The sequence below is a fragment of the Pituophis catenifer genome, unplaced genomic scaffold (assembly GCF_029215685.1).
Source record: "Pituophis catenifer annectens isolate HBS135680 unplaced genomic scaffold, rPitCat1.0.hap2 SCAF_1, whole genome shotgun sequence".
Taxonomy (NCBI): domain Eukaryota; kingdom Metazoa; phylum Chordata; class Lepidosauria; order Squamata; family Colubridae; genus Pituophis; species Pituophis catenifer.
The window spans coordinates 213,059,711-213,203,889 of NW_027256881.1; the positions used below are offsets into that span (position 1 = coordinate 213,059,711).

A 144,179-nucleotide genomic window follows, 5' to 3' on the forward strand; every position below is an offset into this window, starting at 1 on the left:
TACCATAAACATATTGGTTGAGTGTAGGAAAGTAGCGATCATAAATCTAATTAGATGTATCAATTAATGGGCTATGTGTTTTACACATATATAACACAGTAGACTACCGTGTTTCCCTGAAAATAAGACCTTATCTTATATTTTTTTGAACCCTGAAATAAGCGTTTGGTCTTATTGCTATGCGCTCAAAAGCCCGATTGGGCTTATTATCAGGGGGTATCTTTGGGGAAAACAGGGTATACTTAAAGTAGTACAATCAAATGTAGGTAAAAACAAAGTTATAAATGATCTTTGGATAACAGGAAATATTAAACATGGATTATAAATTCTAAGTACATATCAGCAGAAAATAGGCAATGTAATAACGAGTGACTTAAGATTTTAGTGGTCCCACTCTGAAATGGCAAACAATGTAGCTTGCGGAGCAGAAGTGTAATATGCTGTTCTAGGACCACACCTGACTGCCTGCACTGCTATATTCTGTACCGGTTGAAGCTTCCATATACTTTTTCAAGGGCAACTCACGTAGAGCACATTGCAGTACTGTGATCTGGAAGTGACGAGGGCATGGATGACCATAAGCAGGGCCTGCTGATCCAGGAATAGCTGGTTCTGCAAAGATTCACCTGGCCACAACTGCCACCTGCTTATTGAGCAGGAGTCTGTTGTGGCTCCGTTACCTGAGCCTGTGTCATCGGCAGGAGAGGACTCCGAGAGTGAAGGAGAGGAGTTGGCAAGGCCTCCCTCTCTAGGACCCTCCTCTTTGGCAATGCCTTCAGTGTCTGCCGAAGGGCAAGAGATAGGGCCGGGGCCAAGCACGTCTACGCAGCCACAGGTGGACAGTGATGAGAGTAATGAGTCTTGGCTGGATCCTTGACAGCGTCGCAGAGATAAGCGCGCGCAACAGAAGAAAAGGTGTGCCAGAGATTAGGCTGAGTAACTGGACCACACCCCACAGGGTATAAAAGGGAGCGTGGTGGCCAGTCAAACCTTGTGACGAACAAAGCTGAAAGCTTCCACGCCATTCAGCATTGCCGGACTTTTGCTATAGACTTTGCTGGATTATATTTGGATTTAAGTTACTCTGTAATTATTGAACATTTTACTTTGATGTACCAGAAGCAGAGAGACATTATCTCTTCCCTCCGTGAATAATAAACTCTTGGCAGGCAGCCACTAGATTGCTGCCAAATTCCATTATCATAAGGATAAGGATTTTGTCGGCTGGTTTGGTTTTTAACTCTTGGACGTCTGTTGGTGTGTGTGCGTGTGGGACGGGGACAGAACAGAATCATGAGTCTAGGAAGATCTTCAGGTTTCACACTGAGTCTGTCTAGGGTAGTGCTACTTCATTCAGCACCAAAAATGACGTAGTCCTTGAATCCTCCCCTCCCGAAACCAAAGCTACTCAGTCTTGCCAGAGTTCAGCTGAAGCTTGTTGTCTCCATTCAGGGCCCATTCTGCCCCCTCCAGGGGACAGGATAAGATGGTCATGACATCACTTAATTTCCCAGAAGTAGAAATGTACAATATCATGAACGTACTGATGATACCCCACTCCATGGTGATGGAATACCTCACCCAGCAGTCTCCTGTTGATGTTAAAAAAGTAACCAAACATATTATTATTATTTTATTATTTATTAAATTTTTTATACCACCCTTCTCCCGAAGGACTCAGGGCGGTGCACAGCCAAAAAATAAAACCAACAAATATATAAAAGTTAAAAAACAGTTTAAAAAAACATATTAAATAATCTGGCCGCCATGTGTTAAAAACAGAAACAACCCGTTAAAAGTTAGTATTGATGAAATAATAGGGTCTTTAGGGCCCGGCGAAAGGTGCATAGATCAGGGATCATACATATCTCTGGGGGCAATTCATTCCAGAGGGCAGGTGCCCCCACAGAGAAGGCTTTCCCCCTGGGGGTCGCCAGTCGGCATTGTTTGACCGAAGGCACTCTGAGGAGTCCCTCTCTGTGGGAGCGTATTGGCCGGTGGGAGGCTATCGGTGGCAGAAGGTGATGTCGTAAGTACCCAGGTCCTAAGCCATGGAGCGCTTTAAAGATGGTAACCAGCACCTTGAATCGCACCGGGAAGACCACCGGGAGCCAGTGCAGCTTGCGCAGGAGAGGTGTTTCATGGGTGCACCGTGTCACTCCCATAATCACCTGCGCGGCCGCATTCTGGACCAGCTGGAACCTCCGAATGTTCTTCAAGGGGAGCCCCATGTAGAGAGCATTACAGTAGTCCAGATGGGAAGTGACGAGGGCATGAGTGACCGTGCGCAAGGCTTCCCGGTCCAGAAAGGGACGCAACTGGTAAATCAGGCAAACCTGATAGAAAGCCCCCCTGGCCACAGCCTTCACATGATCTTCTAAGGAAAGCTGCATATGGTTGGCAGTCCTTTCTACTACAATCCAGTAAGTCATTCATGACTAGCTTCTATTGAGTTTGGTTTAGACCAGAGCTGTCTAACTGCCAGTCCATGGGCTGGATGCATCATGCGCTGGCTGTGCCCACGTCCAGTTTAGCGAAGGGGAAAAAAGTCGTGATACATCACATAACAACGCAAATTTGACATCCCTGGTTTGCACCAATAAGTACAAGTTTTATGTTGTTAGATGGTTCCATTGATGAGAGGGCCACTTTCCAATTCTCTCTTCACTTTGTTTGTACTTGGGTTTTTTATTACATTTATTATGGTTTTCGTATTTGTATTCCTTTTAAAATTTATTTTTATTTATTGTCAGTACCGCCACAATTGCTTTCAGTGAGGTGGGTAGCTATATATATAAGCAAGTAAGTTTCCTTTACCTGCAAAAATACTGAACTCTGAAATGGGACCTTGCAAGAAAGGACATGGGATGTAGATTGTAACTGTGTAAAATAAACTCCAGTACTTCCACAACTGTCTGCATGGCCCACACCTCTAGCTGCAAATCTTTTTCAGCACTGTGACGAACGTAGCCTTGAATGAAAACAGAGCCTCACTCAAAGAAAGGTTTTTGGATAGAATGGATGAGGCCAAGCAATGCATCTTGGTCATCAGTCATTCTTTTTTTTATTATTTCTACATTTCTGGCAGGCACAGCAGGCTTCCTTTACAGATCTTTCTGTTGCTTTTCTCCTTTTTGCTCTTCATGTGTTGTGTTAGCCAAAAAAAGATCCTTCCAAAACATTACAAAATTAAGTACAATACGGATCTTTATTTAAAATGTTGATGTTACATTGTGTTTCGTATGGAAAGAGCTAAGCACTCGAGAAACATGGTGTGTTTTATTTTTATTTCAGAGATGTTAATTGACAGCTGTAGAAATGAAAGTTTGAAACTTTCATCGTTTTGCTGCAGCTTTCTGGTAGTTTAGTTCTCATGAAATAATATGTAAAATGCTGACACCTAATGTTAACTTTGAGTATTATCGTAAGATGCATTCTGTAAAAAAGTTAATCATAAAATCATTATGCTACAACTTTTAGAAAAATACCCAGAATAGCCCATTGCTAATATTACAATATCAAGGAAATTAATTGAAATAGGATATTATTTTGTCAAAACATCTTCTCAAAGCTAGCAATAGCTAAACAAGTCAGTAAACTATAACAGAATGTTTCGTGTGTTAATCACCATTCAATGGTGCTTTGCAATCCCAAGAACAGTTACATTTCTTTATGCCCCACTACTGAAAAATGCTTTAATTTTAGAACCTGAGAACCACTACTATACATAAAACATTAGTTTCACTTGCTAATATTCAGCAGCGTGATGAGACATGACAATAACATTGGCCAAAACCTAACATAGTCTGATATTCACCTCTCAGTCTTTGTCACACTGGGGAAAGCAGTTTCTAATATAGGTCCTAATAGATTTCTAATATAGGTCCTAACACAAGATAAAGCACAGAACAGCTTCCAGGTTAAATGAGAAAACCCAGCACATGCTGAAGTATGCATTAAATCTCTCAAATATCAGTGCCCACCAAGTCCAGAAAAATGCTCTAGAAACTCTATTCATTAATAATGCCTCAAGCATGATCAGAAATGTGTAGAACAATCCAATGCAAAGTCTGTGTAGACAAGGACTAGTGAGTTGAACTTAAAAGAAAGGATAACAAGGCTTAATATTAAGAATAATGTTTTGATGAAGGAGTTTTTAAGCAGTGAAACAATCTCTCCAAAACAATGGTTGACTCTCCTCATTGGAGGTTTGCAATTGTGGATTAGATACCAACGGGTTGATTCCTACACTGAAGGAATCCAGACTTGTCAGGCACAAGGAATCAGAACAATTCCATGCGTAGGCCAAAGCAGTTTATGTTGATCAGCCATTCATTTACAAGAATCTTACCAGACTGATTGCATTCCCTTGGGAAATAGCAGATAAAGGCATAAATAGTCTGACCTCTTTCATTTCCACCCATTGAGTGATTCAATGCTGGAATGCCTTTTGATTCCTCATTTTCCTTTAGTTGGTGGTTCTAGCACAAGACCCTTCCAACTTATACATTCTATAAGTCTACAAATCCTTTGTGAATTCTTACATAGTGAAGAATATGAAACATTTAAGATATTAATTTATTCTGACAATTAATATTCTCTTTAAAATAAATCACAGATCAAACGTAAAATACATCGTACCTAAAAGGTTATCAATAGCACTATTTGGACAACACCTTTAAAAACAGATCTCAGTCCTTGAAAAAGAGTTATGGTTCCTTTTGTATTTGAGTCAACAATATGAAGTCAATGAATTGCTAGCCATTCATGGTGACAGCACAAAGTGTCAAGAAGTTTCTACTCTTTATGTGCAGGCTAAAGGTCCCTCCCAAGCAATGGAGAGAGAAAGGTGGCTGCTTGCCACTTAATGTGGAATGCGGTTACACAGAAAAGTATCACACAAACAGGAATGATCGAAAGTCCTGTTCTGCATAATGATGTCACACAAAACTCTCAGTGTGTGAAACCATGAGTTTTAATAAAAAGCACATTATAATCCAATATGAAAGTGAATTAATCTTTGGAAGTAAAGCAGTAGAATATGGCCAAATCTGGAAGAAATCCCACCCACACTCCCAGACTTGTTCAAAATCTCCGATGCATTTGGTCAGGAGAAGAGGATAAAGATACAGTTATGTCATCAATAAGATCAGGAAACCAACTTTGAATTTGCTGTCTACTTTGCAGCTGCAATTGCAGATCCTAGGATTTCAACGAAGTTGTGCACATCCTGGAAAGTATTGTAGAGAGGAACTGGAGCAACCCGGAGAGCATCAGGTTCCCGCATGTCGCACTGCAAAACACCCAGATAAATATTCCACAAATTGAACACCTTTGTGTTGGCTTGTCAAAGTGAAAATACAAAAAAACCCACATGTGTAACATTTGTGTACTTTTGTTAGAATACTAATCAGCCCGCATACTTTCCTACAAACCTTTTGCCCTGTAATCTGGAAGAACAAAATGACAAATCATTCCCATATTGTTTTTAAGACAATTACATGAATTGCAATAGGACTTCAAAAAGTCTTCAAACCCCCCCCATTTTTAGAGTGTCTTTCCAATCATTACTTTGTTCTTGGGTGAAATGATAATCCCAGTGACCATCTCATCTTTTTCTTTAGTCACAAAACTGGAAACATAATACTCTAACAAGTCTCATAATTTTAAGGTATTAGAACCAGACTTGTCTTTCGTTGGTGGAAGGAACCAAAATCCACCAGACCATAATTTTCCTTTCATACAAGGTTCACAAAAGCTGCATTATAAAATTATACAGCGTAATTTTCCGGGGACATTTTCTTTGGGTAGTGGTTTGAAGGAATTGTTAAAAAAAGAAAATATTTTTAAGAAGAAACAAAGGAAATCAACCAACCAACCTTTAGACCAGGAGTGTTCAATGTTGGCAACTTTGCAGACCTGTGGACTTCAACTCCCAGCATTGCTGGCTCCTGCTTTACACTATTTAATGCTATTGTATATCCACCTCCAACTTTATGCTACCCAGTTCCAATTTTCCAAAAATTGTTGCATATTTATTACAGGGATCTGTAGCTTAGCCTTGGTCATAATTTTATGACTTGTGTATGAAAACTCTCAAGTGATTCTTGCGATGATCCAGAAATGCTACTGCATCTCACCTATCCTACTTCCTGTTCCCTGAAACCACGAGGCCAACACTCAATATTTATTAACTGTGGAAATGCTACTTTAAACTTTATTTTGTTTTGATTATTCTATCCTGCATATTATAATGCCAATGCTATTCTAGAATTAACATGGCACTCCCATAAAATAAAAGCATTTTGAAGTTTCCAACATAAACCTAGGTTACTTACACAGACTCCTCGTTTTTCTAGTTCTTTAAAAACATCTTTGATTGGAATAGAGAAAAGTAAGGTAAGCTGGCATCCTCTTTTTTCAGGGTGGGATGGTGTGATCATTTTTATAAGGGGCTTTTCAGGGTCATTTCTATCTTTGTCATAATAGTGCCTTATCAAATACTCCAAGTAACCAGTAAGAAGCATGGATTTCCTTCTCAGGCACTTCATTGTAGTTTGAGCAAAGATCTAATTAAAACAAACAAGCAAACAAAAACACAATCATTGCATGAAAGAACATTCCTTTCTCTACAAAGACAGCCTAAAATGAACCATTTCAACCACACAATACTCTATTTTGATTTATTTGATCACTAGCAATATCATGTTAGTAGGAAAACCCAAAAGTCAAAGTTTCCCAAATTTACAGCTAACCCATTTCTTTTATAGTGTCCCCATAATGTAATGACATTTCAGACATATTAAGCAATCATTTCCCTAAGATCCCTTCCATTCTCTGCAAACACCATGTATTGTAGCAAATACACTTGAAAATTATCTCTTGCTAAATTAATTACATGCGCGTTATCTTCTAAGTACTGTTCTTCTCTGCTTCTGTATGTTGTGTTTCAAGGATGATCAGACATTCCCAAGAAGGGAACAGCATAGTTACAACTGCTTCCCAGGGATAGTAGGTCTTGTAGGAAACATGTGGATTGAGAGCATGAGGCTCCCTTTGTTATCATGATGGCACTGGGAACAAATATTCCACAACTTTAATGAACTAGGACTTGGGGAGAGAAAGGGATTTAAAAAATACTACTTGACAGCATGAGGAAGGCCACAGAAGTCATCTCATATTGCAGAAACTTTTAGGAAATGACTTGCTGTAGATCCTTCCCAGCTGGAGTTACACTTATAAAGATTTTGTAGAGGAAATATACGAATGAAGAACAATGTTTCCATCGCAAATGTTCTTTCCCTGTACAAGGAAAACTGCCTTTGTTGTGCGTTAACCCTTGCCTTGTTCAGCTGTTTCTTTATAAACTGTACCTTCTGCTTAATGTACCCCTGTGCAAGATGGCAGACCATTTCGTAAGTGTCATCTTTTGCCAGAGACCGTCTATTTCACTGTACTACAGCAATTAGCGCAAGGGAATCCTGACTGTGCCAAAAGTGAAATGCATACACAAAAAGGGAAGTTCATAGAAACTGATGTGCTCTTCCTGCCTTTGACCCCCTGCAGTGGGCTAAATGACAGATCCCCCCACCCTCATTTGTAAGCACCATCTGGGTCAGAGCAGAGTATCATCTCTAAGGTCATATAAAGTTTACAAAATACAAAAGATGTTTTAAGGGTAAACCAAATTAATTGCTAAACAGAACGAATGAACGAATAAATAAATGAATAAATAAATGCACGCTCTCACTCACACCCTCTCGCATACAATACACTGCCATATCCCCTTGGCATTTCTTAATGCAGAATTTTAAATCTTAATGTTTTCAAATAAAACTCTCTAGGTTATTAGTAATTCTGTGATTGATTTTGTTTTGTTTTGTTTTACTGGCAATGCAATTTAGGAGGGAAAAAAATAGCTTGGTTTTCACTTCCAAAATGTCCCCAAGTGAGACTTCGGCAGCCTGAGATGAATAAAAATATGTGTGAATATCAAAGGATATGGATGGCTGTCAAATAACATTTTTCAAAGATATACACACTACATTAGCTTCTGATAGAAATCAGTATGTAAGTAGCAAATTATGAATCAACACCCATTATATTAGGTTTCCCCAAAGATTGCTAATTGTTTTCTACAAAGCAACTAAGTGAAGACATGCGAGGTACATTAGATCTTCTGTTCACAGAAACAAGACTTGATATATTAAATTCTATGTTATTCTTTTCTTTGAAAAAATCACTGATGTGTAACTCAGAAATGAATAATATTCCAGGATATATTGCTTCCCAGTATTCGTATGAAATTTGGAGATTTTACTTGAGGTTAAAACTCTGGTTCCTTTATGTGATGCTTGCTTCAGAATTCTGTGCAACAATTCACAGGATTGACTGATAAAAACTTCTTAACAATGAAGCCTTCTGCTGACAGACATTTAGTTTTCCCTAGCTTCAACTGATAAATTAAGAAAGAAATTAAAATTTGAAAACTTATAGTGGAATATATTTATTTACTCCTTTAATTTAGAATCCCTTGACTCCTATTGACTCCAGGAAACTTTCAGTTTAAAACAAATAATAAGAAGAAGAAACAAATCATGGAAGTGCAGATGAGAAAAAGCATACAAACCAACAAGAATATGCTCTTAGTCCAGAAAGTCTATCCATATTTTCCGAAGAAAAGATTCTGTCCCTATAATATTATACCATGATGTAGCTTTGTTCTAAGAAACAGAATTACCAATAAGAGCAATTTTTACATTTAAAATGGTGGTAAAATCTGGCTCTTCTGTAGAGTAGTTTCATAGCATAATCTTTTTTGGTATGTATGCTTTTTCTTATCTGGACATACATCCATGATTTCTTTCTTACGTTTTCTGATTACTTGCTTTTAAAGTGAAAGCCTCTTAAGAGTCAATAGGAGCCAGGGGGCTCTAGATTGAATAAAAGAACTAAATAAGTAAATACATTCCCATATAGGCTTGCAAATTTTAATTTCTTTCTTAATTTATCAATTGATGCTAGGGAAAAATAAATGTGGATAAGCAAAAGGCTTCATTGTTATGAAGTTTTTCTTAGTTAGTCTGATGGGTTGGCTCAGCTCAATGTTACACCGTGCCTATTCGGTTTTCTTGATTTTTGCACCAAAATATAAATTTAGAGGAACAATGTTCATATTTTAGTTACACAATTTATTAATGCAATTAATTAATTTATTGCACATTTCCAGCTTCAAAGCCTTCCTGTCTTCTGTCTGATTCAAGCACTTAGCTATGGATCTGTTCATGTCCCCGCTGAAAGGGCAACGTGGGACTGCAATGGAACCAATGCAGTGGGCAAAGAAAAGTGTGCAATGTCACGAGAGAAAGAAAGTACAGTGGTACCTTGGTACTCAACTGCTCTGAAACTCATCAAATTTGGTACTCAACTCATTTTGATGCAAAAATTTTGTCCTGGTACTCACTGTTTGTTTGGTTGGCAGTTCAGCAGTTCGAATCCCTAGTGCCATGTAACGGGGTGAGCTCCCATTACTTGTCCCAGCTTCTGCCAACCTAGCAGTTCGAAAGCACGTAAAAAATGCAAGTAGAAAAATAGGGACCACCTTTGGTGGGAAAGTAACAGTGTTCCGTGCTACTTTGGCGTTTAGTCATGATGGCCACATGACCACGGAGACGTCTTCGGACAGCGCTGGCTCTTTGGCTTTGAAACGGAGATGAGCACCATCTCCTAGAGTTGGGAACGACTAGCACATATGTACGAGGAGAACCTTTACTTTTACCGAGGTACCACTATAACAGATTATCCAAAGCATTCATCTTTGGAGAGATTTTTCATTTTACTGCCATCAAGAAGGAATATTGTCTAATGAAACAATTTTTTTTCTTTGTTTGACTGTCTTCTGTTGGCAGAAAATAATTACTCACCTCTAAGCTAGCGTGAAGAGCACAGACCAATAAAATGGAAGGATTGGATAAACGAAATCCATTGATTCCAGGGGTGAGTTGCAATTCTGTAACAATAATAAGTTGTGTGAGGAATCTGGGTATATATAGTTGGAGAGGTATTAGGCTGCATTCAATATTATAGGAATGTCCTCTCTTGCAGAGAACTTCCTCCAGGCCCCACAAATCCAGTTTGATGCTACTCTATCAGCTAATCAAAATAATTGGATGTCAACCATTTTCAATATTTTTAATGCAAAAAGTAGAAATTTAGTAATAAAATCATTTCAACATAATACCAAATAATCCCCATAAATTTGATTAAATACTATTAAAGTTGCACAAGCATTCACACTTTTATGAAAGAAGTAAACAGGCCTTTTTTTTTTTTTAACTTTGATGCTAATCCCTGAAGAAATGGTCATTTTCAATAATAATCAAGGACTAAAAACTTAATTTTTTTTTTCATATTATTTTGAGGATAGCACAATTGAATGGGAGCACTTATAAAAAGCAATAAAGCATCAGTAGTATTATTAGCTAGTGTACTGCCTCAAACCAACTCTTCTTATGTGGTATAGCAAATCCAAGACTCTCGAGTACATTTTAAATGCATAAAAAAAGAGCGTAAACAAAATGTTAATGTTACAACACTAATCAAAATTAAACAGAAACAGGTTGCTAAATGACAGGGACATAATGATGCCAAATGAATAATATCAAAATTTGGAATTTCCACACAGCAACCAAAGTTTTCTTCCTGTTAAGGCTAGAATGGTAGAAGCCACTAATTTATTTTATCTTTGTATTAAAAATGCTGGTTTTTTTTTTTTTAATATATTTTGGTGTTTGTTTGCTTTTTAAATTCCCAGGCAATGTTCCCCTACATGCTTTCTCTCTCCTGCTCTCTTTCTTTTTCTATCTATTGTTGAGACATTAGACCAACAGAAGAAAGATGATGCCAAATGAGGCCTTTACAAATCGTCCGTATAAAGTTGGACATTTCTTTTTGTCTTCTGACTCTTTTGAGTCTTTAATTTCAGGTTGGAATGAAATCATTTCCCTGTACTGAAAGAATCTTTGCTATTCCTTTTGCAGGAATTTTATTACTTTTGATGCCGTTTATAAACCTTCAACACAACACACACCAAATTTAAAACAGAAGGAGAAATATACATACTGTTTTCCATGAGAAACCTGGTTTTGTAGTCATGACCCCACCATCCTATTAAACTGGAGAGGTGGTGATGGTAAAGGACCAGGGAAAAAGAAATGGCAAGGATTAGTGACACAATTTAAAAAAAATTCACATTAATAAATAATTATGCCCACAACACAGAATAAAGTAAATAATCCCCAAATATGGTTTTTCATACAATTATCTTTCAATCTAGATAAGTATATCTCTCCTCATATTGACTTAGACCCTCACTTCATCTCAATCCTTTTATTCAACCACCGATACCAACTGTCCCAACTTTGAAAAAAATTCAGAATCCTCTTTTTCTTTCAACCTATACGTCATTCTGTCCGCTTCAGCGCACTCTAATACTTTATTTATAATTTGGGCACTAGCCGGTATCTCTTTTTCTTTCCACTGTTGGGCGAACACTATTCTAGCTGTGACTAAAATGTGTAGAGTGAGATACCATTTTTTCTTACTCAGCCCCTCTGGGCGAATACCTAGTAAATATATCTCAGGTTTCCATTTGAGGTCCACATTAGTAATTTCCTTAATCTAATTCCTAATCCTTCTCCAATACCTTTTTGCCATTATACAAGTCCACCATTGATGGAAATACATACCTCTGGTTTTCCCACATTTCCAACATAACTCTGATGCACCCGGAAACATTTTAGCAATTCTTGCTGGTGGGAGGTGCCACCTATACAACATTTTATATGCATTTTCCTTGAAAGACGTTGCCGTAGTCATTTTAATATTTTCCCCCCACATTTGTTGCCATTTTTCTAAAGGAATCGAGTACCCAAAATTCTTCCCCCAGGCAATCATAGTGTCTTTTACAACTTCTTCTCCTATCATTCGCTCAAGCAATTGTGCATACATTTTGGTTATGTATTTATGGTCCTCTCCCATTAATATTTTATCAAAACTCTGTTCCATCACATGTATCCCGTAATTATCTCTATCCTTCCTGTAACGAGATTGAACTGTAGCATAGGTCCACCAATCTAGCCTAATTCCTTTATCGGCCATTTATTAATGAGGGCAGGAATATTATCTGCCGGGATAGATGTGTTTGTATGTTTAGTGTTATGAATGGGGGAGGGAGGGAGGGGAATGTATGGTTTTGTTTTTATGTATAATCAATGTTTTTGTCTTATGTTGATTTTAACTTGGAAAACTTAATAAAATTTATTTTTTTAAAAAAAAAAATTCACAGACATTTTCGAGCAAGATGTATGAAGAATAAGTGAATGGTATGAAAGGTCCATAGTGGAGTCTTTTTGATTTTGAGTACTCCTGTAGATGTCGAAGATAAAATAGTTTTTCAGAATATTTTCACAATATAAAATATAGACATATCATAAACTAATCACAAATCTATAAAGCATTGATTGGGAGGAACTGATGCTGCTTTTTTAGACTCTTGAGATTCATAGGCCTTAGTACTATGTCCATAATAATCAATGGATACAGGAAGTCCTTGACTTGCAACCACAATTGAGACTAGAATTCCAGTTGCTAAGTGATATGGTCATTAACCAAGTCATCACCCTATTTTAGAAACATTTTTACTGTGATTGTTAAACAAATCACCATGGTCATTAAGCAAATATGTCTTGTTAAGTTGGCTGGGAAAGTCACACACTGCAATCCAATGACCACAAGATGATGCAGTATCATAAATGTGAGCTGGTCGCCAAGCCCCTATATTGTGATCATGTGACTTCAGAGGTGGTGTGACAGTCATAATGTCATGGACAGGTCATAAATCACTTTTTTCCAAGACCACAGTAATTTCTAACTATTGTTAAAAAAAACAGGTGTACGTTGAGAACTACCTGTAATGCTACCTGAACTCATGGGATGTAGATCTTTTCTACAGAAGGATGACCATTCCACCAAATATTCAAATGGCAGCTTACTAAATCCAAGAGAAGCATTCCAAGCCAAGGACTAAACCAGGGAAAGAAGAATAGAATAGGATAGGATAGGATAGGATAGGATAGGATAGGATAGGATAGGATAGGATAGGATAGGATAAGATAGAACAGAACAGATCTTCTGTCCGCAGATGCAATCAAGAACAGAAGAATCCCACAAGAACCTTCAGCACTTGAAGAGGCTGGGAAGAAAGCAAGTTGTGTGGGTTTGGTTTCAACAAGATTTTTCTTACGTTAAAATATAAAATGCTAAGATTTCTGCAATTACGCTTTCAAAAAATTGTATATATAGGCAGTTTTGTCTGTACAAATGGGCTCCATTAGTGGTAGCAGAAAAACTAATACATGTTTAGTGACTGCAGTTGGTTCTGCTGAAAAGGTTGCTAAGCAAACCACATGAACAAGAGACGGAGCAAGATTGCTGGTTGTGAAGATTGCTAGTTATTACTATCACATTCAGGTAAAAGTCTGTGTACAGTGTCATATGTCTAACTTTCCACACACCCCCCATTTGTTTTTGCTGATGGTGATTTTTTTATGCTCAGCTGCTGTGTTTTCTTTATTTCATATCATGCATTTTATTTGTGTTTAACCATTTTATTGTAAGGTGCACGGAACCACATACGTGAGCTGAACAGTCATATAAATCAAATAACTAAATGGATGCTGTTGACATTTCTACTGAGAACGCTAACAAAATAATTATATGTGGTTACCATAGTCAGAATAAATATATAAAAACAATAAATTAAATGTCTTTGAAATTTGGATTCTGATGCTCTGAATCACATGCAAAACTTTTAATAACTTCCATCCAATTTTAAGGTATGCTATATGTTGCAATTAAACATCAAGTAAAAGTTGTGACCCTGGCATTATTTTCCAAGGCTTTACTCTATAGCTGTAAGCTATAAATGGCTATTGTGGCCCGATGCTATACAGGTAGTCCTCAACTTACAACTGGTCACTTAGAAACAGATCAAAATTGTGACAGACCTCCCCAGGGCTACTTAAGACCCAGGTTTGAACTTTCCATGCCCCTCCACAGAATCACAAAAATACATTTTGGGCTCTCGACAACCACCCCGCATTTACGACTATTTACAGCATCCTTTAGTTAACAGGACCAGAATTTATGTCATTTTTTTGTTGGAAACTGGTATTTACTTCTGGTTTCCAGGAAAAAAAAAAAAAAAAAGCCCATTGTGGATAATGGATTTGCTTAACGATTGCAACATTTGCTTAATGACTGTTGCAAAAAGGTTGTAAAATTGGTCACGGTCACATGATGACCTGCTTAACTACTGGTATGACTAACAACTATAATTATGGGCTCAGTTGCTGTTGAGTATTAAGATGAGGATTAACTGTAGTAACAAACTGTGTTTTATGTTTTGGAATAAAAACACATCTCGAAGCATTTATATTGTGGACAGACAAGACAGTATTGATTCTAGGGCAAAGATAACATTAATTTTGCAGAGAGAACACTTTAGATAAATTTCACACTTTCCTGGTTTTACTTATGTGGGTTCCCATTCGCTTTCATTATTTTTATAAATAACTCAAGGTGGTGAACATATTTAACACTCCTTCCTTTCCCTGTTTTCCTTGCAACAACAACTCTGTGAAGTGGGTTGGGCTGGCCCGAAGTCATCCTACTGGCAGTCCTACCTAAGGTGGGACTAGAACTCTAGTCTCTTGGCAATTGGCCGAAAGTCATCCTGGCAGTCATGCCTAAGGCAAAACTAACATTAAACAGGGTTTAATTCACCAGGCTAGGAATAAGAAAACTGTGAGTTCTAATCCTGCCTTAGGCATGAGTAGAACTCAGAGTCTCCTGGTTCCTAGCCTGGTACATTAACCATTAGACTAAACTGGCTCAAACTAGTAGGAGGCTCAGTTTGGCTGATATCTTGGTCTCAGTTCCTGGGAGAATAACTGAGAAGAGCTTTCCAAGCCTTGGCACTGTCAATCTAAGCTTCCTGTGCCCTGCTTGGAATGTTGGATTCTACCTCATTGTGTCTCTTGCCTTTACCTTTTCTTTGTTGCTTAGATTCCTGGTCTTGACCGGAATCAAGCCAGAGATTATGCTAACAGTTATTATTTTAAGATATTGATAAAAAGGGACTTCTTTCCTCTAAAGGTTTATGGAGATTCTCAGTCATCCAGGTCATGGTCGTCCCAAATGTGTTTTTTCAAGGGGCAACTGGACTTTCTGGTTGTTCTTTTGAAGACGTTTCACTTCTCATCCAAGAAGATTCTGCAGCCAAGCAGCTGAAAAAGTTTCTTGGATGAGAAGCGAAACATTTTCAAAAGAAAAACCAGAAAGTTCAGTTGCCTCTTGAAAAAGCACCTTTGGAACTTTCCTCTAAAAATTCTGCCTGTGTTTGCGTATCATTGGACTGAGACAGGTATTCAGCTTGCTATCCTTGTTGAAAGAAGAAAAAAAAAAAGGCAGGTAATAGATCGTTTTTTTCACATTTTCTTCCATAAAGAGCATAGGACATGAATACATTATCCTTGTGAGGTTTCTCAAAAACAATCTAGTAGCAGTCTTCAGGAAACTTGAAAACTAAACTATAAACAGCAAGTTTTAGGAGTTATATTTTATGGCAACCCTTATTATCCTTCATGGTAATTCTGTCCCTAATTTGGTCTAAATATGGAAAGTGCTGCATTTGATCTTCTTAGATATAACTTCCGATGTTATAGCCAGTTATGCTTAGTTGTTCACCTGGGGTCTATTTACCTCCATCCTAATGGCCTGTATAAATATTGATGACTTAGGAAAGGGCTGCAAAATTTGAACTCTAAAAGAGTATTGGTTTTGCATGGGGTAAGGGAAACATAAAATTAGCTTTGATACTGCTTCTCACAAATGACAAGCCTGTTAAGAATCAAAATAGCCGAGGTGTTAAAGACTACTTGCTATAGGGTTTTATAAATATATAAAACAAGAAGTATTAAAATTATACAGGACAATGCTACAGTAAAGTTTACTGGAAAATTTGTGAGCAACTGGTGTGGTGAGAATTCAACATCGGCTTGAATGGGGGGATATGACCAGGTACTTGTTGCTTTGGAGAAGAGATAAACCACCGAAGCTCTCACGTCTCTTATTGGACATTCAGAATTTACTCTGATTGTTACAAAATTCAACGATGTAATTTCCTAACAGAAAATAAACAAAGAACTAAAACTAGAGGGGTATAAGCCCTAAAGAAAATTAGGTGTATCTTTAAAAAAAAAGGGGGGGAAGTCTTTCCCCAACTTGGAAATATGGTCCTGCCCATGAATGCTATAGTCTCACTCTTGTGTACTACAATTGGTAGGTGGCCCACATTAAATGTGCTCCTGGATACCAGATAATTTTCCACTCCTGAAATTCTGCATTTTCATAACTTCCTTTTATGCCAGACACAGCATGTGGGGCCTAATAGTTAGTAAACTGCATTATGCATACAGTACTTGCAAGTCTCAAAAAAAAGAAAAGAAAAGAAAAAAAGAGTAATGCACCAGGACATAGAAAAAAGGCTAAGAAGAAAGTTACTTTCCATCTTTTCTCTGTGTATCTACTTTTGCTATTATTTCATGCAAATATCTAGATTCAGAAAGTTATGAAGGAATTTAGGGACTGCAGTGATGAGTTGAAGGAAAGCCAGGTTCATTTTTGGCTCAAGGTTGTAAAGCTGAACTTTCTTTTGAGTCAGGTCTGTATTCCTAAACATAAGTTTACAAATTTTGCCAGATTTATAATAGCCATTGATGTTGACTGATGAATTAACTCAGAGAGAGAGAAAGAGACAGAGACAGAGAGAGAGAGAGAGAGAGAGAGAGAGAGAGAGAGAGAGAGAGAGAGAGAGAGAGAGAGAGAGAGAGAGACATCTTAAATATAATTCTGACAGATAATTTCAATGGAGTTCTGAATTATGGCATTAAGGGCTTGCAGATTTTCAGATACTGGGAAATTTAAGACTGATAGATGACCTATGAGCAAGTAACTTGATGTACACAGTACATTAAATTTTACTCAAAACATCAAACTTCTAGCATCCTGCATTTCTTCCTGAGTCTTCTGTATAATTAGTTTGGTGTGGCTTTGTTTGTTCTTTCAACATACCAATTTTATATTATCTTTTATTCTAGGTAATTTAAATATGTTTGTTTTAATTTGACTAATTGTAATTTCAACTTTTAAGGAGCTGCCCTATTAAAATGCAAAGAGGCTTAAGGGCCATTATTATATAAGAAAAAAAGAAAGCCCTATCCTATACCTTTGCCAGAAAGGCAGGATATAAATAATAAAAATGAGATGATTATAGGTAACCCCTGAGGATAGTTACATGATTCCTTGTCCAACATCAAGGCAGAGGAGACACAAACACAGAAATTGTGAAACATATTTCAGAGGCCCGGTTTTTACCTTCTGAGCATGCTCCCTTTTGCAAATCAAGAGATGAGCAAACGAAAGATTTTGAAGAATTTCAAGCTTATGCCCACAAGGGCAATCTCTCTCTCCCTTTGCTTTCAAGCAGAGTTACTCTAAGGAGTAACCCCATCCAGAAGTATTTTTATTTTTATACTTAGTTCAGTTTTCCCTTCACATCTGTGTGATTAGAATAAAACATTGGGTATTCAAAACTTGACTTGTTTCGTTTGTAGTTGCATTAATGATGCTGGAGCGTGGGATGCAATGATTGCTGTGTATAAGTGGTATAGACATCAAAGGAGATCCGGTTTAAAGAACAGAAAAGGAGACCCCCGCCCCCTGCATCCTTTGGCCCAGGCTGCTGAATAACAGATGAGCACACTGTGCATTTATAATTTATAACCTGAAAAATCATGGGGTAAAGTTGTGTTCTACAGAGGGAAGAAGGCACATCCTTTCCACACTCAGTCCTCATTTATATCTCTTTAAAAAAAAAAAAAAAAAGTGAAAAGATAGAGGGATTTGCATGATATTTTCCAAGTCAGACAGATCTTCTGTAAAAGGTACCACCATAAGATTTTAAGTGGCTCGCCATTTTTTACCATCTTTCCATTTCAATTGTAGTGTATATATTTGGATTTTTTTCCCTCTTCTCCCTTTTAACACAATCTGTTTCCTAATTTTAATTCACACTGCACAACTATTCCAACAATATAAGGAGAAAAATATCCAGTGAAAATATCTGTGTCGTACATACCCTTTGAATGGAGTATTTAGCGTTAAAATATTAGATGCTGTTAGGCATCTTGTGGCTAATGATTAGTTATGTGGTTATAAGGACTATGTATCTGTAAGAATTTAAATGTCAAGTTTCATTTCATTTCTTATTGTAAGGTACAAAATCCACACTATATTCTTCCTTTGCCCTTTTCAGCTACGTGCAAATGTTGTCTAATTATCAATCCTATACTATTTAAGGATGGAATTGCTAGCAGATTTTTATCATAATACATATCAAACAGTCCTATGAAAAGTTCCAAGTTTATTATTTGTCTGATTTTGTGAAAAACTTAAAAAATAATGGAAATGCAAATAGAAAGACCTGCTATGGTCATTTTTTTTTTTAATGCTATTGAACATGGTTGGTAAAGTTAAGACTTCTTTTTGTAGGCTGTTTCATTTTGGCCAATCTATCCTATAAGCCAAAGAGCACAATTTAAGGAGGAAGGAAGACGTAGAGTAACATTAAAACATTACATTACATTATAATGCAATGACAAGCATAATTAGGCTACCTTAGCTGTGTTATATGGAAATGTCACAATTTTGAGTAGGATTTTTTTCCCCCTTATCCTAGCTTTATTATTTTTATAAATAACTCAAGGCAGTGAATATATTTAATACTCCTTCCTCCTCCCATTTTCCCTACCACAACAAACCTGTGGCATGGTTTGGGCTAAGAGAGAGCTTCTGGCTCAAAGTTACCCTGCCGGCTTTCATGTCTGAAGTAGAACTTTCTCTAGCCTAGTACCTTAACCATTAGACCAACCTTATCTTATATGAAAGTATCACAATTTAGATAGTTATTTTTCCCCCACCAAATTCTCTTTTCCCTTCCATTTCATCCTTTTTTATATATTAATTGTTGTTCCCATTCAGTTAATTAAACAGTTTTGGTAACTCACATTGTAGTTATGAAACAAAAAGCAAGAAAACAAACTTAAGCCATTTTGCCAGCCAAATCCAAGGTAATTTAGCACTGGTAGAGTTCTGAAGACAAGGCCTCTGCTCGTGTCCCCCTTAAAGATTGATTTTTTTTCCTTGTTAGTCTTTTATTTTTTATTCCATTCAGTTGGGAATTCACCAATCTCTGAACATGTCCCTCTGTATTACCCCTCCAGGTCAAAACAAAAGGAGATTGAGTTCACTTTTATAACAAGATACAAGTTTTTTTGTGCTCAGAGTATGTGAAAGAGAAATGGCTATTATGCTGAGAATCCAATCAGGGCTTGTTGAATTCTTGGAAGCCTCTGGCATTTGTGAAGAGAGTGGTAATTTCATTCACCGAGAACCGGCAGAGGAAAAGCACGAGCTGCCCACAAAAAGAGTTGAAGTCTAAATTAAATCTGAAGAAGAGCTCTTACCAAAGCTCCTCCCGCAAGGCTAATGAAGTTGAATTAAGGCTGTTAAATCAACTTGTGATTGCCTATCATTGCAGAGGACCCATATATTATTTCTATCAGCTGGATTTATGAGGTTCATTTCCATTAGAAGGGACGAAAGAGGAAGACAGCCAAAAATACTTTCGAGTAAATAACAGTTCAATCTTTCTGTTTCCTTGGGAAATTTAACTGGGAACCAATGTATGCATGTTTGGATGATATCCTTCATGCTTATTATTCTAAATATATTTGAACAGGGCCATCATGGTGAAAAATAGTAACATAATATCTTGCTGGTGGGTATTTGAACACTTTGAAAAGTGTTCAAATGGATTTAAGACAATGCATAGGCTCTTAATGTCCTTTCTAGGATACAGTTTCTGCTTTCAAGCAGATCTTAGCACTTCCTTACTTTATCTTCCTTCATTTGTTGAATGAGCCTTGAAGGAGTGTATCTTCTGGCAAACCCCTGGTGAAGGAACAATGCTAAATAACCTTCAATTGCAGAAGCAACAAACCAACACATCTTTCTATCCAGGTAAGCAGCTAAAATTTCAGAAAACAAGACTGACTGGTTTACTTTCTTACAAATATCATATTTGGGTTTAGAGCTTAGTAACTCTTGGAAAAAGATCCATACACATGCAACAGGAAGCAACAAAACAAGTTTCCAGATCATATTCAGCATTCAAATTATTTCCCATTGCAGAAAAATATGCTAGGTGGAAATAGTCCAATCAGTGGATGTTTTTAAGAAGAGATTGGACAGCCATTTGTCTGGAATTGTATAGGGTCTCCTGCTTCGGCAGCGGGTTGGACTAGAAGTCCTCCAAGGTCCTTCCAACTCTGTTATTCTGTTATTTCCATTTGCAAGACCAAACCTTTCTGGCCCTCCATCAATCTACATAGTGCCAGATTTTCCATTGGATGAGGAAGAAGAGAAAACAACAACAGTTTATTTGCCTATCTGATCATTATAAGATAAGATTAGAATGGGTGTTGTACTTATTTATTTATTTTCCTTCAGTAAAAGATCTAGGGAATATGCTCCAATCCTAAAGTGCCTTTTTGTCTTTAAATCCAAAATGCTTCTAGCACTATTAAAATTGTTTCCAATCTTATTTGAAGGTTTCCTCTCAATTTATCAGTGAGGAAAGCACTCTGACTCTAAATATAATTATTTATGGTGCAAACCATTATAATTCCTTTATGTATGTATGGGGAGGTCCTAAATAAACAAACAAACCATTTCAATTGAAATACAAAACTTCCAACATAAAATCCACTTTCGTAACAGAAACCTAGAAAAACTGAAGTTTATGTAGACCCAATTGTAAAGTATTGTTATAGCACAAAAGGTGGTCACTTTTATGGAAACTTTAGAATGTGTTATGCATTAAGGAAAATGCAGTTGCCTGTTGGGACTAACCCAAGTGATTTATGGAGAATGATATATGGGGCAATTTATTTCTTTAGTACAAACTACTTTGAAAATTATGCTTTGTGCTATAGACATCACTCAATCTTGGGATTAATGAACTGGTTTCACAAAGTTCATGAAACTTACAAGTTTAAGAAATTATCCACAACACCCCATTTCCAAGTCAAATAGGTACAATTCTAAGAGCCTTTCCACACAGCTGAGTTATAATATTTCTATCCATCTTTAAGTCAAGATAAAATGACCAAATGTGAAAAACGTGACATTTTCTTGCCTCTATTTCCAGTCACTACTAGTCACCTGACTTCCCTTCAAGGTAATGGGTGACAAGTCTAAAATATTTTTATACACTGTCTTTGGTTGGTGTTGGAATGGGGAAGAAATATGGCTGAACAGTTAGGTGCACCTAGAAAAGCCTCAAAGGTTGTAGAAGGAAGAAAGCCTAAAACTCAGCAAGCACATCTCAGAAATTTGTACACAATGATGCAGCAGTACGTCACTAATTGCTTATTAACAATTTGACTCTTATAGTTATTGTCTGCCGAATATGTAAATTTACCCATTTTGTCTTTGATATGTAATCACATAGCTAGCCATACTTTTTAAACTATCCTGAAAAAGACCACAACAGTTTAAAAATAGATGTTTTAAAACGATCTTGCCTTCCTGCTTTAGTGTGCTTTAGAGCGTTACACTAACCCATTCAATTCTCTAGATAATTTGCTGCTTCCTTTAAACACTTTCCCTGTCATACATTCTTACATATTCTGTAATAACTTCACAAAAGGGTTATGTGCTCTCAGAGTTATTGCCTATGCATTTAATAAAAAGAGGAGCTATTGCTCAGTGGTTATATTGAACAGAAGCGGATGGAAAATTTACACGTTGGGGACATAAAGAGGTTTTTTCGCTTCTATTAGTGGTTAATTGTCTCCAGCATAAAAACGATTTGTTTGATGACTCATTGCATGATTAAACATCCTGTGTTAACCTTAGAGGAAAGCAGATAGGTATTTAAGAAAGGGCCCTTGTAGAGAGTCTACTTTAACAAGTAAACAATCAACACTCTACTTTAAGGCATTTCTTCACTTTTTTCTTATCCTTCCCCAAAGAAAGCAGGAACATAAAATGCATTGAGGAAAAATATCCCAACGAGGAATCAATGTCCAAAGATATTTCAGCTCCACATGAAAGTAAGAGTATACTAATTTTTGGAAGTGTGGTATGTTATATCTCTTTTCTATAAGAGAAATGTTCAAACCTCTCAGAAAACAATCCCAAAGTTGTATAGATTCCATGTGCCATTTTTAAAAATCTTTAAACAGTATTTGATGCGGCAAGATATGAAATATATAATCCACTACAACTATTCTCCTGATTAGTGTAACAGATTTTTAAGAAAACATCTTACCCAAACATTTGAAAAAAAAAAAAAAAAAGCAAGAGGGTCAACCTTCACAAAGAAAGTCTATGTTATATGAAAAGAAATATAATGATGAAACTTGATGGTAATAGTGAAAACTAATGTGTTCGTGATTTAATGTAACAAAAGGATGTATGGTATTCCTTTCTCCCCATGTCTTCACTCAATATCTCAACCTCCTAAGTATGCTTCTCAGGTCCAAACCTTTACAGACCTGTGAGTGTAACGTGTAGTTTGTCCTTCATTCTCTTAATGATCCTTAATGATATATTCTAAAAACTGCTTGGACATTTGCCATTCAGTTAGAGAATGCACAAACTGAACCCTGCAGGCCTATTGTGTGCCTAGACTGGCCTAATAAATCACATCTCCCAAGACAATGTCCCATTAAACCTAATTAGCCAAAGGGTTTATTCCTAAACTGCCTCTTCTCAGGGGAAGTTTTAACTTTTGGTTTTGAAATGAGCTAGAGGCACTTAAAATGCTTTCCCTTCTTTATTTGGCAGCAAAAATTAGCTTATTCTGGAATGTAGTCAAGGGTGCTTTAAGAAGCTAGAGTAAAATGTGAAAAAAACAACAACTGATGAGCATTTTAACATTATTTTACCACAATGCATAAGAAATGGCTAGCCTATCAGCAGGCAAATTTGCTTTCTTTATGCAAAATCTTACTATAGCTGCAGTCCGAAATAAGCTCTGCCTCTTGTTAGCCGAGTTTGTAAATGTGGTTAGAATTCGGTTGTCTATGCTAGTTTTATATCTGCCCCCCCCCCCGAAATAATTGCTGTTTGCTAGTGATAAGAAGAAATCTGAAAAAAAAGTTATTTTGCTATATACTCTGAAATAAAACTTTTCATCTCATTTTTGTATACTTTACGGATGTTACATGCAGAATTCTTTGTTACAGTTTTGAAAAGAAGCCAGGCGTTTCAACTCTGGCTTGTCTTTTAAGTGGAGGCAAAAAGAGAAATTGTTGTATTTATCAAAAACGGTGTTAGGAATATGTTTCCTAATCCATATAAAAGTCAGCGATTCTATCCTGAATCAAATCCTCCTTCAATTTTCCTTAATGTACTGCAATGGTGGACTTGAGTGGTTTTGTTACTTGGGTATGTGGGAGAAATTACTGTACATAATTCATGATTGTGTTTGTGGGGAATAATATAAGAAGTTGCAATTTTCCGTTATGTAGATTAGCATTTAGTTTATGAACTATATATCTAAGGTACAGCCATGTTTAAATTTGCTTTTCAATTGTACTGCTGATAATTTCCCATAAGCCTTAACTTTCAAGAAAAGGCCTCTCTTTTGGAGACCAGGACTGGCAGGAGAGCATTTAATACATTGTAGCATTTTCAACTGTCCTCAAGCCTACATGAACAAAGAAATTAGTCAATCCAATCTTGGGAAAGGCTGAGAATGTATCTAACCCAAACCTACATTGATGTTTTTCTCTCTCAAATGTTTCTTTCACTTGATCAATGTTCTTTTCTATGGCTGTGTTGCAATTCTTGTGAAACAAGGGAATCGATAGGGCAGGGGTGTGAAATTATTTCATTGAGGGCCGCATCAGGGTTGTGTTTCACGCAGGGGGCCAGGTGGGCGTGGCCAGGGTGGGTGTGGCCAGCTCGATGTCACTCGTGTCAGAGGTGCCTGTGGTGGCCCGAGCACTCTGCCAGTGAAAATGCTCTGTTTTCGCTGTCAGAGTCATCACGGGCCGGTCCTTCATTGTTTCCAGGGCAGCCCCACAGGCCAGATCTAAGCACCCCACGGGCCAAATTTGGCCCATGGGCCTTGAGTTTGACACCCATGCAATAGGAGACTATCAAAGAAGTGAGACACAAGGGGGGTGAATGCTTAGCAAGTTTGGGTGACTATAAGGGCTTAACTAACTTTGTAGGTATGATATTAGATTATAGGCGGTCGGAAAGCATGTGACCAGACTGGGCCTATCAACTGGGCCTGGAAAGGAATGATGTGGCATAAACTGACGGGTGTAGAATAATTATAAAACTATGCTTTTATGTTATTTGGGTGTGGTCTCTGTGTGTATTGAGAGCCACCAGCCTTTGCAAACGCTTCAATAAAATTGTTTTGTATTCCAACAACTCTGAGTTGGCTTAGTCCCATGAAATGAACACAGAGGGCAAATATATATATTGCTATAGATTTTTTTTTTTTTAATTTGATTTATATGCCGCCCTTCTCCGAAGACTCAGGGCGGCTTACAATGTGCTCAGCAATATTATTTGATTCACAGGTAGTCCTCAACTTAAAAACATTTAGTGACCATTCAAAGTTACAATGGCACTGAAAAAAGTGACTTATGACCGTTTTTCACACAACCATTGCTGTATCCCTGTGGTCATTGATCAAAATTTGTATATTTGGCAACTGGCATGCATTTATGATGGTTGCAGTGTCCCGGAATCTTGTGACCACTTTTTGCAACAATGTTACTAACTTATCAAAAGAGCAATTAAGAGCAGAACGATATAGTTACCAATGGTTTTCCCCATTTACAGTTATCAGAAAGATTCAAAATGGACAAAAAGATTTATGGTATGGTGCAAACTTAGAAAGAATGTAATTTGCTCCTTATCAGTGTGCTGATAGTGAACACATGATTCTTAAAATGTATAAACATTTGTTGAAATTTGAAAAGGAGGAAGAACAGGTTAAAGAATATGCTATATAGTAGGCTAAGAATTTTGGTTATAATATACAGATGGACCAATGGATAAACAGATGGTTAGTTGAAATTTACATTGTGTTGATCTTAAAGAGAATTTTTATAAAATGATAACTTGTTTATATGACATCAGAGAAATTCTATAGAATGTATAATGGTACTTCAAATGTATGTTGGAAATGCAAACAATATGAGCGAATATTTTATCATTCTTGGTGGACATGTAAAAAAAGCTAAAACATTTTGGATTCAAATACATATTTTGATACTAAGGATTTTAGACGTTAATATTCAACTGAAGCCAGCACTCGTTTTATTAGGGCTAATGGATAAAGAGATTAAAAAAAGCCATGGAATATTATTTCAATAAATTATTACTGCAGCAAGATTATTATGTGCACAGAGATGGAAAGATTCAAACTACTCACTATAGTTGATGGAATTGACAGATCTTGTTGAGATGGAGAATTCATCTCTTTGATTAGAGAAATTTTCTACACTTATTGGTGACTAGAAACCTCTAATGGATTTTTGCACGACATGAAAAAATGAACTTGTAATTTATGGTTTTGATGATTAGACAGGATGGATTATGGGACAAAGAGTACTATGAGGTAACTCTAGAGAGGGAAGTTAAAATATAATTGTAGTCATAAATTTGTGAAGAATTTTCGGAAATTATTATTTTTCTTTCTTTTCAATTTTTCTTCAATATTTTTCTTTTCTTGCATGTTTTGCTTTTTCTTTATTTTCCTTCTTTTTCTTTACTTTATGTCAGTTTATTATCAGTCTTTATCTTTTTTTACAAAAAATTCAGTAAGAAGCCTATAAGAACAATTTTTATTAGAAATTCTAGGTGAAAATATATTAAGAAAAATAATAGAAAACAAAAAAGAAGTGCAAGAGAAAAAGATGAGAAAGATATATAAAGAAGTGACTTTTGATCTTCTTTATACCAATTATAAATTTATCATCCCTCCCTCCTTTTTAAGATTATATTACACAGTTCCCTTCTTCCCATAGTCAACCCTTTTCCATCAGCAAATCCATAAATCACCAATTCATTTTTTCCATTTTCAGCAAAGAGTCCACATGAGGTTTCCAGTCTTTTATATAAAGTTACTTATTGTTTTGTTTATGATCGGGTAGTATCCAATTTTCAAATATTCAAAGCAATGCAGGTATTTATGCTTCCCCCCCTTTACCTATTTGTTAAGTATGTACTTAATTGATGAGAAGCGATTTAAAATTAGACAGGAAGGAAGCCCAACTAATAATGAAGACACCGGGGTCTCAAAAGGTAATCAGCAACTTGTAAAACTACTCGAGTTTTATCAGCTCATTAAATTCCCTGCTTAACAGAAGCTCTTCTGGGATGTCAGGACTAACACTGCTTTGGGCTTCATTCATTTTCCCGCATTAACTCCTTCAGAGTGGTCAGCCACAGGCCCGTTCTCTCTCTTATCCTAATGGCATGGGTGGATTCTCCTCATGCAATGTGTCAAGCTCCAAAAACCAAGAAAGACACTTTGGGATTCTTCTAAGTGGTTTCTTTTATGGTTCTTTGCCTATAATTGGAAATCCTGCCAAATTAAAACAGACTACTTGCACTATAAAATGTACAGTCTCGGAACTACTACAGTAGGAAAGAGACATTGTCAGTCTGCAATGTGCTCCCTCCATTCCCTCACATTACAGGTAGTCCTTGACTTATGACAATTCATTTAGTGACTGTTCAAAGTTATAGCTTCTAGAAGGAGTCAATAATTCAGATGAAAGACATTATAGAAGAATATGGTATGGTATCAGGATTTAGACTGAATCAGAAAAAAACCAAGATGATAATTAAAAATATGACAGTTGATCAAAAGAAGGAACTGGAAAGGAAGGCAGGCTTTGAAATAGTACCAAAAGTGAGATATCTAGGAGTTCAAGTTGCAGATTTAAATACAAAACTGTTCCAAAACAATTATGAGGTGTTGTGGCGGAAGGTACAAAAGGATATGGAAACCTGGAAAAAACTGCAGCTGTCTCTACTTGGAAGAATAGCAGCGGTTAAAATGAATGTTCTACCCAGATTTTTATTTTTGTTTCAAATGATTCCGGTGCTTAAAAGTGATAAACAGTTGATGGAATGGCAAAAAGGAGTGAATAAGTTTGTTTGGAATGAGAAAAAGCCAAGAGTGAAATTGAAAATTATGCAAGATGTTCGTGAAAGGGGTGGTCTTAAACTTCCAAACCTGTGACTGTACTATGAAGCAGCAGTGTTGACGCAAGCGATTGGTTTGGAAGGACAAAGACTGGAATATTGAATATAGAGAGTTATGATCTTGAACTTGGTTGGCATGCATATTTATTCTATGAAAATAAAGTGGATAAAGTATTCAACAGCCATATGCTTAGAAACTCCTTGATGAGAGTATGGAAGAAGCACCGGCTCAAATGGGATTATAAAATACCGTTGTGGTTGGATCTTGGTCATATTATACGGAATATAAATATAAAGTCACTCGGGGGGGTTTTATATAAAGAAGTACTTTTTTGCGATGGGGGTAGATGGCAACTAAAGACATTAAACACACTGTTGGAAGAAGGGATTAATTTAACTTGGTTACAGTATAATCAACTTCAACTGAGATGGAGAGAAGATCAAAAAATTGGATTAATGTTGCATGAAGAAGAATTGGTTAGACAGATAAAAGAGAAAGGCCCAATGCATATTAAGAGGGTTTATAATGTTTTGTTAGAAAGAGACTCAGAAAATGAATTGGTTAAAGATTGTATGATAAAATGGGCGCAAAATTTTGCAGAATCAGTTATGATGGAAACGTAGGAAAAAATATGGGTTCAGAATGTTAAATTTACACAGTCACAGAATTTGAGGGAAAATTTTTATAAAATGTTTTATAGGTGGCATCTAGATCCTAAGAAATTGTCGTGCATGTATCCTAATGTTCAACCAAAATGTTGGAGATGTGATTGCGTAGATGCTACATATTATCATACATGGTGGACCTGCAAGAAAGTGAAGGCTTTCTGGATAAAAATTTGGTGGGTTATGCAAAATGTTTTGAAGAAAAAACTCCAATTTTCTTCTCAATTGTTTTTATTGGGTATAGTTAAGGGCTTTTCAGTGGGTGAAACAAAATTGATACTGTACATGGTGACAGCAGCTAGGTTATTGATATTGGAAAAGGGATGTTATGCCTACAATTGAAGAATGGACTTTGAAGGTGGCCAGTTTTGCAGAAATGGCGAAGATATCAGCTTACTTAAAAGACCGGACTCAAGAGACCTATGCATGGGAATGGAAGAAATGGATAGATTATGTGCAGAATAAATACCAAACTAGGAAGTACCAGATAGCTTTTAGCTGAATGTTGTGTAGAAATGTATAGTATATAGGGGGTAGAATATCTTAATGTTATGCAGAAATGTATAGTACACAGGGGGGAGAATAGAAGGGAGGTAAAATATGATATAATATAATGTGGATGGATTTCACCTTGGGGAAGTCATGGGAGGAGGGGAGGGCTAGGGAGGGTTAGGGAAGGAAATGGGGAAAAATTTGTATCTGTAAAACTTTTTCAATAAAAAGTTACAGCGGCAGTGAAAAACCTGACTTGTGACTGTTTTTCACACTTACAACTGTTGCAGCATCCCCAGGGTCATGTGATCAAAACTCAGACACTTGGCAACTGACTCATATTTACTATGACGGTCGCAGTGTTCCGAGGTCAAGTAATTACCTTTTGCGACCTTCTGGCAAGAAAAGTCAATGGGGAAGGCAGATTCAATTAATCGTGTTACTCACTTAACAACTGCAATGATTCACTTAAAAACTGTGGCAAGAAAGGTCGTAAAATGGGGCAAAACTCACTTAACAACTGTGTTTTGTTTTGTTTTTTAAATGTGATTTATATGCCGCCCTTCTCCGGAGACTCAGGGCGGCTTACAATGCGTTAAGCAATAGCCTTCATACTTTTGTATATTTATACAAAGTCAGCTTATTGCCCCCACAAACTGGGTCCTCAATTTACCTACCTTAGAAAGGATGGAAGGCTGAGTCAACCTTGAGCCTTGGCGAGATTCGAACCTGCAGTAATTGCAGGCAGCTGGTCTCAATAACCAGCTTAATAACAGGGTGCCTTAGACCACTGTACTACCAAGGCTCTTTTCCTGTTGCTTAGTGTTGCTTAGCAACAGAAATTTTGGGATCAATTATGGTCATTGGTCGAGGCGTACCTTTATGGGAGTTCAGCTCTCAGCACCCCAAATACGGATACAAGGCTTATTAATACAATAATATGCAGTCTGGAGTGAAAGCTTACTTTTGATCTCTGCATAATTATGACAAATAGAAGCCTCTTGACATATGGGAAAATTTGGCTTAATAATAGTTGGATGGCAAAGTTTCAAATGCCACTTTCTCTATGCTGCCCTCTTTTTCCATCAGCTTATCTTTATGACCCTGCATCCCACTGCACCAGGCTACTTCTCCTAACACAGCCAACTGTTAGAAAGCCAACACTCTCTACATCCATGTCCATAAGAGATAAGATTGACTTATACGCCTTGTCCAAGATTGATATTCTATCAAAGTTGATTACAAATAGACATGGGGCTGCAATGATTAGAATGCAATATTACTGGCTAACTCTGCCTACAGCTAGGAGTTTGATCCTGCCCGGCTCAAGGTTGACTCAGCCTTCCATCCTTCCGAGGTTGGTAAAATGAGGACCCAGATTGTTGGGGGCAATATGCTGACTCTATAAACCACTTAGAGAGGACTGTAACGCGGTATATAAGTCTAAGTGCTATTGCTTAACAGAAAAAGCTCAAGCTTGCCAATACTCCAAGTGTGACACAAGTGACTCAGTTGCAGCATAGCTACACTATTCCTCAAGGGAAAGTCAAGGGTACTTCTTCAAGTCTGCTGAGAGGGATCTAGGCTTTGCCAATGTGCTCTACCTGGCCTGGCATCCTAGTCAAGGGAGACAGGGGTGATCTTCCTTGGGAAGGACCACCTTTGCCAAATAGCGTTGCCAGAGCTCTCGACACCCACCTGATCATGGCAACAAATCTTTGTGTCCCCAAGGGTGAGTGAGTGACTATGTTTCAATGTCATGCCAAGTCTGTTTCCCAGAAAGGCAAATGGATAATTTAGGACTTTTAAAACTCTGAGAAATGTTTATTTTGAGGTTGGGATACAACAACTGGTTTAGCACATATACACTGTTTTTTCTTCATCTCTGCTTGAAAAAATGTATCTCAGTGAGAATTAACCAGATGAAACTTAGCAGGGTTAATGTCCTTTAAAACAATTATCTCTGCTGTTTTCATCCCATTCTGCCAAAAATGAAGCAGCTGCAGGCTTTTGGATGCTTTCACATTATAGCCTATGGACATATTTTTAAAAACTGAGCTTGAATGAAATCAGACTGGTGTTGAATTTCAAACTCAAATAAAATCAAATCAAATCAGGACTGATTTGCAAGAGGCCTCTTATCTAGAGCCACCCTACACATTACATCAATGTTGTCTCATCTATGCCTTTTCTTGATAAGCTAGAGCTTAAGTTTCTATAATAAAATATTGCATGTTAAATTCTAAGATGAGTGTTACTTTGTTTTAATCTTCTACCAAAATAGTCCCAAAGGTACTTTTCCAAAAGGCAACTGGACTTGTTTGGGTTTTTTTTTTTCCTTTGAAAACATTTTGCTTCTCATCCAAGAAGCTTCTTCAGTTCTAACCGCTAAAGCACTTTTGGGACAGCCATGACTTGGATAATTGAGATTCTCTGTAGACATTCTACCAAAAAAGTTTGGTTAATGTTTTGGTGGCTTTACATATATTGATAATCCTTTCTTGGGACTCTGGAAAACTACCTTCCTGTAGGAGCATTGCCTTCTGGAATGAGGTTTCCTCCAAAATTTGAACAGCTCCTGCACTACTGAGATTTCAAAGGGTCTTAAAAACTTGTCTTTGTCCATACTTTTGAAGAGGATGATTGATACCCCTTGTTTCCTTTCTCTTCCTCTCTGTCATTCTTATCCTTTTTAAAATATTTTAACAATTGTAAGTCCTCAGGAATCAGATAGCATAATTTTAATAAAATATTAACTTGATTGTTCATACAGTCAACCAGATGTTTAGACTATATTTGGCACTTTTATCCACCTATTGAGTCTTTCCCAAGGACCTGTTGTTGTTGTTGTTAGCTTTGATATATCCTGATAAGTAGCCACTATACATAACAACATGTTCTAGATACTACATGTGATACCACCATGCGTAAGCAATTCTTATCATTTTACATTTTGTTCCAGGTACTTTGGAAGGTCCTGAAAGACAGGGATTTGTAGCAAGATGCCCTAAAGATTTTCTTTGATCTTGGGAAAGAGAAGTGAACATTAAAAGAACAAAACAAAACAAAACTCAGATTATTTGGACGGTTGTCCCTTAACTAAGTATATAAATTTAAAATAAATAAAATAAATAAATAAAACTGGTAAATGATTAGCTACCTCTCCCGATCATCAAATGGTGGATACCAAGAGAATATAAAAAGCTTTATCTTAGAGAATGAGATAAACAAAGTTCTAAAAGTGAATGCATGGAATTGTTGAGATTGATAAAACACACTATCTTTTCCTCTCAACAATGAATGAAGAAACCCCTTTAAGAACCTTGCCATTGGGTTGCAATATGTTGTCATAAATGTCATGCCTTCACTACAACTGTTGTTATTTCCCTCTGACTTGCATTTTCATTATTCTGACACTTCCTTCTCCATCCATGAGTATACTTATAACATTCCCTATACCCAATTGTGTGGACTGTAATCCATAAAAGTTCATACCAGTTTGCCAATCACCTAAACAGAGGCAACTCCAAAAAGACAAAGAACCATAATATTGTTGAAATCTCCAGGAATTTAACAAGTATATGTAAGAATCTCTCCCTCCCTCCCTCCCTCTCTCTCTCTCTCTCTCTCTCTCTCTCTCTGTGTGTGTGTGTGTGTATGTGTATGTGTAGTGTGTGTGTGTGTGTGTTATGGATGTGCTTTCCCATCCAGGCTTTGTTTAAGATTGCATTATGGTGATCAGAGCCTTGCTGAGCCGAAGCTTACAATCACAATTATTTCAATAGCCTGCAGATTATAGAACTGTAGAATGTATCTGGTGTGTTATATTAGAATGGTGAAAGCAATATTGATCACAGATTTCTCTACTGCCTTACATTTCCTATCTTATGGCCTTTGTCTTGTCTCATGCTATTTACACCTACCAACTGAAATTCACATTCCTATGTAGAAGACTCTAGCACAATATCGGCCATTATCTCCAGAGATGTTGGATTCAAAGAGTTGTAAAACAAATTCAAAGTTTTAAATATATTAATATTCAGAACATTTACAGTCTTCTATCCTTCTGAGGTTGATAAAATGAGGACCCAGATTGTTGCGGGGCAATATGCTGATGTTATAAGCCGCTTAGAGAGGGCTGTAAAGCACTATGAAGTGGTATATAAGTCTACAGTAGTGGCCAAAATTGTGGAAACCTTTTGGAAAAAGTGTATTTTCTAAAACTAGATAATAACACCATTAACTCCATTTTTTTTGGAGTAGTACCATAAAATTATATATCAATGGAAAGATAATTTAATCAAGAATGTAATGCAATAACTTTTATGAAGGATTTGCTATTAAAATAGCAGTTACAGTATAAAGAAGAAAACTGAAACATGTAGAAAAAATGAGATATACAAAAATTATCACATCAGTTAATACTTAGTTGGGTAACCTTTAGCATAAATTACGGCCTTACAATGTCTTCCCATGGAGTAAACCAAGTTTTTTAGTTCTGCAGCTGTTATAATGTGAAACCAAGATTGAATGATTGCTTCTATTAACTGGGTTTTATTGCTGGGTCGCTTCTGACTAACAAGTTTCTTTAGTCGGCTCCATAGATTTTCAAATTGGGTTAAGATCTGGGCTATTCCCAGGCCATTCCAGCAGTGGAATATGATTATCTTGAAACTCCACAAAAAAGTGGTGTTATTAGCCATCAAATCTTAAAAATACACTTTTCCCAAAAGGTTTCCACAATTTTGGGCACTACTGTAAGTGCTCTTGCTATTTATGGTTTTACCTTTTTAATGATGTGAAACTAGTGTAACAATTTTCAAAAGCACGACAAATGATATTAGGGACTGAGAATGCATCCTAATTTATCTTGATAAAATTTAGTAAGTTTTAATGCCCTTTATTAGTGAGGAGAGTAGGGATTCATATGTCTACACTGATTGCACTTGTAATTTAATAAATTCCAGATGAATTACTTTTCTGAAATATCAATAATATGAAAGAGGGATTTTCAAAAAAAATCTCTATGGGCAATGGGAAATGTTACCCTCATGTGAGCCACAATGTGAAAAAAAAGTGATTAAACAATTTAAATGACAATAGAGAGTTCATGAGGAAGAAATATTTAATTATTTCTCGAAGAGATCACTAAAAGAAAAAGAAATGAAATCATGTTCCCCATTTATACATTGGAATGAATCTGTGTGGCCACTGGGTGTCATCCTTGATTCAAATGAGGATTAAAGACTTTCCAGAAGCAGCATATCACTAACAGCTTCTACAGCAGTTAAATTCTACTCTATTTGATTGTATGGCATAGAGCAAAATGTTCTGCATTTAAATCAGCTACAAAATGGAATACTATGACATAGACAAATTTAGTTTTGTCTCAATGCCTTACTGGGTGACCCGGTGATACTCAGTGGAAAATAAAAAGAAGCAGATGACAAAGATCTTGAACATTAGGAACTAATATGCCAAATCTCAAGACTAATCCATAAATAACACTAAACAGGCTAATTTGGAAGACTGCAACTATAAACCATTTTAACTTCATTTGCTTCCCCCCACCCTTTTTTTTTTGTACTGTAATTCTCTGTGATATATTGAGACTGCCTAATGCAGGTTATAGAACGTTGATGGCACCATAACACTGTTCTGTATGTGAACAATCGTACTTTATTGGTTGAATTCTGTCTGCCATAAGAATGGATGAAAGGTTATTCCCCATTGTAAACCTAGAACCAAAACAAAAAATTCTTTATGCTGAAAGAGCAGAGCATTGACTAATGCTGCAGATCCCAGGATTATATCTCTCCCGATTCTAAAGCATTCCTTCAATTTGCTATTAAACAGCATAAGGAACTTGGAATCTGCAAAAAAAAAAAAAAAAAAAAAAAAGACTCACACTTCTTTCTTTACCATTCTCAGCATTTTACTGAGCATTAAATCTGGATTCAGCCCTTTGTATTTCATTACATTTTGTTTTCTGTATGGATGACCTAGTTTTGTTTGTTAAAGACTGCACATGCTATATCTGCAATCCCGTGACTGGCATTACTGTACTTTTAGAAAATATGAGGGGCGGGTGGGAGAACCTTGTTTCTCTAGCTGAAAGCTAGTTTCCTATATATAGCGACAAACTTTTACTTCTTCTGCCAAATTCTCTTTGGATTATACAACCAGAAGGACTATCTCTTACAACCTATTCTCCACGGAGTATTGTAAGTATCATAACCGCAGGACTGAATAGCTGCTCTCACATTAAGGCTATAAGGAGAATTTATCATGCAAAATAATAGATTTCACAGGGAGAGGGAATGTGCAAATTTCAGAGGTTATCCTATAAATTATGTTTCAATATGATTCATGCCATGAATGTTTAGACTACCATGTAAATAGTACAACCCTACATCACAAGTTGGCGAGCAAAAGAAATTCTCTCCTGTTTCCCCCCCCCCTTGATATCAGGGGATTATATTTCAGGTACAAGCAGGACAAATACTGGAACACTCTAACCCTTTCTGTCATTCTAATGTTTATCTCTGTCTCACTCCCAGTGACTTTGCTACCCTTTTTACTCTCTCACATTCACACAGACACTAGGAGTGAAGGAAAATAATAAGATATGTTATCCTGTAACAAGGCTTTAGAGAAGCAGGAGATGCTAGCACATCTTTTACTATAGCTATAATTTCCTTGTTGTGTGCAGATTTACCACATCAGGTGTGCGACTTTTTAAATTCCATCATACTAGATCACAACAACCCCAAGGCAGCAGGCCGTCTTTCTACCTTGTGTTCTACAAAACAAAGAATCTCTGTGGCTTTTGCCCATTGTCTTCTTCCCATACCCATTTCACTCCTACAATATGAAACATGAACCATATACCACACTTCTATCAGACACATTTGGGAAATTATTCATTTATTTAGTGTATGGCACATGTTAGCCGGGGAATAAGCAATCCGGGGAGGTTTCTTTCCTGTCCCTACATGGTTTATTCGCTCACGGGAATCAAACCACTGAGCTGCCGACCTCAGCAGAGCACAAGCTCAGCATCTTACCACGTGAGCCACCAAGGCCCCCCACACATTTGGGAAAGGGAGGCTTCTGACTTTCAATTCCAGGAACACAAACATAATAGGGAAAAGCTAAAATTCTTGTTACATTGCAGTTTTGTTATCACAGCTGTAATCTTCACAAATCAGGTCCCATTAAACAAAGAGTTATTTAAGGAAAAAAATAGAAGACTATATTAACTGGTAAATCTTCCTGCCTCCTCCACAAAGTCTATATAGAATAGAGAAAGTAGTCTTCTTGATCAAGTACTTCTGCAACAACTGGCATCTACTGCCCTTTCGTTCAAGCCAGATGAATAAAGAGCTTGATTCTTCATGGTAAGTAAGAAAACAACACACTGATTAGCAACGTACGGTACACAGGCAGTCCTCACTTAATGACCTCTCGTTCAGTGACTGTTCAATGTTGATGGTGCTAGGAACGAGTGGAACTTATGATTGGTCCTTGGAGATCCAGCCTTCGCAGCATACCCATGTGATCACAATTCAGGCACTTGGCAACCAGATCAAACTTACAATGGTTGCAGTGTCCTGCAGTTACATGATATTCTTTGCAACCTTCCCTGCTCACTTCCCAGGAAAAAAGTCAACTGGGAAGCGGGCAGGGAAGGTCACAAATCACTCTGGTTAAGTTTCCCACCCCCACCCCCTGCTCTTCCTGAGCACTGCCCTACACTCTCCTTTTCATAGCTTCCCTACACTCACATGGATCCATGCCCTCCTTTCCTCAACCTTCCCATGCTGGCACTGATCCCTCCTTCCTTTGGCCTTCCTCTGCTAGTGCACACCTATGCTCTTGCCTCGTTGGTTTTCCTGTGCTTGAGCTGCATGGCAGTAACTCACATGCTGCTTGCATCAGGCTTCCTCCATGTTCGTGTGGCAACGCCACACTCCTTACCTGAGACTCTTCACTGCTTTCCACTTAATGACCCACACATATCTTGGGGTTACAATGGCAATCTGACTGCCTCGATTGCTGTTGTTAAGCAATGTGGTCAAGTGATGTTGTGCTTTACAATACCCTGAGCAATGGCAATCACTATGATCCCAATTGCCATTCTAACCTGAAGATGTGCAGAAGAGAAGAGCTGAATTTATATTAAGCATATGGAGTTATGTGTCTCTGACTCTCTGTATTAAAATGCTCAAAATGGTATGATCTTCCTGCAACTGAAAAGTGATCTGAATTTATCTGAATGCTTGAGCATCACCTAATACTGTGTAATCACAGGATCATTCCAAGAAGTTCTACACTCCCTTAAAGAGATTTTGCAGGGTAGGAAGCTTAGATCTTCACTCAGATCTTTCTTCTCTGTGCAAATTTCTTAGAACAATATTGTAATTGTGTAATGTTTCATGATTGCTTGACTATTTCACAAAATGCTTGTTTTCAACTTGTGCAAAGACAGTCTTTTACTACTGTGAACATGTGCAAGATATACTAAGTGTGTGTGTGTGTGAGAGAGAGAGAGAGTCAGACAGACAGACAGATCTTGGCACTTCATGACATACAAATTCTATTACAACTTTAAAAATGCAGTTTTTGAAGAAACAAAAAGTTGTGATTTGATGTTAATGCCTTATTTTACTGCAGTAGAGAGAGTCAGAAGTCAATGTTTCCTTTTCTTTTTTTCCCCTTACCTTTCCTCACTTCTCTTCCTCCCCACCGTTCTCCTATTTACTTTTGTAATTTGTATCTTATTTTATATTATAAGTAAAAAAAAAAGTTAAACCTAAAAATGCAGTTTTTAAAGAAATGCTTCCATTCTTCATCCAAAAGGCAGAAAAATATGCCCCCTTCATAGGACCACATCATAACCCATGCAAACGTGAGGTTTATATTTATCAACACTTTTATAAGTAGAGACCAATGAATTCAGCAAAGGTTAATATTACAATATATTGTCTAGAATGATACTTACGCTGGTTTCATAGTCTTGGAATGTTTCTCATGAATGTAAGCACCAGCTAGACCCCCAGCTCCAGAATTCAGGTACTGTAAGATGGAATTCCTCATTTAAACATCCTCTTGATTTCATCATGCACAGAAAGCAAAACAAGGTGTTTTTTTTCTTTTTTGGAGAGTACTGTCATATTGTGATGTAAATGTGATCCAAATAACTATGAATGGAGGACCCTTAAAAATAGGTTGTTGCTGTTCAGTTGCTATGTTGTGTCCGACTCCTTGCCACCCCATGGACCACAGCACACCAGGCTCCCCCTGTCCTCCACTGTCTCCTGGGGTCCACTCAAGTCCATGCCGATTGCGCTGATGATATTATCTAACCATCTCATCCTCTGGAGCTACTTATAATTGTCCTTCACTCTTTCCCAGTAGCATATTGGCACTTTCCGACCTGAGGTGTCCTATCTTTTAGTCTTTTGATACTGTCCATGGGTTTTTCTTGGCAAGGATACTAGAGAGGGTTGCCATTTCCTTCTCTAGTGGACCATGTCTTATCAGAGAGCTCTCCACAATGACTGGTCTTGGCTGGTCCTGCATGGCATAGCTCATAGCTTCTTTGAGCTGCGCAAACCCCTTCGCCATGACAAGGCAGTGATCCATGAAGGGACTATCTATTCAGTTTCTAGCCTTTCTTTAGATTGAGAAAGAACATTTAAAATGTATCCTTCAAGTTCTGCTGTGCATCAGTAGAATTTTTGTTTCATACTAATTTATGGAAAGTTCTCTCACTCTCATTTTTGGACTCGTACTATTTTTTATCCATTTTTACTGATAAATCATTTTAATTAAGTGCACTATTCATTATCCTACTCAACATGTAAAATATACCAAAAGTTGTGTGAAATAAATAAAGGGTTATCCTCTCTGACATTTAACCAACTGTTCCATATTGGCTCTGAGTTTGTGCAAGAGCAACCAAAATTAATTATTACTAATTATTTCGAATGATAAATATATGCTCACCTTGTAAGAACACCAGCAAGCGAAGTCAACTCCCCACTCATGTAAATGTAGTTCTACGTTGCCAACAGCATGGGCCAGGTCAAATCCAACAAAGCAGCCCTTTTAGACAAATAGATGTCATCATGTTTCTTTACATTTTTACTGAACTTTTAAAAAATATACTTTTTTTTTACAACTTTTACACAATTGTTAAGAACTTAAATATTTAAAAACAGACATATTAGCCGTGATGACTTGAACTTAGAAACAGATGAGGTAATGTTCCAAAAGTGCTTTTTCCAAATGGCAACAACATTTAGCTTCTCTGAACCTAATACATGTTATTTTATTGACTTGGAAGTCCATGTTGAAAGAAAAATCTTTTTTTAGATAAAAGTCAGATTTTCCCACCCAAAACTATACAGTTAACTTATCTTTACGTCTGCCTAATTTTCATGGATCCTAAGAACCCCCTTTTCATTTATTTTGAAATATTTCTAGCATTTCCATATTGTGAAAACATGTTCACCCCAAATTGGAAATAAATTAAGAGAAGTGTTTAAAAAGTGCTAAAAATTCAGCTTAGTATATTTTTTCCCATGACTTCTATACACATTTCACTTCTGAAACTGAAAGACGATGTAAAATACAAGCTATGGTTTATTTATACAAATTGCCACTTGATGGCAGTATGTTTAAATAAAAAAATAGCAGCAGAAAAATAAAATGTTGAAAAATACAGTACATTTTTTGTATGGACTACACACTGAAGAATATTTTACATATTCTTTAAAAGCCTTTATAAGTATGGTGGGAGGATGAACAGCAAGGGCATAAATTCTGAAATCTTTTCTCAAATAAGAACACAAAGACTTAGGAAATGTTGGCTTCTGTCTTTTTCGCCATCTAAATTATTAAAGCCGTATTTCAATATATTAACTCTACTTGGCTGTATCTCCCTCTCTGAAAATAATTGCATTTATAAGTGCAACATGCTAATTCTAATGAAGCCACTAATGAGGCTGCCAGCACAGAAAAGTCCTTTCAGGGTGAAAGGACAAACTTGCAGACTGTGTAAGTTTCAAAATAAAGCTGAAAATGATAGATTAAAAAAAAAAATACAAGTGGGAAAATTAAACACTGCTGTGTGCTATTAATGGATATTTTTTTAGCCAGAATTAATTGTCATCAAACTGGAATGGTGGGTTTTTTTCCAGGTTAGAGGTATCTCAAAGAGATGGATTCCAGTGGTTTTTCAACCCCTTTTTATTTTTTGGGGTGGGTTGGAACTTTGTGGCTATTAAAGGTAAAGAACATTGAGTGCTGAATGTCCCAAATGCTTCATATTGCTGTTCTCATCCTTATATTTACAAACCTTGATGCTGAAATGCCAGCAGCATTTTGGTTGCTTTAGTGGTGGTGGTTGAACTTCTGTTGGTTCTATCCTTAAATTTGCCTTGGTATTAATTGAGACATTAACTACTGAAGTAAAAGACACTTTAATCTATCTGTCTGTCTGTCTGTCTGTCTGTCTATCATCTATCTATCTATCTATCTATCTATCTATCTATCTATCTATCTATCTATCTATTTGACCTTGCATTAAAACAAAAGTCTTTAGAATGTATCACAAGAATGTTTAACAGTAGAGGAAACCTCAGAATTAATAATAATATTTACCAATATACCAATAGCTCATATGGAATAGATTTGCTAGTCACTAGGCAAAGAAATTCATACAAAATTTAGCATACTTCACGTCAGGATTAAATTGAGCAGGGCTATTTGTTAAATACTGTTAGGAAAGGGGAACAACCCAAAATTTCTATCCTATGATAATAAATCCATTTGGATTAAGTAAGTAAAGTATTTCTGACAGAACAGAATATCTGTAGCTGTGGGTTGAACTAAATAAAGTAGTTGTTCATCTCTACATCTATAAATTGTTTACAATAACTATTCCTGAGAAATGAGGAAGGAAGGGAGGGAGGGAGGGAGGGAGGAAGGGAGGGAGGGAGGGAGGGAGGGAGGAAGGAAGGAAGGAAGGAAGGAAGGAAGGAAGGAAGGAAGGAAGGAAGGAAGGAAGGAAAATAAATGGTTATAAAGAATAAGAATAAATCAGAAAGAAGACAAGATCTGAAGCTGTACTATAGCATGCCTCTTAAGCAGTACTACACAATTTACAGGGAAAACAGTACCAATAACAAAAGCCGGACAATTGGATGGTGATGGGATGTGTTTGGAATTAAACCAGCCACATAGTAAATTCATGTCATGCCATGTCTAGAGAATAAGATCTGACCAGAAAATATTGACTGAGTTGTACAATAAAGATGGAGAAATAAGTTTGAGATGATTTTTCAAGCTTATTTAGTTCATTTAACATTTTACAATGAAATGTCTATGTGTATGCATCATAACTCTGGAAAGAAACTCAAGAAATGGATTTGAAAAAAATAAAAATAAAATAACTTAATTAGCAAATATCTGTCAATGAGTGACAATGATATTCCTTAAATCCCTCAGTGTAAGAGAAGCCTCTATATATTACATGTCTTTGTTGATCTCCTCTTCCTCCTCACACCCCCCACTCCCAGGTTCAGAATCAGGGCTAATACAAAACAAAAATACTGCATATTCCAGCTCTCATTTGGAGGTATACGAGAGATGTTTATTTCTTCAAGGCTGGACACTTGATTTTCATAATGCTAGATGCTTCTAGAATATATAATGCACAGGGACATGCATAAAGCAAAAGGAAAATGAACAAAACACTGTGTTCCAAACATGGGGTAGGCCAGCCTTAGCCAGAACATTCTGCAAAAACATTTTAAGTTGGTTGTGTTCTGACTGAAAATATAAACACGCCTATCATTCTATCCCTTGGTATTATGAAAAGCACAGAAAACAAATAAGAAATATTAAACCAAAGAGATTACAACCATGAAATACATAAATAGAAAACAATCTAGTCTGTATCGTCACTATCCATTCCTCTCCATGAGATACTATCCTTGCAAACCCTCATATCTTCCATCAGGTCCATATACTTCTCATTTCTCTTTTTTGGTGATGTTATTAAACCAAGATTTTCTTGGTTTTCCCCTACTCTTCATTCATTCTTCCTTCATGTATTTCTTTTGAGATTTAATCTTCGTTTATCACATATTTTCTCTAAATCAAAACATTGGAATTCTCCTTAACAAAGTTAACAACCAATTCCTCTGTAGTAACAGTAACAAAGTTGGAAGGGACCTTGGAGGTCGTCTAGTCCTACTCCTTGCTCATGCAGGAGACCTATACTAGGGATTCGAACTACCGAACTGCTGACCTTTCTGATCGACAAGCTCAGTGTCTTAGCCACTGAGCCACCTTAGCATTCACTCTTGCTACATTTCCCTTTGCACAGAAGAATAATAATCATATTCTTCTGTTAAGGTGCTTGACCTTCTTTCAAATACCTTAAAACAAGTCACACAACCATTCAACAAGCAGACCACTTTCATATTTTAATAATTCTGACCTTGGCTATAATAAATGAGTTAATCATTCCTCAGTTATCTATCTCCAACTTCACCTTTTAATGTTTTTACATTTATGATATCCTTTTTATTATTATTTTTCTTCTTTTGTTGTTGTTGTTCAGTCATGTCTGACTCTTTGTGACCTCATGGACTAGAGCACACCAGCTTCTCCCCCATCCTCTACTGGAGTTTGCCTAAATTCTTGTTCATTGCCTCAATGACATTATCTAACCATCTCATCCAATCCCCTTCTCCTTTTGCCTTCAATCTTTCCTAACATCAGAGTCTTTTCCAATGAGTTCTCCCTTCTCATTAGGTGGCCAAAGTATTTGAGCTTCAGCTTCAGTATCTGTCCTTCCAAAGAACAGTTAGGGTTGATTTTTTTTACAATTGACTGATTTGATCTCCTTGCAGACCAAGAGATTCTCAAGAATCTTCTCCAGAACCACAATTCAAAAGCATCAATTCTTTGGCACTCAGCCTTCCTTATGGTCCAACTCTCACAGCCATGCATTACTACTGGGAAAAACATATAGTTTTGACTACATGGACCTTTGTTGGCAAGGTGATGTCTCTGTTTTTTAATATGCTGTCTGGGTTTGCCATAGCTTTCCTCCAAAGGAGCAAGCATCTTTTAATTTAAGGGTTTTTTTTTCTTCTACACTAACATTTATAGCATTTATTTCAATTCCACTCTTCAATATATCACTATTATTCTCATACAAATCTCTGTATGATATTCCTTCCAGTCCAATTTATTTCATCGTATTTACTTTCAGTTCTGTTCACTCAACTGGAGGCTCCTTGATCAGACCTCTTTATCTACTTTTAAAGTATTTTTTTTAAGTTTCCACCAAACACACTTTCAGTTTTCAATGCCTCTTTTAATCTTAACAATTTTCCTTACTCTCTTTGACTTATCCTTTGCGACTAACTTTCTTCCGCTCTACACATTATGCAATAACTCTCTTACCCTCTGTTTTGCATTTTATAGGCGTTTTGTCCAAGAATCTTTTGTTTGTTTCTTATTTCCTATTAGCATTAACTCCACATGCTTCTATTGCACAGTGGAACATGAGATTTTCATCTGTTCCAAGCAGCTTCCATATCCTCTTGCTTTGCATCTATTTTCCATTCATTCCACTGTAAGAGCAAGTAACCTTCTAATATATTTTCCTGCTGAAGAAATATTTTCTTATTGCTGTTATTCAAATTTCAACCTAATTTCTTTCATGGCTTTTGTTGGAAACGTAGCCAAACTAAAATAATAATGAAGTAGACTTTTTCAATGAAATCTTTTAAGTGTCCACAGAACTGAGCCCAACAATGAACTGACAAAAAAGAACCTATTTCAATGCAGCTCATGAAAATATAAACAGTAAAAAACATATTTTTTCTGGCTACTGCTCAAGACTTTTTTTTAAAAAAAGATTGGACAACCATTTATCTGACATAGTATAGGGTCACTTGCTGAAGCAGGGGGTTGGACTGGAAGACCTCCAAGTTCCATTCCAACTCTATTATTCTATTCTAAAGAAAATTCACATTGAGAATGCACCCTTCTTTCACCTGGCAATCTGTCTGCAAAGCACAATAAGTAAAACAAAGCAACATAGTTTTTTGCATTTGGCAGCAGATAGCAACACTATCTGCAACGCATATGTAGTACATACATATTTTTGTATTGTACTGCATTGAATGCCAACAAAGCAACAAAATGGCCAATTTCCAATGCCATTTTTGGCAAAATTAGAAGTGGGTGTAGAAATAGAAGATCTGTCAGAAATAAACTGTTTCCATTCCTATCTTGTCTCAATCACCAGAAAACTATCAGAATTGTTCTTTCAAAATTCAGCATTTTGAGCATTGCGTACTTGGTATGATTTGTGCAGAGTTATCTGCAGGATCCCGAGATTGCATCCAAATGCACCATAACCTCCATTCTATCCATACATACTGTTTGCATTGTCACAGCACACAAACAAAAAGGACAGAGTTTATGGTATGTCACAACAGCTGGCCTTGACCTCCCTTTTTTTTTCATTTTAGAAAATTTAGGGATTCTAAAGATATAGAAGTGATATGCCTTTCAGAGGCCTACCACAGCCTTTTCCACTATTTAATCACCTAAACATTTGAAAAAAAAAATCATTCCAACACTTCAGCCTTAACTCTTCCTATGATATCATTTGTTATTTATTTATTGGATTTATTTATTGCATAATAACTAAGACTTTAAGCACTGAACAGCTCTCAAAACATAAAACAAGATAATACTAAGATCTAATTATGCAATTTAATAAGGATGAAATCATTCTGATGTCAATGGTTCCACAATAATAAATCTCCAAAGAACTTGGGGAAAATAATCCAGAAAGCCATGAGACTGCCACCTCAGGGGCCAAAGAGGCAATCTGCAGAAAACCAGAAGGCTAAGATGTGGCTCCCATCCCTTCAAATACGCTGGAACCCACATACTAGCTAATATTGTGTTGCAAAGTGTGAAATTGTTAAAGGTTTCTAAACTATTGGAGGATACTGTACACAAAGCTCAGAATTACAGTGAGAGGATTTTTATGTTCGTTCTGCTTGTTTTTCTTACAAGTGTTTTATTTTCTAATTAAGTAATGTTATCAGTGCAGTGAGAAGTTGGAGTGGGGTTTTCTGGCTTTTTAATGCAGCTCTATCCAAAGTGTCTTGATCAAGATTGTTGTAGATAATGTTTTTGATTGGCCTATCTGGCTTGCTTGGTTGTACTGTTTTATATTTGCTTCATTGTCCTCCTTTTTACTTTTAATGAGCTAAATCTTCAGTTTGTTCAAATAATGTCCTAGAACTTGATTGCTTTTCTTTTTCTTTTCTTTGTCCCTTCTCACAACATTTTTCAAACCTTTAACAACCCTCTTTTTGTAAAGCCAGTCTAGGAAAGTTACTCAGGTCACCCTGTTTAGTTTGTTATATGCAAATCCTTTTTTCATCTTAATCAGACAGTCTCTTTTGCATACATAGTAATACAGCATCTTTTTTCCATGTTATTCTTATAGAAATCCACTTTCAACTGTTTCCTTACCAGATACAACCTGCTCCTCTTCCTTAGATACAGCAATCTACATATAGAGGCAGAGACTCTTAAAATTAACTTCTGCGTCTATTGTTCAAAAATATCCTTCAATATGTTGAATATTAAAATACTTTGCTCTATTCTGTTTCAATAAGTCAAATTTAAATGTTCTTTTCTTTTAATTACAGCCTTTAGTTCTTTCTGGTTCTCTCTCATCTCCAACTTTCAAAGTCTCATCCTACATTTTTTAAAAAGAGAATTAAAAACAAAAGCATTTTCTCATGGGATGGAGTCTTATAATTAAAATCTTATTTCAAATCCACCTGAACCCTTAGTTCATTTACAACTTACTAGAATCAAAGTTTTAACCAACCTTTTGCTGTTTATTCCAAAATTATTTTATGTCCTTAAACTTGTAGTTAAAACTTCTTTTACAAAGGATTGAAGGAAACTCACCCAGCATTGTAAAACATGTTGATCCAAAGGTTTTAAAAGCTAAAAAGCAGTTAACAAGCAATTTCTGAAAGCAAATTAGAAAATGAAGGAGGCGAATACAATCGCTTTTTGAAAGACTCCAACCATGGTTTCAGCAAAGATAGTGTCAGGGTTCCAAGTAACACCCCCAACGAAAGAAGTCTCCGAGGCTTGAAGTTCCTCAAAATTCCATTTTATTAGAGATATCATATTGGCACATCTGGGAAAACCCGAATCTGAAAGCTTCCAAGTTTTCCCCACCCAAAGAAAAGTCCAAGTCCCTACCCAGCACCCATATGTCCATCACATGGTCCAATCAAAGTACTGTGCCAACTGGAGATGTCTCCCAACTCTAGCCCTCCAGGTGCAGGGCAAGTTATTCTTGAGTCTCTGAGAAAGGAATGTTATTATGACTATATATCACCCATGCTCCATATAATCCCCCCTCCCAGTTTCCCACAATAGTAAATGTGGCAGGCCTGAAGGCCCAATGGAAAAGATGGCTTCCAGGCCTGACAGATAGCTTTCTTTCATCTCCCAGAGAAGGAAACGTGCCACTATCTTGTGGGTAAACCCTCAATGATATAGTCAAGAGAGAACAAATTATGGAAGAAGAGCTATGCTATGTGAAAAGCTGAGGACTCATCCTCCCACATTTTTATGGAGAACCAAAAATACAAAAACCAGTCATACCACTCTGTCTGATTGATCTGCTATCAATGACTCTACCACACAACACAAAGAACCAGTGGTGAAATGTAAAATTTGTTACTACCGGTTCTGTGAGCGTGGCTTGGTGGTGGGAGTGGGGGTGGGGGTAATGTGACAGGATGGGCATGGCCAACTTTTTTTTTAATTTTTAAAACCATTTTTTCTACAACCTCTTAGCTGAAGAGGTTGTAAAAAAATGATTTTAAAAGACTCTGATGATCCCAGCTGAGTTGCCTGATCATCAGAGGCTTTTTTTTTTTTTTTTTACTTTTAAAAGCATTTTTTCGGCCGAAGAGGTTGTAGAAAAAATGCTTTTAATTTTTTTTTAAAAAAAGCCTCTGATGATTGCGTGGCTAAGCTGGGCATGGGGGGAGAGGAGGCAGGGATTTTTGCTACCGGTTCTCCGAACCACCCGCCGCCATTGCTACCAAATCGGGCAATCTGGTCCGAACCGGAAGCATTTCACCCCTGCAAAGAACCTACCAAAATCTCTTGAAATCTCATTGATGGGAGGGAACATGTTACTAATCCATCTTTACAGTGCCTTAAGAAAATCAAAGGCTTACTAACTAAGGAAGATATGCTTTCTAAATAAATTTGATGTAATTTTTAAAGTGTCTTTTTAATGAAAGGGACCAACCATCTATGTGCAAATTTTCCTAATCAATGCAACAATAGATTTGTCATTGTATTTAGAATGTGTCCTTCCCTTTCTCCACATGCTTTTTTTTAATAGTGTATGCACAGAGATAAAGCAAGTATTTACAATACCTTCTGAAATTCTGCTGACCTCGTGATAAGAAAACTTAATTGACTATTGTTCTTTCTGATCCCTGAGGTTAAAACAAATCCCAGAAATGTGTCCACAGAGCCTGTCTTTTTAGTAAATTCCCCAAGGCTGGGTCACTGAAAATGAGTTACCTCATGGAGGTGATATAGTCAGTAATCTGCCTGCTTCCTGTTCAACTGCTGAGCTGAATACGAATGGTGTCAGCATCACCAGAAATTCACACATCAGTCTGGGTGAAGAAAAATGCAGCAAAATGTGACCAAGCTGAGGAAAAAACAACTACTGGATCACTTGCTGAGGAAACATACCATGGTTCTTTTCTTACAGGGACAGTTAAAAGATTATTTCTAAAACATTAAAATAAATCCATGTCAATGGTTTAAATTATGCTGAGGAGGTTTTGCATCAATATGTATGCAGGTGGTCTCGATTTATAACCACAATTGAGCCCAAAATTTATGTTGTTAAGTGAATTTTACCCTATTTTATGACCTTTCTTGCCACAATTAAACAGAATCACTGTACTTCCTAAATTAGTAAAATGGTTGTTAAGTGAATCTGACTTTCCCATTGATTTTGGGAAAGGTCGCAAAAGGTGATCATATGACCCTGGGACACTGCAACCATCATAAATATAAGTCAGTTCCCATCTGAATTTTGAACATGCGACCATGGGGATTCTGCAAATGTGAAAAACAGTTTTAAGTCACTTTTTTTCACTGCCATTGTAACTTGGAATGGTCACTAAATAAACTGTTGTAACTTGAGGACTACATGTACTGGCTGCTCTGGTATGTACACTATCACTATTTTTAAAACGCAACAGATCTGTTTTCATGTGAAATATTGCAGTGAACATCACCAAAGGATTTGTTGTGATATGGTTCCCAAAAATTAACAGTTACAGCTAGCATCTGTATGCTCTGCTGAAATTTACAAAACTCAATCACCCTGAAAGATGAGGCTAAAAGGAACGTGTGTTTCCAATAATTTCACAGAAAGCTTAAAAACAAAGAATTTACAGAAAGGAATTTGTGTAGGAAGAACAATGATCATACAAATTAATTTTAAAAAGGACTTTTTTGGAAGAAATTAAATTTAAACTGTATAAATCAGGGGACTAAAGAGTCTATTCTTTTGTAAAAATGGGGGTTTAAGTGGGGTGGCAGAAGTTATTTGTTATTGGATACCCTTCTGTGATTCTAGATATATTTTTGCATCAAGGGCCAGAAATCAATATACATTCTCTTAGGAGCCATAGAATTGTAACTTTGGTGCACTTTGTATATGCCTACATTTTTAAGTACAGTGATGGTTAACTGTTTCTGGACCGAGTGCCAAAAGTGCCCCCCCCCACATATGCGTACAGCCCCCACGCACGTGCCCCCCCCATGCATGGCCCCCTGCATGCGCACATATCCCCCTGCACGCGCCCCACTCCCCACACATGCGCAGAAGAGACCTGAAGACCAGCTGGCCGGCGGGAGGCACACGCGCATACATGGTGGAGCTGAACTGGGGTGACAGCTTGCATGCCCACAGAGAGGGCGCTGTGTGCCACCTCTGGCACATGTGCCATAGATTCGCCATCTCGGTCCTAGTACTTCCAGGAAGTGATGCAAAAGATTGTTGAGTGGAATCTTGTAGAATGGGTTTTGCATATCCCTAAGCCTAGCCAATGATATGAAATCACAGAAGGAAAACATACAGAAATATGTATTTGGAGCATATGATTACTGAATGTATTTCTTGAATACATTCTACAAACCACTAGTTAGAATTGGTTCAGTACTGAAGAGCAATGTGGTGTATTTCCAAAATATAGTCCAAAATTTTTTGTTAGAATTAGGAAAATAACATCTGCAGAGTGCAAAAATTGGGCCTCTATCAAGTATGTAATTTTTAGAAATTAATTACAGAACTAAATTTAACAAATAGATAGGTAGTCCTTAACTTACAACCACAACTGAGCCCAGAATTTTGATCGTTAAATCGTTGTGATCATTAAGCAGGTCACAACATGACCTGACTCGATGTTATGACTGTTTTTATGATGGTTTTAAATGACTCACCATAATCGCTAAGCGAATCATCTGATAATTAAAAGAATCCAGCATATCCAATGGGCATTTTTTTTTTTTAAATTTGATTTATATGCCGCCCTTCTCCGGAGACTCAGGGCAGCTTACAATGCGTTAAGCAATAGCCTTCATTCTTTTGTATATTTTATACAAAGTCAGCTTATTGCCCCCACAAACTGGGTCCTCATTTCACCTACCTTAGAAAGGATGGAAGGCTGAGTCAACCTTGAGCCTTGGAGAGATTCGAACCAGCAGAAATTGCAGGCAGCTGTGTTAATAACAGGGTGCACTAAACCCCTGTACTATCAAGGCTCTTTTCCCCCATTTTCTACTGGAAATCGGCAAAAGAAGTCATTAACAGTTGTAAATGGAAGCTGTTTTGCTAAGCACCTGAAATGCAATCATATGACCATGCTGTGTCTGTTTGTGTGTCTGTCTCTCTGTGTGAGTCAACTGTAAATTCAGTGGATGGGTCATAAGTAGCTTTTCTGAAGCCCGTCATAACTTTAAATGGTTGTTAAGTGATCAACCATTCAGCGAAGACTACCTTATTAGAGTACTATGCTATGCCATTACCTCAGGCTCTATGACATTTTCATTTTTCACCTTGATTCTTTTCTATTTCTATTGCAAAGTTTGATATTGCCAAAACAACTAGAGATATGGGCAGTCCCCCCCCCCCATGCTATCACTCTGCTAAACAACACTGTCTTATGCCCTGGGATGTCAAACCACCAAGTAGGGCTGTATTACTATTATCCTTCTCATCTTTCTTGTTACCTATTTCCTTTGCTTCTTATGATAATAACTTTGTTGTTTCTATGATTTATGCTTATTGCTTTTATTAGTATTCTATTATGATTTATGTTGATTGCTTATGTAGTATCTTATGGCTATCACTGAGTGTTGTATCTCATGATTTATCATTATTGTATTTTATGATTATGATCATGATTTATCACTTGCTGCTTGTATGTACACTGAGAGCTTATGCACCGGAGACAAATTCCTTCTCACATTTGGCCAATAAAGAATTCTATTATATTCTATTTGTAACTTACTCTTTTCAGAGGATAGGGAAAAGGTTTATCCAGAGTTTTTAAACTGAAAATTTAGATATAGATCAAAATAATGGAGTACATAAAAAAATTAAATGTGGTTGCACAGTGATATATATTTTCAATTTATCTGCTTGTAACTAAAGACTTCTAGGTGTAATAGCTGAAAGACCACAGATAGGAAATGGAAAAGAATTAAAGAAACCAGATACTTTTCCATTCTATCTTACCTCCTGTGTTTGTACAGTATAAGAATACTGATTTTCTTATTATTCATGTTCACATGAAAATATTGTAGCTATATTAATCTTACTGTTTACATTATAGTCTCTCTTCTAGGTAGAATAAATTTTAACTTCATCACAAATGTAAACAGGCATTCCAATATTATGTAATACAAGGGTGTCAAACTTGCATCATCACAGCATCGTCACATGATGAATCGCAACTTTTTCCCCCTTTGCTAAACTGGGCATGGCCAGCGCATGACACATCTGGCCTGTGGGCCATGAGCTGTAATATATAATGCACAGATTGTCTAGGCATTAAATAAGCCAATCAGTAGAAAGCACATCTAATCCACAGTGCAGTAAGTAGTTTTAAACAAACAAAAATGTTCAGATTAGGGACCGGAAGTTGGACGCTCCAGAACTCCCGCCGAAAACTCTGCAGCTGGACGGTCCAAACCGGACCACACAGTCTCGATTTGACTGTGATAGTGGAGGGCACATCCTGTGGATCCCAGGGACATCGCTAAGTCCCTGGTTGAGTGAGGAAAGCCCTTTCTCCAGCGGCGGAGCAGCAGCCATTAGGCTGCGGAGGTTGTGACAACTTCAGGAAGGAAGATCGGAACGACAGTGATCAGAGTGGTAAGAAACTTTCACTTTTCTTTAAATATTACTAAGAACACCCTTATCGATGTATGAGATTGTGATGAAGAGTAAATGAAGAGGAGCGGCGAACCTACTTTGGACTAATTTTATTTTTCCCAAGTATACATTTTAAAAGACTTGAACTGCTTAATTGTTTTATTTCTTTTTTGGAAAACTGGACTGGACTGAAAGTAGGAAAAACAATATTGGGACGTTTTTGAAACTTTTGGAATTTGTTGATATTGGATTGTTTGATTTGCTGAGTTGGTACATCTGGACTGGTACCTTTTCTTTTCTTTTTGGACTTCTGGACTATTTAAAAGAAAGATTTTCTTTTTTCTCTCCCCCCCCCCCTTTAAAAGAATAGGAGAGCTAGGGGAGTGTGCAGTGCTGCCACCCACTGGAAGAGAAACTTTGTTGGTATGTTTATTTAAGTAGCAGAAAAAAAGAAACATTGTAGCCAAAACAAATATAGAGAACCTGTTTGGAATGAGAAGACTGAAGAGCTACTGAATGTTGTTTACACAGGTGCTCTTCTATCTAAATTGATAAAGCCTGGGAACATACTGGAAGGCTTTGGATTTTTTTTTTCTTTGAGTAACTATTTTAATTTCAGTGAGATGTGTGGCCTGGAAAGAGGCAAAAGGAAAAACTACTCCCTGTAGGCTCTCTGGACATAAAGGGTTTGAAGGACTATTTAATTTCTTCATTGCTCTCTTTTTTCCTTTTTTATCTTTTTTTAATACTCTCATCTTTGTTGTTTTTTTTCCTGCTTCTTTTTCTATTTTGCAATTGGGACTTCTATATAAATATTGGATTAAGGCATTTGAGAGCCCAAAGAATTATTGTTATTTTTTAATTTTTATTTTGGCTTTGTACTTGGAGGAGGATTTTAAATTTTTGTCTCTTCCTATTTTTCTTTTTTATGTGTGTTTTTTTCCCTTTGGATTAGGGTTTTGGAAGAACCTGAAGAATCTGAGAAATTATTTTCTTTTTCTTTCCTTCTTTTTTCTTTTTTCCCCTTTTTCTCCCCTTTTTTTCTACTTTTTCCTTCCCCCCCACCCTATTGCTTAGTTGGATCTCTTGAACTTCTTTTGGCCTGAAAGTGAACCTGGCTAACTACAAAATGAGCAAAAAAGTAGCGACGGTGGGAGCTGCAGCGACTACACCATCCTCATCACCATCTGGAGGCCAACGCTCCATCCAGACAATGTTGCAGCAAGAGAAAAAGAAAGAAACGACACAAACAATCTTACAAACAGTTCAAAGAATGGAAAAACAACAACAAAGAATGGAACAGCAACAACAAAGGATGGAGCAGACGAAAAGGTGGTCAGCATACAACAAACAATGATGAAATATGAAGAGAGATTGGTTAAACTGGAGGAAAAAGGTGGCCAAAAAGAAGAAAAAATGAAGGAAATCGAGAATAGACTTGGAGAGGTCGAACTAGGAACATCTGGTTTAATTGGATGGGAAATGGACAAAGCAGAATTCTACCTAAGATTCCAGAATGTCGTAGAAGAAAAAGGGGAGGATCTAGCTGAGATTATGAATACGATTCTAGCTGAGGCTTTAGAAGTAACTAAAGAGAAGATGATGGAAGGAATTGATGAAATTTATCGAGTTTATACTGAATATGCGATGCATAATAAGCTTACAAGAGAAGTACACGTAAGATTTACTAAGAAATCAATTAAGACACAGATTCTTCCGGCTGCTCGTGACAAGGCTTTGGAATACAAAGGAAAAGAAGTTGCAGTTTTGAGACAAATTCCAAGGAAAGTGAGAGATACAAGAAGAAAATACCAATTCTTGATCAAAGTTTTGTTGCAAAAAGGGATTAACTACAAATGGCTGTTTCCAGAAGGAGTAGGCTTAACATGGCAATTCCAAAGATATAGGCTTAATACAATTGATAAGGCAAGAGCCTTCTATGAGGAAGTTCTTAAGAAGAATGGAAAGGCACCAGGTCCAGATGGACTGCCAGCTGAATATTATAGGACGTTACAAGAATCGTTATCGATCCCAATGCTGGAGGTTATGAATGAAGTAATGATAAAAAAGAAATACCTAAAACATGGACTGAGGAATAGATCACTTTGATTCATAAAGAAGAGACAGACTCACAACAAATCAAAAACTATAGGCCTATATCCCTGTTAAATGCAGACTATAAAATCTTTGCAACGATATTGGCAGAAAGACTTAAGAGATATTTGAATAACTTTATACATTCTGATCAAAATGGATTCCTGCCAAAAAGACAAATTCGAGACAATATAAGAATAATTTTAGATACTTTAGACTACTATGAAGCGCATCCTGAAAAGCAGATGGGTTTGATATTTTTAGATGCACAAAAAGCCTTTGATAATGTCAATTGGCAGTTTATGATGTTACAAATGGAGGAGATGGGCTTTGGGAAAAAATTTCTTCAGGCAATTGAAGCTATATATACAAAACAAAAGGCCAAGGTAATGATAAATGGAGAACTGTCCAAATTTATTGAAATAGAAAAAGGCACTAGATAAGGATGTCCACTGTTCCCACTATTGTTTATATTGGCATTGGAAGTCTTAAATAGAAATATTAGAGAAGAAAAGGAGATAAAAGGTATGAAAATTCGAAAAGAAGAATATAAGCTGCAAGCTTTTGCAGATGACCTGGTTTTTATTTTATAAGAACCATTAACATCAATAAATAAACTGTTAGAAAGCATTGGAGAGTTTGGAGAAGTAGCTGGTTTAAAAATTAATAAAGAAAAGACAAAGATAATGACTAAAAATATGCTGAAAAAGCAAAAAGAAGAATTGATGGAGATTTCAAGTATGCAGGTTACGAATAAGGTAAAATATCTGGGAATACAATTGACAGCAAGGTGTAGTTCTCTCAAGGAAAATATTTACAATAAGGTTAAGCGACAGATAGGGCAAGATTTGGAAAAATGGGGAAATTTGCAACTATCTTTAATTGGGAGAATTGCAACTATTAAAATGAATATTTTGCCTAGAATTTTATATTTATTCCAAACGATTCTTATAAAGTTGGACAAGGAATTTTTTATAGATTTGAATAAAATGATATTGAAATATATTTGGCAGGGGAAAAAGGCAAAAATAAAAATGAAGTTGTTACAAGATGCTAAAATGAGGGGTGGTTTTGGTTTACCTAACTTTGAACTTTATTATCAAGCAGCTAGTTTAATGTGGACTAAAGAATGGATATTATTAAAAAATACTAGATTGTTAAATTTGGAGGGACATGATTTGTTGTTGGGATGGCATGCTTTACTATGGTATAAAGGAACTAAAATACAGGGGTATTTTGGAAGACATAAAATATGTGAAGCCTTATGGTTGAATTGGGAGAAGACAAAAAAAAAACCCCACTACTTGAAGATACCAGTCTGGGTATCTACAATTGAAGCATTTTCATATCCAGTGGCGTTTAAAGGGAAACAAATTATAAAATATAAGGAATTATTGGATGAAAAGGGTGAACTTAAATCAAAGCAAGATATAGAAGATCAAGGGTATAAGATAGATTGGTTTTCATACACGCAAATACTCTCTAGATATCGAGAAGATCTTAAACAAGAAGGTTTTTTATAATGTATTGACTAACTTAGACAAGATTTTGATGGGTTCTGATGATCATGTAATTAAAAAGCTATATGGTTATTTACTAGAGGTTAAATTGGAAGAACAAGTTAAAGAATCAATGATAGCATGGGGGAAGAATTTTGGCTATGGTATTGATTTAGAGAATCAATGGCAAAAATTGTGGTCACATAATTATAAAATGACAATGTGTACAGCATATAAGGAGAATTTGTATGAGATGTTTTACAGGTGGCATCTATCCCCATCGAGAATAGCCAGAATGTTCCAGAATAAATCAGAGAAATGTTGGAAATGTCATCAGACCCCAGGATCCTATTACCACATGTGGTGGACATGCGCAGAAGCAAGGAGATATTGGACTAAGATACACACGTGGTTGGAAAAAATGATAAAGAGATATATTGACTTTAAACCAGAGATATTTTTATTAGGGATTATACCGGAGACATATAATAAAGAACTGCAATATTTAATTGTGAAACTCTTGACAGCAGCTAGAATTGTATTTGCTAAAAACTGGAAAGGAGAAAAGTTACCTAATGATGAAGAAATTATTAAGAAAATGATGGAATGTGCTGAAATTAGTAAATTGACATTTGAAATAAGAGAGCAGGAAGATAGACAATACTATTTGATATGGGATTTATTTTACCAATGGATAGAGAATAAGAATTGGAAATAATTATGATATAAATGGATGTTGAAAGTTTTGGAAATAAGTTAGCATGTTTAGTGATAAATTGAAGAGAGGAGGAGCACAAAAATTTATTTATTTATTATATTTTTTTATTTTATTTATTTATTATATTTCTATACCGCCTTTCTCCCGTAGGACTCAAGGCGGTGTACAGTCAAGAAAAATATAGACACACAAACATCATAAAATTGCTAATTAAAATTATTACTTAGTTTGGTCAATTAAATAAAACCCAGAATTAGATAACATTTAAAAAATCATTCACTTGAGTGAATGGGTCTTGAGGGCACAGCGGAAAGCACGGAGATCAGGGATATTCCGTATCTCTGGGGGCAGTTCATTCCAAAGGGTTGGAGCACCCACAGAGAAGGCCCTCCCCCTGGGAGTCGCCAGTCGACATAATTTGACTGACGGTACCCTGAGTAGTCCCTCCCTGTGAGAACGAACTGGTCGGTGGGAGGCTATTGGTGGCAAAAGACGGTCTCGTAGGTACCCAGGTCCTAAGCCATGGAGCGCTTTAAAGGTGATAACTAACACCTTTAAAAATGCCACTGACTGATACACTGTCTATAATTGTATGGAATGATGATGTTTTTATGTTTTGTTTTGTTTGTGTTTTTGAAAAATAAAAAAAAAATATTAAAAAAAATGTTCAGGTTAGAACTGTATAACTCTGAGACTGTTGCATAATATATTCATGGTTTAACTCTCTAGCTTAATGTCAGTAGAATTTTTTTTCTTTAATTAAATTTACCTTCAGTGCTATGCCTTGGATTGTAATATTGGAGAACTGGCATTTTAAAATGCTTTCCAGAAATATCAGTATTATTTATCAATTTCAATATATGTCAAAATCTGAGAAGGACTGACTGATCAACATTAGCAATACACGATTTGGTTTCTATTATCACCGTATTGACTGATATTTTTCTTCAATTACTACTCCACGAAAAGAAGTCTAGTAGAGCATAGGGAAAATTCAAATCTAGAAGTACTAGTAACTTCAACTCCCAGACCTGGCCAACTAAATTATGGAACTGGCACTTCTGACTCATCTACACATTGTCAGGTTTTGGGAAGACTGATCTAAAGAACATGTTATTAACTATACCTTGGCTTGACCAGCTTTTGTTATCCTTGGTATGTCAAACAGCTGCCCAGTGTAGTACTGCACCCCACTGAAAAGAATTACAGCAATCGAGTCTCCTTCCTTCTCAATTATATCAAGGATATCTTCAGTTCTCAAGGTTTCTTCTCCCTGAAATAAAGTTAGAACATATTTTATATCAGTCCTGGAAGTAATGGAATTGTCATTTTTATTTCATAATGTATTTTTTTTTATGATATGACTTGCTGACTGCAGGAAGCCATCAGACAAATCCTTAAAATTGCAGTGAGATACAAAACTAGGAACCCTGGAGAAGCTTTTAAATACGTAAGTAATCATTATTTTAAGCTTTTGAATGGTGTTTTTTTTTTAATTACAGTTCACTTTGCTTCCTTATATACTTCAGTTACCTGAATACTTCAAGGTGGAATTAATCGGTTGGATTTTTTAAAAAAGATACAAAGGTGTGGACAAATCTATAGCTCCTAAAACTGTTCATGGAGGAGTTGTATCAGTGAGAATTATTCATGATAAGTATAAGGAATTTCTGCAATAGAGGAATAGTTGCAGAAGATAACTATATTTTTAAGTCTCTAATGGGAGCTCAATAGAGAGAAAGAGAAGGGGGAGGAGAAGGGGAAGGGGAAGGGGAGAGACGTTCCCTGCCCCCAAGGAAGATAGACTGGCCCACTGTATAACTTCAATAGCATAAATCAAAGAAATGTATATTACACACATTCCTAAGTTTCAACTTTATATTAAGGTTTTGCTTCTGATACACTGTATTTGGAATCATTTTTGAAGGCTTATCTTTTTTCTCTAATACGTGACTTTGCAAGAGGTTCCTGGACTTCTCTGTGCTTGTTTAATTAGTTTTCAAGTTAGCTTGTGGGGAAGTCAAGTTCAGCCCCCTTGATTCTTGTAACATTCATTTGGAGTCTTCCTTTCCATGCTTGAAATCCATTCCTCAATGCCCTGCTCTTTGGAGTGTTAAGGAACAGCTTTTGACTTTCTTCCATGTGAAATTCTTTCAGTGATTAAAATGTGCTCTCCTATGCCTCTTGAGTTTTCTGTCCTCAAGGTCCAGCTCCTTTGACTTCCTTCATAAAGATTATTCTCTGCATCTCTGAAACTTTTCTTAATTTTTTCCAGTTTCTCTGAATTGTTAAAATGTAATGCTCAGAAGTTGACCTAATAGTAAAGTTATGTCAGCCCAAAACTTAATCTTTAAACTGTAAGAACTTCCAAGAATCGGTGTAAAACATTCAGAGCACTTAAAAAGTGTTGTAAAAATACCAAATATAATTTTACCAGAATATGAAGATAAATCATTGGGATTATCGGTGAATAGGATTTTGCAGAAAAACAACTATTGTTAGGGGATTGAAAAGAAGAAATGCTGAAATAGTTAATAAAAGAACCAAGGAGTAAATGGAATGAATGAATATATCTTATGCTTTTTTCAGTCACATAAAGGTTTTATTTGGCAACCTTAGGGTTTAAAGTATATTGTGCCAAATTCAGCATGCAAACAAGATTAAAAGATTATTAACTGCACTCCTTCTAAGACTGAAGCTAACTCATACATTCCTCTTGATACTTTCAGAAACAGCCCATATACCACAGAAAGCTATTAAATGTTTTTACTCAATGGTATTTGTATTTCAGAACAATAAGATTCAAATAATCCAAAGATGAAAAAAAAACTCTGAAGTTATTAACTAAAGAAAGATCTTTGATGCTTTAAAGCCAAAATCATTCCATCCCTTCTTCAGTTCCTCACTGCAAGGGATGATATAAAACATATCACCACCAAGGGATCAATTAAGCAGTGCAAACTCCAAATTAAGTTAAATACATCACTGCAAAAAAAATTGGCATAAGATTTACTAATTTGAAAGTAATTTCTATTATTATAATTATCTTTGAACATCTATAAAAGAACTTGAGAGAATTTCTTTGCTGAAAAAGTTTTCTTCTGGAATCAAAAGGTCATCAGCCGTTCTACTGAAAAGTAATAAAAGTTCTTCATGTCAAAGAACTGGAATGCATTTTTTTAATATAAATTTGGAAATCACTTCTGTCCTAACCAGAAACTTTACTATGACTACTGCAATAATATGATGACAATATTTCACTTATAACAAGTTTTAGTTAAGAACTGTAGCATGTGGATATACTGAGGTAGAGAATATGTTTATTCCCTATTTTATTGTTTAGTGCTCTGGAATGTTCCAACCTATGTGACCTTTACTAAAACTTATTTACATATAAAAATAAACCTCTTCTATATATTTGTTAAATAACTATCAGTTCCCAAACTAGGCCTCATTTTCTGGTAACTGTGTGGACTAATGTTCAGCTTCTTGATCTGTCTACCTAATAATTCAAATTTCTTTCCAAAACATTCCAGTAACTCTTTCATCCTTTCCATCAAGCTTATCCATCGTCTTCCCCTGCTTCTGTTTCCTTAACCATGTCAAGCATGTATCCCACCCCCGCCCCCAGTGCAGTTTTGTCAACCTTAGCCACTTTTAAGATGTGTGGACTTCAACTTCCAGAAATCCTCAACCAGCCATGCTAGCTGGGGAATTCTGGGCATTGAAGTCCACACATCTTAAAGTAGCCAAGGTTGAGAAACAGTGTCCAGTGCATGAATGTCTTATACCCAAAACACATGGTTTCTGCCTTCTGGTTATTGCCTCAAGTGAAACTATCCTGAGGCCATCTCTTAAGAAAAGCAGTTTAGGCAGAGAAAACTAGAGGAATAGTACTCTAACATTAACTTTTCTTTCAAAAAGAAGTTAATAGTAAATTTATCTACCATTGCTATAAAAGTATGTAAGCTACCGGTTAACAAGCTGCTGGGAGTCACAATCATCCTAATATCCACATTAAGGAATTAATGTGAAATGTATTAATATAAAATACATTTATGTAAAACCCTGAAAAAAAGGAAATTTGGGAGCTGTTTTCCTAGGGTTTAAGGAAGAGGATGCGAACAATTACCCCCCCAAGACTTCCTATTCCAATTTCTGATCACAATCTGAGAAAAACCAAAAAGGACCACAATTGGACTGAAAAACTGCAACCATGGGACATTGAGTAGGAGTTTCAGGAGGATCACCAATGGCTTTTTGTTGAAGAAAAATAGTCTCTGTGAAATTTGGCCACTTTGCTGCCAAAATATAATGGCACCATTTTTTATGTTTTAAGTGGAGTGCTGAGGGCTTCATGCATGCTGAAGGCCGTGAGTTGTCTAGTATGATGCAAACCATGTTCCACAAACCTTTCGTGGTTGAATCATAAGCATACTCTTCTCCCTATCAAGCCCATGAAACTGGAGCTGAGACTCAACAGCATACTGTGAACAAAATGTATAACTTTAAAAAAGCGAACAGATGTAAAAGCAAAACAAAAATCATTTTGTTACAAACAACAAAAATTAATTAATACATTAGGCTCAAGATATGCAAAAGTCTGCATTAAAGAGTTTTACAGTAGATTAAATGACTGGCATTTGTCAAAGGATGAAATAGTAAGCAGGGTGAAATGCCTGTCATTGTGAATCAGAGTAGATAATACTGAGTAAGACATATAATTTCTGCTGGTATCAACCAGTTCCTTAGGTTCTAAAGATAGGAATAGTGCTAAGTAATTGTCCTGATAAATTATTGTGTTATGATCTAGCATTGTTTACAATGACATATTTTAGGGCTACTAGACCCGGGCCAAAATATGCTCACTTTGGGATTATCTATATTTTTATAACACTGATTAGGGAGCCACCCCATATGTGAATCTAGATAACTTGATATATAGTCCCAGCAAGTGACAGCACTTGTCCAACCATGCCTGTGGAGATTCTCAGTTATCCAGGTCATGGTTGTCCCAAAGGTGCCTTTTCAAAAGACAACTGGACTTTGTTTTTCCTTGAAGACGTTTCAGTTCTCACCCAAGAAGCTTCTTCAGTTCATAAAAAAGATTTAGTTGAAGGAAAAATAAAGTTCAGATGCCTTTTGAAAAAGCACCTTTGGGATGTCCAACCTTGCCTATGGTTCTGTTATTGAGCAAGGTTAGGTTTCCTAGGACTTGGTTGGGAGACTATTGGGAAATATCAGACCATAAAGGAGACTGGACAAAAATCATTGGCCATCCCCTTGGACAATATGGAAAGTTTAGGCAATGTCAAAAATGGTGGATACTTTTGATGAGGAACAGCATGTCAGTGACAGCATTGTGCAACCATCTAGGTTGCTCATTTCTCTCTCATTATGATTGGGCTATGGAAGGCCAATTACTTCAGATGTAATCTGCTTGCCTATCTGCTTCATTCTCAAACAGCCACTAGCAATGCTGGGTCAAAGCACAGAAAAGGTTCAATGGGAAGGTCTCCTTTTTTCTTCTATTTTTTTCCTACTTTGGGAAGAACAAAGCACTATTATGATTTCCTTTTGCAGACAGAGTTTCAAGGAAGAATTAGGACTGGATGTCTGCAGTTGGTAGCCCATGTTATCATCAGCAACTTTTTTTCAGCTTTACAACTGCATTCCATATAGCCCTTTCAATTTAATGGCGCTGTCACTGTTTGAATGCTGAGTATATGTAATAATATTTTCCCAAAACATATTACCTTGAAAAATGGAAGCTGTATTATATGCAGTTTATGAATGACAATTAAGGTATTGGTTTTTTTTTTAAAAAAATCCAATTGATGCAGTTGTATTATCCCGTATAATAAGTCTAAAGGAGGGAATGTTATAATGTTTAATTGAACAAATTTCTCATTGATTTCCAAGCATTTTGTTAAGTTTGAGATATCAGTGGTGACTCACAAACGTGGAGATTAATGTGTTTAAATCTGTGATGCATTGGCTATTGTCCTACTTTGTATCACACAAATGATGTTTGACTTAGTAATCTAAAGCACCCTCGACAAGGATTTCTCTATCTGTCTAGATATATAAAACTGTTAATGGTGTGAGCTTTGTATTGATTTGGTTTCATAAAGTAAAACAGCAACAAGAATTAATAAAACATTTACAACCTGTTGTTGATTTAGGTCAATAGCTTGCTCAGTATTTTTAAAAGACTAATCAATCAGTGTGGAAATTCAATTTTTTTACTCCCATACAATTTTTATTTGAACAGCAACAACAAAAAAGGCCAATCAGTATATATATATATATATATATATATATATATATATATATATATATGTGTGTGTGTGTGTGTGTGTGTGTGTGTGTGTGTGTGTGTGTGTGTGTCAATCTCAAAAGTATTGTTTCTAACTGGGATTTTTAAGGTTTACTAAAAAAATAATAATAATAACAGCATCTAATAAATAATCAGGTAAGATTACCAAATTTTTTTGCAACATGCAAAATCGTATAGCATAAATACGTTGAAATATTAATTGCTTACATGATCAGAAGGAAACGCTTTAGCTTCTAAAAGGATTTTATGGCGATAGAACGTAGGCTTAAAAAATGTCAACTGTAAAAATAAAACAGATTTATATTATCTGAAATGAAACATTTCTTAACACACTGAAGATAGCAACAGCAAATAGACTTATATACCGCTTCACAGTGCTTTTCAGCCCTCTCTAAGCAGTTTACAAAGTCAGAATATTGCCCCCAACAATCTGATTCCTCATTTTATTGACATGGAGAGGATGGAAGGCTCAGTCAACCTTGAGCTGGTGAGAATCGAACTACTGCATTCTAAACCCTGCACCACCATGGCTCTTACAAAACAATTGATACATAGAAGTTTCTCTTTATATCACACAATCAGATATCCAGATGTTCTACATATTTTCTTATGGGCAGTGAAGACGAGTAGCATATTTGTTCATAAAGATTTTTTTTTACTGCAATAGGAAATCAAATGACTTAAAGATGTTATAGGAATTCAAATGCAAAACATCATTTTTCTCAATTTGCTTGCTCTATTGCGAATTTGTAAATTCTGTCCTAAAATGGGAATAGGCACCTGATGGCATCTCAAATATTACAAAATTCCATCTACTTTAACTAGCATTAACAAAAAAAGAGAGTTTATGAGTATTACAGTATAACAACTTCTGTTTATATATTGCCTGATCTTTCTGTCTAATAAAAAAACTGTAAAAATAACCCTCTTACAAAATATAACATGGAATAAAATCTAGTATATTTCAGAATATTACTTGGGGAATACATTAGAACAAGCTATTCTAAGATATCACGTGCTATATATAAATACAGCTTATATAAAAAATTTCAGAAAGCTTTTATGAAAAGATGAGGTGCAAATAGAAATGTCACTATATTATTCTGTTGTGATCAATTTCTATTCAAAGTCTACACAGAAAGTGCTATATAGTGTTCCACCGAAGGTGCAGAAAGGTAGTTCTACTCTTTGTATCCCTAAAGTTTTGTGTTCCTTTCACTTCTGGAAATTTGAAAGAAATAACTCCTATAGTTTCCTGGCAAGAAACTATAGAAGTTTCATTACAATGCAAGTTACTCTGCATTGTAATAGCTTCTGAAGAATTTCAGGGTAACAATCAAAATGTCACTTTGGAGAGGCACATGGAAGCAAGAGTTGTGCATACTTTTAAATTCTGCTTTTAAGCACCTGATAAGAATCTGTTGATGTTATTTAAAAACCAACATTTTCTATTGTATACCTTTAAAAAAATAAACATATGCACTAACCACAGATATCCATCTGGCCTGATCTAATGCCATGGTACAAAGCCAGATTTAACTTCAATCATATCCAAGGCTGGGCATTGCACTTTGGACCAGAATCAAAAGATGGTTCTAGAAAAAATTAGTTTCCCATTTTTCTCTAAATAATATGAGAAACTGACATGCCAAAATATCAAACAGAAAACAATAAAATGTGTGGAGGAGAAATGCTGAGGGCTATAAATCACAGAGAAATAAGATTCCGTGAGTTTGGGCAAAATTTTCAAAAACAAAAAATGCATATAACCTATTTTTGAGCAGATGATTTTTAACATGATATTTAAGGTATACTTGCTCTTTCTGCAAAGTTTAAGCCTATCCTATTATAGATTTATATCAGCAGGAAGTCTACTAGTTCCCTCTATTATCTGATAATTAATATCTACCAAACCCTCAGACACTGTTTTCATGTTCTCTGATACCAAATATGCCTAGGAAAAGGATGTACATAGGAGTTGGGTAGCTATCTTCTATTTCTTCTTTGTAAGTACATGCTTGCATATCTTGTTTTAGGACAGCTTGCATGACATTTGAAAGCTAAATGTTGATTAGCTCCATGTCAAAGCGCTGTCATTAGACAGCACAAAATATTATTGCTGTGATTTGAAGACAAGCAATGAGTCACTTCATTCCATCACTACTGTACTATACTATCACTCATGTCAATTCTCACCTTTGTTTGTTTGTTTGTTTTGGCGTGTTTGTAAACCCAGGATAGTTATTTTAGTATACTATTCAGAATTCCTAAACCCAAATACCAAGGGACAAATTTTAATCCAGCTAGATACCACATTGTATTGATGTCTCAAGAGATGCACAAACAAATTCTGGACTATCTATTGCATAGTTTCATGTAGCTAGATACTATGTAGGTTATTATGACTTACCATTAGGAGATGTAGATTAACTGTCAAACCATTCATTAATGCTACCTCCTCATTACGAGCCCCTGAAAAGCAATTACACAGATGTTTCCTTATTTTTTTCCTTTTGTCCTACGCAAGGTCTGTTCCAATGATGTTCAAACCCCCATGATATTAGCTTGCTGTCAAAGCCTCTCTAATGACTGAAAGGTAAATATGTCTTTGATGTGTCACAATGGACCAATGAAATGAAAATGTTTCCCTGACCGGCTCAATACGCTACTTTAGCAGGAAAATATTTATTTTTTACCAGTCTAGTGTGGCAAATGAAGTAGATAATGAGGCAGCAACATTTCCTTCCTTAAAATCCATCTGTTGATTAGCTTTCATCATGAACACTTTGTTCAAATTCAGCAGGACTGTGCTTTGGTCTAAAAATATATATTTTCTATATAAATAATTAAACATAGCCCTCAACCTACAACCATTTAAAGATACAATGATGCTGAGTGAATGCCTGTTATGATCCGTCTTCAGAGTTCTGGCCATCCAAGAAACCTGCAGCCATAAAATCACAATCTGGTTCCTTGGCAATCAATTCACGCTTTTGACTGGTTGTTACACACTGTGATCATGTTATCACCATTTACAACTTTTCCTACCAGCTTCCCCAAAAATTCTATTGGGAAGCTGGCAAAAAAAAGTAGCAACTCACTGGGGTCAATCTCCCCCCACCCATGGATCTTCCCACAACTCTTTTGCACTTGTATCACACTGGCCACTTGTATACCCCTGTGCACCCTCCCCAAATCTATGCTTCTAATGCAACCTCCCCAACCTATACCCCTTGCACATCCCCTTACATACTCCCCAACCTATGCCATGCCTCTTATGTACTCCCTCACATCCTCCCTAACCAGGGGTGAAATGCTCCCGGTTCCGACCGGATTGCCTGATCTGGTAGCGGCGGGTGGTTCAGAGAACTGGTAGCAAAAATCTCCCCCCCATGCCCAGCTGAACAGCACAATCATCAGAGGCTTTTTTTTTTTTTTTTACTTTTAGAAGCATTTTTTCTACAACCTCTTCGGCCGAAAAAATGCTTTTAAAAGTTAAAAAAAATAGCCTCTGGTGATCCCAGCTGAGTTGCCTGATCGTCAGAGGCTTCTAAAAACATTTTTTTCTGCAACCTCTTAAGGTTGTAGAAAAAATGCTTTTAAAAGTAAAAAAAAAAAAAGTTGGCCATGCCCACCCAGTCACATTACCCCCCACCACCACCACCACCAAGCCACACCCACAGAACCGGTAGTAACAAATTTTACATTTCATCACTGTCCCTAACTCACATCTCTTGTGCACCCTTCCCAACTCCCACATTTTTCACACACCCTCCCCACAAATCCTCGCATATATTTGTTGACCTTCTCCTGCACTTTTCTGGCAGCAGCCACTTGCCTGCCAGCCTGGGACTAAAACTTTCTGCTGGCTTTCTCACTGGCTTTGGTTGTGGGAAGCTGACAGAAAGTTGCCTTGCCTGTCAATATACAATTTGCTTAACAACAGGACCTGGAACTGCAGGAATTGTTGTTACTAAATGATGCAGTCACAATTTATGGCCACAGCACTTAGTGATGTCAATTCAGGCCTCAATTGCTGTCATAAGTTGAGGACTCTAAAATGTGCTAGAGCAATAATCTTTTACTGAAGTGATCACTGCAAAACACATGCCAATAAAAATGAAGACTTTGCTTAAAGCTTACTCAAAAGTTTATTACAGCATATATAACACTGATTTATAACTGGTTCTTAGCCTGGAATCCAGAATGTTGATGTTATTAAAAACACAGCTAAATGGACATTGCAGCCACTACTAATTTATTTTCCCAACACACTATGAACAGCAGCATCCATTCCAATTTCTATCAGTTGATCTGGTAAGAGAAAAGGACCAGTGAATTCATATTAAAAAGGAAAGAGCAATTATCCCTCACAATCTAGATGAAAATATACTTGCTAATCAGAAAGCCCTTTTAAGAATCTTCTCATTTTAGTCTGACTTGTTAAGCACATTTTTAAGGTGTGTCTGTCAAGAGAGAAAAGAGCAGGAAAGCCTGAGGGCTGATGATAAAGGTGGGATGTTGAAAGGGAAGAAACCGCAGATACTTTTAATGAGAAAAAAAGTGGAGAATTTAAACAATACTATAGCTTCTCTAACATTCAGCAGTGGAGTTTCCACATAGCTCCCTCAAATGCAACAACTGCATACCATTCAAAGAGACCCTTAAAAAGTTAAAAGACCACAACACCCCCTTGCCAGCAATCCACATAGAGATAAGCAGAGATTAACACCAAGATTAATACTCCACCAACAATCAAACAGTAACCAACAGCCCAATCAAGGAATGATCAAAGACCACTTCCACCAATATTGACAGAAGAAGCCACTAGTATATAAACAGAAAGCAAACCCCACCCCCTTCTAGCACTGATGACATTACCTATTTGGGTAATGAAACATCTGCAAGAAAACAACCAAGCTCAGAAAGTTCAATCCTGAGATATATAAAGTATTCTACTGAACATCTTAACAGCCTTGTTAAGAAATAAGAATGGCACCAATGGAGATATGTGATAAACTGTTATACAGGGCTAATCCAGACATATGTTCTGAAGCAAACCTGTAAACTTGTATTTCAGTCTGATTACAATGAATAACTGATATTATGCAACCTAGAGTTGCTCTGGGATCTTATGTGTGAACTTTGGACCCCATGGCAATGATTTCTCCCTCTGATTTGCAAAAGTAAAAATAACAATCACATGACCCTGGAACATCTTTATTAAGCCAATTTGAATTTAAGAAGCCAAGTAGTTTCAGAACTACATTCTGTATTGTATTGTCAATGAAATAACTCTTAGAGAGATTATAACTCTTTTGATTTCCCTTTTGTTCATTCCTAAATACTTTTCGTTGGCACTCTATTACCTAGCGATTGAACTTTTGCTGGTAAATAATGCTAGTTTCCGGGCTAGAAAGCAACTTGCTCTGCAATGTATTTGTTGTTCTCTTTACACATTGTCCTTCAGTATTTGTGTTCCATAAGACTATATTCTAATTCAATGCATGCACAGAACTAGTTTCAAGATATCTGCTTTATCCTTATCACAGTTTCTCTCCAGGTGACTTACAAAATAAAAATGATGTACAGCAAAGCGTAGCAAAACATTTTAAAAACCTAAGTTAAAATAATTACACAATCTTCCTCAAGCACTTTCAAAATAATAGAATTAATCTGGCTTCCAAATACAAAAAAACTTGGTCCAAGGAAATCATAAGCAAATAAATGGGTCTTCAGGGCTTTTTATAAAAGTAATAATTAGTAGTAATTAATGATACAGCATTCCATAAGATCTGCAAAAAAGACCTTGCAGAAATAATATCTCCTGTCAGTTTGGTAACAAATGTCATCTTCCTTTTTTGTTGTATGTTCTTGTTCCATCAAGGGTCGTGTTTAGTATATTCTACAAATGAAAGTAAAAAATCTTGAGATATTTGCTACAAATTTATGAACCCAGTATAGATAAATAGTAGAACAAGACCTGGTCCTTTTATAGCCTGATTTTCTTTCGAAGTGTGTCTGAAAAATAAATAGAACTACTTTCTGTCATTTACAGAATAAAGCACAGCTGAGAAAGAAATGGTTAATCTGAAGTTCACCTTCAGAAGTCCGCCAATATCCTATATTGAATATGACATCACATATTTCATGTGGGCTTCTTTACAATGATGTATTTATTAAAAGCTTTTTTTATCAGATTTCCATGACAACAAAACAGTTTATGTATGCCCTAGGAAAATGGTGATGCCTCACAGACCGCACCACATTTTGGAAGTAATATTTCTATGATCCAATTAAGCTATTACAATATTCAATAACAAGTGTCCAGTAGACAAAATAAAGTTTGTTCCCTTGGTCTCATTATTCATCCACAAAAAAATTCATGGACAGCCTAAATACCCAGATGTCCTTCTTATAAATCTTCTTTGTGAAGGAAAACGCAGACACACAGATACACACCAGCCTTTGGTCATTACTTCTATGTAACTTTGGAAAGTATTCATTATAGTCACCGAATACTAGTGTAGGAAATGAGAAATGGGATAATTTCATCCCATCCGAAGATAATACTGGCGAGGTTATAGTACATTAATAAAATGCAGAAGGAAGAGGGGAGGGGGAGCCCCACAAAATGCTATTTCCTCCTTACATTGCTCAGCATATTAACTAGAGGTGGAAAATGGACTAAGAGGGCCCGGGCCTTCAACGACCTTGAGTTTGTATTTCACAATGCATTTAACAATTGCAGACTTCGTTTAAAAGAAAATGTGTGCTCATTTAAAAAGCCAGGTATTACAGAGCCACAAACCTTTAAATGGCAAAAAGAAATGCTATTTACAGCCTTTATTCTGTTCCTGAATAAATCCCATGAGAGACAATATTCACTGTTTTGTGGAACCAGCCCCAGCCGTTCCTTCTCCTCCTCTGTAAAATGTTAAGTATCAACAACAAAACTACTTAAATTAGTTTATTTTTATATGACAAGTGCATTAAAGAAACCAAACACCCTCCTTTCAGGTAAATATGTTGCATCCTATTAAATGAAAATGAACATTTATTGAAAAATACCACAGTAAGCAGAGAATATTCTAATCAAGTTTTATCCTGTGCTTGCTTTTTTTTTTTTTTTTTTTTTGCCTAAAGGCAAAATATCTGGTAATTATCCAGTTGAGATGGTTGGTATAATGGCATCACAATTTGGAATTCTTGAAAAGATAATTTGTTCCCATTGTGAAAATGGGGAGAAATGAGAGAGAGTTTATTAATCTGCTGTAAAATCAGTAAAGTGAAATTTGCCACAATAAGTTTGGAAGATGAATGCCAAACCACTCTTTGGAATTTAGATGTAAAAAACCACTGGGGGCAGGAGAATGGAAAATAACCACCCTGTGGAAGGGTGGGGGGAGATGGTACATGGTAGCACTAAGAGATCAGCAAATTTAATTGTATTGTGTCTGCAAATCTGGGTTAAGAAATAAAGCCCCAAATTAAAATATGATTCTCAAACCAAGAAATTACAAATGGTTGAAAAGACACTATTCAATTCACAATCTGTGCTGAGGCGGAAAATGGACTCAAGGGCTGTTTTGAAAACAAACACAATAAATAAAAATATAACCACCATCAATGATAATGATAACGATAAGAAATAGAATGACAGTGGCAAAAGAAAGCAAAGGTAATACCAATAGTACTGGTTTTGGGTGCAATCCCAAAATATCTGAAACACTACTGGAAAACCAGCAGCATTGGGAAGGACTTGATACGTGGACAGAAACGCCAAATTCAGCCTGAACATATGGCTGATTGTGCCATAAACAATAAAATAATAAAGTATTACAATAATAATATACATGCCACTCCAAATTATAGAAGTCCACTCATATTCAAAGAAGTGTGCGCTGGAAAAATATATGAAAGCTGTATCTAGTATTGCATGAGGAAACTTTTTTTTACTCCTTTTGCTTCAGAAGTGACATTATGTTTCACTGCAAAACTCGGATAAAAAAAAAAACAGATTTCTTTTCTTTCTTTTTTTTTTTTTGCCTGACCAAAGGAACAAGCAATGTGTAAAAAACAGATTTATTGGCTGTCTGGCAGATTTTACATTACATTTTCTCCTGTTACATTCACAGCCAGTAATTGCTTTGTTTGTTGCTATGCTGCTCTCTGTGCTTTGATTTCCTCCCAGGCAACACTGCTGTTTTGTGGACCCCGATTTGTCCTTATTTGCAAAATGGACAGTGGCAACAAAAGCCTTTCTGAAGACCTTATTGTACTGCAGGAGTGAACTGTGTGCAGGACATAACTCCATAGAGATGGAGAAGATCTGATTCTCTAGGTAAAACAAGCAGCCCAAGAAAGGTTGGGACACTCAGCTATGTATAATACAGCAGCCATAAACATAAGACAAACTAGGTTATGTTGTGACTTGGACAATGAGGAAGTTCGGGAGGAACTTGGGCCAGTACTTGAGTCTGGGGAAGGCTTTCATGGATGCTCTATGTCACAAGCAGAGATAGAGTCAGGGCCGTCCGACATTTCCCATTCACCGGAGAGGGCCTTTGGAGGCTGATATGAGTGAGGAGGAAGAACAGCTGGTGCCTGTTCCAGATGCACGTATGTGCAGAACAGTTAGAAGAGGTGAGCAACGGAGAACAAGGAGTCGACTCGGGAAACAAAGCACATGTGGACACTGAATGGCCCCTCCCTGGCTGGGGAATAAATAGAAGGAAAGGGGAGTGGTTGTCGCAGGAGACAACAGTTCATATTTCTGAAGATTTTGCTCATTGTCTTTCGTGCCACAAAGAGTGTTTGCCAGAACTCAATTTGCAGCCTTTTGACTGAGAGTTCACGGCCTTGCAATTATCACAAGGAACTGATAAGGTCTGTAACTGCAGTTAACTCCTTGAAGGACTATTGCCTGGACTTTTCGGTGGGTAAATGCAATTAATTCACAAGAGGTAAATTAAGAGGGTTTTTTCGTGACAAGGAGTCTGTCTCTTGCTTCTGCTAAGGCTGGGTCAGCACAGGTTAAATTAGATGTGATGTAAGAGACAGTACTACAATGACCGGGGATTCTCATGGTTATCCATTATTGTATAAGGGGATATGATGATGGTGATGATGATGATAGGACTGGATGTAAGGATTGCCTTCCCTGTGACCATATCGTTTATTCAGAACTTTACTTATGTATTCCATTTCTAGCCCATCACAACCTAAGAGACTGTCAGTGGCTTACATGATATACTATAGGAATATAAAAAAAACATCCATAGGAAGTCTTAAAATACGGGGAACAATTTACTAAAACAAAATGACATAAAATATAAAGTCCAGCCAAACCAAGATAAAATAATAATAAAGTAAAAATAAAGATAGAAACCTGTTTGATCTCTTCTGGGATTAAGTTATATATTTTAGCCAAACCAGATCTTCCAAAATAAAACTAACATGTCTTCAAAGTGCACAGCACCTTTCCTCTTGCCTTAAATGCCCAATGCTAAGTCATGATTCATAGGTCAGGGACCAACAAGCATTCAAAGAACCCTCTCTTTGTGAACCAGGTAGATCCTTGGTTAACTTGGGATCTCCAGGTGACAAAATGGTGAAAGCACTGCCTGGAGTGTGAGTGTAGAAAGACAAAAAGTAAATCTGACTAAGCACAGAGTACAAACTCATGTTCAGATCTATATTGTATCATATATAGGTAGTCCTCAACTTACAACCACAATTGAGCCCAAAATTTATGTTGCTAAGTGAGACAATTTTTAAGTGGGTTTTGGCCCATTTTATGACTTTTCTTGCCACATTTCTTAAGTGAATCATTGCAGTTGTTAAATTAGTAATGTTGTTAAGTAAATCTGGCTTCCCCATTGACTTTGCTTGTCAGAAGCTCACAAAAGATAATCAGATGACACCCAGACACTGCAACCGTCATAAATATGAAGCAGCTGCTAAGCATTTGAATTATGATCAAGAGGCCAAAAGGATGTTGCAATGGTCATAAATGTGAAAATGGTCATAAGTCACTTTTTTCAATGTCATCGTAACTTTTAATGGTCACTAAATGAACTGTTGAAAGTCAAGGACTACCTGTATATTAAAATTTATATGAAGTATATTAAGATGCTTGTACTTCTTCGATCTTCGTGTACAGGCGGAATGTCATCCAAACACTTTGTTTAAAGTTTTCCATCTCCCCATTATGAAAGGATGGACAGGAAGACCTTCTGCCTGACCACTATGATTTGTTTCATATTACATTGACAGAATCTGATAAAGTCCCTGAAATGTCTTCTTTTTAGGCTGCGGACTCCAATAGAGTGGAGAAGATAAACTGTAGGAAGAACTCTATTATCTTGATCTATAACTCTCCTGGTGCCTTGAGAAATATGATGGGCTGGGGCTAGGAGACGGCCAATACTTCTGAGACAAAAATTACTGCATTCCAGTTTAAATGAGACAGTGGTACTGTGCCTTCTCTCAAAAAGCCTTCCCTGGACCAACCACTGCTATTTTAAGAAATGATGAGAAGGTGGTGGAGCCCCATTTATAGATTATCCCCAAAATGAATTGTGAACCACTTTCAGTCAGAATGAGCATGGGATGTATATATAGTATTACGGGCTCAGGATCAGAGGTGGGCTGCTGCCAGTTTGGACCGGTTCGCCCAAACCAGTTGCTCTGATTTTGCGCTGTTCAGAGAACTGGCAGATCGGACCACCAGCTGGCCCTGCCCCCGCCTGTTTTTTGGCCCATTTTTCCAGCCAAAATCGGACTGAAAATCAACCTGAAAATGGCCTAAAAAAGGGGGTGGCGTTTCTGTGTGCTTCTGTTTCTGTGTGGCATTCTCCTCTCAATGCTAGCAGCTACCGCTGCCCCCTTCTCCCTCTCCATCTCCGCTGCTGGGCAATCCCATGTGAAGAAGGGGGCTAGCAGAGAGGGAAGAGTGCAAGGTTGCTATTTTTGGGATGAGGGGACCCGGGAAGTGTCTGGGTCCAGCTACCCAGTCTAGCTTGATGCAGTTTCTTTCTCTCTCTCTCTCTCTTTCCCTCCCTCCCTCCCCTCCCTCCCTCCCTCCCTCTCTCTCTCTCACACACACACACACACAAAAAATTGGAGCCCACCATTGCTCAGGATGATTATTTTCATTGGGGCCTGGAGGAGGAATACATTCCTCCTGATCCCAACAGGCACCTCATTAATATTTGATACCATTGATCATGGTATCCTCTTGCACTTCCTGCAATCAATGAGAATTGGGACATTGGGCTTCAATGGTTTCACTTCTACCTGAATGGGCAGTTCCATCTAGTAGCATTATAGGAAGAGAAATCAGGCTGGCTGTGTGCTCACTTGATTTTTTAACATCTACACGAAACTACTGAGAGGTTATTCATTGGTTCAGAGTGAGATCTCATCTATTTCAAATTTCTACATAGGTTGGGCCAGAGATGCTGTGATAGTCCTGACTCAGTGCTTGAAGATGGTTGAGGTCTCTGAGACAAAATAGGCTGAAGCCTATTACTTTCTAATTCCAGTAAGGCCAAGTTGCTGTATGGGCAGGATTATCTGCCACTCTGGTGATAACTCTTCATGGAGTGGTATTCTAGTCCAGCTGTTCCTAAGTAGCCAGGTAAAGGCCTTGGCCAAGGGCATCTTTGCCCAAATCTGTCTAGTGGACTTGAAGAGAGTGGTCTAGCAACACTGCTCATCTGGTGACTATTATATGTTTGGATCGCGTCAGTGTGCTCTATCTAGGACAATCTTTCAAGAAAAATCAGAAGTCGCAAAATTTAATACTTCATATGATAGAGAATGAGGGCTGCCACAAATATGTAACACCTGTTCTGTGTTATCTGCATCGATGCTAATAAATTTCTGGGTGGAATTAAAAATGCTAGTTTTAATATGGCTTGGTACTTAGCTAGTTATAGGACTAAAAAAACGACAAATCTGATTCACCCAGCATGTAATATTTACCAACATTTTCTGGCAGTTCCCTAATTATGTGAGGTCAACAGAGCAAGGACTTATAAGCAAAGCTTTCCAGCTGCAGCCCATATACTTTGGAAGAGCCTCTTTTTTGGGTCTAATTAGCATGCCGATTAATGGTTTTGCAGAAATTAGTAAACAATTTTGTTCCAGAGGACATTCAAGGATTGAAAAGGATCGTTGGTCTTACCTGATACGTTCCTTCTCGTTGAGTGGAGACAGCAGCCAGCGTGGGTAGTGCTCATCCAATCAGGTTGAAGGACTGAGCCTGCCAATTTTTCTTAGTCCCGCCCTATTGCCGGGCATGCCCAGTTTTGGCGAAGACTGGAAGACAGACTCGGCGTGTGGGACAAAGGAAACAAGACAGAAATGCATGAAGAAAGTTTTCGAGTCCAGCGTGAGAAAAAAACAGGGAAGGGTCTGGCTGCTGTCTCCACTCAACGAGAAGGAACGTATCAGGTAAGACCAACGATCCTTCTCCATTGAGAGTGGAGACAGCAGCCAGCGTGGGACATACCCAAGTTCACTGTCCCGAAGATAGGGGGGGATCACGCTGGACCGCATTGTCCTCCCCAGCCACAACTCTTTGCAGAACCCGGCGACCAAACGAAGCTTCAGCTGACGCAAACTGGTCGAGTTTGTAATGTCTGATGAAGGGGCTAGGAGAAGACCACGTGGCAGCCCTACAAATTTCCAGTAACGAAGCCTGTGTCGCCCAAGCTGCCGTCGTAGCTGCGCTGCGGGTGGAGTGAGCTGTTAATCCTGAAGGACGCGGAAGGGATCTAACATCATAGGCTGTGGCGATAGTCTGGCGAATCCAACGACCGATGGTTGAAGACGAGACCTTACTGCCTTGAGAAGTAGGTAAGAAGGATACAAAGAGAGACTCCGAACGACGGAAAGAAGCCGTCCTCTTCAGGTAAACCCGCAGTGCCCGCCGGACATCAAGGGAGTGCCAACGACGTTCCCGAGGGTGAGTAGGCCGGGGGCAGAAATTAGGTAGGATAAGCTCCTGGGCACGGTGGAACACGGAATTGATCTTCGGCATGAATGTCGGGTCCAAACGGAGCACCACCCGGTCTGTGTGGAAAACGCAAAGGTCCGGACGAGTGGATAATGCGGCGAGCTCAGATATGCGGCGAGCCGAAGTGATGGCCACCAGGAAGGCAACCTTGCAGGTGAGAAGTCTGAGACTGGTCGTCCGAAGTGGTTCGTACGGGGAACACGTAAGAGACTGCAAAACCAGAGGAAGATCCCAGGTCGGGTAACGGTGCAGAACAGGAGGGCGCAAGTTCTTTGCTCCCCGAAGAAAACGCCGGATCAAAGGGTGTTGAGCTAGAGATGACAAGGAGCCGCAGGTAAGAACCGAAGATAAAGCTGCAATGTGTCGGCGGAGGGTGTTGGGGGAGAGCCCTTGGGAGAGACCTTTCTGCAAAAACATCAGAATATGTATAATAGACGGTTGAAGAGGCAAGACCCCGACCTGACTACACCAGTTGTAGAAGCTCCGCCAGGTGGCAGAGTAAATGCGTTCCGTAGAAGGCCGTCGGGAGGATAGCAAGGTATGCACAACATCTGCCGGGACTTGTACCTCCCTCAAAGAGCACCGCTCAATCTCCAGGCGGTTAGATTGAGCCAGGCCGGGTCTGGATGCTGCAAGGAGCCCTGTGAGAGAATATTGTCTGAGAGAGGAATGCGCCACGATGGGGCCACCGATAGGGACACGAGGTCCGCAAACCAGGGTCTCCGAGGCCAATGAGGTGCCACAAGGATCACTTCCGCTCGCTCGGATAGAATCTTGCGTATGACCCTGGGAAGGAGGGCCGTCGGGGGGAATGCGTATAGAAGGCCCGATGGCCATGGAATTCGAAGAGCATCGACGCCGGCCGCTCGAGGATGGGGGTATCGTGAAAAGAACAGCGGAAGTTGAGAGTTCTCGTGAGTCGCGAACAGGTCGATCACCGGACGGCCGAAGCGAAGAGACAGATCCTGGAAGAGGCGCGGAAGGAGACGCCATTCCGCATTGTCTATCTGCCGGCGACTCAACCAGTCCGCTTGAACATTCTGAACCCCGGAGATGTGTTCCGCCCGAAGGGAACACAGGTGGCGCTCTGACCAGATACCCAACGCGATTGTCAGGGTCAGAAGAGACTTCGATCTGGTGCCCCCCAGTTTGTTCAAGTGAGCCTTTGCAGCGACGTTGTCCGTGAGGACGAGGACGTGGGCTCCGGAGACCAGATTGCGGAATGACCTTAGAGCTAGGAAGACAGCCTTCAGTTCCAGCCAATTGATGGGACGCCGAGCTTCCGAGTGGTCCCAAGTCCCTTGAGCCAGCTGACCTTGGCAAAGGGCTCCCCAGCCCAGGAGACTGGCATCTGTCGTCACCACCACCCTCGTGGGCTCGAGGAAGAAGCAACCCGCCGAAAGAGCGGGGGAACGCCACCACCGGAGGGATCTTCGTACCGCCGGAGGAAGAGGAATTGGCTTCGATGAAGTGCCCCTGCCAGCCTTCTGCAAAGGTAAGAGAAACCATTGGAGTTCCCTGGCGTGGAGTTGAGCCCAGGGAACAATAGCTATCGCAGATATCATCTTACCTAAGAGCTGAGACAAGACATAGGGGGAAACCACCCGACTCCTTTCAACCCGGTAAACCAACTGTCGCAGACTAGCTTGCCTATCGGGAGAAAGGAAAACTTTGCCCTGAACAGAGTCAATCAGAGCACCCAAGTGCACTAATCTAGTGGAGGGAGAAAGATGGCTCTTCTCCAAATTAACAGAGAAACCATGAGCCGCTAGCGTCTCAACCGTCAAACGAATATCTAGGGCAGCCTGCTGCACAGAAGGGGACAATATCAGAATATCATCTAAATAACACAGGAGACGGACTGACCGGAGACGGAGCTGAGCCGCCAAGGCAGCCAGCACCTTCGTAAAGGTGCGGGGGGCAGAAGAAAGGCCAAATGGGAGAGCCCTATATTGGTAGTGTGCTCCGTTATAACAAAATCTCAAAAACTGTCTATGGGATGGGAGGACAGGGATATGAAGGTAAGCCTCGGTCAGGTCAATGGAGGAGAGGAGGTCGCCCCTCCGAACACCGTCCAGAATAGTCTTCAATGATTGCATTTTAAATTTTCTGTACACAACGTATCTGTTCAAACGCTTGAGGTCCAGAATGGGACGCCACCCCCCCGATGATTTAGGGACCAGGAACACCCTTGAATAGAATCCCGAACCCTCCTGACCGGGAGGCACAGGTTGAATAGCCCTGATAGTCAGGAGATGCTGGACCGAAGAATCCATAAGGGACCTCCTGACGGGATTACGAGAGATCGGACAGCAGACAAAGGAGAGAGGGGGGGAGGCAATAAATTCAATGGCCAACCCAGATTTTAAGGTGGCGTGGACCCACTTGTCCGAGGTGGATTCTTCCCAGATAGCGGCAAAAAGGCCCAATCTACCGCCAACGGGAGGATCAAAAGAGCAATCAGCGACGGCGACGGGCGAAACGACCTCCTCCCCCTCGAAAGGGCCGTCTAAAGTTAAAGGGACGCCCTCTAAATGACCTATCAGAAGAACCCCGCTGCCTGCTGAAAGACCCATCTCTCCTAAAAGTGGGGAAGGGAGAAGAGGAGGACCCCCCATCCGCACCTCTGGAGTAAGAACGAGAAGGGTAAGGTGAGAAACGGGGTGCCCCTCTCCGGAAGACAGCAGCTAAGACCTTCTTTTTGTCTCTGGTTTCTGTGAGGAAAGAATCTAAAGCGTCCCCGAAAAGCTTCGTGCCCTTGAAGGGAACCGAAGCCAATCGCCACTTATGTCTGGCATCTGCCTGCCAGTGACGGAGATACAGCAAACGACGAGCCGTGACTGCCGAAGCCAAAGACTTTGCGGAGAACCTTGCAGCATTCAGAGTAGAATCGGCTGAAAATTGTACGGCCGCCACGATTTTGTTCAGGTCTTGTCTGATACGAGCATCCCCGGGGGCTAACTTTTCTTGTAACTGACGCAACCAAAGCAACGTTGTTCGGTTAAAGAAGGATGCTGTGGTGGTGGCTTTAATCGCCCAGGAGGAGCTTTGAAAGGCCTTTTGAAGGACTTGATCAGACCTGCGTTCATCAGGACGGAGACCTTCGTCCGGTTCGCCCGGAACATTGGAGTTAGGAAGAAGAGCCGCAACTGGAGCATCCACCGAAGGAATTTGAAGGAGGGCCTCCAGATCCGAGGATACTTGAAAGTTTCTCTTGTCATTAGCCGAAGGTAGGGGAGCAGAAGCCGGAGATTCCCATTGGCGTTTCACAACGTCCAGAAAAAGAGGAGGAGTAGGAACTGATGTTATGGGCCTAGCTGGTTCCGCAAACATCGGGTCTAAAGATCCAGAGGAAGATGAAGGAGGAATCGGATCTGCATTTGGTGAGGATAAACGGGCCGTATTAACAGCCTTGAAGAGCAATGATTTGAACAATGCTTGAGGAAATAGACCTGTGAAGGCTGGCTGATCCGGGGGAAGGTTCTCATCCTCCGACAGATCAGAATCAGGATCTCCTTCGTCAATCAAAGCTGAAAGGTGACTGTAGTGAGAAGAAGTAGGAGAAGCGGAGCGAACTGAATGTGAACAACCTTCCTCAATGTGGCCTGCTGAAAAGGGGGAGGCTTCTCTTACCGACCCGTGTCGACTGGAAGGGCCCGAACGGGCGGCCAAGGACCTTTGAACCGCAGCCTCAATCATCTGCTGCAGTTGATCTGGAGGGACGAATGGATCCAAAGAGCGGGCAGGTACAGATTCAGAGGAAGGAGCCGCCTGTAGTGTTGCTGGATCAGGAACCGGTTGCTGAGAAACTGCTCCAGGACCCCACAAATTCTCATCGGAAATAGTTACTGGACAATCCTGCAGAGACATCTGGTCAGGAGTAGGCGGATGGGACACAGTGACAGGAGGTGGATTAGAAGGAACAGACTGTGGAGGGGTGGGAGGAGGTAACTGGGCGCATGCTTTGTCACATAGCCTGGTCAAAACCTTGTCTCTACGTTTTTCTACTTTAGAAGAAGAAGATGACAAGACACCTGAGGAAGACTTGTGGTGGGAGCGTGAACGTTGAGAAGCTTTGGGAAGAGACCTGGATTCTTCCATGGCAGATTGCTGGGTAACAGACGCAGGGTCTGATTGGCCAATTTCCGCTGCACTAGCCTTCCGGCCGTGCTTAAATTTAGAAAGGGCCTTAGGCATGACAGACAAAAAAAGGGGGTAATGTGAAACCCCACACACCAGACTGCGCCTCAATAAATAGAATCTGAGTAGATAAAAGGGAGCGAGAGGAACTCCACAGGAGACAGCCTCGAATATATTGACAATTAAATTTCAACCAATCAAATGCCAGACAGAAAGGGATGGGAGCGTAAAAAAACTCCACAACTGGAAAGTGTGGCGAGTAAGGCCCAAGGCAAATTAGAGGCGTTGGTGAGAGGCGGGCAATCAATCAACTAATAAATTAGGCAATAAAGACCACAGTCCTGTGGCCGTTGCAAGCAGGAAAGAAAAAAAGGGTGGGGGCGTGAAGCTCCACTATCAAATAACGAAAGGTAAGCGTAGAGACAAACAATTGCTGCAATAAAATAATGGGGGCGCGAAGCTCCACTGGGCACGATTCAAGGCTCCCACGGATCCGGGCCCCTGGCCGCAGAAGGAGGGGGGCGCGAAGCTCCTCAGCTATAGAAACTCAGGCAACACGTGGTTAGTAATTAATTAGCCTGAGGAGAAGGAACTGCGGTTAATTTATGGCCAGCAGATAAATGCCAGCAGCACAGAAGAGGGGGCGCAAGACTCCACCAAATAACCACTCAGCCAGCCACGCTTCTCCTCCAATAAACTTAGCCTGAGGCGAGCGGCTGAGAGAGGGTCGTTTCGGAGCGAAAAAGCCTCAGGCGGAATAAATCGTAATCAGGGATTGCCGGTTGCAGAAATAAGCGCTCTCTCCAATGGCGGGAAAACTAGCAGCCCAAAATGGCCGGCGCCGCTTTAAAACGCCCGCCGCAACAGCCGATAGAAGGGAGAGGCGAAAGCGGCCAAATGCAGAGGGCGAGGATAGAGCAACCAAGAAATGTCCCTCGAAGATCAAACGATCCTCAGCCTTCCCTTGAGGGGAATTAAGGCAGGGAATCCCCACGCCCCTAACCAGGTCAGGGAAGACCGATGGCAAACGAAGTTCTGGGTAACTCACAAACTCGATGTCAGCGGTCCAAATCAGCAGGAGTAATCAGAAATGTCCAAATCGGAATCCAAGTCACAGTCAAACAGTCCAAGTCACGAAAAAACCAGAAATCAGAACGAAAGAGATAGAAAAGAGAATTTAGCCAGGGAGAAGTCCCACACACCAGCCAGCGCTGAAGGACTGAGCCAAAAACTGGGCATGCCCGGCAATAGGGCGGGACTAAGAAAAATTGGCAGGCTCAGTCCTTCAACCTGATTGGATGAGCACTACCCACGCTGGCTGCTGTCTCCACTCTCAATGGAGAAGTGCCTGATATCTGCACCTTTTTTATTTTTCATTTGTTCTTGTTTTAATATTTTATTTTTGTTGCTGTATTTTTTTGTGCTGCTCTGTGTAACAAGCGAAAAGTCCAATGCAAATTACAATAATATATGAATACACAAAATAAATGCATCCATCCACTACATATATATTATTTGCTCTTTAGGAAAGGGTCTGAATTAATTAATTCTACAGCAATTATAATATATATGAATCTATTGATAAATGGAAAGCTTATTAGGAGGACTATTAATAGGTGCATATTAAATACAGATTGAAGGAATGTGGTAGGCAACCAAAATTAATCAAGGATGTTTCCATGATGCATTTAGAATTAGGTATTTTCTTCTGTTTCTTAACTCTCTAAATTATTGCTATATGACAACCAGTGACTTCAAACGACTACCAAGAGAAAAAAAAATCCTAAAATAAAGAAAAGGACATGGTGCTCTTTCTTTTATTATAGGCATTTTTTCCAACACTCTTGAATAATTCTCTGTGTTACTATTTTACTGCAAATATGTAAATTATAGCTAAACCACACTCATGGTACTGCTTACAGTTTAACTGGCCAATCATGAAACAAAACGGAACCAGATTCTTTTTCTATTTGTTCAGGTATGTCCATTTTACAATGTGTATAAAAGCATACTTATGGAAAGGAATAGAAAAAACATTCAGCTGTTATTTTTGAAAATGTGCCCTTCAGTTTATCCATTTTATAACCAGGGCTTTCCCAGGTAAACCCAAAAAAGAAGATGAGTTTTGGAAGTTCAGCGCTTAACTCAGTAAAGCAGACATATTCTGCTGATATAGAGCAAGGATTTAAGAAATATCCCCACATCTCTTGAAAGGAGAATATTTCCTTTAATTTAAATATGATAGACAACTAACACCTTCATACAAAATTTAATTGACAAAACAATAGACTTTACAATCGGTATAATTATTATCCACATTCACAATAATATACATTTGTAGAGATAATGCATTATCATGTCACTCACAGTACAATAATTTATGCTAGAACTGTCCAGTGCAATTCCACATAGATACCCTGGAGAGGGTATCTATTGCTTTTCTGACTAGTGTTAGGAATTGATTGTGTATCTCCTAGAGAAATGCTGACTTCTGCAAAAGGTCTATGAAGATTCTCAGTCATCCAGGTCGTGGTTGTCCCAAAGGTGCTTTTTTCAAGAGGCAACAAGACTTTCTGGTTTTTCCTTGAAGACATTTCACTTTTCATCCAAGAAGCTTTTTCTGCTCTGACTGGATGATGGGGAATGGAAGGATTTATACTCCTTGCAGACAGCTGGTCGTTTGCATTCTTTAGCAAGTCATTAAGGTCGCCTCCAAGAAGACTCCACACCCATTTGCACCACTCAGGTGACCCTGGTGACACAGATAAACCTCCAGGTGGTATAAATCCTTCCATTCTCCACCATCCAGTCAAAGCTGAAGAAGCTTCTTGGATGAGAAGCAAAATGTCTTTAAAGAAAAATCAGAAAGTCCAGTTGCCTCTTGAAAAAGCACTTTGGGACTGACTTCTGCAAGTAACAATTTACACTGCCCAGATCCCTTCTTTGCCTCTAAGTGATCTCTGAATCATTTAAAGATCATATTCTGCCCTATTAAGCATTTGGTTCTCTTGAAGCAATGAAAGACATTATCATGTAACAGGCAACCATTGCTTTGTAAACAAAAGGAATGATAATTGATTCACTGTCACATGAATATATATTTGTAGGGATGCCAAGTTTCCTTTAGAGCAAGTACTTCATGGCGATTCCACCACCCAGACTCAATTAGTGTAGTGACATACATTTGCTCATATAGCGTTGCCTGCATTAAATCTTTGCACCTCACCATTTTAAAATACAGTGTTAACTTCACATGCTTAGTGAGAAGCAATCAGAGCAGAAAAAAAGGCCAGAAACATCTACAAAGAAAAGTTCTATAATATAAAGTTGGAGAAAAAGCATTTAAAGTGGTTTTTTCTTACCCAAAATCTCTGCCATAAGCTCAACAATGCACTCATCTCCCAAGGCCCAAGGACGTTTACCATTGAAATGACCATGGACACCTCTGTTAAGAAAAAGAAAACAGATGAAATATATACACAGTCTTTCGGCAAGGAGAGTATAATACACATTGTACACATGGAAAGGTACATGGAAAGGTAATCCTCCAGATTACCTGAGAAACTGGAATTGCCTCGCCCCATCTGTGCCAACAGAAAGGTCATGTGGTGGACCCCGTTGATCAAGAAGGTTCAGCTGGTGGGGTCCAGAATATCCTTTTCTGCTGCGGCATGCCTTATGGAACATCATGCCCCTTGAGGTGCAATCCACACCCACCCTTTTCCATAAGGGCCTGAAGACTTGGCTCTGCAAATTGGCCTGAGGCCCTGATAGAGTCATTTTATACTGGAGGTGGATGATGGAGTGATATAAGACTCTATCTCTGTCCATGAGTATTTTGCTCTGCATCTTGCCATCTTTGTTTACCTTGGTTATAAACCATCTAGAGTTGCCTCTGATCAGATGGGTGGCAAGCAAACAAACAAACAAATAAAACAAAATTCTTACTACTACTATTGTTGTTTGAAATGCAATAAGTACTGTATCAACTGTTATCTAATATTGTTTTGTGCTGCATTGTATGTGGATTGTTTAATGCCATCTTCCAGTGCTACAAACGGAGTAGAAGTAACCACGGTAATGAAGAAGCAAGAGCAAATATAGCAATTAAGCCATAGAAAAAGGAAGGGAAGAGAATGGAAGGTGCCTTTTTAATTTCCAGGCATTCTTATGTCTCTCTTTGTCTCAATCTCACATAAGGCTGTGAATGAAAGGGAGTTTTGTCTGTAAAATTATCAGCTGCCCATGTTACCTGGCCACAAGGTATAGCCACAAAGTATAATAAAATTAGCATCATTTATTCTCTCCAACTGATGGGCAAAATGAACCATCTAAAGGGGTTTGGGACTCTGCCTATCAATAGGGTACCTCTCCTCAAGAAAATTTCAAATTTGCCAGGAGAAGCAAGCCAAACGAACACCAAATTTAAAAATGAGCCAATGAGAAAGCTCTTGGACTGCCACTCAGAATGCTGCCAACTGCTCCATTTTAAATCTCCCCTCCCTCGTCGATCATGTGACTGAAAGACCACCTGCTGGTTGTCCATCTTTCCCAGGATACACACAGAGACATTAGATGAAAGCAGAAATACACATGAATGGTAACATATTCACCCATCTGGTTACACTCTTTTTCACACATGCAGAAGCAACATATAAGCGCTTACACAACACACAGCAATATACATATAAATACACATAGACAAGATTAATGTATATTGCACAGATGCAACACATTCCTTCATGAAACAGAGGAAAATACAGATGTCTCTTTGGACCACAGCTAGTAAGGCAACTAGAAACAATTCCAGAAATCATACTTTCTCGACCATTGTGATTCAGAATGGTCAAAAGCTTCTCAGTTAGGAAACAAAATCTTTGAACAGCTCGTCTCCTGTAGAAATACTCAGAATTGGAGTAAATAGTAAATGTTTCAAAAAATATGGAATTCCTAATACTTAGCATGTCGGACCCTGGAACCTGAGCATATAAATTGAAATGTATATAGTGAAGTCTTACACTACAAACAGGACCAGGCTTGTTCAGGTAAAAATTGGAGAAGTCAACTTAATGAACCTTTTATTTTTGATTTGGTGCTACCCCTTTTTCTGGTCTGAGAATAGTATTTGATTTTCAAAAAGTGAGCTGGATTCAAAAAAGAATAGTGTAGTGCATCATGACAAAACTGAGCATTATTTTATTTTCATTATATTTTATTTAATTAAAAATAATCATTGCCTTCCACTTTTATATATAGTATTTCAACCTTCAGGCCTTGAATTCAGGATACTAATTTTGTACAAAGCATTGCAATGCCTCAAATCTCCATTGGCAAAATCCAGAGATTATTTATAAAACACAAAGGAATTGGGATATCTTTTTTCTCCACTTAGGGAAGCACTCTGGCAAGAATAATGGAAAAACAAGCACCCAAAAAGATGAATAAAATATTTTTTTATTAAGGTCCATTTGAGCCCTAAAGAATTCAGACTTTAAAACAGACAGTACTAACAATTAGAAATCTCAGTCAGTCATATTCCCCCAACTTTTACATTCATTTTTTTTTCTTGATAAAACTACTGGTCTCAATGCCAGAAACATGCATAGAAGTCATATTTTCTCTGAAGTATCAGTGCAGGAGATTGACAGCCAAATCACACAGTACAATAGGCAATTTTGAGCTACGTTCTGCAATAGAATTAGCTACAGCTATTTCACACGAAGAACTTCGTAATTAAATCAACCTATACTTCAGAAAGAGAATCTAATCCCTCTGTTAAAATGTCTAAATCTACGGAAATCAATAAGTTCACCCATGTGTAATTCTGCATAGGATTAAACAGCTATTAGTATTATCAATAGTTAGAAGAGCATCCTTTAGAACACGATAAAATACCTTTGGTGTCAAAAATGTATCTGGTCAGATGGATAAGTATAGAAGTACCACCAAGAAAAAGCTAGCCTAAAAAAAGTTTGGCAGTTGAGAGAACACAAAAGGCTAGAAATTCTGCATGTGTGTGGGAAATGAAAATGATAAAATTATAAATAAATAGCCTCAATGGGAAAATGCTGTTCTCTTACAGCAAATAAGTGGGGAAAACCTTAAAGTAAAATGCTAATGTACCAGGAGATTGAAAACAATATAAGCATTTGCCTGGATATGCAAAAGAGTAAACAGATTTGGGAGACATGGGCATACATGCTGCCCACTCCTTCTACGTAACAGTTTGTTACAAATATTTTTCAAAGTTTAGTATAAAGAGCTCAAAAGATAAGACAATGAGACTGGTTTCTGTTAGTGCAGACACCCTTACAACTGCCTTTCAAATCTCTGCAATAAACAATTTTTTTTGCAAAGTGTCATTAATTCGAAGACACCGGGTATAGGATGTGAATGCATGCATTTAGCTCTATGTGTGCATAGCTGAATGTCTAAATGTTTAGTTGGGATTGGTTAATAGTGTGGAAATGATGTTAGAAATTATCTTTTCCCTAAAATATTGTCATATTAAGCTTTTCCATAAACCTACACATGGCCAAATGATTGTTTCAGGAAGAAAAGCATATATTGGGGGTGGGGGGGAGAGATCCTGGAGTTTTCTTTTCTGGGTTGTTTTGTTTCCTTGAACATGCAAAATATTTTCCAGAAAAAGAAATATGCAAGTACCCAGATTTCTCACACATTTAACAAAAATAAGCACAGTTCTAAATAATTTCACAAATTTGTGTCTAGGAAGATATTGGATCAGAATTCCTCCCCCAAGTGTGGACAAGTAGTTGAAACAAATATATCCTAACCATCTGTTAGTAGTCCCTATTTCTCATTTACAAAATTCTGGGCATAGGTTCATTCCAAAATATTGTCAACAAGGTTGATCAATACTTGATATAGCATTTTCTCCAGAAAATGACCAGAATTGAGTTTTCAGTGCCATTCCCAAAGTTGCTACAGAAGAGAGGGTGGGTGGGTGGGCAGATAGATAAGATAGACAGAGAGATAGTGGTTGCTACCTGATTTTAATATTGCTATTAAGATAGTGGTTGTGACACAACTGCAATTTTCATGGCTTTTGATGGCTCATCATATATGCATGTAGCCATCAATGAAGAGACTCAAACCCAAGTTTGATGCTGATTTCTGTTAGCTTTTGCTGGTAGGAAAAACAGACACAAAATATATTTGTTAAGGTAAACAGTAGAAATACTTTAGTTTCCATAGCAGAAAAAGGAGGGGGCAGCAAATAGGCTTTTGAAGGTAGGCCTTGGGAGAAAAATCATTAGAAAAGACTCTTGGAAGTAGATAGAAGGAGATTTGGAATAGAAGCAATAATTAGCAACTAAACTGTAATAAATAGGTAAAAATCTATGGTTTTAATAAGAATAGTACTGATTGGTAAAGGTGAATTAAATTGGAAAATGTTTGTACTGCTGAAGAGATATTGATTGGAGGTCAATAATGAGAGGTTTGCTGAAAAGTGGTGTTGGACATGATCCAGAGGAATATGCTAAGGGCAGAAGAGGAGAAGATACTTTAAAGATTTGTTTATCCAGCATGTAAAGTTCTTGATGATGCTGAAGGTAGAAGATCAGGTATTTAACTAGTCAGAGAGGAAAGTCATCTGCTAGCCTGGCTGAGAAAAAAGAATGAAAATCCTTCAGTTTTTCAATTTCAAATTTAGAAAGTAAGTAGAGTTAGATATCGATCTGTGCACACACAAATTAAGGTCAAATTATTACCTAAAAATCTATATATCTACGGTTATACACTGAGTATAGAAGAAAAATGCTCTCATTTTGCAATTTAAATGGCCCAAAATGTGGTAGTGTTGAGGACAAACAAAACATCCTCCTTCTAATTACCTTCCCAGGGATTTAAGAAACAGTAATCCCTCGGTCATAAAATATTTAGAAATTCTAAATATTCAAAAATATTTAGAAATCTCGGAGAAGGTTCTAGAAGGCAAGCACAGACTTGCAAGGCCAATCCATAAATTTAATTTTGTAGAAAGAAAGCATACTCACAGAATAATTTCTTTGTTCTCTCAATAAGCCATTGTTTTCATAATTCTACCCAATTGCCTCTTATAATTCACCCCACATCTGACCCCACTAATCATATGTGCTGCCATATCCAATGAATTACTTTGCTGCATCTAAGCATATCCATGGGGTGGAATTCACATGGAATGGAATGTAATCCATTCACTTGTTATTCAAGAAGTACTCCAGCTTTTCACTTTAATGCTTTTTAATATAAGGGAAAAATATGAAGCAGTGTCTTACAATGAATTTCTGTCAGATCTTTTAAAAACCCACAGGCCAATCCAGTCAGGGTAGTCAAGAAAAGAGAAAAGAGAAAAGAAAACCATGGGAAAATACTCCTCCAAAAGAAGACAGGGAATTTTTTTATACTTAAAAGAGCGCTTGGACTGATTTTCTCAATTTGCTTGCCGGGAAAAGTTGGTAACGTGAGCAGGGAGTTAAATTGAGCCAGACTTTAAGTGCAGAAATAAAATTTTACAGAAAAAGCAACATTCTCTGACAGCAGTTAATACTTAATATTGGTGTGATTGCTCTTTAAGCTAATTTTAGTCCTCTTTTTTGCCGCAGAAAATTTCCGCCTACATCCACTATTAAACTTTCCTGATATTTTGTGGTCTTCCCAACAAAATCCCCCTGCTTAGTTACAATGCTCTTTCCAGCACCATTCCCTAAATTTCAAACTTTTTTAAAAGAAGAAAACTGAATGTATTCTTAGCAAAGCTACTATAGATTCATTTTCCAAATGATCATCCTACACAGAAGTGGCGGGGTGGGGAGGTTATTTTACAGCACTTTTGCAAACTGTATCAAGTTATAATGTCACTGTAATAGAAACCAATCTAAAAATCAAAGGGAAGGAAGTCTGAGTTATTAACTTATTTGTATCCAGAATATGTAAAAGCATCTTTTCAGAGACCACATTCAAACAGCATTTGGGCCTACAAAAATCAATATTATTGAGTTCAGTGGAATTTTAGTCAAAGCAGTGATTCTTAACCTTGGCAATTTTAAGACGTATGGACTTCCCAAAACTGAAGTTGTAACATGGCTGGTTGGGAAATTCTGGGAGATGAAGTCCACAGATCTTAAAGTTGCCAAGGTTGTGAAACATGCTCTAGAAATTTTAAAAAGAATTAAATAAGCTGGTTGTAAAAACAGACCCTTCAGTTCAATGCAGGAGATCCTTCTCCATATTGCTTTGTTGCAATTTTCTTCCAAATCTACATCACTGCTAATAACATCTAAAAATTCACAGGGGTCAGACCAAATTGTATAGTTTTTTATATCTGATGGTGGCAAATCATAGACCTGGATTTTCAGATGTTTTGGCTATGGCACAAAAAGAAGATCAAGGAAAGCATCTCTGTCAGGAATAGGCATATTTTGGGTAACTAAAAGCCATGTAAATGTTTTATGGATGTATGAAATAATATGTTTTTATGTGTTTTCAGCATCAAATGGCAGGAAGCTATATGATGGAAATGTTCCCCAGCCCTTCTCTATATCCAGTATGGCATTAATACACTGAGAATAACTTAAAAGACAGGGGGAACAAGATCTTCAGAATAACTTTCTATGTTAAATTCTTTGTTTTCTTGTTAGCTTGTATAGTTATCCTCAAATAAATGCAGATAACTGAAAGGAAATGTAAGGAATTTCTCAGTACCAAATACTTCAAACATTCTAAGAGAATTTATGAGTTAAAACAGTGGAAAAATAATAGAATGAAATGGCAATTAAAGGCTATTCTTCATATTTTCCCCTCCTTTTTGTATTTGCTTTGAATTTAGCTGGTGAAATCCATTTCCACCCACTTGAAATTGTACTTCACAATTTCAAAACTATTTTTTCCAAGTTATCATGACAATGTGGTATGAGCCAAGGACAACAGAATTTTCTATTTTTGAAAGAACAAAATATGAATATTCAAAGCATAACACAAAATGATAAGAAAGTATTAATTATTTATATATATATTTAAATGATGCAGCCTTCAGTTTTCATTTGTATGTGTTTATGTGAGGGGGGGAGGGAGGGGGGGAGGGAGGGAGAGGAAAAGGAAGAGCAAGAGAATACTAATACATGGCATTTAAGGCATAATCTTGGAATCTTTTATTGAAATCACAAACTAGCTCAAGGTTTTTGCTGATAGCACAATGTATTTTACATTTTGACTGTAAAAACATGGTTTTGTGCAAAAGAGAATTTATATCTCCACATACTATGTCACCTAAGTCTTAATAAGCACTGGTGGTAATAATTTCTAAGGGTAATTTTCTTCTTGACATTCCACTCTTAGAATTTCAGAAAATAATATATAATTTTCTGATGTAATTACTACAATTATTCTGATTTAATTATAAGAGTGAACCATTAAATGAGTATTAGTTGCACCAAGGTACATTAAATAGAATTAATACAGTTGCTTGAATGGGAGATAAAGAAATGGAACAACTTCCTCTAGAAGTTGTGAATGCTCCAACACTAGAAATTTTTAAGAAGATTTGGATAATCATTTGTCTGAAGTGGTGTAGGGTTTCTTGCCTGCGCAGGGGGTTGGGCTAGAAGACCTCCAAGGTCCCTTCCAACTCTGTTTTTCTATTCTATTCTAAGTTCAAGTCCTTCAGCTGCTATTGAACTACAACTCCCAGCATTCCACTCCATTGGCCATGTTGGCTAGAGATGCTGGAAAATGTTTTAGCATCATCTGGAGGACCAAAGATTCCTGATCCCCAAATGTAGATTATTGGTCATTTGTGGTCAAATATCTTATTTCTATTTCTGAAGCATACCCATGTGGCTTATATTGAGTCATATGGAGACCCATAGCTCAATACTGGATTTCATAAGTCTCAGATTTATTTCATATCATCCATATTTATTCAGCTATATAACCTTTATAACCAAAACTGAAATGAGGCTCCCCTGAAAACAAAGAGTCCTGAATAAATATGAATTTATTCATACTACTACAACACATATATGCTTGATTTTTTTATCATTCAGTTGGGCAAAACTGTGCATCATAGAGAAACAATTTTTGAATCAATCTATCTCAGACGAGCCAACTGGAAGAATTTACCCCAAATCCCATGACCTATAACTCCTGTGGGATTTGGCAAAGTTGTGGCTATTTCAGTACTGCTGCCCTGCTACAGTCAGTCACAATTATGTGATTATCATTTCCAATGCTCCCTACAAGAAAAGTCAATGGGGAAGCCAGTAGGAAGGCAGAAGTCTCTCCCATTCCCACTGTTTTTATGCCCACCTGTGGTCATTCTCTTTCTCTGTTTAAGTAAGGAAATATCTCTAAAACGATGACCCAGTGGGTTATGGGTATGCTAGTATACTACTAAACATCTCTTTCCTGTAAGCTTTAACTGGTCAAAACAGTACACCATAGTACAAAACATTTTGAACCAAGGTACATCAAATAGGCTAACTTGCAGAATGCGTCCAGAATCCAGGACCTATGGTTCTTGTAGAGTTAAAATTTGGCAAATCATATAAAGCATAACATAAAATTATCATAAACCAGTTTATGTCATAACAGAAATATCATAAAACATTTCCTATGCTGATGTTCGACAGTGGTACATTGGCTATTTTCAGGGAAGATACATCTCTGGAGGTATCCCAACTTTTCCAGTGAATGCAGTACTCTAGAAGCTATTAAAGAATCTGGTAGAGAAATATCTCTGAAAGGATGACCCAAAGCTTCAAGGGTTGTCTAGTTTCCCATAAGAGACAGTCAGAGATAGTAAAAAAAAGGCTGAATTTTCTGAGCCAACATGATGACTGGTGTTACAAAAGGACAATTTTGTTTTTATTAAATATTTATATTTATATATTAGGCTGTAATTATACTCAAAGTTATGGTTTCCCCAGTAGTAATGTATGGCTGTGAGAGTTGGACCATAGGGAAACCTGAGCACCAAAGAGTTGATGTTTTTGAACTGTGGTGCTGGAGAAAACTCTTGAAAGTCCCTTAGATTGCAAAGAGATACAAATCAGTCAATCCTAAGGATATTAAATATGACTGTTTTCTGGAAGGACAGATATTGAAGCTGAAGCTCAAATATCTTGGCTACCTAATGTGAAGAGAGGACTCATTGGAAAAGAACGTGATGCTGGGAAAGACGGAAGGCAAAAGAGAAGGGGGTGGCAGAGGATGAAATGGTTAGATAGATAGTTTAAACTGAGAACGGATGTTGTCTGGTCTGAACGTCCATTTTCTGGGCGCTGCGACCACAATCCATAGATGGGTTCTATTCCACTTGTCCTGACAGTTAGAGTGAAAAAAAAAAAAAATTTCTCCTTCGTGCTATGGCCACACCCACCTTTCCCAAGAACCTCCAGTCTTTTTGTCACGAAGACACTGTAACTAGACCATGAACATAAAGAACCAACAACTCGAAAAAACAATCAAAGTCAAATCCAACACATGAGCAGGAAGCCCAACAAGGAAAACAAGGGTGGGGATGGATTGTGGTCGCAGCGCCCAGAAAATGGACGTTCAGACCAGACAACGTCCGTTTTCCAGTGCGCTGCTCCCACAATCCATAGATGGGATATACCCAAGTTCACGGTCCCTGGGCGGGAGGCTTACTGCTCCCGTGTCCCGGGTCAGACACAACATTTTGCAACACCCTGCGGCCAAAAGAGGCCTCAGCCGAGGCATACGTATCGATCTTATAATGTCTAATAAAGGGTGATGCAGATGTCCACGTGGCCGCTCTGCAGATATCTAGTACTGAAGCCTGGGAAGACCAAGCAGCTGTTGCGGCAGCACTGCGAGTGGAGTGTGGCAGGATCTTGCCAGGTAAGGGCTTGGCTTTGATCTCGTAAGCCATGGAGATACAGGCTTTGATCCAACGCCCCACTGTAGGGGCCGAGACCTTCAACCCCATGGAAGTCGGGTGAAACGACACCAGCATGGCCTCCGTGCGACGGAAGGAGGCAGTTCGATGAATATAGTGCTTCAGAGCCCGTCTAACGTCCAGACGATGCCAGCGCCGCTCTTGACGATGCCGAGGTGATGGGCAAAAATCCGGTAACACCAGTTCCTGAGACCGGTGAAACAGAGAGTTCACCTTGGGTGTGAAGGTTGGATCCAGTCTCAAGACGACTGTGTTGCTGTGGAAGATACAAAGGTCCTTCCGTATTGACAAAGCTGCCAACTCCGACACCCGCCTCGCAGATGTAATGGCGAGTAGGAAAGCCACCTTGAAAGATAGATGTTTAAGAGAAATGGAGTTCAGCGGTTCAAACGGTGGCTCCACAAGTGTCTGTAATACAAATGGGAGGTCCCAGGAAGGAAATCGGTGCACCATGGGAGGAGAAATATTAGATGCCCCATGCAGGAAACCCTTAATTCGAGGGTGATGGGCCAATGTCGGATATGGCGCACAAGTGAGTATAGTAGATAAAGCGGCGGTCTGTCTGCGCAGTGTGGAAGGCGCAAGACCCTTCTTCAGGCCTGCTTGAAGAAATTCCAGGATTGAAGGAACATCCGCTGACGTCGGATCCAGGTGCCGCTCGCCACACCAAATGCAGAACGCTTTCCAAGATGCCTGATAGATTCTGGATGTCGAAGGTCGGCGAGACGCCTGAATGACTCCGATCACCTCATCCGACAGACGATCCCTCCTCATGATGGCCCTCTCAAGTGCCAGACGGTCAACCTGAGCCACTGAGGGTCCGGATGACGGATGGCACCCTGGCACAGAGAGAGCCGATGAGGAGGAATCACCCACGCGGGAGACGCCGACAGAGCCACCAGATCCGCGTACCACTGTCTTCGGGGCCAGTTGGGCGCCACCAGAAGAAGCTCTGCGTTTTCGGCCAACAGTTTTCGGATTACTCTGGAGATGAGAGGTATTGGAGGAAACGCATACAGTAGGCCCTCCGGCCACGGGCATCTGAGGGCGTCGCAGTCCTCCGCTCTCGGGTGCGGATACCTGGAAAAGAAGCGTGGAAGGTGGGAGTTCAGGTGACTGGCGAACAGATCTATGACCGGCGTTCCGAATCGCGCGGTGAGCTCTAGGAACAATTGGGGGTGCAACTGCCATTCGGCAGGGTCTATCCGCTCCCTGCTGAGCCAGTCCGCCTGTACATTGTCCACCCCCGATATGTGGTCCGCTCTGATGGACGACAGGTGACGTTCTGCCCACTGGAACAACCTTTCCGACTCGACCATGAGCGCCTTCGATCTCGTACCCCCCTGTCGGTTGACATGCGCTTTTGCGGATACGTTGTCTGTTAGGATCAGCACGTGGGCGCCTTCGAGGGTGGACTGAAATTGTAGAAGGGCCAGCCGAATCGCCCGGAGCTCCAACAGGTTGATGCTCTTCTGTCTCTCCGACGGAGACCACTGGCCCTGTGTCACTAGGTGTAGAAGATGGGCGCCCCAACCCTGGAGACTGGCGTCCGAGGTAAGGACCAGTCGAGCTGGCTCCAGGAAGTAGGAGCCTCGAGTGACCGCTGGAGAGATCCACCATCGTAGGGAGAGCCGAATCTTTGGCGGCAGAACCACCTTGCGCGCCGATGTGCTGCGCCCCGACCTCTGAAAGGGGAGGAGGTACCACTGCAGAGGACGATAATGACTTCGTGCCCACGGTACAATGTCGAAAGCCGACACCATCTTCCCCAAAATCCGTGACAGCGAAATCAGGGGAACCCGGCGTAGGCTCAGGCTTTGATTGATGGACTCCCGGATACTTTCGATTCTGTCGGGAGATAGGGAAACTTGCCCCACAGCTGAGTCTATCACCGCCCCAAGGTGTAAGATACGCGTGGTCGGGACCAGATGACTCTTTGCGACGTTGATGGTGAACCCATGTCGTTGGAAGGTATCGATCACACAGGTAATGTCGCTGCGGGCCGACGTAGTTGAGCTGGACAGGACCAGGATGTCGTCCAGGTAACACAAGACTCGAACAGGGACGGTTCGTAGGGAGGCCGCCACCACCGCTACCAATTTTGTGAACGCCCTGGGGGCAGAGGAAAGCCCAAAGGGCATTGCACAATACTGGTAGTGGCAGCCCGAATATTCGAATCGGAGGAAGCGACGGTGGGCAGGGTGCACCGGAACGTGAAGGTACGCCTCCCGGAGGTCCACGGACTGTAGGAAGTCCCCTTGTCTGATGCAGCCAAGTATTGAGCGGAGGGAGTGCATCTTGAACCTTCGATAGCGCACCGACAGGTTCAAGTTTTTTAAATTGAGTATGCCCCTCCAGCCCCCCGAGGCTTTGGGGACCAAAAACAGACCTGAGTAGAAGCCGAGGCCCTGATGCTCCGCTGGGACCGGTTCTATGGCCCTGATGGACAGTAAATGGCGGATCTCCTCTTCCATCAACGCTTTCCTGACCGGAGAAGATGGAATTGGGCAACGCAGGAAACGATGTGGAGGTTGTCCAGTAAATTCTATCAGCAGGCCGTGGGAAATGGTTCGGAGCACCCAATTGTCCGCAGTTGACGCTTCCCATTGACGATAAAATTGCTGGAGTCGACCGCCGATGGGAGCGGGTGTCAGGGCGTCACTTGCCTCTGCGAAACGGCTTGTACCCGGATCCTCGGCCAGGTTTCCTAGCTGGGGGCTGGTACCTCCCACGATCTCTGGACTGCTGTCGATCCGGGTATCTGTCCCCGCCAAAGGACGAGAAACGTTGAGAGGAGGATCCCCCTGATCCTGAATAGGGCCGAAAGGGCTGTCGTTGGGTGTACGGGCCGTACCGGCGTTCAGGTCGCCGAAAGGACGAAGGAAGGACTTTTCTCTTGTCCTTATCCTCTATTAAAAGCGGGTCCAAAGATGTCCCGAACAGCTTCGCACTTTCGTAAGGAGCAGCCGCCAGCTTCCACTTTGCCTTGGCCTCCGCTTTCCAGTTGCGGAGCCAAAACAAGCGGCGTGAAGTAACGGTCGAGGCCATCATACGGGAAGCGAATTTCGCCGAAGACAAGGAAGCGTCCGCAGAATATTCGACGGCCGCCACTATTTTATTGATATCTTGGTGCCACCTGGTTTCTTCCGGAGGCAGACGTTCTTGAAGCTGTCTTAGCCAGATCAGAGTAGCCCTGTTAAAAAACGACGTGGCTGTGGCGGTTTTAATTGCCCAGGCGGCTGCCTGGTGTGCTTTCCGAAATGATAGCTCAGTCTTGCGGTCCTCCGACTTAAGGCTATCTAAAGGGTCCGTAGAAACAGCAGAGGAAGACGAAAGGCTTGCTACCGGGGTATCTATAGTAGGCAACTCCAGAAGAGCCTCAAGTTCAGGAGCCGCACAAAACAGCTTTTTGTCTTGGTTACTTGGTGCTGTTAGGGAGCCAGGCTGAACCCACGGAGAGCGAACGACCTCCGTAAACAACTGAGGGCAAGGGATGAAATCCTTGTTCGGAGTAGAAATGCGAAAAAGTGCGTCATGAGGCCCCGCTGTAGTCTGGGACTCGGAAGCGGACGAGGATGTTTGCTCAAGGTTAGTGGCCAAACGGGCCTTGTGGAGCAGAGATTTAAACATCGACGGCTTAAACAGTCCAGTGAAAGCCGGAGTATCCGGGGGGAGATCCTCGTCCTCGGACAACTCCACATCTTCAGGAAGCTCCTCTTCCTGTTCAGAGTCGGACGGGGAGACACTGTCTTTGTGAAATACGTGGGCCCTCGCAGGGGGAGGTGGTGGCGGGACAGGAAGTTGTTGCTGAGGAGGGGCGATCCCCTGTTGCATACTCGCAGCCCATAGCGATGACAGGGCCGATGAGAAAAATGACTGGAAATCAATTTGGTTCCCCATCAGACTGCCGTCGGTAGTACGCATGCCAGCAGCTGTGGGCGTGAATGTTGCCTCTGGCTGGCGGTGAAGTGGGGATGCAGATGTCACCCCACCAATTGATGACACGTCCGGCAAAGAAATGGAGACCCCCCTGGATAGACCCCACGGAATAGTTGTGGTAGCCTGATTGCCCAGCAACTGTGACTGGGGAGGCGCGGAAGGCTGCTCTCGCATGTTTGTGCCTGGACTAGTCGACCTTCGCAGGGAAGTCTGGTCACCCAATACCATTGAGGCTTGGTTAGCCCTCTTAGCCTTATCGTATTGCTTTTCCAATGCCCTGTGGCGCCGCAAAGCGTCCTTATCCTGGGCAGCAGAAGACCTGGGTTGAGATGAGGAATGGCCAGCTGGAACTGTCCCCTTGCCGGTCTTCTGCCTGTGAGAGGTGGAAGGCATAGGCGGACTGACCTCAGTCTCTGAGTCTGAGGACAGGGGAGTGTCGGCCATAATTGTTTTAATGGCACCTTTAATAATGCCTCCAGATGGCGCTGTCCCGCCAAAGGAACAGGGACACTCGTCTCGCCCTTTTCTATTCACCGGGCACTTTAATGAGGCCACAACCCGCCAAAACGCCAAATGGCGAAGATGACTTATCTGCTGAGATGTCAAGTCCAGATAGGCGAGCCTCCCCTCTCCGCTGAAAAACTCTCAGCCGCCACCCAGGTGGAAAATGGCGGTCGCCGCGATCACAAAATGGCGACCGCAACTGCTGGGCGGCAAGGTGGAAAATGGCGGTCGCCGCGATCACAAGATGGCGACCGCAACTGCTGGGCGGTAAGGGCTGTCGTAGATATTCACGCTGCACAATGGCGTCTTAACGGCAGTTGCGAAGCCGCTCGACACGGAGACTGCGCCCAGCAGAGAATCAGCGGAGAGAAACGTCGGAGCCTGCGCGATCCCGTGCAGTCGCTCCGGAGCCGCCCGCTAAATCGAGAGCTTAAAATGAGGTGCGGGAAGGTAAGCTAGCTCACCAGCTGCCTCCCCTCGGCACCGGCGGCTAATTAGGCCTCTCGGCTCCGCCCCGTAGGGTCAGAGTGCCGAAAGCTGCGATCCGAAGCGAGAGAGAGAACGAGAGAGGCGTGGGGCGGTCTGGAGCCCCAGAGCCGCCACGCGCGCTTCCGCAGCGGCCAGAGATCTTCTGCTCTCAAACCGAGGACAAATTTAATCAAAAATAAAAGAAATCACCTAAATAGCAACTAATCACCGCAATGAGAAATAGCACGAGGAAACACTGCAGTCCTGTCAGGGACAGAGTGAAAAAAAGACTGGAGGTTCTTGGGAAAGGTGGGTGTGGCCATAGCACGAAGGAGAAATTTTTTTTTTTTCACTCTAACTGTCAGGACAAGTGGAATAGAACCCATCTATGGATTGTGGGAGCAGCGCACTGGAAAACAAACCCCCAGTCCTCACCAGCACTGATGATATTACCTAGTTTGGGTAATAAAATATCTATGAGAAAACAACCAAGCTCAGACAGCACCAAGGACCCCTTTTTGGAAAATATGTTCCGATTATAGTTTAGTCTGCTAAGAAAAACTAAATTCATCCTAATATTCAGCATTCCTGGGACACAATCCACCAAAAAAGCATTTTTGATGCTCGGCTCCTGTTTGGCTGAAGTCACAATCTATTAAAACGTGAAGCAGAGAGTTGTAAGAGTTCCTTCACTACAGTTCTCAGACAAGCATAACATGAATCAGTATTATTTCTGCCTACCTGTCTCTTGCTTGCTAATTCAGTTGTTTCTTTTCCTGACTGGGCAAAGCTAACAATATGTCATGCAGTTAGAGCCTTGTGATAGAAATAAGCTGTGGCACTTCTGCCTCAAATAAATGGTTTTATGGCAGTTAGTTTTCTTCTAAGTTAGCACAGAATGCTGCGACTGGGGATAGCAAGCTAAGAAACAGGAAAGGGCACCAAGGGCACTTCAATAATAACACCTGGCAACTATTTTTTTTTGGGGGGGGGAGAACCACAGTGTTTTCTGTTTGTTTGTTTGTTTGTATGTTTGTTTGTTTTCTTAACTTTGGCTATAGTTAATCAGTCGGATTCATACAAAGCAAGGCCACCCTGTTAAAAAAGGAAGCTGAGGTGGATGCTCGAATGGCCCAAGCGGTAGCTTGGTGACCTTTAAGAAGCGTTTTTTTCCGCCCTCTTGTCCTCCGGCCGAAGAGAGTCTTCTGTCGAGCCAGTGGGATGAGCCGAATCCGTTAAGGCCACTATGTGAGGATCCACCTTGGGGACCTGTAAGAGATCCACAAGAGGGGCGGCGGAATTGTAGAGACGCTTGTCCAACCCGTTTGGGCTGGGACCCGCCCCAGGAAGATTCCATTGACGTTGCAAGATGTCCGGGAATAGTTTGGGCGCCGGGATGGTCTCTGGATCAATGGTGGCTTCAGCAAACATGGCCGTTGCCGGATCGTCTGAAGCAGAAGTAGCAGCAGCGGAAGGAGGAACCCCCAAGCGGGTTATGACAATAGCCTTATAAAGCAGGGAACGGAAGACCTGCGGTTTGAAAAGCTCAATAAACGAGGGTTGATCGGGCCCCAAACCCTCGTCATCAGACCAAGCCTGGTCCTGATAATCGTCAGCCTCCGAGACCGAAGCCTGATCAGTAGATTCATAAAGATACTCTCAAAATTAGAATGATGCCAAATGAAGACACTTTACACTGTGTCCAAACGTAAGGCCATTGCAGCATCCCCCAGTCAAATGATGAAAATTGGGACAATTAGCAGTCCGCTTATTCTTATGCCCATAGAGATGTTGCAACTGTCCCCAGTTCTGAGTCTTTCCGGGCCCAATGGGCCAGGTAGCAGATGCAGGCCTCCTGGGCTACAGAAGGTTTGCACGCACTGATGGGCAGTAGGCTGAGGTCTCCCAAGCCAATACCTCCTAGATCATAGCAGTTTTGCACCATACTGCAGCACATGCCCCAAACTCACATGAGACTGTGTCAGGCCTCTCAGAGCCTCCCCCATCCCTCTGAGGTACCCCCGCACTTCTGATGGGGTCACAGAGACAAGACCAAAAAAAAAAAAAAGGGAAAAAGAAAGGATAGTAAGGACAGACTATGTGAACCACTCACATAGTTCAAATTCAGTTGAAAAGTGAAAGTATCTCCATTTTTATGCACAAGTCATCCAATCCCCTCAAACTGACAATTTAAATCCTCATTTGTTCCTGAATCTCAAGCAGAGATTTTTAATGAATTCTGTTGAATTTTTTTTAACTTTTTTGTTGCATTGTTTTTGTGTTTAATCTTGTATGCTGTCCAGAGTCATCTATTTGAGATGAGCAGCTACACTGATTAACCAAATTAATAAATCATATCGAAACTCAGCCTACATCATCATCACATATATAGGTTAGGGTTACTCCCCACACACTCCATGCTTGCCAAATACAGCTGAAAGCTATGCCACATTCAGAATAATAGAGCCAGGGTGGTGCAGTGGTTAGAGTGCAGTACTGCAGGCTACTTCAGCTGACTGGTAGCTGCAGTTCAGTAGATCGAATCTCAGCAGCTAAGGTTGACTCAGTCTTCCATCCTTCCGAGGTGGGTAAAATGAGGACCCAGATTGTTGGGGGCAATATGCTTACTCTGTAAACCTTAGAAAGGGCTGTAAAAGCACTAAGTGGTATTGCTGTTGCTATAAACTGATTTGCAAGAGATGTCAAAACAAAAATAAAGATTTGGGGAAAGTATTTTAAATGAAAGGAAAGCTAAAGGAAAGTAGAGCTCTAGTAAGATAGCTCTGTCTATCTTTTCTCAGAGAGAAAGTGGAACCCTGGTATAGCAAACCATTCTTCACTGGGGGAATAAGACTTGTAGCTTAGGATAGATAAGGAAACACTAAGAGAAAATTAAGCTAATTTAAATATATTCAAGGCTCCAAGGTCATATAAGCCAGGGCACTGAAGGAATTAGTGGACATAATTACAAAAACACTCTTGATAATCTTTGAGAGAGCCAGTTTGGTGTAGTGATTAAGGCATTAGGCTAGAAATCAGAAGACCGTGAATTCTAGTCCTACGTTTGGCACAAAGCTATCTGGGTGATTTTGGACCAATCATTTTATCTCAGCCTAGGAAGGAGGCAATGGCAAACCACTTCTGAAAAACCTTGGCAAGAACTTGGGCAGACAGTCTCTGAAAATCTGACATGATTGAATGCAAAGGGGGGGGGAGCTTTGGGGACCAGTAAGTCTCAGAAGACTGGAGGAGAGCAAATGTCACCATCATCAAAATGGGGAAGAAGGAGATTCCAGGAAAATACCAATCTGCCTACTTGATGTCTACACCGGGCAAAGTCTTCAGTCAGTTTATTGAATTGGAGCATACTGAGAGGAGAGCTTCTAGGATGTTGAAAGGTCTAAAAGCCAAATTCTATGAGAAAAGCTTAAAAGATCTGACTAGATTTAGCCTGTGGAAAAGAACAATGGAAGATACACTAGGAATCTTCAAATACCGGTATCTAAAGGGTTATCACACAGAAAAGAGAATGGAGTTACTCTCCATTGCCTAGAAGGCATGATCACTGCCAATGAGTTAAAAATTACAAGGAAGCAAGTTCCGGCTGGATATCAGGAAAAATTTTTTGACTATACAAGCTGCCAGGAAGTGGAACACACTATCCCACGAAGTGGTAACTTCTCTTTTGTTAAAAGGCGTTCAGACAAAGGCTGAATGGTCATGTCAGCAATAATTTAGTGGATCCTGAACTGATTTTTTTTTTTTGTAAAGAATTTTTTATTTTTTTTCCAACATAAACATAAAAAATAAGATTTTTTCAAGAACGAAGTCTTGGTCCAGTCACAAATGGTTTAATGCACCCTGTTATTAACACAGCTGCCTGCAATTTCTGCTGGTTCGAATCTCTCCAAGGCTCAAGGTTGACTCAGCCTTCCATCCTTTCTAAGGTAGGTGAAATGAGGACCCAGTTTGGGGGCAATAAGCTGACTTTGTATAAAATATACAAAAGAATGAAGGCTATTGCTTAAAGCATTGTAAGCCGCCCTGAGTCTCCGGAGAAGGGCGGCATATAAATCAAATTAAAAAAATAAATAAAAAAAAATGGGTACACTAATTTAACAAATGAAAAACAATTTTAACATAAATTCCAACATCTTAATAAATTTTTCTATTATCTCATCATACATCCTAATCTCCTACGAAGGCAAAACTCCTTTTTATATTCAATTATAAATTCAATTACAAATCAAAATTCAATACCGCTTTATCTACATTTTTTATCCCTTGCTCCTTTTAGCATCAACATTAAACATAAAGTCAAGATCCTGAACTGATTTCTAAGGTCCTTTCCAAATCTATTATTCCACTTATAAAATTCCAGTTGTCTGTCAGAACATTCCCAGCATTAGGAAAAAAATGAAATAAACGAAATAAACAATATCATACAACAACATTCATTAAAGGTAGATACAATTTATAAAGAGATCCAAAATGTGATAAACATTTATTTGCTTCTGTGGCTTATCCTCACAACAGCAGTTTTTCTGCTTCAAATTGTAAAACAACAAACCACAATTCATTTAAAAGAAGATGAAGAACCAACAATTTTAAACTTTTATTACTGTTTGTTAGCTCAGAAGCAAAATATTCCCAATACATTTTTCTCTGGCCTTTAGGCCTCCACTTCTTGGATTTGTGCTGGATTTGTGTGGTAACATTTCTAAATATAACTTGCTTTTCTCTAACTGTCCTCTTTTGGCTTGTCCTGATTTTGACATTTACTTTTCTTTAGGCTCTGTAAAATAATACTATCTGGCACACTCCTGTTATTTTCATACAAGGTTCTTCTTTTTTTTCCCACACAACGTTCTCCTTCTGAATTTGTATGTTTGACAAGATATATTTGAAACGGAATTTTGCTTATATGACTTCAATGTTTATCTGCTATAGTATCTATAAGTGCAAATTTGGGATGGGTACAGATTTTGAAGTTGATTCAACCATTCAGAAAAATGTCCATCACCTCCAACTAATTTGGAGGCACAACTGGAGTCTGAATCTTCTAGCTCCTTCAGGCTGTAACTGGAAATCAACAAATGGGTGCTTTTCTGCTGGATCCATTTTTTTTTTCCAGTGGATAATACCACCTTTTAGACAAATAGCTGCCCATGTTTTTATAACTAGGTAAAAGTGCAATGTTTTCTTAAACAGAAATAAATTGCCACTAATTCTGGCTATTGCAAATAATTTTTATATCCTTACATTCCTAAAAGAGTAAGACACAACCTGTAGGACCGGAGATCTGGCTGAATTTTTTTTTAACTTTCCATATATATTTTTTCCCCCAGACAATGAAAAAATGTAAAGGCTGGCACAACTTGACAGAGGGAAAGGGCCACATTGAGAAATTAAAAATTATTACGGGCTATAAGGAATTACTTAGATCAGTGAGGGTGAACCTTTTCGGCATTGGATGCCCAAACTGGAATGTGCGCATGCACACGCCAGAAACACAAAGACCAGGTGGCCGGCACGCACATGCGCCTGGCCAGCTGGTCTTCGGGGCACTTCAGCACTCACGAAGACCAACTGGCATGCTGGAAACCAGAAGAGCAGCTGGCGACGGTGCGTTTGCCCACAGAGAGGGCTCTGTGTATCACCTCTGGTATATGTGCTATAGGTTCACCATCACGGACTCAGATTGCTGAAGAGCTGTTCTGTGATTGGCAGAACAGCAAAAGTGCTAGAGATGGTGGCAAGGCCTGAGATGCCTGACACTGTGTCTTTTGGGGCAACAGTGGTAGCTGCAATGGCTCTAAATTTACTTAAAAAAAAAAAGATTGCCAAGGGTGCTTGGCAAACTGCAAACAGTCCTTGGATTATATTTTGTACTAGTTGTGTATAGAGTAATCTTTTTTAAAGTGTAGAGGTATCGTTCTTTGTGTATTTGTTTTAATGATTTTCATTTTCTGAAGAAAAAAATGACTTATATTTCATATCTTCCTCCATTCTGAAGGGCCAAAGAGCAACAACAACACAGCAGTGCAGCTATATTCAAAGCAAACAAAAGATAGACGTAGAATCCCAAAGGTGTTTTTCAAAAGGTAACTGGACTTTGTTTTTCCCTAAAGTTGTTTTGTTGCTCAACCAAGAAGCTTCTTCAGCAAAACGTCTTCAAGGAAAAACAAAGTCCAGTTGCTTTAAACAAAAACAAAAAAAAATACCTTTGGGACAACCATGATGTAGATGACAGAGAATCTCTATAGATAGATAGAAGTAGAGTCTGGAATTCTAATAAATGAAGAAATGGATATGATGCTCATCATCCTGACTGCTAACACTGGAAGTTTTTAAGAAGAGATTGGACAGCCATTTGTCTGAAATGGTGTAGGGTTTCCTGCCTGAGCAGGGGATTGGACTAGAAGACCTCCAAGGTCCCTTTCAACTCTTGTTATTCTGTTCTGTTATACTTAATGGAGTACTATTGCTGAGAATGCCCATAAATTTAGGCATTAACAAGTTGTCATTTTTCTTCTTGTCATATTTTCTTATTAATCCACTGCTACCTGAAATGCAGGTATCAAGTTACTGGAGAAGAAAGAATTAAAAGTTTCACTTATCTCCAATGCAGGGGTGAAATCCAGCAGGTTCTAACAGGTTCTGGAGAACCGGTAGTGGAAATTTTGAGTAGTTCAGAGAACCGGTAAATACCACCTCTGGCTGGCCCCAGAGTGGGGTGGGAATGGAGATTTTGCAATATCCTTCCCACAGGAGTCGGGGAGGGAATGGGGATTTTGCAGTATCCTTCCCCTGGAGTGGGGTGGGAATGGAGATTTTGCAATATTCTTCCCCTCCCATGCCCCCAGAACCGGTAGGGAAAAAATTTGGATTTCACCCCTGCTCCAATGCCTAAAAATGCATGACTTTGCTTTCATTCTGAATCCTCCTGACTTTTGATATCTTAGCCTACTTTGAGTGTTTTTGTTCGGAATTCCATGTGTACAATACTGTTCTTCCCATCTGTTCTTCTTCTTTCTATTTCCTCTGTTTCCCAAATATACTCCTTTTTTATATCTTGTCAGATTTTGACATTCTTATTCAAAACCTCACAAGATTTCATAGAAGGATTTCAAAAGCTATAAGATTTGCCAATAAGAAACTAATATAGGGCATTCAACAAAGGTACCTGGGTCTGCCATATGAATCATGCCAATGGTAAAGAACCCTTGATTATTTGATTTGTAATTTTTTGATTAATACCTTTCTTACAGGCAGAATAGCATGGTTACAAAATAGTCCTCCATATTCTACAAAGTATTCTACAAAGTCTTGAGCCACAGGTGATGGTTACCACATCCTTCACTGCTTCTGACAAAAATACCAAATGCGATTGTGAATCGCATTTGGACAACTGCTCTAAGATAGCTATCTCCAACAAAGGTTAAATATGTTTCTCTTCATCCTCACATCCTTTTGTTGTCACAATTCATGCATGGAAAAATCAACTAATGAAATAGCAAGTTATGGAAGATTAAATATTACTTCTGCGGGTCTCGTATGAATGGAGGAAAGAGCTATTTAACTTTTACCTCTTCGATGAAGTCAGCAATTGCTTTGATCTGCTATGATAATAGAAAAATAGATAAGACTGCATTTTTTAAGTGGCTGGCAAAGTGCAGTGTTACGCTAGATGAACACAGAGAAGAATATGACTTAAAAAGTTAAAATGTTCTCCTTTGCCCTTTCTTTGCCTCACAGTGATTTTAAATGGAGCCATGACACTTTTATTGACTTTGATTTTCTGTTTTTAAGAAAAACTGCATAAGCATTATTTTTCAGACTTATACTACTCAGTCAATCATTTTATTTCGGTCATTGACCAGCAAACTTCTAGTAAAATAGTTGAGTTCCACTGAATTCAATATGAATTATTTTCCTATGTGTACAAGATAGTAGCTTAATATAATTTAATAATTAAGAGTTTGATGAATGGATTAAAAACTAAGCCAACAAAGTTCCTCTATTCAAAATAAAAGGCAGAAATAAAATCTCTGGAATTATGATGATTGAAGAAATGGATATGGATTATTTCCTCAGCATTATATTTACCAAGAACAATGTAAAATAACATATTTTGATATTAGTATATTCATCTTTTTTCCCTCTAACATTTATGTTTTTCAGCCCTAATCTTCATCTGGTATGAGCATGATTTTTTGTTCCTTTTCTTTTTAAGTATAGACAGAAATTATGACTTTAAACATGAACAGAAACGTGCTTATTTGTTTAGACATTTTTGGAACATATTCACTTTGCAAGAACTTTTCCTTATTTTTTTTTTTATTTCCACAATGTATAGATTTTTATATGCATTTTTAAACAGAGAACTCCATCTTCAAATTTAGAAATGTGTAAAGACTGAAGAATGTTTTCATGTATGTGAATTTCATAAAATGGTAATAAGAAAATCAAACCAAGCAAAAATAATTCTCATCTCTTTTTGTTCCCGTTTGATTTTGAACTGCTACACTTCTATATAGCACGTTTATAAATGGTTTCTTGAGAATCAACACATACATGATTTTTAAATTTAAATATATTCAACTTGAACATATTTTTATTTTAATGTTGAAGATACATTAACGTTCTAGTAATTTTACTGTCATGTGAAAACAGTCTTACAATTTTAAACGTTCAAGAAAAATGACTTTTAGAACATTGAAAAATGTAACGATATAATGCACTTGATGATAATGCAAAATAATTACTGCTGGTTTTGAGATGTTTCGTAAACATAGAATAAGCAAATTAAGTTGGGCAAGTCGGGACAGAAAAAAAATCTTACCAAATCATAGCAGCATTTCAAATATTAATATATACTGCAAAAATTCAGATCTAATCTGGTTCATGTTTTAAAACTTGAATTTTAAAATTTCAGAATCAGAAGTTACATGCCTTGGCAAAAGCCTGTAGCTGCAAAGATCTTGTCCTAGTCAAGTTGGTCTAGGATTAAGAAAGCAAATGCCAAGATACACAGTCCAGAAACAAACATCATACAGTTTGTATGGATAGCTCTTTAAAAAAGAAAACATTATTTGAAGAAAACATATGATAAAGACTGGAGACTTAAATACGGGTATATAACATGAGGATTTGAATCACACAACCAAGATAAAGGTTCAACAATGCAGTCCTAACTTCTATAATAAAACAGATTAAGGTCCTATACTCACTCATATAACTATAATTCCAATTGAACACTGTCAGAACTACTAGTGGGTAAAAACATATAGGACCTCATTATTTAAATTGCAGTCATTAAAATCTTGATTGTACTCTTCAAATAATCTAACCAAATGGAAACTGTGTAAAAAAACTTATTGTAATTGTTTCATTTTCCCATATTATAGTAGCGAAGGCACCAGGCTAGAAACTAAGAGGCAGTGGATTCTAGTCCCACCTCAGGCATGAAAAACCAGCTGGGTGACTTTGAACTAGTCAATCTCTCTCAGCCTAATTCACCTCACAGGGTTGTTGTTGTGGGGAAAATAGGAGGAGGAAGGAGTATTGTGTGTGCTCGCTGTCTTGTTATTTGGAATAATAAAAAGGGAGGGAGAAATAAATAAATAAATAAATAAATAAAATAAGTCAGATCTTTTAAAGTAATATTCTTTTAGAAGGATAAGTTCTAATGTGGTATTAAGTCTTCCTAGAAAAGGGGATATTCTCCTATTCATCTTTAACACATTGCTCTCAAACATACATATTCAGTGTATTGTACCTGAGAGAACTACTCACACTTTAGCCCACTTGTCAAGTTCTTCATCCAAGTAAGTTTTAATTTTCTTTGGTTGAAGACCAAGAGAGTGTCCAGCAAAGTAGATGCAGTTTTCATCCTCCTTCACTAAAGTTGGACTGGCTGAAGGGGAAACAATCCAAGAAAGCCATTAAAAGACTGACACTGTTCTTATCTGTTTGAAATAAATATGAAAAATGACAGATTTATTTATAACCGAACACATTAACATATATTTACCAAAAGATTATTCTCCTGTTATGGGCCTTTGGTACGCAGAGCAAAAAGCATTTGTGAAATTGCCAAAATTCTCTTCATTAAAAGACACAAAGATGTCCGTCAGTTCTAAGTTATGTATTTACCAAAGATATATGCATTAACGTTGATTATACTATAGTATCATGCTGCACAAATATTAAAACCATGCTACTTGTATCAAAATATAGCAAAAACATGTTAATCCACTTCTCTTTCAACCCAAAGAAGGTAAACTGTATATATGATTAAGGAAGTTATTTATAGTCTTGGGCTCCTTCTAGATATGTTTGTACTATAACAATCCATAAAAAAGATTGGTGAGGAATCCTAGAGCCATAGTTCCAGGTTTTTTGAAGGAGAGTAGTAGCATTTGATCAAAAAGACTGATACCTACTGACAGAGGGCTACCAAGGATCAGAGGCTACCAAGAACACAAGAGACTAAAAACCAAGCCTAATGAAGAAAAGTTGAAGGAATGGCATATGAGCCATGGTGGCACAGTGGTTAGAATCCAGTACTGCAGGCTATTTCTGCTGACTACCAACTGCCTGCACCAAATCTCACCAGACTCAAGGTTGACTCAGCCTTCCATCCTTCCGAGGTCGGTAAAATGAGGACCCAGATTGTTAGGGGCAATAAGCTGACTCTGTAAACTGCTTAGAGAGGGCTGCAAAGTTTAAATTCTATTGCTATATGTTTAGCTGGACAGACAAGAAAATTGAGGAGCAATGATAGCAGTCTTCAGATTTCTAAAGCTACAAGTATTTCAATTCTGTTGTCCAACAAGATAGGACCAGAATCAGCAGGCTAATATTATGGGGAATTAAATTCAAGATCTATATTAGAATTCTTGCAGATTGCCTTATAAAGTATTATGTCCCCTTTTCTTAGCAGGTTCCACATTGAATACAATATTGAATTGAATGAGTTCTGATGTCCTTTCCAATTCTATGATTTCATGAAGGAGTTCCATTTGTGAAACAGATTTCTTCTGTTACTAATCATTATGCAAGAATTTTCATCTCCATCAACAACATACTAGACATAAAGTATTGTCCATGCTTCAAAAATTATTTACATGCAGACATGCTTTGGAGATTGGAGAACAACTCCGTCCAATATTCATTTAAGTGTGTCTGTGTTTTTTCAGCCTTGAAGAACAGTTTTGTTGCCATAATGAACAATGATGTATTTCCTTTTCTTTTAAATAATTTTCAAAATATGAATAACATAGAAGATAAGGTCCCTAAATTTGAATACACAGCTATGTAAAACACGCTATACAATAGAGAAAACAAATATGTTAGAGATTCATATGGAAATGTCAAGAGTTTTGAATAAATGACATGTTATTTCATTTTTTATAATAACTACGTAGTCTTGGAAAATAATTCTAGCATCCCTCTTTTCTCCCTGATTCCCCTTTCATGCCAGCATGAATTTTCAACACCTATAAAATATAAACATAATGGACAATAGATACATAGAAGGCTTTTTAGGATCTAAGGTATAAGTATGACATTAAAAGTGCTGTAATATAGGCAACAGGATATATAGTTTTGTTACAAACTGCCTGATAAGCCATTCATGGTTAGTGACAAATATAAAGCAATTAGCAATATGGCATGCCCATGAACTCCCCATGTCTGACTTTGTATTATTTATTTTATTTTATTTATTTATTTCCTGCTTTTATTTTTTTCACAAATAACTCAAGGCAGCAAATTTATCTTCTTCCTATTTTCCCCACAACGACGCTGTGAGTTGAATTGGGCTGAGAGCAGAGGTGGGTTTCAGCAGGTTCTGACCAGTTCGGGAGAACCGGTAGTGGAAATTTTGAGTAGTTCGAGAACTGGTAGTAAAAATTCTGACTGGCCCCGCCCCCATCTATTCTGTGCCTCCCAGTTCATCGGGAGGAAATGGGGATTTTGCAGTAAACTTCCCCTGTAGTGGGATGGGAATGGAGATTTTACAGTATCCTTCCCCTGCCACGCCCACCAAGTCACGCCCACCAAGCCATGCCACACCCACCAAGCCACACCCACAGAACCAGTAGTAAAAAAATTTGAAAAAATTTTTTGAAAAAAAATTGAAACAAAGAGAGCAAGCCATGTTTCTATCTTCCTCTTAAGGATATGGGCAACAGAGCTAACCAATCAGGACACAGTGTGATGCAATACAGCAGTCTTAAAGCTATACAATATATTTTCACTACAAACATACATTGATGGTTTATATATTGCCAACCCAACCAGTTCGGTAATAATCATATTCCTATAATAACATGATGCTCTTTTCATCCTCAACAGTCTGTTATCTAAACAGTAGGGGTTTAATATTTTTCAGTCATTACCGTACAAACATCATTGTATCTAAAATATAATCTATTATGATTACAGCAACATTTACAAAACAATATAAAAAAGTTACATGATGCTCCATGTTCAGCCAACAGTGTCTTCCCATAAACAAGCTCCCCAAAATATGGATAACTAAGTCAGCTACCCTACCTACAATAAAATGTCAGCTCTGGTCTTTTATTCCTGAAAGAAGCAATGAGCAGCCATGTATTTTGGTTATTATAAATAGAAATATAATCTAATAAGTATTTTTTTTTTTTAAAGAGAGATCCAATTTGGTCTAGTAGTGGTTAAGGCATCAGGCTAGAAACTGAGAGGAGACCTTGAATTCAGGTCCTACTTTAGCCATGAAAGCCTGGTGGGTGACTTTGTGCCAGTCACTCTCTCTCAGCCCAACCCACCTCACAGGGTTGCTGTTGTGAGGAAAATAGGAGGAAGGAGTATTAGATATATTTGCCACCTTGTGTTGTTTATAAAAATAATAAAAGAGGGATATAAATTAAATAGATAAATAGATAAGATTCAGGTTTCCATAAATGTAACACAGTATCTACAACTTTTGATGAGTTCTAGAAGATATCAGAACTCTCCTTACTAAAAAAAAAATATTAAAATGAAATATATATGTTTACTTTCTTCTTCTTGCCATGATATTACATCAATAAGGTGATAGGCTGTAAAGAATTTTCACTCACTAGGAGGGAAAAAATGGTGGGGGCATAAAACTTATCTAACATGGGACTGGAATCCCATGTTAGATAAGTAGATTTCCATTCACACAAGTTTTTACTCCCTCATTCTCTTTGTATGCACTTTTCAAATCTATTCCAGAAGGTTTCTCAGGAATAAATTAGTTGAGAAGCTGTGAGGAAGGAGAAATGCAATTGCTAGCTCACTCCATTCTGCTATGGGAAGGAACGCCTGAAGCCATAACGTCATGTCCCTTAATTAAACATGAGAAGAGGTGATTAGCCTGTTTCATCTCATTTCATTCCTTACTCTACTATTTTCTATATCAGGGTCATGAGGAACAATACTCCATTTACTGGAAGCTCATGTTTTCGCATGTATCCGCTACTGATAGCTTGTACCTGAATATGTAGAAGTAGACAGCTTGAAAAAAAAGTCTATTAAAATTTACATAAAAACCTTATTATATAAATACAACAGAATACTAAAGCAATTTCATTTTAGGGCTGTAGGAAAACAGATTAAATAATTGCAAAGCATTTCGAAGTACCGGTAGGTTTTTGCGATACTGCTTTTAACTCAACCGCTAATGCATCTGCCACATATAAGAGACTACTAAGTTCTTAATTAAAGCTTTAAAGGCTTTTAGAAAATTTAGAAGACATAAACATTTCAATCTAATCTATAATACCAGCTTTTTCTGTTGTTTTTTTTTAAATCAGCATCCTTGTAAAAATTAAAAAAAATCATAGAGAGGTAAATATTATTCACACTTCTAAATTGGTTATGTCCACAGTCCTTTGTTATTTTAGAGGATAATAATGAAGTCTATAGAGATCATAAGTAGCAAATATTTTATTTGAGATTCAGAACAATAAATTTCATCAGGACTCTGTAAATCTCAGTCAAACATTAGAGTTGGTAGTGAGTTAAAAGCTGATTTTTTAAAAATTTGCTCAATCTCATAGCATAAAATACCAGTTGAGTATTAAAACATATACAATATAAAATACCAAGAATGTTTTTTCCTTTCTTATTTTTGAGTAAAAAAATTGACAGATCCAACTTGGAACAGTATCTCTTCATATAAATCAACTTATTGCCCTTTTCTCAGAAACTTGAATAACTTATACTGAACAATCTTCATAACCTATGCCATTTCTCATTCCATTCATTTTTTAATTAATTTGTTGTCTTCTGTTTCTCTACAACAAAGATGTTTAGAAGACATCACAGTGCATCAGTCACTGTTACAAACCATGAGTCACTTAAATTAACCAGCTCATTGTTTTCTAAGTATTTTTAAAAGATTCACAGGTAGAACAATACAATAGGCATCGTAGATTTAAGTCAAAATACAAACTTCAAATATTTTTTCCAGGCAATTGATGTCCAACTTCCCCAATTTTCAGGAAGAATATAAACATAAATATATCTACAAGTAATCCTCAATTCACAACCACAAAGGAGCTCAAAATTTATGTTACTAAGCAAGACAGGTGTTAAGTGAATTGTGCCCCATTTTATGACCTTTTTGCAACAGTTGTTAAGTAGCTCACTGCAGTTGTTAAGTGAATCATGTGCTTGTTAAATGAATCTGGCTTTCTCCGTCGACCTTTGCTTGTTGGAAGCCAACTGGAAAGGTTACAAATAACAGTCACATGACCCCTGTCAGATTTGGTTCACGTGACAGTGGGGGTACTGCAACGGTTATAAGGGTGGAACCAATCATAAGTGCCTGTTTTCAGTGCTGTTACAACTTTGAACAGTTACTAAATAAATGGCTTTAAGTCAAGGACTACCTGCATTAGATAAGGATTTTTTTAAAAAAGAATCTAGAAATGTGGGTATCTGAGACATATCAATCTGCTAAATTAATACCCAGTTGGGCCACCCAGATATCTGACAGAAATTTGATAAAATTGTTCAGTCATTCTCAGAAATTGACATTCACCGATCTATATGTGGTACAGAAGGGATATGTGTGCATGCATTCTGGCTACTGGTTTCTGTATTTTACCTTGGGCTACCAAAAGAATATCTTTGAATATTTAGCTTTACAATTTATCAGGATACTGTTCTGTATTCTGATGCCTGGCCCAACAGCAGTACTATCCTGATGCCTGGAGGCTTCAAGGGTCTGGATAGGAAGGAACAGATTAGGCTCAATCCTAAAAAGATTTAGTGGATTTGGTTCTAAGGATGCCTTAATGACAACCGGGTGGCACTCCTCTAGGTACAACTGATACATAGGCCCAGTAGTGGGTTCCACTTACCTTCACTACCGGTTTGGAACCGGGAGCATGTGCATGTGCAGAGCATCCGTGATGACGTCCAGGCGCGTAGGCGGAGCCTCCCGCCGCCGTCACTATTGGTTTGCTGGGGCGAAACCCACCACTGCATAGGCCCTCAGCTCCTGCTCAAATGACCACTTGGCAGCAATGGTCAGGACAATCTTTATAGAACTCCATCTTGCAAGTTAATTGCATCCTTATCTGGACCTGAATGCTCTTCTCACAGTAACACAATAAACACGTCCTATGATCTTCCATTTGGACCACTCCAAACTCCACACTATGTGTGACTGCATTGAAAACCACTTGGAAACTACAATCTGCCCAGGACACAACTTGCCAAATATCTAGGGTGCTTTTCATTTCACCCATATAACACCATTAATCCTTGAACTACATTGTTACCAGTCAGCTTCCAGATGCAATTCAAGGTGTTTGGTTGTAGAAGAGTTTGGGTGAACATGCGTACAGCTACTGCTATCAACATCAACCATAATCAAGGCTGAGCTTAAACTCAATTCTAATTAGCATGAAAACATTGTGTACGAATCAGAGTTCATTGCCCTGGCCATTGGGATAATTCTAAATAAAGCATCTTCAATAGATGTTTAACTACTGACCCACTGAAGCAGGAACAACACCCACCTGTTTGAATACCTGGTTCTACTATCAAACTGCTCTTGCTCTTGTGAAGTCCCCTCCCCCCTAATATAGTGATGGATTCTTATAACTTAAAACATTAATTTGTGTTCACAATTCTGGAATGACAGAGGAAACATACCCTGACCTTATTCTGGGTAATATCACATTCATAATATTTCTGTCTCTTTCAACTGTTCCCCAGAACAATACAAAAAAAGAGTTTATAACTGAGTTTAAACTATTCCCGGTCATGAATAGGGCTGTTAAACGATTTCCCTTCAACTTCCAATTTGCATCTTCCAAACTGACATGCAAAAACCTTTTGAGGTTCGTGCAGTGAGAGTAGTGCTTGTGTAAATGCATCTATCCCACAAACCTTGAATTCCTAGGTATAGGTAGCAAATGTTTCAATAAGGCTATTAGATTCTCACTTCCATAACACCACCGGCTTTTTCATTTTTTTATCTTGAAGAAGGGACCACAGATTTAATAATTGCACATGATTAAATTATGGAATTCATACGTTATAAAGGTTAGGACTCATTACTGCATAATCAGGATGCAGAATGATGTCATGACACATACTGTATGTCATCAATTTGACATTCTTGTAGTTTGTTTCAGACACTGCTAACCAGACTCAAAGCCCGTGGGTCATTTTCAGACAGCACTAATAACTATTAGAGCAATCAAGAAGTTCCTCTATTGAATTTGCGGAGATGAAGAAACAGTATATAGAGCAAAGAAGCCAACATAAGCCACATATGGAAAAGAGATAATTCCAATTAATAATTCCAGGTACAGTGTGTAGATCAGGGGTGTCAAACTCGATTTCATTGAGGGCTGCATCAGGGTTGTGTTTGACCTCGAGGGGGGGCGCGGGCTGGGTGTGGCCAGGGGCGGCGTGGCCAGCTCAACATCACTCGTGTCACGGGTGCCTGTGGCAGCCCAAGCACTCTGTCAAAAAACAGTCTCCCAAGCTCCGTTTTCGGCTGCGACGGCCTCCTGCAGCTCTGTTTTTGCTGGCAGAGGCAATGTGGACCAATCTTTCACTGTTTCCAGGTTGGCCCCGTGGGCCAGATCTAAGCACAGATTCGGCCCATGGGCCTTGAGTTTGACACCCCTGGTGTAGATAATTGTTACTGGAAGTACAGAGAGGAAGTGGGAATTAGAGGACTATTGTCTCTGGAACTTAATTTCGCAGTTTTCCTTAATTTGAGATTTAGGTTGTTATCCAGTTTTATCTTGCAGTTGGACTCTTATGAATAACAAGGACCACAAATACAAGCCAATGGATGCATACATTAATAATTACAAGTTTTGGAAGCACCAATTGGAACCAGGGGTCTCAATCTCTTTCCCAACCCAATTTTAAAAATATGCTTCATTCCTTCTGCCTCCTACTTGTCTAGGTCAGCCTTACTCAGCCATTAGACAATATAAAGCCATCTCCCTAGGCACTTAATCTATGGGAGGATGGTATCTTTACTTTCAGATAAAAGAAGAGACATTTATTTCCCCCAAGATTTAACTTGGCTATTACTTGTCAAAAGCGGAGTTTAGAACAAATATAATTTGCTCTCTACTTTAATCCCTTCTGCTACAAATAAATTTTAGGATGGGAGGGGCCTTGAGAAAGAAATCAACATATATATTACATATATGGAAAACACGAGACTCTTTGTAGAATGAATAACAATACATATGTTGATTCAGTCTACATTCCAAAGTATTTTTCATGGCATGGAATCTTGGAAGAGAATCATAAAATAAATAGTTTTGCAAATTTTAATAGTTAGATTAGTTAACCAGTTTATACTATGGCAAATCGACAAAGTTCACTTCTCTCTTCATTTCATCTCTGAAATCTTCACCGTTTCTTTCCTATCTTAAATATATTTCCTATTCCTTTAAGTATCTAAGCCTTATTAATCAGGTTTCTGGATAATGCATTTATTATCTTTCATTAATATACATTGTCCTTTCCTGTATTAATCTGAGCTTCATGAGAATAATAAATAACTGGGACCCTTACATTGGGATTTAGTTAAATGCCCAAAAGTAAACCAACACAAAACCATACTGTATGAGATTTTCAGTCAGTCAAATTGTGTAATTTCTTTTGGACTAACAGCAACTGTCTTGCCATTCTATTGGTTTCCTTTAAATGACTGACTCATTTTAATCACTTTAAAGATATAAGAATAATATAGAAATGGCTTGGTATTGCCTTTTTTGGAGATTTTTTTTAAAAAAATCAATCTAGCTTACAACCTTCTCGATTTACTGGTGCTTAGTTATTATTGTTAGCTATGGTGCTACTCATCTTAACAATGAGATCCTCATTTCTCAGTTCCACTTTAGAGAAGAGAGCAGAAGGACAAATCATAGAAAAAGAAAAAAAGAGCAGACAAAAGTAGCAGACATGCCTGGAAGAAGTCATCCATATCAATCAACTAGCAGAAAGCATCTTCTTTTGGCACAGTAGACCAGCGGCCCCAAACCTTTTGGGCACCAGGGACCGGTTCCATGGAGAAAGGATTTTTCGCGGACTGGAGGGAGTGTGGCTTTGCATCCTGAGGATAGGGCTTCACTTGTTTGCGCGGACTGGTTACTGGCATGCTGCGGACCAGTGCCAGTCCATGGACCAGGGGTTGGGAACCCCTGCAGTAGACCGTAAGAAAATAATGCAGGTGTGTTAGGTAGAATAATTTGCAATTATATGCAATGGCATTCTATGACACTCTTAATTTTTTACTCATTAGACTCTTTTGTATTAACAAATTGCAAAGCTTCAGTATTATAGCCCTCAAGCTAATGAGCCAGGCTTATGGCACCTGCAAGTATATTTTTGAGACTCCCAATATAAGCAATCCCAGAACCACAGAAGAACTATGGCATTATCTACATTTTTTAAAAAAAATACTTTTTTCCTTACCATGCAAGTATTGTTAGTGCTCTATATCCATGTTACATATACTGTGTTCATGCAAGCAAATATGAGCAATTTCTGCAATTTTCCTTTGCTTGTGCAAAGTAATGCTGAATTTTAGGGAAAAATTTCATTCATTCATTCATTCATTCATTTATTTATTATTGATTGATTTATATGCCGCCCTTCTCCGGAGACTCAGGGCAGCTTACAATGCGTTAAGCAATAGCCTTCATACTTTTGTATATACCTGCTTAGTAGGGCTTTCGGCCCCCCCTAAGCGGTGTTCTTTTTTATACAAAGTCAGCTTATTGCCTCCACAATCCGGGTCCTCATTTTACCTACCTCGGAAGGATGGAAGGCTGAGTCAACCTTGAGCCTGGTGAGATTTGAACTCACAGTAATTGCAGGCAGCTGGCAGCTAAGTGCTACTTAACAGCACTTTAGTCCGCTGCACCACCAAGGCCTTTGCTCTGAAACTTTCACCATAACAGCACTATATGTATGCTGAGCAGAGAAGGGCTGTACATGCAACCCAGAAGCAACTATGTTTGCTCTTGCCATTCTCTTCTTCAATATTTACTATCATGATCCGTATTTTGTTAATAAGTAATTATCTCTTTGTAAAGTATACTAGGGTAGTTGTTGACAGGGAAAAGGGAAAAAAAACCAAGGAATGCCTCTCCTGACTTAGCGAAGGTGCTTGTTTAATTTTGAAACTGCCATGGTAAAGTGATTTTAAGGAATGCTTTATAGAAATGTATTTAAGAGCTAGATGGATGGATGGATGGATGGATGGATGGATGGATGGATGGATGGATGGACAGATATGGATAGAGACAGATAGATAGATAGATAGATAGATGGATGGATGGATGGATGGATGGATGGATGGATGGATGGATGGATGGATGGATAGATAGATGGATAAAACAAAACTAAATATGAACCTTGAATTAGGATAGCAGAGAAATACCATGTGACTTTACATTTTATAGGTGCATTTTACATCTGCAACAATTATCCATTCCCAACTAAATTGCCAAAATCATTAATCAGAATTAGTTGAAGATTTTTCACAGCCAAAATGAAAATCTTTACCTCCAGTTACAACCAGGGGTGGGTTCTCCTTACCTTTACTACTGATTTGCAACGAGGCTGCGCGCAGGTGCGCTTGCTTCGCTCGTGCATGCACGCGCTCTTCTGTGCATGCGCAGAAGCATTCTGATGACGTTGGGGTCGGTGGGCGGAGCCTCCCACCGGTTTTACTACCGGTTCTATAGAACTGGTGCGAACCGGGACCACCCACCACTGGTTACAACTAAGAAAATGTTAATCTGAAAATTTTATAATTGGAAAAACTGTACGGCTGAATAAAAACAAGGAAGGGGCTACAGTGACAAATTCACTGGCAAAACTGAGCTTTTGCCCTGAAGAACATGTATTTTAAAGTATTTGTCATGACTCTCCTATTTTTCTCTATAAGACTTGTCAAAATCAAAATCAATTTTGACTTGTCAAAATTGTTAAAGCCTACCTCAAAAGACAGAAAGCCTGATTCCATTTCAAAAGATAGAGATAGACATATAGATATAGATATGGTAAATATAGGTATAGGTAAAGAGACAGATATATGTGAACTGACTTTGTCTCTCATTCACAAATGTATTTCAAGTCACATGAGATCTTTCTCCTCCATAAATTTTATTAGGATTTACACAGCTTCAGAGATACCAATAGCACCTAGACTTACAGTATATACCACTTCACAGTGCTTTACAGCCCTCCCTAAGCAGTTTACAGAGTCAGCATATTTCTCCCAAAAGCATATCCCTTGCTCAAAACTAAGGGACCATAACAGCCTGCATAGAGACATAGGTTGAAAAGAAGATAATCTATCTACAACTGCCACCACCATAAAATATGTTCCAAAAAAGTGGGAAAGTTAACGATCTACATGTCTGTGTGTCTACATATAGACTGCAAGCATAATGTGCATAATAAATTAGTATATTGTCAGCCTTGGAAGCCATATTAGGCTGGAAGCTTCAATGCTGCCATCTCCTCATGTGTGGGAAAGTAGGAGGGGGGATTTAGGAGAGGAGAATTAGTAGACATAATAGCGTTCTTCCTATCGATCAAAGTCAGGGCGATCCAGCATCTGGAGGAGGAGAGGTCAGGGGTTGGGTCGAGGTGGAACGGAGTTTGATTGGAGCATGTGGTCAACTGGGGAGAAAGGGGATGGTTTTGGGAGCTTTGAATTACTGAAGGAAAACCCAGGCTTTTCAGATTGGGGATTTCCCAGATGTGCCAGTTTACCTATTCTAGTAAAGAGAACTTTGGAAAATGCCTGTTTTACTGGGAGTTGGGGGTTTTCTGGAACGCTGACATATATATTGTTAAAGTATAACTTAGGACAGTGGTTCTCAACCTGTGGGTCGGGACCCCTTTGGGGGTCGAATGACCCTTTCACAGGGGTCCCTAAGCCCATCGGAAAACACATATTTTCAATGGTTTTAGGAATAATTTTATGGTTGGGGGTCACCACAACATGAGGAACTCTATTAAAGGGTCACAGCATTAGGAAGGTTCGGAACCACTGACTTAGGAAGTGTTCTTCATAATACTTTGCATTTTATAAAAAAGATGTGAATGGTAGCAAATGTAAATTTTGCAGAAGTTTTTCTTTTCTTAAAAAAACATTAATTACAAAGCGATGGAATGAAATAATATATAAAAAACACATTACTATGTTTAAAATAGAATACGTAATATAAAGCCATTTAATGGTAATCTTCATGCCTCTATTCAGATGTATCCCTGCATTCTCAAATAATGGAATGATATTTCTCCAATTACTGAATATTGATGAGAAGTGGTTCATTTTCTCGGCTTCAGATTGGTTTAGAGCAGTGTTTTTCAACCTTGGCGATGTTAAGACATATGGACTTAAAACTCCAAAGGCTGCTGGCTGGGTGATTCTGGAAGTTGAAGTTCACATAGCTTAACTTTGCCAAGGTTGAGAAACATGGAATTAGAGAAATTATTTGAGAATCTTCTTCCCTGAATACCCCTTACCAGATATTTTTCAAATGAATGGAATGGAAGCCATTACAAATATTTAATTCCTAACAGTAACAAACAGGCCTGTCATCAAATTTAAGAAATTTTATTCTTATTGATTGTATTGATTTTAAACAAGTATTTTCCTATCAATATATTCTCTCTTTCTCTTTGCACTTTAATGCAATTACTCCTAAATTGTAGATATGAAACACAGTTATAGCAAACTTCATATTAGAAGAAACATTTTCAGCTGTACAACAGAATGGAGCTGTACAATATAAGTGTACTTTGAAAATATACTTCTAAGTACCATGGGGATCTTATAAAATTAATCAAGAACATTTTTTTAAATTGATCAATCTGTACAATTATTTAATTAACCATTAAGGCCAACTATCCTAGCGTAATTATTCCTCTTAGACTGCTCTCTCATTCCAGACATGTATATGGAAGATCTTGATGGATTCTAACAATTAACAAGAAGAAAGCAAAGCCTGTAGGCTTGAGGCTTTTATTTATTTATTTTTTTATATGCAATAAGTACTAAACGCAGGCAGCAAAAACCTATTAAGATATGCTCTTGCCTACAATTTTCAATCAGGTACTATATTGTTCAGGGAGGCTGAATGACAGCATAAGTACTACACAAGGGCTGCAATGTATTCATTTGTTTTCTTCAGGACAGGCGTGAGAACATAAAGTATTCAACTTGAGGTCTTGATTTAGCAATGCAAGAAACACGCTGGGTTCAGAGAGGTGGTGTCAGAGCTCCGTTGCTCTGTGAAGCAGCAATGATTCCCGCGGATTTACAACAGAGGCATGCAAAAAAAAAAAAAAAAAAAAAAACCAGCAAACCACCTTAATATAATTGCACTTCTTACTTGGAGGCAGATCTGTCACTTTGGGAATATGGAAGCATTCGCGAAGGTGTTTTAGCTCATCTTCTTCATCTAACTGCAGAGCGACTTTCTTATCTACCGGACTGCACGCTAGTTGGAAAGCAATTGTTTCTATAATGCTTGCTGGTGAGACATGAGAAGGCAGATCCATTTTCAAGGAACACATTTCTCATTCTAAAGACGGAGAGACAAAGGGAGAGAGAAAGGAATCTCCATTTTAGAGACTATGCCATGCATATGGGCTAGCGTCTGATGTGAAGATTATAGTTATGTATGAGCAGCCAACTACAAGCTTTTAAAAATGAAAAGCTTGGCAGTGTGAGAGAAAAGTGAGAAATTCTCAATTCCAGCATTTTTCAAGGCAGCAGACTGCTGTAGCCCCGAAGCTATTAGTTTTAAATATAATCTTTCCCCCATAAAGCTCTATATCAGCAATTTCTCTGTTCTACCACTGCTTCAACAGCAGTAACAAATTCTATAGTGTCGTTCGCACTTGCAGATTCGGAAAGCTGCCGGCAGCATGATTGCTTCCACAATCTGTGCTCCTGAAAATAGCAGGTGTATCACCACATTTAAACTGACGTTTTTCAAGCCCAAGCCGCCTTTATGCTCCTTGGCATCTTCATTTACAGAAACTAAGAATATAGAAATGTATAGATTGCAAGGAATAACTAGAGACGGGCAATCTCAGACTTTCATAAACAACGCTTAAGAGAAGCTTCACTTTTGAGATCGGGCGCATCACAGGCTTTCGGGGGCATCGATGTTCCTTCCCGATCCGGGAGAATCACTTTCCACTTTGAGACCACTTCTAGATTTTGTGTTTATAAAAACAAGGGGAAAAAAAAACAAAAAAACAAAACTTTTGACTTTTGGTTTTGATGATCAGAATGTTGCTTAGAAACAACTAGTATTGTTGGCTGGTGTAGTTGCAATCTCAATGTTACTTTTTACTTTTAATTTTTACTAATTAGTACAGGCAGTCCTTGACTTACAATAGTTCGTTTACTGACCGTTCAAAGTTACAACGGCACTGAAAAAAGTGACTTATGATTGTTTATGACAATTGCAGCATCCCCGTGATTAAGTGTTTGGAATTCAGATGCTTGGCAACTAAATCATATTTATGACAGTTCCAGTATCCCAAGGTCACATGACCTTTTGTGACCTTTTGACAAGCAAAGTCAACGGGGGAAGCCAGATTCACTTAACAGCCATTTTACTAACTTAACAACTGCAGTGATTCACTTAACAATTGTGGCAAGAAAGGTCGTAAAATGGGGCAAAACTCACTTAACAAATGTCTCACTTAGCAACAGAAATTTTGGGCTGTTATGATTGTAAGTCAAGGACTACCTGTAGTGTAGCTGCAACCTCAATTTTACTTTTTATTAACTACTAGTGATTTATCTAATCACTAAAGTAAAAAAGTTGAGATTGCAACTACATTAAAAATGTTGAAAATTACTGTTTTTATTTCACACTTCTTTCCCTTCTTTTCCCCATTGTCATATTATCTTTATTTCTGTTTGCATGTTATGTTAACATAAATTTTAATTTAATTTAATTTTAAAAATTATAAAATCAAACAAGAGAATGGCAACTTACTAGCAGTTTATGATATTTCTTCTCCACAATGAATGAACGATCTTGAGTATTATGCCTCTATTCACTCTGTCTCCCTGGCCTACGCACTGCACTGCCTGTCTTCGAAATTTGTTCTGCATTGTGCAAAACCAGAACCAAGTCCTACATTAAGCTAACATTCGCTACCAGGGTGGATAAAAATCAATGATTTTTTTAAAAAAAATCAAAAAAATCAGATTTTTTTTATTTAAATCAGATTTTTTTTATTTTTATTGAATTTATTTTAATAAAAAACTTTTGGGGTAAAAATCTATCGTAAGATAGTTTTCTATTTAAGATACATAATAATTTAGTTTATTCAGCATGAAATGGAGCTTAGTTATGTAGCCTGAGGCTTTATATTCTGCAACACTGGGACTATCTGTGAGTCAACAGTGGGTCAAAGGAGTAGCAGAGATGACAGTTGCTCTTTAAAAATTATGATTTAAATCGAGTTGATTTAAATCAAGCCTTTTTACTAGTGATTTAAATCATGATTTAAATTGTGATTTAAATCAACTTGATTTAAATCAAATCCACCCTGTTCGCTACCCACTGTACTTGCTAATCTATGATGGGAAGTAACAGCTTAATGCAAAAAGTAGCAGTAATGTTGTGTTTAAGGTTTATACTTAATGCTTTTTGTATTGCTTCAAGTATTGAGATCACTAATTGCACTTCCAGCAAATTATCTACTGTTTCAACAGTTAGCTTCATTGATAAGACTTTCTGCATTTCTTCTCCATCTCTCTAATCTTTTGATTCACTTTGCCTTTTAGCAGGATTCTGGCAACTGGAGGATTTTAAATGGAGCAAAATATTATGCCTTTATAGCATCTTCAATATCTTTCTCTCATGCTTTCTACTCATAACAAAATGAAATAATCAAAATGAGTAATAAGATTAAACATAGATTAAAACCAATGAGAAACCTTATCAGAGAGTGTCAAATACTGTAGACAAATTTAGCAGCAGTTATTTTTCTTAGCCACCGGCAAAATTACTGGTCTGTAGCAAAGCTACAAAGACCTAGATTTTCCCCTAGGCACTAGAGATAGGATGGATGATCTGGAATAGATATATCTAATGGTTTCATATTTTTTATTGAATCTCAAAGTAGTTTTAGTTGATTCTTTTTCTTTTAATGAATGTCTCTGTTTTTATGTTCACCATACAGAGTTTCTCAGATAGATGGGCAGCCAAAAAAAAGTCTAAAGAAATAAACAAATGTGGACAGCCAAAATTCATGTCAGCTCAGTAAAATTACTCATGTAAAATGTAATTAAAATTATTTGCTGACAAATAGAAAAACAAAAAAAGAAGATACTAGGTGATAACTAGAACAAATTGAACCAACCAAAGTGTGTCAGGTTGCTTATTCAGATGATTGTGAAGATAAGCATGTTTCACAAAAACTGTAAAAATACCTGCCATCAAATGATTAATCAATTACCGGTAATCAATGTAGTCAAAGAACATGAGAAAAGGAAGAATAGATATACAGAAAACAGGACAGAAAGAATCTGAAGGACACAAGCTTCTGAAAATAGTTTTAATTATGATTTATTTAGTCACTGCAGGAGGAAGCTCAGATTATTGGAATGGCACACACACTTTCCATAAGGGGGAAAAAAATAGAATGTATCAGTTTGGGTCAAAAAGGAGAATGTGCCATCAGAGTATTGATGATACTACTTTATTGATAGAGGATATGCAAGCTTCTGTAAGGAAATTTAAGAAACACCGTTAAAATATGGGTTTAAGATTAAGTGTAAAGAAAATTAAAATAATGACAACAGGCATAGAAACATTAGAACTGACAATGAAGATCAATCATCACTGAGTTGAATAAAGTGCAAATGGGCTACTTAAGTATAGTGTATATGGTTAAATGAGAAGAAATAGGGTCAAGAATGAATGAATTCACAGTGAAAACGGTTTATATACAAAAATAAGTGGCCATCAATAAAGCAGTATATTGAGATGGTTTGATCACATAGAGAATGAAAAACAAATTGCAAAACAAAAACTTCAAAGAGTGGGTCAAAAGGAAAAGAAAGGATAAAAAAAGTTGTAGTTGCATGGATTGGATGCAATTCTCAGAAAAAGAAGTTTAAAGAAGCAAAGTGGTATGTGGATAGTTTGTGAAGACTAAATTTCAGGCAGTCCTCAACCTAGGATCACAATTGAGCCCAAAATTTCTGTTGCCAAGTGAGGCAGTTAAGTGAGTTTTGCCCCATTTTACGACCACAATTGTCAAGTGAATCACTGCAGTTGGTTAAGATGGTTGTAAGGTGAATCAGATTTCGTCACTGATTCTCATTGATTTTGTTTCTCAGAAGGTTGCACAAAGTGATCACATTACTCCAGGACGTTCCAACTGTCATAAATACATGCCAGTTGCCAAGCATCCGAATTATGATCATGCAGCACATGCGGATGCTGCAACAGTCGTAAGTGTGAAAAATAAGTCTCTTTTGACTTGGAAAAATTGTAAGTTGAGGACTACTTGTAAATAGAGAGAGAAGTACTGAATGGTATTGGTTTACGCTCTCACAGAGAGGGCCTCCTCAGGGTGCCGTCGGTCAAGCAATGTCGGCTGGCGGCCCCCAGGGGGAGGGCCTTCTCTGTGGGAGCACCTGCCCTCTGGAACGAGCTACCTCCCGGAATACGGCTGATTCCGGATCTCCGCACTTTCCGTAAGGCCCTGAAGACGTTTTTATTTCAGCAAGCCAGCCTGGCCAGAATAGGTTTTAGGGGTTTTTAATTGTATTGCTAGGGGTTTTAAATTGGGGCGGCCATTTAATTTAATTTATTTTTAATTATTTTAACTTTTATATTGCATGTTATTTTAATTCTCGGCTGTTCACCACCCTGAGTCCCTTCAGGGAGAAGGGCGGGATATAAATTTAATAAATAAATAAAGTTGTTTTAGCTAAACTTCCTTTTTTTTATCTTACACCTTTGAATTTTTGGGCTGTCTATTTCTTTTTCTATACTCTGTATAACTCTACTAATCTTAGAAGGGAACATCCTGTTGGATATATATGTAAAAACTCTGGAATAATTTGTTGCAAATCACATTTAAATGACCAAATGATTGAGTACTGAATTTTTTTCCCCCAAGCTGTTATTATGTAGAACCACAGACTCATTTCATTTGCTATCAGTATTGTATTTTATACAACTGAACAGTGAATTTCATTACATCTAAATTTGTAGTTATATTCATTTCTGAAATACAGTGTTAAAAGCACAAATCTTACAATTACGAGGGCTGAAATGGAAACCACTGAATAAAATGTACCCATACAAAATAATATCTAATGTAAAGATCAATCTAAATTTTAATACACACTTATTAAGAGCGGGGTTTTTTTTCAAAAGAAAAAAAATAGAGAATTAAAGAACTTTAACGTCTTACTTTGATTTGAACAAAATAAATATTTAATTCACTACATTCAGCAGTTTATAACGCTTTACTAGAATGGTAATAACAAAATAATTAGCTTTTAAAGAATTACCAAGTTTGTCCAATGAGTTTTATACCTTTTTGCTATTCTCAGATCAAGATGCAAACATTACAAATTGTGTCTCTAAATTTTACTCAGCCGCTTGTGACATTGCCAAATAAACAGTTCTTATGGATAAATAATTATAATAAACAAGATTTAGGCAATTTGCATTACTAGTAAAGTATTACTGTATATGATTATCAAGTAATAGAACAACTGGAGCCGAGGTGGTACAGTGGTTAGAGTGCAACACTGCAGGCTACTTCAGCTGACTGCTAGTTCAGCAGTTCAAATCTCACCGGTTCAAGATTGACTCAGCCTTTCATCCTTCCAAGGTCGGTAAAATGTGACCCAGATTGTTGGGGGCCATATGCTGATTATGTAAACCGCACTATGAATCGGTATATAAGTCTAAGTGCTACTGCTATAACAGAATGACAAAATTAATAGGGACCTTGGAGCAGTGGTGAAATCCAAATTTTTTCAGTACCGGTTCTGTAGGCGTGGCTTGGTGGGCGTGGTGTGGCTTGGTGGGCATGGCAGGGGAAGGATATTGCAAAATCTCCATTCCCAGCCCACTCCAGGGGAAGGATACTACAAAATCCTCATTCCCTCCCCATTCCTGGGGGAAGGATATTGCAAAATCTCCATTCCCACCCCACTCTGGGGCCAGCCAGAGGTAGTATTTGCCGGTTCTCCAAACTATTCAAAATTTCCACTACCGATTCTCCAGAACCTGTCAGAACCTGCTGGATTTCACTCCTGCCTTGGAGGTCTTCTAGTCCAACCCCCTGCTCAGGGAAGAAATGCTATACCATTTCAAACAAATGGTACAAAATAATAATTGAAATATGATTTTTTTTACTACTTTCTTTTCAATTTCCACTTAATTTTCTTAAATCTGAACACACGACTGTAAACCTGATGCATTTTTATTTTGCTTTTTTTTTTTTTTTTTGTGTGTGTAAATGAATGGACTTAAATCTTATTGACCAACATTAAGGTCTCCCCTGTTCCTCCCCAATTAATTCCTCTAACGACGATTCAAATTTCTTGTCAAATATAAAGCATGCTTTTCCTAATTATTGATTCATCAAGTATTGTTAATTTAACTAAAAACAATTGTGCATATGTCCCTGTGAAACCCAGATGCCAGTGCACTAAATCATATAAACATGGTTTAGGAAGATTGACATTGCTTATTGAAGAGTTATGTGGGACAAAGCAGGTTATATTAATTTTGCTTTCCAATTGTAGGTTTTGCTTCTCCTCACCCTGCAGCCTTATTTCTAAGAAGAAAGGATTTTTTTTCCTCTTACCTTAACTTGCAGGAATTGCTGTTTCTGATTGATTCTTTCACTCCCTTATTATTTAAGTCCAGCTTATCCTTCCCCTTTTATGACGTCTTCTGTTTGTACATCATTTGTACTCTGATCTTCCTCCCCCAACTTTTTATTGCCTTAGTTTTTCACTAGCTTGCTTAACTTTTGTGTATGTCCCTGTCCAGATACATCAGACTGGGAAATCAATGCCATGTAAACCAGTATTACTTTTAGTACCGTACTTTTATAGGGTTTACTAATAATAATTTTTCAAGTCTCACTGTGCCTCCTTCCTTTCATTTTCATGTTAGTTAGGGAAGGCTGGTTCAGATGTTTTATTTTATTTATTAAACTTCATACAGGTAGTCCTCGACTTATGATCACAATTGAGCCCAACATTTCTGTTGTAAGCAAGTTAGTTGTTAAATGAGATTTGCCCCATTTTACGCCCTTTCTTGCTTAGCTATTATTGAAACACTGCAGCTGTTAAGTTCGTAACACAAGTTGTAAAGTGAATCTGGTTTCCCCACAGACTTTGCTTGTCAGAAGGTTGCAAAAGGGGATCACATGACCTGGGTCACTGCAATGACGGTCATAAATACATGCCAGTTGCCAAGCGTCCAAATTTTGTGACCATGGGGATGCTGCAACAGTCATTAAGCGTCCAGATTTTGTGACCATGGGGATGCTGCAACAGTCATTAAGTCTGAAAAATTATCATAAGTCCCTTTATTCAGTGCTGTTACTTCAAACGGTCATTAAATGAAACATTGTAAATTGAGAACCACGTGCAATTCGACCCATCTTGCCTAGAAGTGACTCAAGGTGGCTTATAATCAATACAAGCAACAATGTGAAACTTTAAAACATTTAATCAGTCAACAAAGTGATTTAAAAATTAATGAAGATGAGAAGGAGCAACATGCACATGGGAAGGAGGTAGGGTCTTTGTTATGTATGCAGATTTTGGGCAGACAGTTTGAATTAACTGACCGTCAGCTGATTGGCTGACCACCACAGCTGCAAGGTATATAAAGGGAGCTGTTTCCCCTGATCAGTTGCTGGGTTCTCACCCTACAATAAAGAGCTGTTGTCACTCACTGCCTGGCTTTCTGCGTCCTCATTCACCCAACTTAACATTGGCGATGAGGGTGGGATTTTGAGGCCAGAAGCCATGGAAAGAGCTGAAGCCACGAGCCGATGAGAGTGCTGCAAACCCAAATCCAACCAGGCGAGCAAGCGGAGTACTTGGAGAATCTACCGATATCTGCCTACATACCTCCAGCGCCTTTCAACCCAACGGAAAAGAAGTGGGGATCCTACATGTCCCACTTCGAATGCTTCCTGGTAGCTAGTGACCTAGAGGGGCTACCTGACGTACAGAAGAAAGCCCTGTTCCTGAGCCATTGCGGACCCAAGGTGTTCGATATGGCCGATGCCCTGTCAGAACCGAACTTGGTCCACACCATCTCGTGGCAAACACTTCAGACACTGCTGAAGGACCACTACGCCCCAACGCCATCGAAGTACGTGCAGCGGTTCGACTTCCGGCAACGGCTGCAGCGAGGGGGAGGTCGATCAGCGAGTACGTCACTGACCTGCGCAAGGCCGCAAACCAGTGCGAGTACCGTGACCTCAATGAGATGTTGCTAGAGCAACTAATCTGCGGAGTGAGAGATATTTGCTTGCAGAGAAGGTTGCTCGCAAAGACAAATCTCACACTACACATCACACTGGACGAGGCGAGGGCTCATGAATCCTCCTCCAAGGCAGCCGAGAGACTACAGGGGACGACGCAGAACAGAACAGCACAGAAGTCAGCCCCAGTGCACCAGGAAACCATAGGCATGGGGAGCGAGGAAGAGTCGGACGAGGAGGTCTGCTGGACCAAACAGGACTGGCAAGACCGGCGAGGCCACTGAGATGCCTGTGCGAGTTGTGGGGGGGGCCCATCCGCACCAGACCTGCGAGTTCCAAGACGCCATTTGCCGGCAATGCAAGTGGAAGGGACACATTGCTAGAGTCTGCAGAGCCAAGCAGAACCCCCATTACAAGCCGCGGAGCAACGCTAGCCAATCAGAGACGGCGCAACGGACGAGAACCAATCCGAAGGGCGGCTACAGGAAGAGCACGAAATCCGAGGATCTCGAGGCCTGCACCATTCAAATTGGCCGGACCTGCACATCCCCCGGGGAGAAGACTTACACGACGGTCAACAGCGAGGGGCATGAGTGCGTAATGGAGATCGACACCGGATCCCCAATTACCATCATGTCCTGGGACAAGCTAAAGAAGGACGCCCCCAGCATCCAGAGACGGCAACTACGGCATCAGGGGCTGGGACTGCGTGATTACCAGGGGAACCGCATCCCCGTGGAAGGAATCGGCGAGTTCCAGGTGGAGTACGGGGAATTCTGGGAGAAGTTTCCCCTCAACGTGGTCAGCAGAAAGCTCCCAAGCCTCCTGGGCATGGACTGGTTCAGAGCCCTGGGCATGGGATTCACCGAAGCCCCCAACGTGCGAAGCACCCTGAAGGACGACCTGATGCAGGAGTTCCAGGACGTGTTCGACGAGCGGCTCAGCAAGTTTGTGGGGACCCCTATTTCGTTCAACCTTGACCCCAGTATTGCCCCCATCCGGTTGAAGCCCAGGAGGGTACCATTCGCCCTAAAGCCCAAGACTGAAGTGGAACTGGACAAGCTGGTTAAGCAAGGGGTGCTAGTGCAAATCGATCATGCCCGGTGGGAGACTCCAATAGTGACCCCCGTTAAGCCTGACGGGTCTGTGTGCATCTGCATGGACTATAAGTGTATGATCAATAAGGCTCTCCAGCAGAGCGCTTACCCGGTTCCGATCGTACACCATCTGCTGCATTCCCTGGGGCCCGGCAAGATATTCGCGAAACTTGATCAGGCGCAGGCGTATCAGCAGTTGCCTGTAGATGGCGCTACCGCAGAGGCACAGACTATAGTTACACATAGAGGTGCCTTCAAGTGTACCTGGCTCCAATTCTGAGTCAGCATAGCTCCCGGGCTGTTCCAGAGCACCATGGAGAGACTGTTACAGGGGATCCCCGGGGTGGTCCCATATTTTGATGACGTGCTCATCACCGCAGAAGACGAACAGCAACTAGGGGAGAGACTGAGGCAAGTCCTAGGGAAGTTCAGAAGTGCAGGACTCAGGGTCAAACGCAACAAATGCATGATCACAGTCCCTTCTGTGGAATTCTTGGGGTATCGGGTAGACCGAACCGGCATACACCCCACCAAGAGCAAGATTAGGGCGATCCAAGAGGCCCCCATCCCCAAAGACAAGGCGGAACTACAAGCGTCCCTGGGACTATTGAACTTTTATGCAATTTTTCTAAGGGACAAGGCAACAGTAGTGGAGCCCCTGCACAGACTGTTGGCCAAAAAGTCCAAAGGGGTTTGGGGGAAGGCTGAGGCTACCGCGTTTGCTGTCGTAAAGAAACTCCTATCGGCCGAGAGTTTTCTAATTCAGTACAACTCTACGCTTCCCCTAGTGCTAGTTTGTGACACGTTCTCCTTCGGCGTGGGGGCCGTCCTGAGCCATAGACTACCGAACGGTCTAGAGGCGCCCACCACCTACTACTCCCGGACTCTTTCGCACGCCAAACTGAACTATAGTCAACTTGACAAGGAGGCCCTGGCAGCTGTCTCAGGAGTCAAGAAGTTCCACGAATACCTGTTCGACAGAGACTTCGAACTCATCACAGACCATCGCCCCCTTCTGGGTCTCATAGCAGGGGACCGACCTACCCCGGCAGCCCTATCTCCCAGGATGACACACTGGGCCATCTTCCTGGCAGCTTACTCCTATCGCCTGGTACATCGACCAGGGGAGCATGGGCAACACCGACGCCCTCAGCCATTGCCTGTTACCAGACAGGATAGAGGACCCCACACCCAGAGTTCCAGTCCTGCTGATTGACGTCTTGGACTCGGGGCCCATCACTTCAGCAGAGGTGGTGAGGGCTTCAACCAGAGGCCACGTGATTAGGAAAGTCACGAGTTGGGTCACAAGGGGTGGCCGGAAAAGACTGAGGGCGGGGAATTCAAACATTTCGCTAACAAAAAGGGCAAACTGACAATGCAAGAGGGTTGTCTATTGTGGGGCAATCGGGTCATTGTTCCCTTGTGCCTAAAGGAAAAAGTTTTGAATCTGTTGCATGAGGGGCACCCCGGGATCTTGAGGATGAAGGGGTTAGCTAGGAGTTACATTTGGTGGCCCTTAATAGATAAGGACATCACTGAGTGGGTGGGGAAATGCCAGCCCTACCAGGAGTCTAGGCTAGACCCCCCCCCACAGCACCGGTCAGGGAATGGGAACGGCCCCAGGGTCCCTGGTCCAGAATACATATAGATTTCGCTGGCCCATTCCATGGGCAGGTATTCATGGCCATCATGGACACTTTCTCCAAGTGGTTGGAGATCAGACTCATGAAAACCACTACCACCGACGCCGTCATTAGGGAGCTAAGGCAGTTGTTCGCCACCCATGGCCTACCAGACACCTTAGTCTCAGATAACGGACCCCAGTTCACCGCCACACAGTTTGAGGGATACCTAGCAGAGTTGGGGATCAGACACGTACTCTCCGCCCCGTTTCATCCGGCTAGCAATGGATTGGCGGAGAGATTTGTGAGAACGGCTAAGGAAGCCATCTCACGCCTAGGCTCCGGGGACTGGCAAGAACGGATAGACAAATTCTTAACGGCCCAACATGCCACACCATGCACCGTCATAGGCAGGAGCCCGGCGGAACTTCTAATGGGGAGAAAGCTCCGAGGAGTCCAAGACAGGCTACATCCCAGTTATTCCCCTGACAACTTCAGAGGAGCCGAGAAAAGGCTTAGAGAGTTCACAATAGGGACGCCAGTGTTCGCTAGAAATTACAGGAACGGGCCCCTCTGGGAAACCGGGACAATCACGGAGGTAACTGGGCCCAAGTCTTATAGGGTAGACATGGGAGATAGGAGGATTTGGCAGCGGCACATTGATCAGTTACGGAAGCGTTTAACCGCCGACACAGAAGACATCTTCGACGAACCGCTCCCTAACTACCAACCAAACTCCAGACCTAACTCAAGCCCGAGTCAAGCGGAAGACTTAGCTGTCAGCCCCGAGATCCAGCGCCGCCCCATCGCAGAAGATCGGCCAGCCAAAGAAGTTGCCGCCCACAACGAATTCTCGGAGGTTCCATTGGCGGAGAAGGGAGAAACAGGGAGTTCCTCCGACCTGCTCAACGCCACACCTCCAACTGAACCGTGCAGGTCAACTAGGGTGCAGACATGCCCTGGTCACCTGAGGGACTACGTATGCTAATGTCCATCCCAAGTGACTTCTGGGAGAGGAGGAGTGTTATGTATGTAGATTTTGGGCGGGCAGTTTGAATTAACTGACCGTCAGCTGATTGGCTGACCACCACAGCTGCAAGGTATATAAAGGGAGCTGTTTCCCCTGGTCAGTCGCTGGGTTCTCACCCTACAATAAAGAGCTGTTGTCACTCACTGCCTGGCTTGCTGCGTCCTCATTCACCCAATTTAACAGTCTTAGTCCAGGGGTCTCCAAATTGGCAGATTTAAGATTTGTGGACTTCAATTCTCAGAATTCCTCTGCCAACTAATTGAGGAATTCTGGGAGTTGGAGTCCACAAGTCTTAAAGTTACCAAGTTTGGAGACCCCTGAATTGGTCTATTAACCCTCTCCAGAATGACACACCCCATTGGGGCCCTAGGCCAGTTGGCAGAGCCAGGTCTTCAGACCCTTTCGGAGAAGGCCAAGAGGGAGGAGGGCACGCTTGTCTTGGCTTGAAAATCCCCCTTTTATCCCTCAAGGCCTATCCCTCTGTCCTCTACATTTCCAAAGGTTCTGGAATCTAGAATATTTGTTGGTCATCTTCTTTCTATTTACAAAGCACCACAGAAGTCTATCTTTAATGTAACAATTGCTTTTTCTCTCACTTTTGAGCTTGGGGAGGAGAAGCTAATGTTTTCACCCACTTACTGATCCCATTCAACTGTATCTTCTCTATGCACTGTTTTTTAATGTCATACTATTTTTTGTCATCCTCTGCTTTCCATATTCCACACTTTTACAGCATTACTCCATTTTTAACACAACAGATGCAGTCTAAATTAAACAAGCCAAGAAACAAAATATTTCATGTATTCTATAAGTATGTGTGGGAGAGAAGGGAAGGGTGTTTAGGTTTAAATCTTTCTAAGTTGCCTTTAAGGGCAAAAATCCCCTCAAAGGATCTGTCATTCTATATAAAAATGCTGTTTTAGAAATAGGAAATAATTAAGTGGGAATGATATGACATTTGTCATACTGTTAATAAATGGTGACCTACATCACACTTCAAAATGACCCAATATATTTTTTAAAAAGCTTGATGGGTTCTACAATAAATATCCAGAGCCCAGACAGGTGAGAACTGCATATTCATGAAAGCCATTGTCTGAAGACACAGAGCTGTGCTTTCTAATATTTAAAAAAGAAGGAAGGGTGTTTCTCATGCATAGCTGCTCAGAAGTAAGATGCTAATCTGGACAGGACTAACATTTCCTAGCTATACATTTAAATAACCTTTTTGACAGGATGAAGTGCCTGGCAGAAAGGAAGTGTTTGGGTCTCTGCCAAGGTCATGGATATAAGGAAGCCAAGTGACTCAGCACAAGAGCACGAGCAAGCAGGCAGGCAGGCAGGCAGAAAAGGGGGAAATGGTAGAGTGCACTTGTAAAAAAATATAAAGAGCCAGAACGGGGTGGCTGGGTATCTCAGATGTGTAGGACGTGCTACTGAAGAGGACCTCACCTGGCTATCCTCCCACTTTGACAGAGATGGTAGTTTCAAGATTGGATGGATGGATGGGAAGAGAGAAATGGAATGGAATGGAATGGAATGGAATGGAATGGAATGGAATGGAATGGAATGGAATGGAATGGAGTAGGACCTATCAAGATTCTAGCCCTAGGACAAGGAAAAAAATCCTGGAGCATTTGTGAAAATGTGGAAGAATAGAATAGAATGGAACGGAATGGGAATGGGAATGGGAATGGGAATGGGAATAGGAATAGGAATAGGAATAGGAATAGGAATAGGAATAGGAATAGGAATAGGAATAGGAATAGGAATAGGATTCTTTATTGGGCCAAGTGTGATTGGACACACAAGGAATTAGTCTTTGGTACATAAGCTCTCAGTACCTAAAAGATATAAGTGGTAAATCATGATCATAGCCATCATAAATATATTCATCATGAATCATAAGATACAACACTTAGTGAAAGTCATAGGATACTAAATGAACAATCAACATAAATCATACTAGGAAACTAAATAAAACAATATAAATCGTAAAGATACAAGCAACAAAGTTATAGTTATATGTAGAAAAGGAAATTGGTAATAGGAAGGATGAGAAGAAAAATAGTAATACAATCTTAGTAAATAGTTTGACAGTGTTGTGGGAATTAGTTGTTTAGCAAAGTGATGGTTTGGGTGAAAAACTGTCCTTGTGTCTAGTTGTTCTGGTGTGCAATCCCTATAACCGTGATGGCGAACCGGTGGCACACGGAGCCATATTAGTGGGCACGCCAGCTCAGCTCTGGAGTGCATGCGCGCGCTGGCCAGCTGATTTTCGGGCCTTCTGGGCCCACCAGAAGTAGGGAAACAGGCTGTTTCCTGCCTCTGGAGGGCCTGGGGGGGTGGGGAAGGCCCGTTTTTCTTTCTTACCTGGCTCCAGATCCTCTCTGTGTATCTGGGAAGAGAGAAAACAGCCTTTCCCACTCCCTTGGAGGCCCTACGGAGGCTGAAAGGGCCCATTTCCCGACTCCTGGTAGGACAGGAAGTGACGTTTTTTCCTGTCCCCAGCCTCCAGAGACTCCCAGAGAGGCTCCTACAGACTCCTAGAGAGGTTCTGGAGCCTGGGGACAGCAAAAAATGTCACTTCCTGTCCCACCGAGAGTTGGGAAATGGGCCCTTTCAGCCTCTGAAGGGCCTCCAAGGGAGTGGGAAAGGCTGTTTTCTCCCTTCCCACATACACAGAGAGGATCTGGAACCAGGTAAGAAAGAAAAACGGGCCTACCAGGCCATCATGTGCCAGGATGGGGGGGAGGGGGTTGCGCACGCATGCGCGCAGGCACGTGCGCGCGACCCTCCCCCGCCCCCCTCTCCTGGCATGCGATGGCAAAAAGGTTAGCCATCACTGCCCTATAACGTCGCTTTGAGGATAGAAGTTGAAACAATTTATGGGGTATAGCCCATCTATAGGCTAACACAGATGGGCTATGTTAGGTACCGGTAAGGAGATTCAGATATTGGACAGTGGAATTAAAAAGCATATCTTATTAGATCCCACTATTTTTAAAAAATTAATTAACTTAGTGTGCGGAATAAAATCCCTCATTTGTTTAAGTACTGACAAAGTTAGCTAATCAGCAAGCAGTCAGTTATGCAAGTAAATATTTTTTGCAATATGGTGCCTGCATCTGGAATAACAGGCTGTGGCTCACTGGATTGAGAAACAGATATGTTATTGAGAATAATTTCTGCTTCCTAACTAACCTATTATTAAAATATAGAATTAAAAGTGGCATATTCAGTGCACATAACTATCCCATTTCAATTTGTTTGATAAACTAAATTACGTTCCTCTAGGCAAACAATTGGAGAGATACAAGGGCAGAGGATAGCAGATTTACAGATTTCTGATAACTGTAGTAAATCAATATATTCAGTTGCAATTAGGTTTGCCATTAATACTCACTGAGGACAAGTGATTGGCTTCATCCAACTGGTATGAATGTGTGGACTGCTTTTTCCTTATTCTTATTTACAAGATTATTACACAGCACATTTCTACACAGAAATATGTAAATAAATAAAAATAAGTGAAACCTCACTATGTTGCTGAAAAAGCATAGAATTTCCTTTAGCTGTTCTACTTTGTAAGTGGTGCTTTCCTTCTCCCAATATAAAATTTTCCAAGCTGGGAACTTAAAAGAGTACCTTGGGGACAATGCAGCCAGAAATAACAATTTGCAATACCCCTCTGTATCCAATCATTGGGGACCAAATACCCATGATACTTTCTCAATTAATTAATTAATTTGTTTGCCACCCATCTCACCATGATTTTGATTTTGGCTTTGATTATGATAAGAGATCAGACTCTTGAGTCAAACTTTCTTAAGTCCGGAATACTGAATTCCTAAGAGACCAACAAATTTATTAGCTCAAAATCCTTCTACAGGTAATCCTTGATTTATGACAATTACGTCCAAACTTTCTGTTGTTAAGCGAGACCTTTGACCTTTTTATGACCATTTTATAACCTTTCCTACCACAGTTGTTAAGTGAACCACTGCAGTTTTTAAAGTAGTAACATGGTTCTTAAGTGAATTTGGCTTCCCCATTGCCTTTCTATGCCAGAAAATTACAAATGGGGATCACATGAACCAGGGATGTGCAACCGTCATAAATACAGGCCAGTTGCCAAGGTTTTTAATTTGATCATGTGACCAAGGGGATGCTGCAATGGTCTAAGTGTGGAAACGGTCATAAACAGCACTTTTTCAGTGCTGTTGAAACTTTGAGCAATCATTAAACAAGCAGTTGTGAGTCAAGGACTACCTGTATTTACAACAAATGTTGTACAACAGCTTGAATGCTAGGGGGGCTCTACAGTAGGGAAACTGTATAGGTGAACATACATGCACACATATGTGATGTTGGGGATAGGAGAGAGAAGCAGCTTTTTGCTTGACCCAAACCAATTTGGGGAGGAAACTAGCTTCAGGAAAGAAAAATCCAGAGGCACAAAAATTCTGGTTCGGTTTTCTTTACTTTGCATTTCAAATCAGGTCCTTCAATCTCTCCAGCAGACTTTGTTAGCTATGAGTTATTTGATATAGGCTTATTGATCTTCCAATTTTCCTGAAAGATCAACAATCTTATCATGTAGAAGCATGCACAAAGTAAGGCTAAATAAATAATAAAAATTAAAGCTTGAATCTCTGACCCCATCACATAGTCAGGAATGCAATTGGTGGTTAGTTTACCTGCCAAGAGGTGACACTAGGTAGGATGGGAAAGAATAGCAGGGATTCCACCAATTTTTGTCACAAAACTATGATAAAACAATTTGGGGAGGGGGGAGCAAATCTGCCTGGTCTCAATGCTAAGGGAAGCTTTGGGGTACAATTTATGTCAATATACCCTGTTTCCCTGAAAATAAGATATCCCCTGATAATAAGCCCAATCGGACTTTTGAGGGCATGCGCTAAAATAAGCCTCCCCCTGAAAATAAGCCCTCCCCGAAAATATTTAAATGCAGAGCTGGAAATCAGTTAAGATGTCAGGAGGAGCCCCATCTTGCTCCATGTGCCTCAAAATAATAAGACCTCCCTGAAAATAAGCCCAAGAACTTATTTCAGGGTTCAAAAAAATATAAAACAGGGTCTTATTTTCAAGGAAACACAGTACTTTTGTGCCAAATAAAGGCTGGGATATTATCCTGTTGATATTAAACTGAATTCTTTCACTTTTTCTGAATTTTGGTAAATGGTGTAATATAAACAAAGATTTCAAAAGAGGGATACCAATTTAATAAAGGTTGTGCAGATGCCAATAGATTGAGATATGGATGATCTGAAGTAGATTGGCAAGGGTTTCTAATTTCCATTTCTTAAAAATGGAGAAAAAAAGAGTAACATGACCCTCTCTACTGACTAGAATCAGAATAAGCAAGCTTTTCAGAAGGCTGCACATGCTACTACATCTGGATTTTGGAAGTTGGCCTACTAAATGCATGCACACACCCACCAACAGATATCTCACACAAGTAGACAACTAATTTCATTTTATACACATAGAGCTAATTCCACCCCCCTCATTCAAGTGCCCATTCATTTTTAAACACCTGGACACAGTTACATGACTTCTCTTGGACATATTTAATATCCCTCATTCCCACAAATACACATTCACACTTTCCTACGTTAGGTCATTTCACAAACTGAACTATGCAATAAATAATTTTGCTCAGTTTTAGTTTTGGTGTGTGCTGTCAATCCAGCCACTTGCTCCGCCTAAAAAAATGACAAATGCATGATTGTGTACCATATGGAAACTAAGTGGCATCGCATGATATGTAAGGGTCATAAATTATATTTACAAAACATGGAATACTTTAGTGTGTAATAGCAACCCAGCCACTCGCAAGTAGGACATCTCATACTATTTTGGTATGAAAAGTGGAAGAATAGTGTGTACTATTTTGATCTTCTTCTTTTTTTTTAAGTATGAATTACAGTTTCTGGTACTTACACTTATTTACACTGCAATTAGGAGTTTGGAACGAAGTCTGGTGAGATTAAGCCAGAGAAAGGAGCCGCTGCATGCAAAACGTGTGAATTATAAATTCTCAATACCCTCCCGCCTGAGTCTACACCGCAACTTAGAGGAAGAGGTTATCCCTTCTTAGCAAAAGAGGAGAGGTGCGTAGGAATAAATAAGAAGAAAAAAACCCCAACCTTGAAAAACCAAACTTGCCAGGTTTGAACATGCAATTCAGTGACGTGACAAAAACAAAGTTCTAAAGTCATAAAGTGGGCTGTACCACTTCAAAAGAGGGCGAAACTGTAACGTCATTTACTTCTTCTCCGCGATATGAAAAACCCCATTTGGGAAATCAGCACGAAAAAAAAAATAAAGGGCTTGGATTCAAACCCTTCTGTCCCCTCCGGCTCTGCTGCTTTTTCTACTTGGAGATTTAAAAAAAGTTATTTAGAGAAGCAATCGAGAAAGCGAACCCTTATCTACCTTCTGAAATGGAACAGCCCATTTTGCTTACCGGAGGGCTTCTGATCTATCATGTGCGCGTAACTCTGTAAACAAGCAGGAGCAGAATTAGTAAAGACCACTGCAACTCTACAAAACGCGTGTCTGAGCTGCAGTTACAGAAGCCAGATTAAAGACCTGAGTTATTAATATTTTGAATTAAAGTTGCGAGGGATTTTGAAAATTACTCTTTTGTTAGCTTTGATTAGTGGGAAACCAATGGAATATTATGAAAAGAGACCATGGAGAGACTCAAGTCAATTCCCATTAAAATTCCATTGGCCCAATTTCCGCCTCTGCTTAAAACTGCCTCACAGAGTCGCTGTGAAATTACATTGGAAGTTTAATTTAAGTTCAATTTATTTCAACTTCTGCCCTGCAAGAAAAGATGGCCTATAGATAGAACAAACAGATTTCTTGAACTCCTACAAGAGGAGTTTTGTAAGTTATAGAAACTGCAGAAATCTCATAAATTGCTTACGGTTGGGTGCCCAAAGAACAGCTATCCTGCGTGAAACTAAACTACATTTTCATTTTCTTCATTTTGAAATAGTATAGATAGTCCTCACTTTATGACCACAACCGAGGCCAACATTTCTGTTGCGGGGCAAGATAATTGTTAAGGGAGGTTTGCCCTATTGTATGACCTTTCTTGACACAATTGTTATATGAATCACTGCAGTTGTTAAATTAGTAACACGGTTATTAAAGAAAATTTAGCTTCCCTCTTGACTTTGTCAGAAGGTCGCAAAAGTTGACCCCATGATCTTGGGACACGGGAACGGTCATAGATATGAACCAGTTACCAAACATCTGAATTTTGATCACATGATCGTGGGCAAGGTTGGGTTCTACTTACCTTTACCGGTTCGCAACGGGGCCGCACATGCGCTCTTCTGCGCATGTGCAGAAATGTTTTGATGACATCAAGCCTCCCGCCAGTTTTACTACCAGTTCTATAGAACCGGTGCAAACAAGGGGCAATCCACTACTGATCGTGGGGTGCTGCAAAGGTCGTAACTGAAAAATGGTCATAAGTCACATTTTTCAGTGCTGTTGTAACTTTGAACAGTCACTAAATAAACTGTTGTAAGTCAAGGGCTATCTGTACAGGTAGTCTTCACCTTATGACCACAACTGAGCCCAAAATTTCCAAACCGTCTAAGCAAGACTGTTGTTGTGGGAGCTTTGCCCCATTTTATGACTTTTCTTGCCACAATTGTTTTGTGAATCGCTGCAGTTGTTAAATTAGCAACAGTTATTAAAGAGAATCTAGCTTCCCCATTGATGTCAAAAGATCACAAAAGATAATCACATGACCCTGGGGCACTGCCATCGTCATAAATATAGGCCAGTTGCCAAGTGTCCGAATTTAAATCATGTGACCATGGGGATGCTGCAACAGTCATAAGTGTTAATAACTGACATGATCACATTTTTTAGTGCCATTGTAACTTGAAACGGTCACTAAACCAATGGTTGTAAGCCCAGGACTGCCTGCATTGTTCTTGATAGGCTGTGCAAGCATTTCACCCACACTTTGTCCACATTCTGAATGCTTACGAGAAGTTTTGGACCAGAACATTCAGAATTGGCAGCCCACCTGATCAGTAGAAACCAGGAGAGTTTTAGTCCAACATACAGGCAAGAAAATCATTTAGACAGAAGTTGTATTATGGATCAGTTGCTTTGCATTTGTTGTCCTTTGTATTTCTGGACACTTGTCTGAAATATCCAGATGGCCAGTTCTGAATTTTAACCCCGTTTCAAAATACATTTAGGATATTAGAATTCCTGGTTTGTTGATAGTTCTGCCTTTTCTTTATAACTGTGATCGTTTCTATAACGCAGAAAGCACTCTTAAAAACATCACAACTGCCTCACTCATTCTGATGCTAAACAATTTTATCAAATATTAGTATTCACATGCTATTCTTTTTCCTCTGGAAAATTCCATCCACCCCCATAACAGTGGCACAAATTAAATTGTTGGTAAATGCACATATGCTTTAACTGGTATTCCTAAAGGAGAGTAGAAGAAAGAAACAATGTTAGAATGAAACATATGGGACTAACCTAGATTAACAATTTTCTGCATTTGACTTCATACATACAGCTAACAGTGCTTTGATATCTTCCCTATTTGAACTATACTTGAATAATCTTTTAAAGGGCCCTTTATCAGTATTCCCTGAGGCTGTGCTAGCATATATTTAAGCCAATTGCAATTGTCTCTCTTGCAGAGAGAACAAAACTATTGGTTGCTGGTGAGTAGCTTCAAGAAAGGTTATAGGTCTCCACAGGGAGTGCCTGTGATCTTTATAAAGTGTATTTCCCTACAGCAAGCCTAAATCCTCAAGATAATTTTTAAAATGTCACTCAACCTATTACTGAGCATACTCTTACTACTCTCCTCATTTTACATACATTATGGTACAATCTATTTTTAAGTATATTAAAATCTTCTCTAACTACAAAAAATTAGCTGTCTGGAATAGAAAGATATTTTATATAGTCTAGATCAGGGCTGTCAAACTCCCAGTCCATGGACTGGATGCGTCATGCGCTGGCCACGTCCGGATTAGTGAAGGGGGGAAAAGTCCTGATACGTCACATGATGCCACTGTGATGACGTGAGTGTGACACCCCTGATCTAGATTAGTTCTACACAATTATCTATCTACACCAGATACACAGACACACAACTATATTCCTGTTTATGACCCTGTAATCCCTTAATTCGAGGTAGAGTTGGAGTGACTGGATGGAGCTGAGTGTTTACTGGCCGGATGCCCTTCCTGACGCCTCTGCAGAATTCATAGAATATATTTTTTTTTCTTTGTGTTTTAGGAGAGAAACATCTGCTGCTACCTAGGATTGAACTCTCAGCCTGATGGGAGGTGAGTGTCTTCAACACTAAGCCCCCATGCCATATGTATATGTAGGTATAGATATATATGTAGGTGTGTGTGTGTGTGTGTGTGTGTGTGTGTGTGTGTGTGTGTGTGTAGATAGATGAGAGAGAGAGAGAGAGATTGTAGATTAGTTATAGACACAATAACAAAATAGAGGAGAGAAAGGCCGTGTGGATTCCACTGATTAAAGGCCGTTGCAGCTTTTTTTAACTGACTAATTCTAAATATTTGCTGAACCTCTAATGCTTGACCAATACATTAATTAATGTAGTAAAACAGATATTTCTCCCTTTCCTTCCTTTATAACTGATGGCACTTTGGGAATGTGGATAGTCAAATCACCTGACACCAAACTGGGACACCTGTATATTATGCAGAAGAAAGAGAAGAATGAAGTAAATTCCCAGATCCATGTATAGAAGTTCCCTATGGCTCTGCCTGTGCAATTTGATTCAGAAATAAGTCCTACTGAGTCAGTGGAACCTATTACCAAATAATTGTGGTAAGATTGCAACCTAAAAGCAAGTTGTTTAAACCTATCTTGCCATTCTTTTTGGGTCACCTCAGTAGACCAGTAATGAGTTTGTTCTGGTTAACAACAGTTTGAAAATTATTATAGCTTTCCACTGTGGCATTCTGGCAAAAATGGAGCAAATTGATGGATTGCTAGTCATGCTGTGAGCAGTTTATTGTAGTTAAGGTCAATTTTTGAGACCTCTCTGCCCATTTTTCTCCATTATGCTTGAGGGGAAAGAACCCTTTTTATTTTTCCCATAGTTTGCTTAAACTTTTCAATTCATTCGCAGCAGGAAGAAGAGAGTGGCGGCTTGTTTAAATGTTTCACTGACAGCATCATTTGGAAAGTACTGGATGCTCAACACAGATAGCAACGTAAGAAAGCTGTGTAAGATCTTTGTAGAAGTAACAAGAACAGTGACAAAGTCTTCCAAGGAAGAAATGGCAATTGAAGAAGATTCTGCTAAAAGTGAAACCAACAACTATGGTGGAATAAAGAGCCAGTGAGTAGACCATCCCTTTCTAATTCCTCTCTGGACAAGGAGAGGATTTGAGTCACCCACAAGTACTCCATGCAGTTGCTGTTTATGAAAAGACGCAAGACAGTGGTCCCCATCAAATTTATAGCTCTGGAAGACAAGGGAAAGCCATCTTCTCTCAGAGCATGGTTGTTGCTTTTCAAAAGGACACTGATTCACATTTTCTGCAGGATCCAATCTGGGTCAGTCACCGGGACCAGAGGTTTTGTCTTCTGAGCTTTTGGACTAGTGCTGGAGCCCATCTTCAGGGAACTTCTCTCTAGCAGAGTGTGTGCTGTTCTCTGTGTGGTATTTATAGTGCCTGTTGAATGTAGTGTTTTAGATGTTGATTGGGGTGTTGGTGGCTGGCTTTTCAGCCATTGATGAGCTATCGACACACCCCAATCAACATCTAAATGCCACATACAACAGGCACTATAAATACCACACAGGGAACATCACACACTCTGCTAGAGAGAAGTTCCCTGAAGAATTGGGTCCAGCATGAGTCTGAAAGCTCAGCAGACTAAGCCTCTGGTCCCAGTGACTGACCCAGATTGGACCTCGCAGTGTTATCTGGGGACATGTATATTCTCCTTCATTCGTGAGTTCCTTTTTTAAACACCTTTGGATATTTCTTGCTAATTGCTTTTCAGCTATTAGAAACCTTTGGATCCATCAGTATGGCAGCACAGGATGAGTTTCCTTCAATCTTTAGTGAAAGCAGTTTTAACTACGTTTAAGGACCTAAACCAAAATTATTGTTGAATAAACAGCAAAGGGATGATTAGAACTTTGATTTTGGTATGTAGTAAATGGACTAAGGCTCCAGAGGATTTGAAATTTTTTGGGGGAATTATAAGAAACTGTCCCATGGGGAAATACTTTTGTTTTAAATTCTCTTTTTTAAAAAATCAAAAGATGAGACAGTCAAGGTTCAGCACTAGAGGGAAACAGAAGGAACTAAAGATTACAGTTAAATGAAAACAATCCTTAAATTTGACATACTAATACAGAACAGAGCAAAATATTTTAACAAAGACTGTGACTTACGGTAGAGATTTAAAAAAAGATATTTAAGAGCAGCCTGGTATTGGTGACGTCGTGGATGCATCTATATTTTTATTTTTGCAACATTAGAAAGTGGTTTTAACATTGCCCATTTTAGATGGTGGTCGTTTTTATAAAATTCTTAAATCTCACCCTCAACTTGGAAGTTCCTGGTAATTTTACATCCAAGTATTAATTGGGTCTGCCCTACTTAGTCTTTTGGGATTTTTTAAAGATCAGTCTGCTGCAGTAGAGTGTGATGGATAAATAAGACTTTCTTGATCTAGCAAGAAGGTTTTTTGTGTGGGTTGATGAGTCAGGGTCTTAACTTCAAAGAAGAAAATCCAGCCTTCTTGCCAGTCTCTTTGATGGACAGTTACGATATTAGGAAATCTCAATATTAGGCCTGAAAAGAGAACAGGATGGCTTGGAGGAAGCTAGTGGGTAAATTTCATTCTATCACAGCAGCTAATAATCTTTTTCTATCTAGAGCTTGGTGTTCCACCTCTCTTGAATTTAAATGAAGAGAGTATTAGGCAGAGGTTTTTCTGCCTAATTCATTTTACATACATACATTTTGAAAAATCAATTGTAAAGGCTAATTGTGGAGTTCGTTTATAGTTTACCATCGTTTTATTCTGCTTCTTATTCCCACATACATTATAATACATTATATATAAACATATAATGAGATTGTGGAAGATTTTACAAGCAGTTATTTGACTTTGTTGGCATCTTTCTTGAAATCTTTCAAGTAAAACACAAGCAGAACATCACCTTGAATTCTTGGGACAAACTTGCCATGGCCAACTTTCCACGGAACAACTCGTTATAGCCAACTCTCTGTGGACAACTCGCCACAGGACTAGAGTTACACTAATATCGAAGAAATGGTGTATTGAAAATAATTGAAAAAAGGATGCCAAAGGAAGGACAAAATAAAATGTGAATGACAAAAATTAAAATTATTTTAAAAATTATTTTAAATAGTTGAATTGTCCCACAGTGAGTTGGCCTTGGCATGTTGGCCGCGGCAAGTTGTCCTATTCCACTCTATAACTGCCGCATGATCCTTGGAAAAGACACTGCAGCTTTAGACTTGCAGGCAAGTACTATC

General features: G+C 39.0%; 1 protein-coding gene across 1 annotated transcript; it reads right to left on the minus strand.

Annotated features, from left to right (window-relative positions):
* Positions 1 to 4,963: 4,963 nt before the first annotated feature.
* Positions 4,964 to 119,899, minus strand: KYNU (kynureninase). The gene is made up of 13 exons (XM_070957015.1): positions 119,716 to 119,899; positions 106,595 to 106,715; positions 82,326 to 82,408; positions 64,207 to 64,268; positions 62,004 to 62,075; positions 59,869 to 59,943; positions 56,583 to 56,729; positions 38,599 to 38,697; positions 37,592 to 37,665; positions 11,122 to 11,174; positions 9,924 to 10,009; positions 6,339 to 6,569; positions 4,964 to 5,293 (listed from the first exon to the last, which is right to left on the minus strand). Exons 1-13 carry the CDS (start codon positions 119,897 to 119,899, stop codon positions 5,177 to 5,179), a joined length of 1,404 nt encoding a protein of 467 aa, XP_070813116.1. The 3' UTR covers positions 4,964 to 5,176.
* Between the last annotated feature and the right edge of the window lie 24,280 nt (positions 119,900 to 144,179).

What these genes read in the sequence shown, in the direction of transcription:
- KYNU (XM_070957015.1), bottom strand. Translation starts at nt 119,899, where the DNA reads ATGTGTTCCTTGAAAATGGATCTGCCTTCTCATGTCTCACCAGCAAGC. An exon ending in GCTTATGGCAGAGATTTTGG is followed by an intron (nt 64,269 to 82,325) that starts GTAAGAAAAAAC and finishes ATTGCTTTTCAG; the next exon opens with GGGCTCGTAATGAGGAGGTA. An exon ending in TAGAAAAACGAGGAGTCTGT is followed by an intron (nt 5,294 to 6,338) that starts GTAAGTAACCTA and finishes GGTGTTTTGCAG; the next exon opens with TGCGACATGCGGGAACCTGA.